Source organism: Eleginops maclovinus, chromosome 13 (genome assembly GCF_036324505.1).
Source record: "Eleginops maclovinus isolate JMC-PN-2008 ecotype Puerto Natales chromosome 13, JC_Emac_rtc_rv5, whole genome shotgun sequence".
Classification (NCBI taxonomy): domain Eukaryota; kingdom Metazoa; phylum Chordata; class Actinopteri; order Perciformes; family Eleginopidae; genus Eleginops; species Eleginops maclovinus.
Genome location: NC_086361.1, coordinates 9,732,133 through 9,835,467, shown reverse-complemented (window position 1 = coordinate 9,835,467; position 103,335 = coordinate 9,732,133). Strand labels below are relative to the sequence as shown.

The following is a 103,335-nucleotide window of genomic DNA, read 5'->3' as shown; positions in this document are numbered from 1 at the left end:
CCTTATTAGTGGTTGATTTTATGCCAGTTATGTGGTTTTAAGTTGCTGATGTTGGAGATTGCCACGTAAAATGAAAACATTGAGACCCAGTTGTTTTATAAGAACAGGCAAGCATGATGTCAATGTCACAGACAGCCAAAGCATTGGGCTTTCATTTCCCTTGAAAAATGCTGTGCAACTTACAGCTATGCAGTGATAAAACACAAGTCCAAATAAAAGTCTGAAGACAGCAGTTGGCCTATGAAGTTTTTTTTGGAGATCTGGCAATCGTGAAAATGTGAAAACAGCATCAGAAAGCCACAACAGATTCAATGACATTTAATACAAATCAGCAAAACCATAAATCCAAACCATAAATTAGAAAACTGGAATCACATAAGCAACCTGTAGTGCTTAACTTGTGTTAGTTAAATGAGAAGAAAAATATAATCTCCAAATATTCTACTAATTATTTCAGATAATTGACTAGCCTTGTTCACATATACATTTGTCACAATCTGTGTTTCCGGTTTTATTTTGAAAGGTTTTCACTGCATGAATATACCGTCTAGTTTTCGCTACGTTGCTTTCAGATCCTTGTCCATTGTCGAATTGACAGTTTTCTTCTGTGATGTTTGCCTTACCCTGCGCTGTTCTGCCGGATTGATGAACATCAAAAGTATTTTCTGTCATTTTCTGTGTGCTGCACTTGGGTCCAACGCTCTTCACGTGACACATTTAAATTACGTTGGCCTTAAAGAAAGATTACCACAATTAAATGCAGTATTGCAACACATTAGCACAAGATAGCTAAAAGGCTAGGTTAGTTTTACAATAATCATAGAAAACTTAATTCACAAACGTTAACTACAATTAAAGGTGTATTCTTTGATTTGGTTTTACTTAGAATAGTTGCCTCACTTAACTATTTGCACCTCACATGATTTCAATCTAAATGACCTTTTTGTCCTTTCAATCTCATATTTGAATCATTTATTTGTAGGCCAGTACTACACAATGAATGCTGGTCATCAAAACTGATTATTGTTTTGTGCCTTCACTTTTTAAGTCCAACAATGTCATCTGTTGCTCATAATGGTTTGTACTGATGCAAAACATTTCGTGCTAGATTAATAATACTAGAGTTAGAGGCACATTCTTAAAGCAGCTTATGATCAAATCTGATACGAAGCAGATGAGCAAAAGATATATGATCTATTTTTACTTTCACTTCCTTTGTCCATGTATCTTTAATGTTTTTATTCATTTCCATGTGAGTAAGTGGTCTCTTTAGGGGATCCAGGGCCCTGAGCATTCTTACTGCAGGTATTGTACTCTGTCATATCTGATTTGGTTGAGGTCCAGCGCTGTCCGTCCGTATGTAGCTCAGACCCTCAGGGAGTCCCATCGCCTCTGCAGCCCTCTCCTCTTCCTCAGCTAACAGGAAAGGATCCGCACTCAGCAGAGCAGCCAGGCCGTGGTCATGTGTGTGTGTGTGTGTGTGTGTGTGTGTGTGTGTGTGTGTGTGAACGTGCATATGTGGAGTTGACAAGTGAAACGCCTCTTTGACATCATAAATATCCACCGGAGACAAACTTCCCTTGGTTCAGAAGTGGTTCTCTGTTTCTTCTGTCCTCACACCAACAAAGGACACAGCTTAAGACCCATATAGGTGTTTGCCAGCGTGTGCGGACTCTCTTCACACTCTGCTCCAGACGCTCTATTGAACACATTCCAGTGAGGGTGTCGGGTCAGTGCAGGCGCTGAAGGACGCGCAGTGGATTGCTGGCTGCAGTAATTTGTTTAACCTCTGATTAGGCCCAGGAATGTCAACTATGAGGAGACACTAAGGGTCCCGACAGCATCATTTGACACTTTGGCAATCTGTCTTCGCCCCAAGCTATCAAGAGAGTCATCATTTGAGACAATAGTTCATTCACTTCCTGGACAGAGAGGGGGTTTAATGTTTGACACATCTGATTTGTTCCCAAAGTAGGATGAATAAAGTACCTCTTTGAAACCAAAACAGCACTTTTGCCAAATTATGATTTGACAAACATAATTTATAGGCTGATACTGCTGTATTCATGCATATCAATATATCGGACAGTGTAGCTTTGTCTCAGGAGATTTATACTTTAAGATTATTTTTTTTTGAAAGCAAGCTTGCAACCCTAATTTTAAACCAATCTATCATTAATCAATTTGGCACAAAAAGTGCAGCCTAAACACCTTATGAAAACATTTTCTCTTTTATTTAATCTAGCAACACAAAATTGTCCACATGTTACAAAAGATGTTTAAATAAATCTGCAAATCTGGAATTCGATGAGGTAAAGCAGAGTTATCAAAGGCACATTTCTCCAGGGCTATGATCCTAGTGTCTATGTTTTATGCTCAACTTCAAAACACCATTGTACTACTGGCAGATAAACAGAAAATAAAGAATAGCCTTCCTCAAGAAAGCTGCTTTGTGTACACACACATTAAATTATGCAATTGTTATGCTACTAAACATGTCAGTTGTTGTTGTACAAGTTCCAGATACACTCACTTCTCGCCACATGTACCTTTAGTGAATGCTCCACAGTAGATTCTGAAGCAAAAAATGAAATATGTTTTCAAAGTACTTGTTGGAATCATTAATTTCATGCTTCACATCCTATAACAGCTGCTTTTATTTTCCTCCAAAGCTGCTTTGATGGGAAACAGAAATTGGCTGAGGCTGTGTCATGTGTAGTCTGTGAAAAACTTCTTGGATGCGACTTGTGTTAAAGATCTGCTCTTTGTCTTAGGCTGAGAGGTTAGGAACAGTCTTTATAATCTTAACAACGTTCCATAATGTAAGAAATAAGATTGATTAATATGAACTTCCACCTCATTCTTTCTGTACATGTGGGACACCAGCTTAATATAAGCATTTACATCGTTGTAAATATAGAGGAGTAATGATGTAGTACTTCATCATTACACTAAGGAGTATTCTGTATATCTGTGTATTAAATGTTGTTCATGCAACGTCCATCCTCCCCCCCTCTTCATCTGCACACAGCTATAATTGTTATACATCCTAATAATGTGCATTTGTATTAATGAGCTTGTTTTTCATATTCAGCAGAAGAAAGGTGATCGTTCATGATCTGAAAGTTGGCAGGTATTAATAGTTTCTCAGCAAAATAAAAAAGGCAAATAGATCTCAGTCCAATAATAACCCAGCATATTAACTCTACAAATCAACACACTATGTCGAAACAGCTCGTGTGTAATTGCCAGCAAATACTGAAAGTGACATTGGTAACTATTAAAAAGCCATTATTAGAATTTCAATGTCACCTTAAACACTAAGTGTTTTATACACAATAAAGATAGAAATTCAGTATACACTGTACAGTACAAAAGACAATTCCATTTCCCTTTATATGCCGTCTAAAGTTGGGATAACAAATATACTAAAAACACAATATATAATACAAGGGTAATATTTATGGGCTGTGCTCTGTGAGCAACTTTTTTTTTTTTTAATAAAAAAGCAATATCTCTCATCCAGATAAGTTCTGCCCTGCAGAGTCAGTGCTGCTTTCCATTCAGAAGAGTTCAGTCCTCAGTATTATTACAGCCGCAGGTCCAAAAGCAGAATGCAAAAAATATTTAGTTTGACACCATGCATTGTGCTCAAAATCTGCACAAATCTCACGTGAGATATCCCACCTGGATCTATTTTTGTCCAGATTATGAATCTGCATGGAAACAGAGACCAGTTCGTGTGAAACATGCCTTACTTTCTCCTCGTGGCTGACTTTCAGTTCATGGAGGGGAAAGGTGAGCAGGCAACAGCAACACAGCAATGGTTGCTGCTTTGGGGATGGACCAGGTTGAATCAAAAAAGATTTATTTGATGGCTACCATAGCCAGCGAAATGAGATGAGACAAGAGGATAAAATAGGAAGCGTCCCTGTAATGTGCTACATAGTCGTTTGGAAGGTAAAAGTTCAAAAGACTAGGAGAAGTCCAGGGGGCGGATCATCATGGCCGTGGCTCGTAGCGAGTAGCTGGGGCCCTTGAAGTAGTGCCACTTGATACCGTTCAACTTCCCTATGTGTTGCCCTTGGGTGAAGTACATGCCGTTAAGGTTGGACGGGCCACAGGCATCAAACCACCACCCTGGATAGAGAGAAGTGGGAAAATAAAAAGGAATCAATGTATTTGAGCAACAGACGAGACGTATTGATTTGTGAAGGTGTTGATGAATTCACCTTTATCATAAGTTGTGTCCTTGGTAAAGGTTGGAAGTTTCCCATGGCCTCTCCCACTGGGCCATGGGACACCATTTCCCTGCTATCTGCTCAATGTGTTACTGTCACAGGGTTCACTGGCATGCCAGTACCTGTTGCTGAACGCTCTCTGTACCTCGTTCTATTTAAAGCAAAGAGTGTGCATGTGCACGAGCTCCAGCACAGCAGACATCAAAGTACTGAATGTCATGGAAAACTGTTATTCTACTCCCAGGGTGACACATTTCATACTTTCCTTGATCTCTGGCACTAAAAAGAGAGTAGACGTGCTTGGACTTAGAAAGCCTTTTATATGATTTAAGATGCACATTGGCTTCTTGTCTTGGAATTAATTAAATAAAACGTATTGCTGGTTCTAAATGTTGTAGCAGCTCTACAGGTGGGCAACTGTTTCTCTCTCGCTAAGGCCATAGAAGCAGTTAACACTTTGACAAGTATGGAGAGGCGGCCTTCTCTCATTATCGACTAAATCTGTGGAAAAATCCAGCCCATAAATATCCACCATGCAGCTTCTTTAAATTCTTTTTATATTACCTTGCTTAAAGCTTATTTAGCCTAATTTAAAATGATATTCCTTTTATCCTACCTTGTTGTGTTGTTTTTGAAATTCTTACCTGCCACCTTTTGAAATTGAGTTTAAATGAATGCACTTTACGAATAAAGTGTTGCTATGCTATATACTATTATATATTTCTGATGACAGATTAACTGAACGTATCCATTCCATTCTAGATATCTGTCATTCAACTCTTACATCTGACCCAGAGAGCAGATCCTCGCTGATACAGTCAGATATAGAACTTATGCGAGGCATGGCATGTGTCAGTCACACAGTGACACATCGTTGTGCCTCAGATTTAAATACCACTGCGGCCTACAGCCTGACTTTTCAAAAGACCTGTCAGTCATCGGGAGCAAAGTTCTGCCCTTGTTGCTAGCAGGGGGTCGCACATTATACATTTTACATTGATTGCTGCTACAGCATAAGACACGCACACAACATAGCGCGGAAACTGGCGGAGACCTGTTTACATTTCCACAGCTGTTTCCAGTATGCTGAAAGCAGTGTCAGTCAGTAATGAAATTGCACTAGCTTTTAGTTTCTCAAGCTGGGGAGCTGGGTCAGAAGAGGTACCACACTCAACATCAAAAATGGGTGAAGTTTAAATGTGTACATATTTGATTAAATATAAAATAAATGAGTAAATAATTATGCTGAATGAAAATTATATTGGTGATGGTGACATACACACGGATGGGTCCCATAACTGTGCAGTTTAGCCGCTATAATATTTATTTTAGCAAATAACTCTAATAACAACACTTTCAATTTCCCACAAGAGATGGTGTTGAGCAAGACAGAAGAAAAGAATATACCCTTCATCGTCCCACAGAGGGTACATTTACATTCTGCATTTGACCAATCCTAGTGTAAGGAGCAGCGGGCTGCCATATTTACGGCCCCGGGGAGCAGTGTAGGGAGCGGTGCCTTGCTCAGGTACACCTTGGTAGCACTTGGTCTTTCATGGATTTAAAGTCCCCAGCCAAGTCCCTATGGACTTCGCCACCAGCGCCAGAGCAAAGCAGAGCTATTGAATTGATATGACAATGTCCTGGATGTGTAGAAATGCAATACGTTTAAAACCTGTAAGTAGATAATATGTTGATTATGTGCATAATAATTTCAACCACCCTCTAGTTGCCCTAAAAACTTTTAAGAAGCCTTGAAGATCTAATCAGATCTAAACAGAATTAGTTTAAACCACATGAAAACAAATAAAATTTAAATTTAGAAAGAAAATATAGGAGACAGTAGCAGAGGTGAATCTGGTGACGTGTGGTTGATAGGTGGTATGGGGCTCGACAGCATTAGAAGTGCAACCTGCTGTTCTATTTTCTTTGAGGCACTGTTTTCACCCCATTTGGAATGGTATTGTGGAACACAGTGAATGTCTCCCACTTGCCATCCCTCACTTGTTGATGAAGTGCAGACCCCAGTACTTTCATTGCACATATAAACATTCAGTGCGCACAGCAGCACTGCGTTGGGATTAATGATCGGTACCTGCTCTGTTTCCAGACTAGAGATTTTAAAAGACTTGTAAAACAGTGGGGATGTCTTCTTTAAAAGAAACGTCTCTATTTCATTTTGTTCTCATGAGACAGGGACCCCCCTACCTACTATTGTCAGTGCTGAAGCCCTACTGTGTGTTCTGGTGTAAATATATATATTAAAGTACGTGTGTGTCCACAATATATCCTCCTCTGGACTCTTCACACGGCATGCTGCAGTTGTCCTCATAAATGTAGCAGAAGTATTTTTCCTCTTGTATATTCCAGACACTTACATCATTTGATGTCAGCCCTGCTCTTTTAAATGCAGGGAATAAATCAAGTGATATGCTGAATATACTGTAGCACAGGGCTGGGTTCGGAGCAGCCTCCACTCAGGCTGCATGCTGTCATGCCTCTGCATTATGGCTGGCCATAGGCAGGCTATGAATCAAGGGGGAGTAGGGGGTGTTGATTAGTGATCAGATGCCAGTTCCCTTTAACCCACTGCATTCAGAATGACCGAAGAGGTAAACCTGATCTTAAATCTGCACTTTAAAATGCTTGATTAGTACCAGGTCAAGACTCTCACAGCAATGGAGCTGCTATGAGGTGACAGCAAGGGTCACTGGGCTCCCCTTACACAGCAGGAGAAGCAGAGTCATTTTAAATCTCCCTGACACTTGGTGCCGCGCCCAGGGAACTTTACAGTGTGCTAGTTGCCAACCACAGTGCAACTGGATGGGGATATAGCATATAGGCTGATAGATGCAGATAGACGTATGAGTTGCCATGGCCTGAAATAATGACTGGGCAGTGAACATGGTGGGATCGATCGTAAAAGCAAAAGAGAATTGCTTTTTTAGAATGGCTACATCATGCAATGTTGTGTTTGCTTGCTGTTGCCATAAAGATACGAATGCTTAAATATTCATTTTATGACAGCATGATTTCAATTGTATAAAATGACATTGTACTCCCCGATTTAATAGCCGAGAACTGAGAGTGAGACAATAATTCTGATGGGGGAAGAAACACGAGAACTTCAGGCCTGCTAAACGTATTCAGAAGAGGAAAGGACGGCAAATGATTACATTATTATTTCAAGCTGCTTTAAGTAGTGGATCAGGTGACGGACTGTAAGCTCACATCAGAGTGGCAAAGAACATTTTGTACATTTGAAATGCATCATTGTGGTGTACTGTGATCTACATTATGAGATCTTTGGGTAAACACTTGTTTTAAATATTATTCTGCTTTACAATCATTATAAAGTTATAATCACACTGGTTGTATAGAATAGATATACACACCTTTTTAATGTCCCTGACCCAGCTCTAACCTAACTAACACACACACATGAAGATATACATGGACCCCCCCATATGGCACGGAGTTTGCCCTTTAAGGGTTTTAAAATTAAGCTTAGTGTTCTTTATTCATTTTATGAATTTCCTTTTAGAAATTGACAGTGTAAGGCAAAATTATAACTTAATTATACAAGGAAACTGTGTATATGACATTAAACAGTGTAACAAAAGGGTACACCCATAAATCATGGTAAACGAGACAGGATCTGCTACGGTTTTAACTTTTTTGCTTTCAGACGGTCATTTAGTGACCAGCCAGTTAACATTGTTGAGCATTTAGCAGCTAAAGAGTCAGATATGTCTTATTTAAAGAAAAATGAATGTATGATTATCCCCACTGTGATAAACGCTAGCTGCACTTACCACCAGTGAGCATGAGAGCACACTTGCACATGCAGTTGTCATTGTCCATGTCCTTGGTACTGAAGTCTGCTCCGTGGATCACCAGGCTGCTCTGTCTGCCTGCTGTCCCACTGTGGCTCTTCAAAAACAGCCTGAAAGGCGGGAGGAGGAGGGAGTCAGGACATGAAAACACATCAGGGGAGAGGAGTGTGGTGGAGTGAGGAGTGTAAGCAATAAAGACAGCAAGAAGACATAACATGCTGCAAGAAATGTCTCCTGAGAGCATTTATTTTTTATTTTGATTGAGTACATGTAGAACACCTGGAACAACATTAGCCGGGTTGGACAGAAGATCAAATAAAGAAGGAAATAAAGAAAGATTATTCAAAAATATTACAGACGGAAAGTGAGGGAGACAGAGAGGAAAGAGCATGTAGTGTAAGGAATGTCTGGGACTCACATTTCCATCCGCAAGGCCAAAGTATGTTTGTTCACACCTTAAATAGCCTACTGACTGACAACTGAGCAATACACAACATGTCTTTAAGTACATGGCTGCTCTCTTCACAACATTACATCCCATTTATGAAACCAAACATTTTACTGTTTTTTTGCTGCCAGGCCATATAGTATATTAATATACACTACCAGGCCCTATTCAAAGGATTTTCTATTGAAAAAGCATTATGGAAAGAAACTGACGTGCAATAACGGCGGAGTGCACACTGTGCCGAACCTATACTATCATGGTCATTGCGCGGACAGCTGAGCCTAAGATAAATCTCTTAAATATTTAATTGTAGCAAACTGATATGAGGTAAAGATAAGAGAAAAAACTAAAAAATGATCTCTAAATTAAACAAATTTGAATGTTGTGTCAATAAAATAAGGGTTTATGGAGTTGGTGTTATTTATACAGTATGTTCAGGTTACTCTACCCAGCTCCAATACTTTTCCAAAAACAGTCACTCCTGTGCACAAATGTCAACATGCATCTTTTTATTGGCACAAACTTTTCCCTGAATATCTATTTACAATTTCAAAGTCACACGCTATTAGCTGAAACTGTTTGTGATAGCTTTCACATGTGCTACAGAAACAGAAAGCTATTGTTGAGTGATGCTGTTATTATAAATATCTGCTAGTAATCATATGGCTACTATCCATCCAATGCAAGATTGAGAGAGATAGCCAGTATTATTACTCCATGCCAACTTTTCACTCTGAGGATTTTTCCAACAAACAGCACATCTGTGGGAATGATAAGCCGTCACTCCCATGTTGAATTCCTTTACACTCAAAACACTAATTGAAAACGTACTGATTTCTTCAGGGTATGTCCCACTGTGAACTCACTCGAGGTGTGAATGGGAAGTGCTGCACGCGGATCGGACAATTCCTTCATCCCTTTGCCAGCTTTACAATTACACGCCTTGCCCTAACCTGCTGCAACACACACTTGCCTTTCTTCTTTTAATGTGTATGTTTCTCTCACGCCCTCTCGGTTTCACTTTGTCCCAAAAGAAGATGATTGCAAAATTCAAAGAGGGCCGATGAGGTCTATATTATTCAGTACGGTTCACTCCCAGGGAAAGCAATTTCCTGAGCTCCTTTCTTGACAACAGGGGACCATGGGGCGTGAAGTGAACCTTGCACCCAGTTCGGGTTTTCCGATGAGAAAGGAAACAAATACAAAAATATGTTATGTGTTCAGGAGACGCTCTGTATGCACCACCAGCCTTTGGGAGGCTTGTAGCTCTGAGGCTTCAGTTTGAATAGCTCAAAGAAAGAGACTGGGAGACTCGCCGGGAAAGAAAGTCATTTAACGTGAAAGACTTCTGTATTTGGACAGCTGTGTAAATGGCTGATTTGTGCAGCAGAGTAAAAAGTGTGACTGCGGGTCACCGTAGGGAATTCACTAAGCCAGTAAACCAATACATTGTAATCCTGAAATGTAAGGGTGAGTCATGTTTCTAATCAGTGGCACCAAATGACCACTGGACATGGCAAGTTTGGATAATGACCTGTGAGTATATTATAAGCACTTGGGTGTGTGTATAAACAGGTAGGTTTTCTCTGTGTGTGTGTGTGTGTGTGTGTGTGTGTGTGTGTGTGTGTGTGTGTGTGTGTGTGTGTGTGTGTGTGTGTGTGTGTGTGTGTGTGTGTGTGTGTGTACAGTACGTCATCTGTGACATGCTGAAGTATTAACCGTTGTCTACAAGGAAACAGATGTCCCACACACTGAGTCACTTACGGGTAAGCTTGACTTCTATCAGCTAATTCCTGATTCTGAGGAATAAAACATGCAATGTCAAAGATGAGGTCTGCTACTGCTCTGATAAGGAACAGACTGTGCTCCACATTAACCCTTCATTTTTCAAAGCTCCTGCGATCTCTGTTTTGTGCTGACGGATCGCCAAGGAACATCATAAACAGGGATTTCCAGCATGACACTTTGACAGGCTGCTTTAAATAGTCTGCGGCTGTGTTTACAGGCTGCGCTGCGTATTTACAGGACCAACAATCCCCGAATCAGCTGACATCTGCAGTTTTTCCTGTCAAGATCCATTATGCACTCAAATGATAAGTGGGGAAATGAAAAGATGGGCCAAGCAATGAGCTTATGAGGAAGAGATGGCCTGTTTCTAAGAATGAGAGGGAAAAAGACGAGAGATGTTTGTAGTAAATCATGTTAATGAAAGGTATCAGGGACAGACATCTGCCCAGCCACATCAGGAACTTAACAGGCAATGCATGCAAATCAGGTTTTTCCTATTCAAGTTATTGAGTTATGCAATTTGTCAAGGCTCATTAATAACCAACATGTTGAGCTGTGAGCAGAATCATTTGGCTTTACTCAATGACACCCCTGGGGAGGGAACTCCGTGACCCGCCATGTAATTATTCTAATATCCACCCGGGCTGCGGCTTGTTTGTGATCTTCCGACACATTCAGAAAGTTCAAACCGCAACAGTGCTTGTCCTCATTAGGACTAGTTCCATTGTTTTCATTTTACCCTGGTGGTTTCTTGTTATGCATGTTGCTTTTCCACCCTTATTCTTTAAAGATGTTAAGACTTCCAAGCTGTTACTTGATACCTGCTGACGCTACCCTAGCCAAATTAAACTTTTACAATTTTATAAAGTCATAGAAGAAAGTTGGCGAGCTTAACAGTCGCACTCCTTCAGTGTTCAAATTAAATGAGGGAAAAGTGTTGCCTAGTAGTTGGATCTGTTAAATGCAAACTACTGTATGCTAACTAGCAATCATTTTCTGTGTTGAAGGTAGTTACCATAACGTTGCCAAATATTGGCAATTTAAAAAAAGCACTTTAAAGAGTTGTAAGTGCTGGTCACAAATTCACCAGCACTTACAAAGGAATACATGACTCGCTTGAGGTGAATTTACGTATCTGCACTTTCCCTGTTGTTTGAATCTCTGTATTTTGCATTTACTGTAAGTCACTTCTTATAAAAAACGTCAGCCAAATGAAATGTAATTTACTGTAAATTACTAATGCAAGATGCAACAGTTGAAGGCTATATATTATGCGTTCCGCTTACTATCAGTGCATCTTCTGCCAACATAAGCAATCAGATGCCAGCCACTGTAACTACTGCCATTGGAAACGGCAATCCAAAGACATCAGTTTCACAAATTATTTTATACATTTGAAAATAGTAATATAGCTGCAGTATCATTTTAGTCTATATTTCCTTAAAGAAGAGTTTGGGAAAACTGAAATGGCAGTTAGAGTTTGACAGAGCGAAGGCATGTATCTAAAAGGAGGGTTCAGATCATTAGAGGTAATGGGCTTGTGTCAGCAGAAAAAAAAATCAATTTAAACTGTTTTCAGCAGATCAGTGGGGCATTGTTGTGGGTTTTTTTTTTATAGCTAATTATCCAAATGTGTTTAGCCACACAAATAAAATTCCACACATCCTTATTGTATGAGGGAAGGCTGCAAATGTCTCCAACGGACCAACATCAGAACTTGGGTATTTAAAACTACTTGCATGACTAAATACCCCTGGGGGTTAGAGAGAAAACGGTTCTTTTTCTTATAAGTCATTTTAGGGGAAAACAAGCCTTTAAGCTTTGATGCAGATTCAATTTTCAAAATGAGTCTATGCTCTGGAGTATTACTTCTTCAAACTTTATGTGGGAAATTTATTTCAACAGGATCAGGTGAGTAATGAGATGACTGAGTTATGTTTATCTAAGAGCCCTTCCAAGTAAAACTACGTTACAATGACTGATATTTTATCCCCATCCATCTTAAAAAACATTATTGCTAGGCATTATTAAAACATTTACGGTGAGACAAAATTAAGGCTTCACTCTTTTGAGTTAACATTTTTTCCATTATCCAGGTTTTTTAAATAAATTTCCAAGCTTTCACATAAAATAGAAGCATAACATCACGATGAATATAACAAATAAACTTTTAGTTGGAATTTTACAAGATAAGAGTTGTGTTAGACATGCCAGTCTCCTCAAAAGCACTTTGAAAAAGCATAAATCAAACTTCAGTCTGGTAGAAATGCAGTTAATTTAAGACAGAAGTGCGTATGGAGGACTCCTTGGAGCTGGTCCTTCCCAAAGTGTGTCACTCTCTCCCCACACGTAGAACAAATGTGTTGCATTACAGCTGAGCGTGCTGGGATTGGTGTGCGGCCTCAGATCTGCTAACTTGTTGCCCATTTGCAGTCTTACTTTTATCTGACACTTCCCATTTTACAACACACTGTGTTACCCCGAGCAGAGGATATTGCTGTCACACAGTTACTTTATACAATTATTTCTCTCGAGATGTAAGGGGAAAAGCTCATAAAACAATGTCTGTAATGGAATGTACACTATGCTTCGCTGTACAAAGTTCAAGTGATACTTTGATGAAACAGCAGTAAGAAGGCGTTTAAATGGTGTGAATGTTCACTACAATCTCATCTGAAAGTGGTTTTAAAAAATATCAAACATCACAGATTAGCCCGCTTTGGTTTCATTCATCTCCATACATTAAGGCGAAACCCAGTGAGCTTAGGGTATAGCTCATGCTGTTACACACCTGGCTGTCATTAGCCTCCTGAACTGCAGTCTGATTGGCCCATTGCAGAGGTTAATCACCCTGACCAATGGGTCGCTTCCAACTGCAAGGCCAACGGGTTTGGCTGCTTGACTGCTTTCTCGCCACTGGGTGTCATTTAGCTCAATCGAGACGCATATACACCGTTAGCTGTATTGTAGTTATCTTCAGTGGTTTCTGCATTACATTTATTGGACAAGGGATGTGATTATCGTTTCCTTATACTTTTATCTAGTGCTGTGCCAGTCTTTGCAAACCCTAACCCCATGTTTACATATCCAGGCCAGCATTTACCCATTCATACAAAGGCAGAGGCTGCCATGCAATACATTCACATGCATCCACATACCTTTGGCCATGCCATCTAAAGCAATTGTTATCTTGCCAAAGGACACTTCTACATGTTGACTGCACGGCTGGTGATTGAACCAAAGACCTTCTGATTGGTGGCGGACAATCTACCTTGTCAGCCACAGCTGCCCGGCAATATACTACTAGAAAAAGAGTTTAGCCACAGAATGTGATCAGGTAAGCATACAATTCAATCTTTACTTGTAAATGTGGCATTACAACTTCAATTCAAGGAAAAGGCTTTTTCAGCATATATCGAGAAGAAGCTCAACATCCACCTGGATCCATCCTGTTCAAATGTTGTCTATGTTGTAGCTTTATATGTTTTATTCTGTGCACTGGACATGTCTGTCTCTCCTGGGAGAAGGATACCTCCTCAGTCTCTCTCCCCGAGGTTTGTTCAATTTTTCCCTGTTCACTAGGGCATGTTGGAGTGGTGTTTCCTTAGCCGCTACATGGATCTGAGGACAGGGGGGGGGGGTCATAGGCTGTACAGATTACAGAGCCCCATGAGGCCAATTCACAATTTGTGACATTGGGCTATATAAATACAATTTGATGTGAGGATTTGATGACAGCTTTCAACCCTGTTTCAGGACTTCATCTGCACCAGGAGTTTGTTTAGTTGTCATGGAGATGGATCTGTTGGGATGTGAGCTCAGCAGCTGATGATTTCATCCATATCACTTTAAGTCAAACTTCATCCACGTTAAAGACAAAGCTCAGTGTGAGCAATCAGTATCTTGGTTTCATCGTAATCTATCATACTTTCTTGGATGTTCTCAGACTATATTAGAAGAGTCCCACAATACATGTTAGGTTGTTTATAAAAAAAGAAACATTACAATTGTTAATACACCACATATTGTTGATTTATACCAAATCGTCCTGCTGATCCTTTTTTCTGTCAGTAACCTTGAAGCTTCATCTCCAACGTTGGGATGTAGTTCAAGACCAATCTTGAGATATCTTAGATTATTTCATTTTTTGTCCTGAAAAATACACAAGTTGCCATGTTTTGGAACCCTGATAACAGCCAAATCCTCAAATGAAAATTGTAACGTATCTATCTGCTTCCACAGGGAAATCGGGCCATTAACATAAGTATGAATCACTGGATTTAAAGTATTGGCTGTATGAACACGAAGCGTTATTAAATAAAGAGGAATCGGGTTCTTTTAAAACCAGCACACAAGTCAATTCTTCCAGCTGGGGGACATCCAATACATTTTTAACCTTGCTCTGTGTCTGTGCATATATTTATTAAACTGTTGGAAACAATGGTTCTCTCTTGTGCCCAGTTTACTTAAATCCTTATCTTACCGTGCACATTAGTCTCTTACGATGCATGAAATAAACTCCGATATGTCCCGACACATTAAATCTGAAAAAAACAACAACAACTGTTTGTAAAACCCCCTTGATTGTATACCTTTGTTTTATTTAAGGGCCAAACTTACTATGGAAACAATATGACCAATACTTTGGAGAACAATTGTACTAAATTCCACCGCTCTATGAAAGAGTCTTCAATTTGAAACTAAGTGTTCTATTAAGTTAGCCTCTAGTCCCGTTATCAATAAGCCGTGTAAAAAAAAAAGGAAGTTATCCACTGGAAGCCAGCTAACATTACAAAAGTTAACATTTACATTTGCTATCCTGGTTATTTTTCAATTTCTGTGCACTAAACACTTTTGAATCCATGTTTTTCAAATACATCTTAATGGAGACAATGCTGTTTTATACTGGCTGGCTCTTTTTAATTAGCCATAAAGAAAGAATAACAATGTACAACAATTCAAGCAGTTAGTCTTGTGTAACATTGTGCATTCTTCTTTATTTTCTGCCATAATTTTCTCCCTGAATCAGCACTATTTTACGTTTCTTCATTGCATCTGTATTTTCTCTTTTTTAGAAACTTTTTAGTTTTTTTTCTTTTTATATCGATATTTAGCACAAAGCCCTTTTGCGCAGGAAATAACCTTTGATAAATGAGAGTGATTAACTAAATGTGTTGATCTGATGTCTATCACTACAACAATAATGCAAGTCATCAAATTATTTTTGATTGTATTGTTTTCTTTTCTGCAACCCATGCTCTATCACAGGAACCTAATTAGGTTTGATGATAGGGGGATATTTTTCAGTTATTTACAAAGACAGTAACCTCTGCAATTATCATGGCCCAAGTCACAATGCAGAAAAAAAATCCAGAGCTCATTTCACAATATTATGAGGTTGTGGTTCAGTGGGAACTTTGAAGCTTGGTCAACCCAAATGTACCCGTCAAAGTGTTGTCCTCAGGATTAGTTTGTTCAACTTTAAAACAACATTGCTGATGTCAGCTTACGCTGTGCAGATGTAGGTTTCTTCTTTTATTTGGCTGCTATTGCATTGATGTAGGCTTCCTGATCTGTTTCTGTTCTAATGCTGTCCTTATATAAGCTGTGCAAAACAAGTGCACGGAATCTACGAGTTTAAATGTATTTTAAACAAGTTATTTTAAATCATCTCAGTTTTTATGTACTGATTTAATAGTTTTATTATGCTGGACATGCCAACATGAATTAGATGACTGTAAAATGATAAGTGGCAGGTCCAGACTTTTAGCGTGTTGCTGATAAATGACATTTATTCCACGAACATGACTTCATTTATAAAGGATTAGGGCCTTATATTTCACAAAGGAATAATTGCACACCTCCCTCCCTCTTTGCAAGTTGAGTAATTTCCGTTTCCCAGTATATAGATGAAACCAAGAAGCTGGCAGCAAGACAACCCCTTCCTGGTAATTCTTAATAAATGATAAATGGTGAGTTGTGTGCATTGTTGGACTAAGGCTATTCAATTATTCTACCTACTTGTGGCTTGCATTTTGCATGGCCTTGTTTATGTGCTTTTGTTTTTACAGCCTATGTGTGTGTGTTACAGAAAGCAAAACACACACATTTACAATACCAAATGAGGTCTTTATACATTATTTTTCTAATTTGCGCTGCCATATTTTCAGTCTGTTCCAGTAAACGACCATGGATGAAAGAATATAATCTAAAACCAACAATCATAGTCATATCTGTTACTATCTAACTAACTATCTCTCATTTTCAAGAAACTTTAGACTTAGATTGTTTTAACATTTAAAAGCAGGGAGGTGCCAAAGCAGAAAACAGGTTTGTTTTGGTACAGCCATCTGGTTTGTATTGGCTGTGTTTCAGAGGAGCATTGTGGGATTATCATACCACAACAATTTTTCAAGAGAAAATCTATTTATAGATATCTTGTGCTATTTGGATTTCTGAACAGTGTAAGCATGAAGGGCTTGTAAGCCAGGCTGGAAGGGACAGGGTTGCCCTTTAATTTCTTTCATGTTTGTAAAGCACTTTGAATTGCCTTGTGTTGAAAGGTGCTACATAAATAAACTTGCCTTGCCTTTATGTGCTGCATCGGGAAGAAATAATTGTTGTTTCTCTAATGCAAGAACAAGATCAGATATGGGTTTTTAAATATATGCCAGAAATACAGGAAAGGATGACCTTAAAGCAGATATTAATGTGTATGAGTGTGTATGAAAGGGAGTTACAAAAGAATAGATACTGAAGCTGAAGTCAATGCTCTGTATCTAAACTAGAGCCAGAAACGGAGACTAAAAAAGGTAGAGAGAGATGGAGTCCTAATATTGTAGTCATACAAAAAAACATCTTGATCTCTTCCGCTTGATTGAAATCCATTTTCTTTAGTCCTCAGAGGAAACCACAAAGCCCACTCCAGGTACGAGCTCGTCCAAACAGAAACCTTGTAAATTGAAACTCCTGTCATCGCAAGACAATTCAGAAAATTAGTCATGGCAACAAGCCTGACGCCCCCCCTCCCAGCTAAAGGGAAACACTTGGGTGCAAGGAATTGGAGGGTTGAGGTAAATGCTGTAGAATCTCTGCCCTTATTTCGTCATTCAAAGCTGGACGCGAGACATTTCGCAACTCAAGGGACCTCTTATCAGAGAGGAGCAGCCTTCCAGTGAAAGCTGCACAATTGGAGATGTCAGAACCTTCTCCTGTGAAGCCAGCAATGGATTGGAACTGTGGAATTTGCAACAGTTTTCCACATCTGAGAGGGCCAAGCATCTGCCATAGTTTGAGGACTGTTATCATTAACCCCCTCAAATGAAAACAGAAACCTTCGCCCCTGCAACACACTGGGACAAAGTGTCAATCAAAGGAAAGTTTGTAATGTGGAGAAGATGACAAGCTACAGATTTGGTTTGGAAGGAATTTGCGATGAGAAGAAAACCTCGCCACAGACTTGCATAACAAGATCAACATGATCGAAGTGTCTGGAGAGCTCAATTATACAACTCCTTTCCTCCTTCCTTCATCCTATTAGTTGCATATGCCGAGACACTGCTACACAATCTTCCAATATGCAGTAATCAAGGCTAAAGATGGTTCTAGATTAAAGATGAAGTGATCACTATGGTGTGTATATATTACACTGTGGTCGACAGGTAGGTTTGTGACAGATGTCATTGAAGATTCATCAAAATATGGTAGATAAATCAGTCTGAATCAAAGTAGTGGACAACACTGCCATCAATAGAACCATGCAGTTAGCATCGCAAAAATAAATGTTGCAGATTACTTAATGTATTCATATTTCAGCTTTTTCAGCGAAATCTGTATCACTGTAACATGTGGTCCAAATAGGTGTTGAAACACAACTATATTTATCATCCACCGTGAAAAGCTGTAAAAAAGACGGAAAGACGGAAAGATCTGGCTGTCTGTGTGCTCCTGGTCCCCTCTATGTCTCTCAGTAGCAGCCTTACCTGTAGTTTTGTTTCTCACTGCCGATTTGGAAGCGGTCATATAGTGAGAAGGCCTGGCTTCCGTCCGTCTCCCAACCCGTTAGTTCAACACGGAGGGCATAGTGCCTCTGGCGGGTCAACTGGTAAACATACTCATTCCCCAACCAGTGCTCTGCAGACAAGCTTCCAAAGCCCTGCAATGTAGGAAGAGAAACACAATAATAATAATCAGTGTGGAAGTAGCAGTGATAACACTTTTGGTAAATCATAAACTTCAGATTATTCATTGTTATGTCTCCTCTTTTCCTGGAATAATACAATCTCAACTCTAGGGGATTGTGGAATGGATGGGAAGATTTCTTCATTTATTCATCGATTTATTTTTGCCAATCAGAAAAAAGACCAGGACAAAATGCTAATAATGTGGTTGTTTATCGACCAGCAGAACTGTGTCTGTACTGCATAAATATTGTTTTTATTATCCAAGATTTCTTTTTTTGTTTCTCCAGAGTTCATTGACAAAGTCACACACATTATTCCTATTGTATATTAACATATTTGTTATGATTTTTTAAAAGCTTGCTTTTGGCTTTGTCCTCCATATGGATAACTTACCTATAAAACTGCCTAAATTGGAACCAGCTGAAGTAGACACACACCTTTTTCCATTTCTGTATTCCACTCAAGCCACACATGCTAAGCTCATTATGACTTAAATACTTTTTTCTCCCCAAAGTACATACTGCATTCATGGGACACTTCTTCAAACAACTGTACAAATTTGTATTTGATCAGAGTTGCTCGGTCACAGGCAAAGTGCTTCTGACAGCAGCGAGAGCAGTGGATTGCAGAGGGGAATATCACAAAGTAGGATGACATTACAGCTCTGACAGGACAGTCTGGACCGCTCCATTAGAGATTAGGAAAAGCGGGGGGGGGCAAAGTCAGGGAGAAGTCTGTTTGTACTGAGCATGTGTGGTGATGAGGAATGGGAAAGAGGGAAAGTAAATATGGGGCATTCCTCAAGCCTGAGGCATGTCCTGCCGAGTGGGTGGAAGAGAAAGTGACTGGGGTCCATTACCGCTTTCTCTCCTTTTTTCTCTTTCCATCTACAATTGATCTCACTCTTGATGGGATGTTCCCCTCTGATGTCTTTTAGCTCGGCCCAATGCCTCCTACTGTGACCATGGTTATTTTCTATAACTCTGGCAGGGGAAAAGGCTCGGAGAAGAACCTGCTGACAGTTCTTCTTTATATTGTTCTGGTTCTTCACTATGCTTGACACGCAAACCTGATCTATATCACTCAGCTCAGAAAAGATGAGGAGAAGGTGAGTCACATTGTTGGACTGAACGCTTTGGTTTGCTTTTCAGTTACACTCAGTCTGGAAAGGTAATTGTAATCATTGAGCAACTGTTGCTTACTTAAAGATAAACTAGAATTACAGACAGTCCACTCTACAACAATAGCTTTAGACCTTTTCTGTCCAACCTACCCTCACAGCGGCCCTATCAGATCATCTCTGGTATTATCAATGGAAAGTGAATGTATATATATTTTAACACATTTAATCATATTAACCAATAAAATATTTTTGAATACCATTGAACTGTCAATGTTTAGGTTATTTTGGTCAAGTTTGCATTGCACTACTTGAAGTGACAGGATTGCGTTACTTCGAGTTAACCATATAAAAAGTTTATTCCTAATTTTAGCCAACCTTTAACCTTTTTTTTAAGACATGATAGTCTGAATCTCCTCGGCACTACCCTTGACCAAGACCCCGGGTCTCAACACTAATTCCCATGCGCTGAATACAACAGCCTACTGCACTACAACACAAGGATAAGTTAAATGCATTGTTCAAAAGTCTGTCACAACCAAAAAAGTGTTTAAGAAACAGACAAGATCATGGTTCAATTTAATTTGAAATGTAATTTATCAAACTTCTCAATGTACAGTTTTTACTTTGTACAATTATTATCAGAACACGTGATAACTTGCCAAGTGTAATGTTAATGTGTTACAACTGACCGAGGTTGATGGACAGCCTACTTGAGCTTCCCACCTACTCTCTGGGGTGCCTGTAGAGCGATGGTTGGGACAAACTGCTGTACAAACACCATTTCACATGCTGATAAGATGAAAGAGTGAGTTAAAAATGTAATTTGCAAGGTCTCCTGTGACCCGAGTCCCCTGGTAATGAAATTGAAAAGCATTTGACGGTGTTAAAATCTCATTTTAACATTTGCACGACATCCCTGTTGCCAAAACTCTCTTCAGGGTCCCACAAAGAACATGTCAGTAGTTACTGAAAGATTTACAAATCCTCCAAGTATTTTAAATCTGCAAGCGCAGGCCTCTGGAGACCAACAATGACAAAAATTAATAACACAATAAAACACCATCGATCACCTCCAGGCGTTTTAAGGAGAGGAACAGTAATGCTAAGCTGTTAGATCAGCACTGTATATGTCGGCCAAGGTCCATGAGTTTGCCCTCTAGTACTGAAATGCACTCCATGCTCTCTACGACACCTGTTCAGAGCTGGAAGGCTTCCACGTCTTTCTCTATGGTGCTTACTTTTTAGGTCTCACATTTCCTTGTTTTTTTCCTCCTTTGTCCCTTTTACTTATTATCATCGCCCAGTGTGTTCTTATTTCTGCACCAACCTTTCACTATTGCTTAGTCCCGTGTAAGTGCTTTTATTTGATCCAACTTAAGAGTTATGTGGTTTATAATGTCCCACAAGCTCTTTGAAATCCTTTCCTATTGATTGATAAATTGAACATCAACACATAAACATAAAAGTGGAGACAGGTGGAAATATATTAAACCAGAAACATAAAGCAGATTAAAGGGGATAGACTCCTTTTGACAATAAACTGACAGCTATTGAAAGGTACACACAGGTCTGTTACTCAGCAAACACAAGCAATGCAACTGCCAGCAATAATAAATCCAATTTACCGTGTAAACACAGCTTAGGTTCGGAAATGTTAACACGGTTAATGCAAATATGCACAGATCTCTCCTTGATGACAAACACCTGGCACAGCGGTTTGAAGACTAAACAAATGTGTTGTTTGCAGATTTAGGTAATAATTTCCTGTTGAAAAGAGGAAGAATAACAGCATGTCACTGAAGCCTCGGCTGAGAAGCGGAGCAAATCTCAGATATCCCTTGCAGTACTGCCAGTACAAAAACGACGGGGAGCTACTGCTGAGGACGGATGACATCTGGATGAGAGGATCCTGCCTCTTAGTTTTCAGCATGTTCAATTGAGGCCAAAAAACACTCACACTATTTGTCATCATCCCCTGCAGAAGCATATTTTGGAAACAGTATGTTTAGCTGTTTGCACACTTTTTAAATTTATGCATGATGGATATGGATCTGTGCACCTCTTTATCTTGTCTGTGTGTTGCCTCACTGCCTTGTTTGAAGGACCACCATTATCATCTTGCTTTAATGATACGGATGAGTGCACGCATTTGTCTTGTCTTACCATTTTGTACTCCTTCCACGTTCTCTGGAAGTCCACACTGCCGTCTTCTCTGCGCTGGATGACCGTCCATCCACCACCAGCTGTTTCCATGTTGCAATACACCTACACAGTTGAAAAGATAGAGCAAAGGAGGGTGGGAAAAACAAGTGAATTAAGGTATTGGAACAAAAGCACACATAGGTCTTTGTATATTTTTTTCCAGATACAGAAGGGGATTTAACTAACAAGCTGATGGATTGAGATTAAAATGTGACTCTCAACGGCATTCACAAACAAAGGAAGGGTCATTTGGACAGTTATTTGGTTTCAGACACGCCTTTTCCCAGCTTTGACGATGAATCATCTTTGGGAATGTGTCGTATCTTTGTCCTCCTCAAACTTAATCAGCGTCTGCTTATCCCTCACCAACTCCCCAGAGATGTTCCTCATCAGGAGGCCATGTTTCTGCAGGATCAAACAGGAGGTCCTGGGTGTAATGTGGCCCTTAACCTTGGACCTCAACGTGTGTAAGCTGATAATGCAGCGCTGGCGCTCTATCTGCTGTGTTGCTCTTTGTTTTGAGGAGACCCAAGGGTGGAGTGGAGAAGGTCTCTCACCTCAGCGAGCCCACACAGCTGAACACACAAGAACACAGCCTGGGTATAATTAAGGAAGTACCCTTGATAGGATTTCCTCCCCCAAGACTAGCCCATCATTCATGGTATATAAGCACAACTTACTTATTACTTGGTCAGATTTAATGGGGGAGAAAGACAATGCTGAGTACCTGGGAGCTGCCAATGACTTGGCAGGTGTTGAAGTAACATGAACGAAAGGTAACATCCAGTGAGAGTCAGTGCTGACATGATCAAGCTAGACTAACTAACATCCAAGGAGACATAATAGTGAAAGGTAGTTTAGCTAAGCTAGTAACATCCATGCAGAGGCATGAAGCTTAAATGTGGGTTTTTACAATACACAATATTATAATTGATATTTATAAAGTATAATTAAAATGTGTGTGATCAGCCCAGCAGCACCTAGTTTGACTTTGAGACAGAAACCCCATCACACCAACCTCGTGTCGACCTCCTCACTTATTAAATCATTACTCCATTCAATCAAGAATAGGTAAGCATAGCTAGGAGGTTAAGAAAACACGCTTTCCCTCACACGTCACAAGTGTATTTTCAGCTATCGGTATTCCTAATCCTTATAAAACACTGATGAAAAATCAACCCAGAAGTGATGAATGATTGTTTTCACTTTAGAGTGGATCGTTGGCTGGCATTGAGGCTTCCCCACCTTTTTGGTGTCCTGAGGGTTGATCTGGATGGTGTAGACTCCGTTCTTATGGAAGCCAGCCTTGTAGAGGTCGGCACAGTCGCGAAACTTCTTCTCCTCTTCAGCGACCTTTGTGCTATTAGGCACAACTGTGGGAACGTTAGCAAAAATAGACACTGAGTTACACTACTGTTCTATGAATACAAATCATGCTCACACAAATAGACATTGAGCAACTGGCAAGTGTTTTTTGGATCTTTACTTGTGAAAATCTATAGTTTTTACTTAAAGGTCACATTTAATTTAACATGCTCATGTTTTCTCTGCAGTCAAATGTCAAAATGTTCTTTAAAAGGCAGTTTTTGTAGAACATGTCAGCTGTTTGTCCGAAACATGAGGAGCAACTTTAGACTTTGACTGACAGGATGACAAAGCTTAGATGTTGTTGCTAGAATATTTTATGATAAAAGAAGGGATCCAAAAAGCACTTTATACACAGGATACAGACACTGGAATAGCACTGAAAATAAACAAAGCTGCCAGTTAAAAACTGCTACCCTTCATACAACCAAAACAAGTATGGAAATCATAGTTCTATAACGTTTTAGGAAAGAACAAATTGCAAGTGAACCCTTAACAAGTCAATTTATCATATTTGAGATCTGAACATTTCAGAGGACAAAAAATAAGGAGTCTGAGGCAGAAGCTAAATGTCGAGGTCTCACTGCGAGTATCTCGTAACGGCTAGATCAAATCTGAGGGCAACTCACTTATTAGCGAGAAAAAAAATGGTTCACCAACTGGATGATCTCCCACTTTGAGACAAAGGGCCTCAGACTTTGACAGACCAGCTGCATCCATATCCATCTGTAGATACAAGCTATAAATTTCAAGTTTGTGTTATAACAAGTGGTTTATATTTAGCCCTTGTTATAATGATGGAAATCCTTCCTTCTGATTTTCCTTTTTTACCCCCCCTCTCTCTTTCGTCCTCCTCCGATTTGAGGGGCTTATCTCAATTTTCACACCATTGTTATTAAGGTTGAACATCCCTGTGGAAGCAGGGCGCTTAATTGGGAGTACAATCTAAGCATTTTCACAAAGTATTGAGTGTCAGTGACAAGAATCTCCTGCTGTGACAGGTTGACAGAGTGGGCCCTCGCGCTCCAGACTCTAATTCAACAAAGAGCAGCCCTGTCAGGCAGTAATTTACCCCAAGTCGGCAGACAGCAGGGCGTGTTTTAGGGGCCACCGAGATCATTGACAGAGGGGAACTTTTTGGTATTCGATCTGTAACAGTGTGCAATCATTTCACAATTGCTTTTGGGATCTCCCTCTGTGAGAAGAAGACAGTGAGCAGAGGGACTCAGTGCTCAAGTGTAGGAGCGGCTCCCTTGAACAGCTTGCTACCCAGCTTTACAAATATTATTTATGTCCCAATATTTATTTACAGAAAAATATTTTGTGGTTCAGTGGGGACTCGTATTCAGTAGGGGGTTCATGTGAAAAGACCAGCAGGGCTTGGGTGTTTGCATAAATCAGTACCCTTGCCAAATCAGTCCAAATACTCAAACTAAAAAGAGTGAGTAATGGAGCCTAATGGACTGCCATGGACATCACTGCTCCCATGTGACTACAATCAGTCTCTCAATGCTGCTGAGAGTTTAAGTGATTCCAAATTAAATCCAGCAAATTCTTCCTGTGTATTCATATATGAAGCTGCAAAACACTACTATATTATTCTAATACATTCCCAGAGTAAACTTCACAACAATGATGCGTAGAGCTTATTTAAAATAGGAAGAGGATTATGGTAAAAAAGGCTGGGTAGTGTGGCAAAATTCTTGAGTTTCAAGTTATATTTGATATTAATAGAAATATAACTCCCTTATTCTTCGCATGTCCTGCAACCAATCACTCAAGTAAAACTACTTTGCATAGCAAGAAACATTTAATAGGAATTATAAGATAATTAGATAGTTTGGAAATAGATTTGTACAATGTAATTGGCAAAGCAAATTGCATATTGCTCCATTTAACAGTTTTCACAGATATATGCTAACGCAACATATAATAAAACAGTCTAACTCCCTCAGTGAAAATATAGGTTTTGGAAAGGTCACTCAGGTGACTAGCTATAACTGCACACTTTAGCGGGTCTTTGCAACAATACGTGTCGACTCATTCTGCCAGTCAGTTAAGGATAGAAATAATCATGTGCAACATACAAAAATTAGGTCTGGATCGTAAAGTGATCTCTAATGAAGTGGTTTACCATACTGGCGTGTTGAGGCATTACAACACATAAATGCCATTTGAGCTTTGAGTGGAAACCCTAGATAATTCCAGTGTTTTCGACTTAGAGTAAGCTGCTGTAAAAATGATGAATGTTGTGCATTTAGTGGGATAATAGAACACTGTAAAACAAAATCATATTAAGCAGCCAGAAATGTGTACAGTGTTCCAAAGCTGAGGACAATTATCGTTAATCACATTGTGTGGCTCATTGCACCCTAATGAGGTTTGGGTAATGATCACAACCTAAACAAGCGCTCCACTGACGCATCTGGCCACATCAAAAAATCTCAAAAGCCCGCAATTTGCACTGCAATGGTTGAGAAAACACTGGAAAGCTTGATTTTAAGAAAGCCACAAATGGATAGCTGGGGCAAAAGTATATTTATGAAGATTTTGTGTTAAAACTCCCTCTTCTAAATATGTCATCTTCCCCCAAGCAAAGTCAAAGATGATTGCAGCCCAGGCTTTAAAAGGAAATGCTCAGACTTAGTTTTCAAAACAAAGACATACACAGGCAGACGCCACTCCATGGCATTAAATGCTAACCGTTTCCGCAAAACAAACAAAAGCACTCCCCTCAAAATGGAAAAAGAGAGAGCTCTCTTGCTACTGTGTTTTAAATATTGTCGAAAAGCAGGGGCAGTGGGTCACATGAACGGTGAGATCTACCTACTCCTTCACCTCCTTCGGACGGGATGTCCCCGGGGAGCTATTACAGTTTGACTTATTCAGGCAGGGGTGAAGAAAGGGGAGACCTCTGACCCGCCTGCCCGCCTCAGCCTTCAACGCCACCATGGAAGAGGAAAGGACCAACCACAGCGTGGCGGCGGCAACATTCCATTTCTATCGCTACTCATTAAGGTAACCACCAATCACAGACAGTGGGACGCGCTGTGGTGCCCTGCCCTACTGGCCCTACTGATAATAAAAGTAGCATAACAAGGTGGAAAAATAAAGGCTGCAATAAAGCATAATATATAGAAACTTGGCAGATTACAAAGTGAGTAAAATGAAAACGCTAGTAGTGTTGCATGAGGAAACATTTTAATCTTAACAGGAAGACGACGGCCAAAAAGGTTTCAAAAGACCTCTGATAAGTAAATGTCACATACACAAATCCAGACTAAACACATGGAGTGTGAGCGGAGGCCGCCCGTGACCTTTACTGCATGGAACATTAAAATAATGAAGGGGAGCAGCATGATAAATACAAAGACTGTGTTAATCATGTGCAGTACTTATCCAATCATGACTCCTACATCCCTTTCATACCCTTGTTGCTTCCTGTCTGACGGGAAACCTCAAGAAACACTGTGAGGTCTCGAAGCGTCTGTGCAGGAAGTCCACAAATGGAAATGAAGTTGTAACCAATCCCCCGACACAGACATTCATGTCAAATCTCCTGTGACCAATGGGGTTTAAGGCCAATGTTAGGATCGAGTTGGTTCGGCGTTTAAACTGCTTAAAAAGGGATAAATGAGTTCACTTCATTTGACCGAACAAGAGAGGTTGAATTCCTGCCGGGTCAAAAGTGGAGCCAAAAGGGAAATCCCTGGTCTGTTAACAGAAGGGAGAGACTCAGAGGAATAAAATAATCCTGTTGCTTCATAACCAGAGTCATGCTTGACATTTCAGTGAAGCCGTGTGCTCAGACTTTAGGAAATTAAGCGTGAAAAGTGATTGTTACAACGAAAAAAAAATAGAGCACCATGCTGATTCATGAGAGGCACCAATGCTCTTTGAGAGGAGCACATCAGGTTACAATAAGAACCGTGTTTCTTTCTTCATGCTGCTCTCAGTGATGCAGGGATTAATAGCCATCGCATCCCTGTGTCTCTCAGCATGGGGTAAGGTTTATAGAACTGGTGTCATCATAATTTCATGAGGATTGTAAAAATCAAAGATGTTGTAGCTGACCAGAGGAAGTTAGTGGAAAAAACAAAAGCTGCCTTATAGTTATAGCCTTGAACAGTCAATCCACAAATTGAGCTTTTCACATTGTGGTCTGGCAAGGGTCAATAGGCATTTTCTTGTGTTTCGGTCATTGCTAGCGGGGGTACTACATTTGGATCAGTCTAAAACCAATCAACAGATTACTGACAAGCCTTCTCCTCTGCTGAAAACATAAACATAAACCTTTCTACGCTCGGTTTGACCAATCCAGTGCACAGGGGATATCCTTGATTTGCCTAAGGGTTTCAAAGTAGAACCAGACCATTTTTACTCCCATTTATTATACTTCCAATACTCATGAGTACTTGTGGGTCTACGTGACGTAAATTCAGAAACTATGCGGAGTCTCAACATGAACATTCACATACCGCTCTTTTCTGCGTAGAGAATGTGTCCTCAAAGCTGACTCTAAAAGTAATGAAAAACAGAACTACTCCTTGCCTGTGGTGTCCGCAGATGTCTGTCTAAGCACTTGCGTGGGAGTATAACTGAGGCTTAAAAGTCTAATTACACTAAGGTAAAAAATAGGGGATCAAAAACGAATACGGAAATCTTGACTAAAATTCATGCTCAAAACCACAAATGTCATGGGGGCCCTAGTGGAAAAGGGAGTGATTACGTGAACATTCAGTGGGAGGATTTATCCTCTGAGGATCATGAATATCTCTATAAAGTAGTAATTGTAATCAAACATACAATATCCTCTGGGTTAGAAGAAGGCCACACAGTCGGTAGCTCCTCTTCTTATTTCCAGGTGGTCAAAGATTGCTTCTCTCTACTAGTTTAACTTTGAAACACAGCCTTGCTCCTTTTTGCGAGCATCTAAACCAATCCAGTATTTCACTGATTGTTCCCTCTTTGAGAAGCTGGGATCAGTGGCTTTGCTCAGCTACCTGGCTTTTTGGTTTTGGCACAATACAACTGTCTATGCTCTTGATGTGAACAAGATTCCAAACTTCTTTGCATGTGACCCTTTGATTCCAGTTGGCTTACCTCCATCTTTGGAGCAGAGGTTGAGCAGGTTATGGACGGTATCCATCATCTCCTGCTGCTGTCTCTGCAGGGCCGTGCCATTTCCTGCGGCCCGGTTTAGTTGGGCTTCTAGTTCCCCGATAACCCCGCTCTGCCTCCCCACCAGGACCTGGAGACTCCCCTTCTCCTGCTTCAGGGTATCCAGCTCTTCCCTGTGTCGCATCTCCATCTCTGACATCTTCTGCTCCAAGAGGCTGCGGAAAAGAAAATAGGATAAAAAGTTTGTTATGCAAGATAGATAAGTTGCCAATTATTATGGTCCTTCAGGGCATCCACATCGGCTGGTATGAGATTTGTTGATGCGGATTTAAATGGATTTAAGATTGTTTTGCAACTTTTGTTATGATATTACCAGTGACTCACTGATTATGCATCTTTTTCATCTTTCAGCTGAATCCCTCTTTTGCTCTTGTTGCTTCTGGCTGTTATTTTGTGATGAACACTGAGCAATTAATAGGTGGTGACATATCCTCTTGACTATGTGTGCCCCACAAAATTTAAACATATACATTTATGATGTTCCATCGGACTCATTTGAGGTAAATGAATAAGCTGTTCAGTATCTGAGAATTACCAGTGTATAATCTAATGCCTGAAAGATGATACAAACTGACATCAAAATTCATCAACTGATCATATGGTCTCCTCTATTATAGATTTGGTAAAGGAAAAGTACAGAAGACACGCACAAGATGAAATAATGTCATAATTGCTAAAGCTTAAGAAAATTTCCCCTCAGGAATCTATTCCAATACGGTTTAGGAATAACTAAAAAAACAGAATCACCAGAGATTACGCTATGTGTTCATTCTTTTCCAAAGTGATTGCATTGATTGCTATGGATACTGCAATGAGAGATGGGGACCAAACCCTTTTAAACATTATATCATTTGAGACAATCCCACAGCACCAATCAAGATTTGGAGACATGAAACCCAAAAGCAACATTTTAATTGCAGGATTTTGCAAGAAAGGCACAATGGGCCTAACATGGAAAGCATCTTGCATTTTTAACTGATGTACTGAAATAGAAAATGCAAGCTCCCCATTATGATATTGTATATACAACTGAATATTGTTTTGATAAATGTTCAGACTATATGGTGGTCAATGAAAGCTGGTAGCAAGTTTTTGATTTTGTTTACACAACCCAGCAGAGAACAGCAGTAGAGACCGGCTCTTTGTGTGTCGATGTATCATCTTTATTTCCTTCCTCCTGCAGAGTCGATGATTTTTAGTGTGTGTGTGTGTTATGTTTGCTTGAAGCATTGTCTGTTTACCTGTTCTTGTCATGCAGCTTGCTGATCTCATTGGTCTGGAGCATTAACTCTTTCTCCAACTTGTTAGTGGAAAGAGAATTTTCCAGCAGCTGGATCTCGAGCCTCGATGTCTGATTCAAAACCTACGATGATAAGAAATGCACAGATATATACAGTAGATTATATATTGCCTCTATACATGCTATGTGCAATAACACTAGCTAATATCTTGCTCATGTGCACCAAGCCCTAAAGAGGAACAAAAAATGCAGGGCTGTATTTAAGGCTTTTTAGACACTGGAAAAACACACTGCACATAAAAACCATCAACTCTGTTTTCATTTGTCAAGTGTTCCCCAAACACATGGTTATACTTAGGAGATTTTCATCTCTGCTATGATTATCTTTTTTAACTTTGCAAACAGTTATCGTTTTAGTGCTTTAGCAAAAATGACCCAACGCTAACTTCACAACTTTCCGTCACCTCTTACTCAAACTCCTCCATATAAACACTAAAAGGAAACTGAGCCAAATAAGTCACAGGAGGGTTAGGCATTTACATAGCATCAGTATTGTGTTTGGCCAGTGCTCTGTAACCTTTTTGGGGCAGTGAATCGTGGAATTGTTGAGCTAATGACGCATAGGATGGATCATCTCAGCGGCATAAAGACAGAATTGAATGGGGCACATCAACATGTTTGTGAGCCTTAATGTAAGTGTCTGTTTTGAAGGTGTTACCTGCGTCTCAACGTCAGTCAGCTTGCGTGTCTGTTCAGCCGTCTGAGATAGAAGGTTGGTTCCCATTTCCAACATGGCTGCAGTGTGGTTGTGGACGGCGCTCTGCTGCAGTTGAGCCATCTCGGCCTTCATGCTCTCTTTGATGTAGTTCTCAATCTGCACCAAAGAAAGGTTGCAGGAAACGGATTAGATATGGATGACAGGAAATATATAATAATACAGAAGAATGTAAAGTATACTTGAAGGTGCATCCTAGCAATGTATGTTTGGAAATATTTACAAAAACAATAACTTGGAGCCTGTAGGTTAAGGTCCATTTTAACTCAGAGGTAAATCTGGCAATCAATTGAACCAATGTTTAACTTTCTTGTCTATCACAGTAGGGTACAATGGTAAAAAGATGTTTAATAACTGACATCAGACAGGCACACAGAAGCGAGCCATTGTTCCCTACCAGGGCTGGACTGGGATAGAAAATCGGCGCTGGCATTTTGGCACAGACCGGCCCACAACCATAAAAAAGAAAAAACACAGTAGCGGCTCCTGACCAGAGGAAAATGCTTACTATCAGTGCACACAAAACTCCCAATATACTGAACGGGCCATCAGAACAAAATGAAAACTTATATTAAGTTGTGTTGGCCCAAAAGGCATTTTAGGAGTTAACTAAGTTAAGTAATTCCACAACGTCTTTCAACGTTTCCTTGAGTCTTGTTTGTAGATCATTTTGCATCATTTGACTTATCAGATATAGGAGAGCTTATCCGTCTAAGGATCAATTTGTTTTTTATAAATGAATCTGACATTAAATTGTAATTATCTAATTCAATAATCGCCCACAATTTTGCTCTTGGCTCATGAATGTATGTTAACAGCTATGTTTTAGGAACGCATCAGCCAAGACAAATCAGAGTCAAACAGCAAAACATCATATGTATGTGTTGGTGTCCTGAGCAACAGTTCCCATCCTGTATTGTAGCCGTGGGCCGAATTAAACTCATAACACACACGGAGGAAAGAGACTGTGGAGGAAAGTATTTAGTTGTGTGTTACAAGACAAAGAGCAGCTGGTGACTGCGCAAGTCTGAACTAACGTTAGCTTGCCTTTCTTTGCTTGCAATCATTCTGGGTGAATTGAAAAACTTTAGCAAGGTCGGTGAGATCTCCTGTTTTTGGGGATTTCCATTTTGGCTCCATCTTGACAATTGTATATTAGAGTGCTTCCAATTAAAAAGTGATCTTAACATTTTATCATGCAATGAATAGGTTGACTGTTTAGTTTTGGGTCTGTTTTGTTGGTCATGACAGAAATATTATCATATCTATATAAATTGGAACATTGTAGTATACTGTTGATTCTGCAAATTATTATTTCTCATTGATTTGCAGAAAAATAACAATTATTCTGCTTTGCAAAAGAAAATATGATATGACAAACATTTCAAATCTATCCGAGTCGAACAGCTAATGAACCAGTTGATCAAGGATGGATCTGTCAACTCTTCAAATGAAACTTCGATCTCTCCATTTGCACAGGTCCGTCAAGTTGAATTAGCTGTACTTCAATGTAATATTAAACATGGAATATCTCTTGGCAACAGTTTTACAGAGTTTTTTTTCCAGGAACAAACCCCTTCCCCTAATCATGAACTATATAGAGCTGATATAAGTGTCACTTTCGACATATCCTCCAATAGTCTGGCCTGAAGAAATGGAAATAAATACTGAGTCTGGAATCTACAAAGCACAAGTGATGATGGATAACTCTGCCTGATAATACACCAGATACAACGCCTGTGTTTGGAAATGTTTTTTTAGTCCACCTAGAAATGTAAAATGTTTAAACTTGGAAGGTCTACATTTAAAATCCTTCTAGGCAGACCATTACATTTCAACCTAAATCTCTCTTCTTTGTGCTTACAACTTCTTTTCTTTTCACTGCAGTTCACTCATCTGCTGAGGTGATTGTGTCAACCCTCTGAGAACCGGAAAAAGCTTTGCACATTGCAAGTCACCTTGAGACAAAATATATTGAGGGGACAGATGGTGAATGAAAACCTAAGCAGAGTTATCACTTTATGGTTTGTGTCCTAGGAAATGTGTGTGACTCAAGGGTGGATCTAGAGGGTCATAAATGGAAAGTACCAAGGAGAAACAAGATTACGCAAACACGCCCAATCATGTAAAATGACCACTCAGGAAGCCGTAAAATGGGTCTATGTGGGTGTTGGGCTATTTAGATGGTTTCTAGCCTTGGCTCCAGTTAAATGCTTTGCTTTTCTAGTCAGTGACTACCAATAATAACTATTTCCAACCATGCAAAATACACAAAGCAAGTACTCTCTTTCATTGTCAGAGCTAAAAGGCAAATTTGTGTCAGTTGGGAATGGGATTGGGATGGTGAAATAAAAATGAGTGCATAATGAGAATGCATGGGTTGTGGTGCTTTCATTTTTACTAAGAGATGGGGCTCAAAACCGCTGGCTTATTTTCTCCAGAATATATAAACACATTCTAAATATACAAGTGGAACGAATGTATTTCCATCATGGTGCTGTTTTTTAGGGAATTCTACATCTCAGGATTGACAAGAAACAGGTTCCAGACAAGTAAACATGGTTTAAAAGCTTTAGGGTTTGGTAAACCACCTCAAAATAAATTAACTTAAGTCACACTTAAGCGTACAGGCCATCTTAGTGGGATGTCTGCAGTAGGATTCAAACAACGTGGTAGAAATGGTATTTCATACATTAAGAAGTCACATGATCTTTATACATTGAGTCTCTAAAGTGAAAATGTGTAACTTCTGCTACAAAGCAGACACTAGGACTGCAAGTGAAATGATATAAAAGTGAATCATTTACTGATACAGCTCCACTAGAGTAAAACAGTCATAAAGTTATTCAGTTTATGAAGCAGTGTCTACTTCCATCTCCAATATGGACAAACTAAACCAAGTAAGGCTGTAGCTTCAAAACAAAGTTTATTGAGAGGTATGTTTGTTTTATTGGTTTTACATTTAGCTTTGTATTTGTAAATAAAAGAATGTTCCTCTTATTTTTCACAATTACACTTCAAATTCCATGTTGAAAACCATTTCACTTTTATCAATTTCCCTTGGTTCACACTTTGCAAAAGATAGGTAAGAGAAGAGAGACATTTAAATGAAACTTCAATATGATGAAATAAATAGTTCTGTAGGGGACATTCCAGAATGTAAAATAGTACCATGGTCTGCTTTTAGAAACAACTTAATGTAGCCTTGGTTTCACAAAATCACTGTTTGCTAAATGAGAGTCACATAAACACAAGTTTATGTTTCCCTAAGTGCTACTTTTCACTGACGGTTTAAGGTGCTGTGTTTGGCACTGTCTGGCTTCATGCGGACTGCCTGCGACTTTACTAATGATGCTCCCTGACATCACAAGGATGGAAAACCATTAGAACCTTAACTGCACCCTCACAATGCAGTGCATGTACTGACTGGTTCCCTTAAGACAGTTTATGAGGTACAATTGGCTAATCACTATGCAAGATGCTTTGGGCTGTCTATAACCTAAATGACAAGCTGTACGACATAAAGCATGTATGAGGATGAATATTTGAAGGGCAAAAGGAATGTTGGTCATATAGAGGGTCAAGTGTTCACAGACAAAAAGGCACATAATCCAAAGATACCAAACACACTTATTCTGTACATTGTCAAGGTGCAAATGCTAAATTGCCATCACAGCCAAGAACAGGATGATCCCTTAACACGATACTCCCTGCTATCATTGTTACAGATTACTGCAAATGTTTACCACTTTTCTGACATTTTCCATTTAGCCATTCTAAAAGGGGGTCTTGATCTTTTTCTAAACAGCGGCAGTGGTTGTGGCGCTGAGAGACACTGTGAGAATTATTAAACAGTGAGTCTGGACTGTATAAAACACTTACTGCTGTAGCTCTGTCACATCCCTGCTTATCTCTGGCTGTGTGTGCGGGTGGGGGATAGTGTTGGTGAAGCGTTAAGGCTTCTGGGATGCATCCTTCACGTCAGGCCTTGATCCATTTCAGTCCACTTTAATGGACTAGAGAATGGGGGGCTGTTACACACTGCCACCCACCGCTTGAATCAGCACCTCCTGGTGTAAAACAACGACTGCGTAACGAATGCCAGCATATACACTTACGCCTTCTTATCGTCCACCAGCAATGAGGGGGTGAATTGGACACCCTTTATTGAAAGGCCTATTATTCACCATAGTATAAGGTAATACCCAAAGTAACTGCCTTGTGTGACTCTAAGATTTTGTAAAATACATGTCCAACCTATGTTCGTATTTTGTCTTATTCACTCACTGGATGTTTTGGCATCCACCTTGAAATAGTTTTAAGACTATTTAAACTGTCCTAAACCCTGTCAAGATTATGTGAGTAACAACTCAGGTTGAACTCGTAGTTAACCTCTGTGACCTTCGCCTTGGTGGCCAACATCCAGGCCTTCACTCAATTGCTGCCACATTTCTTTCCTCTTATAGAGTGTGAATAGAACGAAATGGTAGTAGACAGATGGAAATATAACTAACAAACAGTTTGGATTTCCCTTTTGATCAATTGACCATTTGCTTGTCATATCCACCACGCAGGAATTTGCCAATCATAACTATTAGCTGTTGTGACTGCAGGCAGGATATGTTTGGAAAATTATTATTTAACATAATGAAATGGTGAAAATGAGATCATATCCCTAAAATAAATCATTTGTAGGGTCTTTATTTTAACTTTTCCAAAACCAAAAACTAGCGCGTGTCTTTCTATCTATTCCAACATGCCACCGTTGCTTGTAGCTAAATTACAAACTTTTTCAAACAAACACTTCCAAGGCCATGGTGTACATCAACTTAAGCATCTGATAAAAGTTGTCCTCCTTCGTAGCAACATTAGTTGTTAGAAATGAAAAACCATCACCTCTGAATGAAATCAAGAATTAATCAAAAAAACAAAAGTGACAACATTTTTAAGTGGAAATTCTGCCAGTCATAATGTAAACTGGTTATGATGTGAAAGACAGGAGAGCCAATATGCATAGCAAACCATAACTTAAGGGAGTGTAGCTTAGTGAATGGTGTATATCATCATATAGGGTAGAAACATGGGTCTGTAGTTAGGTGGGTGGTCCAGGCCTTGCCTCATATCTGTTGCTCTGTCCGTTCTCTGTTGATCGGCACTTTCTTTGGCCAAATGGACTTGACTGCCATCTGAAAAACAAGCCAGCACCCAGAGTTCTAAGACTCTTTTTTTCCTCTCCTTTTAGATTTATCTTTCTTCTTTTCTTCCCTTTGGAGTTCCTGCCAAGATGCTATTGTGCTGATTTGTTTTTGGTTGTGCATTTCTAAGGATATAATGAGCCTTGTATAAACAACCTGAAACAAACCAATTCCTTCAGAGAAATGGCTCTGTATAAATGACTGCGTAGATCACCGTGATTACTTGGAGGTGCCCAAAATCATTTGGCAGGTTTAAAAGGCAAACTATTTCAAAGGTTTTCTGGCAAAATGGCTTGTCAACAGGGCAGAATATAAAAGAAAGTGAGAATATTTGGCCCATTGTTAAGTTGTCAAGGTTGGTTGATTTGTTGGTTCTTACGGAAAAACAAATCAGAACCTGAGGGTAAATTCTTTAGGCCAAATCGATTTTCCATATTCAGTCAAATGCATATGACATAGCCTTGAAAATCATTATTCAGTGTTAAATGTTAAAATAAACCACAAATTGTTAAAACAGAGTGGAAAATGTAATGTCAGATTTTGATATGTTTAATTTTTCAAATGACTAATGACCTCTCTAAGCTGTCAATTTACTCAGTTACAACAATAGTAAACCACAAAGAAAAAACAAGGCTTGATTTCAATAAAGTATGAGTAACAATGGGGAGAATCTAGTCCTAAATCATGATTTCGAAACATAAAATGGCAGAAATGTGGCTTTAGTTGAGTCAAATTGGAGATTTAGGAGGATAAATTCAAAAAGCCAAAAATATAAAAGCCCACGGTTTCTGTTTTCATCTTCCTCTAGGACAAGAAAAGATAGCGTTTAAAACAAAATGTTTCCTGTAAGACAAAGAAAGTGATTTTGGTTTCCAAGTTTAGCTTTTGTTCTGGACTTGAAAAACAAATATACCAGCTTTAGCTCAAATCAAACAACATTAATGAAGCTTATAGCATAAGAGGTCTAAGAGATCTACAAGATATAACTGCAATAATTCGTTTGAGCGTCAAACAATTAATTAGTGAAATCATTTGCAAGTGTGTAATATGTAAACTTAAGTAATGTTTTATAATAAGATATATATATTTTAGCATAAAATAATAGACTAAATATTTAACCTTGAACTTAAGCGCTTTAGCACTCTTGAGAAAGTTTGAGCACATCCAACAGAAATGTTTGCTTTTTATTATTCATATCGGTACGGTGGTGTGAATACTTTGTACGATTCAAATTCATTGGTTGGAGTTGGTCCAGACAGATGTAATTTAGTTTAGTAAATTCCAGTAGCAGCACATAGTATATCTCAAGTCACTGATAGCATGTATGTGGAAGTTTATTTTCAATCTCTAAAGAAACGTAGATTTTTTTTTTAGCATGCAAGGACACATGGAAATATACTTTACAGAGTTTGATCCACAGAAAATAAACCCCTGTACAGCAAAGCTCCTACCTTTCCTAATAAAATCATGTAAGGACACAGCTGCTAGCAGCCTTCCCAATTTTTTTGTTTTATAAGCTGTACCAACACATATTTTTGGCCAAACTACAAAATGAAACATCAGCTCAAGCCAGTGTATGCGCATGCCAAATATATTCTGGAAGCAAAATGCTAGCCTTTATTGTTTTGATATAGACAAAAAAGTCACACTTCTGTCTGTCGATAAACTGTATTGTGTTAGCTATCTGTATGTTGTTGCTAGATAGCAGTACTGACAGTTCTAAACAACAGCTAACGCTAGTAAATAATAACTAATTACACCAATACACCAAATTACATTTTTTTATTTTAGAGCCGACTTACCAGTATTCCATTTTAATAATTGTAAAGAATAATCTATAATAATAAGGATGATAACATTCAATAACAATAATGCCACTTGTGAATATAAATATATAAAAAGGGGAATTCCTGTAATTTAGTATTATAACTAAATGTGAGCTACAGTAAGTCCAGATAAGTGGGGAATATTACCTTTGTCTATTTGTTACAGCTTTATATACAATCTTCTATCTTAAACTTTATCAAATACAAAACAATGGCAATCAACAGTAATACATCTCATTTCTATTTGTGTATTATCTTAATATTACTTTGTATCACTAACTGGATGTATGGTTTACACACAATTGTTTGTTGTCCCCCTTGCAGGAAGAAGTAACCCCTCAGAAAAGTACCAAAGGACCCAATTTATTCCCTCTCTGACAGTCTTAGTTCAAACACTGTGCTGAGTAATACATTTATTTTATGTTTGACTTATACATTCATGCAACCATGACAACATCTTGTGGTCTCTTTCCATGTTAAAAAAATAAATGCACTTAAGTACAACCTAAGCATGAATGTATATTTTCACAATTACAATCATGCCCTCTGATGTCAAAATGGGCCCAAAAATTAATCCAATTAATTATGCGTATCTTTCCATATGGGAGAGGAAGTACTTGCATTCACCCAAGACATGGGAATGCGTATCGAAACCTAAACAACCAAACAAACTCGGACCTGCTCACTCATCCAGAGGTCTTAAACAGCGAGTAGCATCAGAGGGGACGTTGTTATTCTGACGCAAGTTGTCCAACATGGAATCTTTCCTCAGGGACACATACAAGCGGGAACGTCCACGACGATGGCTTTTTTGTGTCAATGCTATGGTCCATGTCAGTCTGCCCCTTTAACTGAAGCACACAAGGATACCAAAAATCCACCATCCCACGGAGGAGGCGTTTACATCTAAATATTTGAGATAGCATTCCAGTGTACCCTCTAAACATCACTGCAGGGCATTCATCTGCCAAAAAGCTGTATAATTAAGATGCAGAAAGACATGTTTTGTTTTAAGCTCAGTCATGACAGAAACATTACTGTTGTATGTTGAACAGCCTAGCTGGGCAAAACGTCAGGGAGGGAAATGGCTCCAGTCTTCCAGTTTGTGTGCCAGTAACACTATCTATCAAGCTTGGTCTCTTCTAATCAAAATGTATGGCTGTTTAATGACAGGGTTTGTTTTCTTCAACGTCATATACATGTTTATCTTTCATACTAACATCCCATTAGGCGAGGACTCCAGAGTATATAAACCATTGCTGTCGTCGCCAAGGGTTACAATCACCACAGTGAACATCAACCACAGCCTTGCATTTTTTCTCACTTTCTCTTTCTGATGCTCTTTCTATCTATCCATCTCCTTGTGTTTTGTCCCCCCCACCCCTAAATTCTTTACTCTGCTCTGCATTGCTTTTATCAGTAATGACAGATTGACGCTATCGCATCGGGTCCAGATCATGTTACTCACAACGAGTCATTTTCCACTATCAAACTGTTGCTTTTGCTAGTGGCTAACACCCAAAGGGCTATGAATCACATAAATGGCTACTTCATCAGTTTAAAATACCTATAAACGCAGAATGGACTGTGTGTGTATTCATGTGGGTTGAACTTTCCCTTGAATGATTCTAAAGCGACACTAAATCTAAACAAGAGTTGAGCAGTAAGAAGAGGCGTGGTAGCTCAACTAACACTGCTTCAATTTCAGGTGATTCAACATAGCCGTTGTTAAAAAGGAAAAAAAGAGGCATCATGCTGCAACCTTAGAAGCATTTCATTTCTGCTTCAGCAGATGGAAAACTGATAATGTGCATGTTTGTGTGACTTGTCTATAGCTTGCTATGATACTGGTCTTTTGAGACAAGCCACAGGATATAATATATCATTTGTGCATTATGCATCTGAAGTTAGTTGAAAAAAGCATAGCAATCGGACTACAGTTTGGCAAACATATGTTTTTGGGATGATTTACAATAGATTTTAGATATAATAGATTTCGGTTAGGAAATGCTAAATAAGACATAATGAAAGATTAGGAGGATTTAAAGAAGTATGGAGTACACAAAGTGCACTGCATGTATAATCCCTGGCTTCGTGAGCCTAGGTTTCTGTTTATTTTTGCATTTCTTAGTCTAAAGTGCACAAGATGTGTGTATAAACAGTCAAAAAGGATATGATGGTGATCAAAAGCAAGTGCAACTAAATAAGGATCATTATGGTCAGACAACAAAGCAAAACATCCTAGCACATCACACAGGAATTTGCACACATTTCAACAACATCAAACATACTTTGCGTTTGGAATATGTATGGCAAACACAAACAGCCTTACGATCTAATCCTCTGGTCCAACAAACTTCAGAGGGTGGGATATGGCAGGAAAATTGGTTAAATAAAGTCCTTTTCACTAACTGTCCAGGCTTACCACAAGTTAACTTCAGAATTTGATCATATCCTATGCTCAGTCACATGGATTGTAAATGTTTAGATTTCCATTTTTTTCTGAACAATTATAAGAGAGATACTACAGTATATGGGCCTTGGGGTGAATATTTAAACTGCTGATTCCAAGGTAAAAAATGAACTTTGAAACCCCAAATGTGAAGCCAACTAGGAACAACTACACATCCTAGGTAATGAAAACTACGTCAGCTGGTCAGGATCAGCTTAAAATGAGAGGTTTGTACACAATTCAGGAGCTCTTCAAATCCCTGTTTACTATTAGTAATTAAGGAATTACTCTATTCATGAAACTGCATGACTGCAGACAGAAACTGTGTTTTGTGCATTGTTAGGAAGGAGTTTCTCTGGTTTGACATATGTCTTGGGTTAGTCTAGACACCAGACATGACTAAAAAATGTATACATCTACGTTCATAACTGAAGTGCTGTTTGACAGTCGCTAAGAAAATGTGACAGGTTTTTTTGTCGGAGCTTCACCTTATGACTGTACGAGTCCAGAGAAGGAACGGTTCATTTGATCCTTTACAGGCCATCAGTTAAGCTGAAGGTCATTTCATCCAAAAAGACTCATGAAAGTCAAACAATGTCATAAAACAGACACATGATAAAGCAATGGAATTTAGAGTGACACAAATGTGTCTGTACACCCATGCAGAGATAACCAAACACACGCAATTCTGGGGGGTTAGCCTCTCCGTCTCACAACCACTGCAAACATGTCAATTTAAATAAACATCAGGGACCATTTGTGAGGCATTTGTATTTTCTTTTTAAATGCAGACTCAAAAAGCACATACATCTGTTCGATCAATGATAGATTTATGAGAAACTTCCTGTTAGAACACCGTAGACCAGCAGAGTTTAGGGCTAGGAAGTTGCTGTTGTACGGGAAGGGATAATAATACAATATTTAGTGAAGAATTCATCCTAAACATTAAAATTCAATTGTGAACAAGTAGCCAGGTCGCAACTGCAATTATGTAAAGATTAATCATTATACAAATTGAACAGCAATCTTTAAACCTTCAAATGTGTTAGATTACTGATCTTTAATAAATGGTAATTTCCGAATGTCTTGCTGAATTCTTTTTATAATAGTGCCTGCATTATGATGGATGTATTGTTCCTATTTTTAATATAGAATATACTTGAAACAGTGTGAGCAGGTGTTTTCCATCAGCTAGTAGCTTGCTTTGACATTACTGACTGCAGTGGCACAAAAAAGGCACACAACAAGCTGAAAGTACGAAGGAAAGGAAGCGTGGTGAAAGCTCTAAAATGTGAATGATTTTATGTGGACTTTTGACTTGTTCTGTACCATGTTTTGAGGGTGTTATATTTCGAAAGTGGGGATATATAACTCACTTCACTGTGTCACGTCTGTAGTCTCTGTGCCAACTCCAGTCCTGGTATTGAATGTGAGAAGCCTGGCTGGGCTCCCAGACGAGTCAAACACAGCTTTGGACTGGGATTAGATTTTTTTTAAAAATATATAATACATGATATTCACCCACTAACTTCTCTCTCTACCACACCACAGGACAAACAATGTCAGAATAAATACCGTAAGTGAGATAATTCCTAGATTTGACACAGAGGCTTTAAGAACAAGTGGCTCCTATCCCACCACCACAAGAACAAAACAAAAGGAATGGAGCCCATCATTAGACATTTAGAGATTGTTCTAGCCCATACTGTGAGGGAGTAAAAGAGTTCATTTTTCACCCTGTATCTTGCTCTCTGTCCTTATCTACTTCTTTATCTGTATTTACCTTTACTTGCTTCCTGTCATCAACTCTGACTGATTCTACAGCCCTCTCTTTACAGATTAAAGAATCTCTTTTAACTGTGCAATTGTGATTCTTTTGGTTTTACTGCAATTGGAAAACATAGCAAAACTAAATTTGTAGGGCTGCGCTTAAAATAAAAGGTCAAACGGCTCTGTCCTCTCGAACCTCTGGAAAGCTCCCCAGTGTTGACTGAAAGATATCCTCTCAAAAAGCAACATCTGTCGGGGTGAGTCAAAGAGACGCTGCGGGGAGAGTCGGTCTCAGAGGCAACATGGGGAGATGCTTCAGGATTTTTTTTCCACACTGGAGACACTTTATTAAATTAACATGTAGAGAATGAGGGGATCAAACAGAACTACACACATCAACATTTAAAATGTGATGAACATAAAATGAGGCATGAAGCGACAGCAGCACAATTTGCAATAAATTCAGATTTTTCATTCTCCTGCTCTGTGCCAGAACCAGCAATCCAAGAAATTCATGTTTTCTCTGGGTTTTTTCGTGAAAGAACAAGCAGCTCTATAAAAAAACAGAGACTGGAACGTTATAGTTAATTCACACTGTGTAGATATCCTGGGGTATGTATTGAGAGAGGCTCGAATTGTCGATGCGGTTTAGCTGCTAAATGCTGTTTCAGTTTCCTCAACCATTATCAAACCTTGATGTACTGCACACAACTTAAATGGACCTGTAGTCTCGGGAAAAGGAAATACCCGCAGATACGGGTGGGAAGTATTATCATCTGCTCTGTTTATCAAGAGTTATTATAAAATAAAAATACAACAAAGATAACAGCCGGTTCAAAGACTGAAATAGGTTCTAACACAGTTGTGATTTGCAGCAGCTTGTGATAACACTACGTTACTTGCCCACTAACTGTGCACTAAAATTGACTATTACATCTAATGTTTCGCTCCAGCTAAGCTTTTACTATTTAATACTCGGCTCATAATCACTCAACCTTAGCAGTGGCAGAGATACAGCCATGAACCTCGTGCTTTTGGCAACTCTTCTGACCATAAATAAAGATTTAGCTCTCGTTCGAGTTGTTTTGTAAGAAAATATATGAATGCTACAGTACAATAAAATATAAAAAAGAGGTAAACGAGAGTGGCTATTGACTCTCATTCAACATGGAACAAGAAAGTGGAGGTAAAGGTTTTATGTTTAAAGATTTTCTTTTTATTTAAGTGGCGTAAAATAATATAATCATTCAGGTTAAAGAAAATCACCCCCATTACTGAGTGACACATTGCAGAGCACTCACATTTACAAAGCCTCCAGGAACCAAATGAAAAAAAAAATGACTGAAATGAATGTACTCGAGGGCACATGGAAACACAAACCTATCAGAGGAAGCTCTCAATTTATTTCACAGATGCATCAGCGGGTGCCAAGCTACAAGCTTTCAAGCAACACGGTTTTCAGAAGGGACATCATAAATCCTTCAAGCATTTAGCCAAATGTATAACCTTATAATTAAAACAAAATAAATTCCCTATAAAGTGCCCACCAGAGAGCGATTCACTGAGATGAGTGATGGAAAAGGAACCACATGCTCGCATTATAGCTGCGAAAGATAAACTAGACAGATTCAAGCACAGGAAAATATACGACTTCATGTATTGAGCTTTTTTTTTTTAAAACACAAGTGTACAATACCTGCCTGCCCAATATCAAAACTTCCAGTATGTTTGGGGCTGCAGTGATTTCGGGAAAAAAGATTTCTTAGAACAAACGTGGCTGGACATATTTTGGGTGACAAACCTACTTAATGCTCTTTTTCCTGAAAATCTGAAACATTACCAATGTCGGGCTCCGTTTTCATGTCCATGTGGAAACACTGTGGCAAAGCTGTAATGTTTTTCCCTATTCCCATGACATGCTAAGCAGAGAGCTCTGTTTCCTTTCCGTTTTCAGCCATAGTGAAAGTGCGGCCGAGACAACTTTTCTGGAAGCTGTTATTGTAGTGTCCTTCAGCAATTTACATGGTTTCCTTTTTACAAGTTTTTGGGGTCAGGAAGGAAGAGCTTTTTATTCCTCGGAGCATTCCCTAGCCTTTCTGCATCATCCGATTGTTAGTTTTGGCCCACATTATCAGTGAAAATAAACTCTCATAGAGGCAGTCACCCCTAAAATAGATAGCTTTCTCTTTGGATCCCCAGGCATGCTGTGTGGCCCTCTGATAGCACTAAGTAGAGAATCATATTCACCCTTTCTCGTATGAACTCCCAGTATGTAAGGCAAACAAGCTGCTGCCCACATGTCGATATATCCTTTTAAACCACTGTTTATGCGGCAGAGTACATGTTCGTCGAGGCAGAATGATGGGAATTTCACAGGGATAAGACAGTGTGAATAGTTATTTCCCCTCCCTTTGTACAACAGCTTAGTTTGGCACAGGCCGGCCTTTCTCAAGAAACATTGCTCTCAACCACTCTCTACCGTGTCCGCCAGGAGGGGAACCGAGAGGATCCATTACTTTCTCTCACAAAAGCAGAAACAAAATTTGTCTTGCTAAACTTTTATCTGTGCCAAAGTTTCATTGTCCTTGAAATATTAAAGAATAAATGATATTCTCTGAACGTGCTATGAAATGCATGATTCATACACAGTGAGCCTTATATTTATCCTTAAAACCCATCCATTCTCATGTTCCAACAAGTGTGATCCTCAATGCACAAGAAGCCAAGATAGCTTAACTACATTGACATGTTACACCAATCTGTTCATCTGTTCATTTTCTTCCTGAGAGTAAACGTTCTTTTCAAAACTCAACACTTTAAGAAAGTAAAACATGTCTTGACCAGACCTAGAGCAGGCTTTGTATGCTTAATAGCGCAAGTTTGAATGTGTCATTTCATAAAAGTTCAGACAATTCAAAAAATTAATTCAACAGCAGTTGCTAAATGAGTTTGAGGTAAATGTTTTTTAGCATTTCACTATACTTCCACATTGTCATTTCATGTTGTTTATCTTATTAGTGTTTTTTTTAAACTTGAGTTGATTGTAGATGTTTCACTTTGAGTCATACATTTCTGAATGTGTCAAATGCAATTTACGAAGGTCTTTGAAAAGTCACTTTTTTTAATTAATTCTCTGACAATCGACAACATCTGGGATAGCCAAAATCCCATTGTTAATTGATAAAATATATACCGTTAGTTCCATCACTGCCTTTTTCCCCCATGCTCTGTTAAAAACGTTATGCACAAATAAAGGCTACTTGTTATTGTTTTATGTTAGAAGTAGATGTGAGATCAGAGCCAAGCTTGTCTGAGGCTCCTTGCCTTGCAGGAAGGCCAGGGAAGTAATGCTTGGACAAACACAAGCCACCTTTGACTGGTCAGGAATGTTATCAGGGTACACTACCCTTGGTTGACTTAAAATGCTTCCCCAACAGCTGTTTGCTGCATCATTCTCTCCCGTCTATTCCCCACACTGGACTGAGCACCGAAGTACGCAAGTCCTATCTAGATCGGTCTCCTCCATCCGTCTCTTTCATCAGGGCTGGCTGGAGCAACATCAGGGCGAGCTTTCACTTAGACAAGCAGTAAAAACGCAGGCGTGATTGAGATAGATAGACTGGCCAGGACACTTAATCTTCTGTCCAATGAAAAATGTTAACTGCATCCTGATGTTCCCCCCCATGCAGTGCAATTAGGCTGAATTACCACTGTGTGTTTAAGTGTCCCCTCTGAAATGTCTACGCCAATTCCTTTCTTCTGTTAATCTTTTACTTGTTTTATGTTTTATAAAGTGTGATATTTTTCCAAAAGGACATCTTTTCAGAGAATTAAGTTTTACAAAAATCAGACATTACTTAGTTGAGCTGTGTCTATTCTAGACTCTTCCAAAAAAATAAAATCATTTGAACTGCTTTTACATTTGAAATTAAGTAAATGTGCAGTCAAGCAAAACTCCAGAGTGCAAGGAAATAGGTATGATAGTATTAATGGTGATGTTGGACGTTTTTAAACACACCCTTCTTGAAATTGAAGGAGAAAGTTACACGAGAGGTCTCATTATTCAAACCTTCAGTCTACCAACGCTGCCGTTGTGTTTTCATAGTATCACTTGTACTATCACAGACAGATTAGGTCCACTGAGCAAAGATAAAGCCGGTGTTATTTCACCCCTGGCCTTTCTTGACACATGGATCGCTTTTGGGAGCAATGCAGAAACACACAAGTTTACAGACTTCAAATAGCACGCTGTTGTAGAAACTCATCAATAAAAAAAGGTGCAGGCCTTTCTGTTTTTTGATTAGATAAAGCATGTGGTGTTCAGCCCTCAAAATCGAAAAACGCACCTTCTTTTTTTCTATTTTGCAATATGACGGTAAATATATACATGTTCACCATGTTTTAAACCTTGACATACACCATTGACATTGAATTCCTCCTCTAAACTGAGATAAAGCCAGTAATATACAGTACCGATGATAAGCGGATATTTCACAGATTCTGAACTGTAAACTCGAAATACCTCTCATACAGTGTTTCATTTGAATTGTATCTGCTCAGTGCTTAGGTAACATAATCTGCCTCTGCAGGAGGGTGGAGCCGCCTCCAATACAACACCTTCATAATTACAAACTCAATCAACATCTTGCTTTAACATACTGCAACCAACGCCTGGGTAATTTATGAGGAACGACTATTTCCTCCAACCTGCGGAGTGAAAAGTTTACTTTCTGAGAGTAAATGAAAAGCAAGCACACGGTAGTGTAGCTCAGACACATTTGGGGAGGACACGCTGATTGCTAATGAAAAGAGTCGTGGTATTGATGAAGTTCAGGGTGATTCATGTTTCCAGTCCCACTGTAATCAATCAAATGCATCAGGTGTTATCTGCAAATGCAAAAGATTTGCAGACAAAAAATAAACCATTAGCTTTAAGCAATTAATCACAGAGCAAGCCTCCTAATCTTATTTTGAGAACAATATTTTGGAAAGTTGAGAAGCCGGTTATGCCGAATTTGGAAGTTTGTTTATTTGATTCAACTATTCATTTCAGGAAGATAGTCTCGCTCTCTTTGGAGACACAAAGTCTCAAAGCTTAGAAAAGCAAAGTGCCTGCCAAGCCATATCAGTGATGGCTTCCCAATTTGCAACCCATTAACATTACAGTAGAACCATATTTGAACATAGCAAACACCTTGATGGCTCTACAAATAAATTGTAATTTGGTTGTTAAAGACCAATCAAAATGTGAGTTATTATGTCACATCAGCTCTATACCAATGAAGATTATGTTGGTTTTATTCTACAGAAAAAAAAAAACAGGTTCACAATTTTTTTGTTTTATTTAAGTCTGGATTTCTGAGTTATACTTGCAGGTCCTTGGCCTCAATAAATAAAGGGAGCATTCTCCTTCTCTGTCTGTTCCTCCTCTGAGTGTCTCTAGGGGCTCTCTCTCTGACTTCCTGCCATTAAAGAGACAGCACACTGGAGAACAGGGGGTGACTGACATATAACTGCCTCTGCTCTATAACCGACTCTCCGTGCAACTCAATGTGGAATTTACTTAAAGGGTAGTTTACTCAGGGAAAAATAAAGAGTGAGTTGTAAAAAATAGATGTGTTCACTCATCGGCTACATAGTGGCAAACAGCAGTCACAGCAGTACAAAATGTCTGGAGAAGAAAGAATATCAGACAGCTGTGAGTCATTCAGAACAAAAAGTTCAAATCAGCCAATGTACACAGTTACATAACAGCATAGCAGGGATGATATAAATCCTGTTGCTGTCTTATTGATGATTAAATACACATTCTGTTTTAAAGCTGATATAAGCCTTGTTTTAAAATGTGTAAATTATCAGCAACAAAGGAAATACCGCCAACCTGTAGGTGGACCAAAGTTATTTGAGATTTTATAATAATTTACAATATGTTGCAATCCAGTCTATCCCCATTCCTTGTGCACTTTTTCACTGACGTCACTGTGACATTTCACTTTGAATTTGGTAACACAGCATCATCCAAACAAAAATCTGTTCCCTTTAAAGCACATAGACTCTACTTCTGACGAACACATTGACAAATAATGTGGGGACTACAAGAAAAGAGCAAACACAGCCTGAATTTAGTTTGAGAGCCTCATCCAGAAACCAAAACAAGTTATCTTGAGAAGCCACACACTAGACACTCTGCGGAGACCACACACCCACGGAAACACAAATATCACAACAAATAAACTACAGCGTGACCACTTCAAAAGAAACTAAAGCTGGTCCCTTGCAGGGTTGTTGTATACGCGATTCAATAAATAACATTTTCAGCAGGGACCTAACTAAACCAGAACAATTTGACTGCATTCCAATTTTGAACTGCTGTTAACAAAACGTGATGCAATATCAGACAGACAATAAGCAGATCTTTTTTCTTAAGTAGGACTGTTGAGTCTGTTGGTCAACTTTAATTGCTCCTTAAAAAAATGCCTCCTTACCTTCTGGAGCCACTGGGTGTAATTTGCCATTATGTTCTCGAGCTGCTGGATCTTCTGGCTGGGAAACTCTGGCTCAGTTGGCGGAGCGTCTCGTTGGAGAGAGTTTTGCTGTGGGCTACCGGCTTTCGCCTCCCTGCATGCGCCTCCTCTGGCTCCGTCTCCCTCAGGTAGGATGAACGTATACGTGCACTGGCCATGCTGGATCTTATGAAGTTTCCTGTTGCTGTAATTACTGTTACTACTTCCTCCACTACTGCTGCTACTGCTACTACTGCTGCTACTGCTGCTGCCACCTGTGCTGCTGCTTTCCAGCCCTCTCCGCTGCTCCCCTCCTCCGCAGCTCACAATCACCAGAAATGCACCCAGCGAGATTAAGTGCCGGCCAAAGTTGTACCACAGCATCATATCAGCCTGGGGTAAAGGTTGCAGGTGAATTCAGTTACTTTATCTTCTTTGTTTAGCTGGATGTTCCTTTAAAAACTGGATCAGAAGGTAGTGAGGAACATTGTTAGCCTGTGTCATCCATCCTTAAATTGGACCTCCAGCATTGAAAGCTACTGCTTCTCTCACCGTGGAAATGTATATTAAGTTTTCATCCTGCTCGGGAAAGTTCCACGCATGTCTTGCAGTGTGACAGCTCTGTTATAAATCTTGAAGAGTCTCCAGGAAATCAAAGCCAGACTGTGTGCTTGCATTGATCAATCTGTGCATTTAAAATAGGTGCCGGGCGAGCTGAGATGGTGTCGTCAGACCTCCCCTGGACTCTCTGCCTTCCCTTCCTCCTCTGCTCTCTGACTTAACGACTGGGGAGAGTGAGAGAGACGCTCACTCTGAAGAACAGCGCCAAACATACTGCGCCTGCCCCTCGCAGAGCCTGCAGAGGAATGCAAGTATGTGTGCACGCACGAGTGTGTGTGAGCTTGGCAGCAAAGGGACCCCAACACAGAGGATGTGCTTAGACTAGGAGGATCGGTTTACAGGCTCTGCTGGCTCTAGGCTCATGTGGTTGACCTGCGTTTTCGCCTGTGTGTTGTCACAAAGAACTTGTCTAAACGTGTGCATTTAATTTATCTGCTCCTGAGATTTAACTCTACTCCCTTCTATACTGTACAGTGACAGGTGCTATATCAAAAGTAGATGCAGGGAGGTTTATTACTGCTTTTTATAGGCTGATTCTCAACTTTCTTTTGTCTCCTCCCGATAACAGAAAACTAAGATCATGACAAATGAGGTTGAAGCCCAATATTTCCCAATAACCTTAAAGGTTTAAGGGATGTTAATAATTAACTGTTTGACCCTTAAGCAACAAGAGGGATTTTTTTACAGATTTATGCAATCACTTAGAAAATTAAAACAAGTATAACATAATTACCGAGCAATAGTCTCGGTGACCTGTCTTGAGCAAGAACTACAGCTTTGTGGCATTAGAAGCACTTCAATCACACAACCACTGCACTGATCGTGTTGGTTAGTGAATTATATTGATTGTCGTAATTCCGCTGTATTCAAATGGTCTCTGAAAATGATGCATGACAGTAATGATGCATTTAGCGCACATTCTTTTTTTGAGAAGGTAAATAAAGATGCAATTTATAAAATACACAACATTTCTATAACACCCAAACAACAAAGGAAATACACAAGTCGGTCAATGTCTTCCCCAGTGATTAACACATTTGTTTATTCAAATGCAACTATAGGACTTCTTAGCATTACAACCACCACAGGTGTCGCCAAATCAACTAAAACTCAAGGAGTACTAATAGTAGTAACAATAGTAACTGTGCTGCTCGAATGACATCACATCACTTTCCTAGGCTTTTAACTTCAGTGTTTTCTGGATTAATCAACGGTAATGACATTTTTTAATCTCTGTTTGAATGAGATTCTACAGAGACTGCTATATGTTTGCTCTGCTTTAATTTGTCTTTCACTTAACCACTATATCTTCATAACATGCACTGTCTCTATCTTCAATCATCTAATGTACAGTATGTCTCTATCACACACACTCTGTTGTCATGTTTTCAAGAAAACAGAAGAGAAATCCAAGAATGAGCAGTGGAAGTAGGAATGTGTCTCCATCATTAGGCCAGAAGAAGGAGCAGAGTGAGGAAACACAGCGCTGAAAGGCATCAGGTCAAAGGTCAAGTCCTTGTTATGGACAGTCCATTTAAATCTCTGATTCTGGGAGACACAGCTCTCTGAATTCTGGCCAGACTTCAACATTCCTTTTCTGGTCCAAAAAATCCAAATGTGTGTGACAGTGGATATGCTCGAGTGTGCATGTGCTCCTTTTATGAGTGGCAATGTGTACAAGTGTTTACCGTCTCCATGTGCCTGCTCATGCTTATATGCTATACTAAAAATGTCTGCTCGATCCTGCATGTGTGTGTTTGATAGAGTGTGTGTATTCAGTGATAGCAGGGGGCTGAAAAAAGTTGGGCCCTCTGTGTGGGAGCCGAGGGGCGGTGTGAACAAATGCATGAAGGAGACCCAAGATAACAAAACCCTCGAATAACCCAGACTGGCCAAGACACAAAGCATGTGCAAATATCTCTTGGAGCGCTTGTCTTTGGTTGACGTACTTTGGTGGTGCCCTTACATGGGGGGCAGTTACTGTGTCCAAGGGAAACTGAGTGGGAGGTTACTGCCACCCCAGTGCAACCTTCAAGTGTGCAAAAAATTCAAACTACTCATCACTTTTGAAAAATCTGCAAAAAAAAGGTGTGAAAGAATTAAGTGATATTTTCTGTCTACTCTTCAACCGCATGCACTGTATGTAACCAAATGTAATACTTTTTTCTCCAAAGTCGCCTGAAATGATTAAAATGTAACTAATATTTGCTAGCTATTTAGAACTGATAGAAATCTACTAGCTAGTTTCATTTCAGCCAGAAAAAAACATGTGTCTGCTAGAAATAATAAATTGTTTTGTCTAGATTTGTTTGAGACTAATTGTTCCAAAGATAACATGAATATCAAGAGATAATCTCCCACGAGTTATCATAGTCAATTATGTGCTGTGAAAACACAGACAGTTTCACAGGCGTGTCAACAGAACCTAAAGGGGATGTTTTCTGCATTGGCATACAGAAACCAAATTGGATCCATGCTATTCATTAAAAATATGTCCAAAACTACTTTGCAACATCCAAGTAAATATGATCATATTTTGCTGTATTACAGATAGCATTGGCTTAGCTCACATAGACAAACTTATGCGGAAACACAAGCTGTTTGTATTTATGAGTCGGTAACTGAGTGGGGTAATCTCAGATCTGATTTTTTTCTGGAATGTAAACTTATTGAGAAAAAAATCCTGTTTTCAAATCTACAAAAGTATAATCAATTGCTTACCCTTGCTGTCCCATGCTATTTGTCTTGTACTTCCTGTGCTATGACCACAACACACATCCAGTTTTGTTGAAATGCAATAATCATTTTGATGGTGACAGCCAAATACAGAGCGGTTCATGTCAGTTGTGAGAAGCCTTGAGGCAGCTGGCTTTCATGGGAATCTTGCTTATGTTTTACTTGTGAAAAGTTTGGGAGGACATGTTGTATAACTTAACATCAATCAGAAAGACACTGCCTTCCGCATGTGATCTAAAATTGAATGCACGATGCGAGAACATAGGAGATCAGAGTTTTGAGATCTTATTCCAGTCACTCCTCGTGTGCTGGCGGTTGCATAGAAGTTAAATACACTTAAGAAAGTCATTTCCATTAGGTAGTGGGGAAAAAAACATAATTCTTTAGGTCCAATAAGGACTTCCATGTCACAAAAACATACAAAACCACTGACTTTGAAGGATAGGATGCAAGGCACTGCCAAGTCTTTTGGTACCGGCAGAAAAGTAAGTGAGCTCTTGTAAAATAAATAATAAATGGGCAAATACAATATAAACCTGCTTAGTTAAGCTTCCTCAAATGCTACTTACCTTGGAAAAGCACAACATTCAAAAGTCAGAGTCCAGACCAAGATGAAGGCATCCACAAGCAACAATGAGCAGCAGTCGAAGCAGCTCCATGTTATCAACCGAAAGTATTTGCCTTAAAAAGAGAAGAAAACAGGCTAAACATACGTGTTCAGAACAGCTAGCATAAAGGCCAAGTATGATTTCGGTCCTGTTACACTACCTAGCTTTTAATATGGCATACCCTTTACAAACAACAAACTCATATTACCAAACAGCAGTAATTTTTACACTTTCACAAGCACATACACATTAGCCCCAAATTAAAAAATAACCTGGTTAACAATATTGTGACATAAAATGTAACAAAGTAATACACATTTGTCCTTTTCACCTAAAAACAAAGTAGAAAAATACATTGATAACATTTTTTATCCGAATACCCTTTACACAATGATTTGAGTATAACTCAGATGCATATTTCAGTTTTTTAAAAACATGCACATTTGTTATTATTGTTGGTTATTAAAGGGAAATTATGGTATATTTCAACCTGCTGTATATCCCAGAAATGTGACATAAATACTAATACACATGCACACATACTGTATTTTCTCCCCAAACTTCCTAAACAAAATCTATGGATCTGAGTAAAGTTATGTTTATATAAAAGCTACTTTTTTGGCCATGAAAAATACTTGAAAGTTATGAAATCCGAAACATTTTATTTTTAAATTTTTGACAAATGCAATATGTGCCATCACTATTAAATGTGTTTCTTTACTCTTCTGTTCCTGGCCAGGACACAAAGCACACTCTGGGTTATAAATGCAGTTGTCTCTCGATGTAAAAGGCAAAAAGCGTTCCTTTTGACTCCAAAGACAAACCTCAGCAACTCATTCAGGCATGCTTGAATAGCTTCAGCACTCGCAGTGCTTGCCCGTTTCTTTTAAGTCTGAATATTTGAATTTGATTAAACGGTTGCACAACCCAGCCAAAACACTGATGGCACCTTTTCTTTCGCCCCTAAGCCTTGCCGTTTGTCATGGTGATGGTGATTAAAGATGTGTACGCACACACACATGCATACGGAAACACATGAACACACACAGACACACACATTGAAACTCAGTGTCATGGTAATGCTGAATGAATTTGCAAGTGTTAATACGGGTCTCTATAGTGTATTATTGTCATAACCAGAGTTCTTCCTGAAAGATCCACAGTCCGGTCTGCTGGGGCCTCGAGGGACCATTAATCTCACGCACAAAAGCCTTGTTAGCAATTTGTTGAGTGATGGCTTCACTTTTCACACTCAATGGCTTTAAAGGTAAGAGTTAAGGATTTATACATTTGTGTGTGCTTTGAGTAAATGTTGTTTTGTGAAGGACTCTACCTGAGTTGATATGTGGACGGGCATGTGAAGGCAGTGAAGAGTTACACTGGTGGCTGACTCTCTGACGCCACTTCAACAACTTTGCAATAATCCTATAGAGTAATAAGATCAGGTTTTAAGCCTGCTTACGGAAATCCTTTTTGGAAAATAATACTGGGGCTCAACCTCCAACGGTTTTCCTTGTAGAGACAAACATAAAAGGATTAGGAGGAAAACATTGTTATTCAGCTGATTATATAGTTAAACAGAGGCCCAATAAGAACAGCTATTCTTTGCTACGCCTTTGGAGATTGGTGTTCAAAAATAAATCCTTAATTCTTTACAGACCCATCTCCAAGGAACAAAAATTCAACATTTTGAAAATGATTTGGTTAAAGGTAAGTTGGTCTGTCTAACACTTTGACATGTCAACAGCCATTGGCTGTATAAAAGTAAAATTTGGTACAGGCATCCATGTTTCCCTCAGGATAAAAACTATTGTAATGCTTAGATGCTCAACGATGCTGAACATAGTAAACATTACACTTGCAATGCATGTTAACATGCTCTTCATGAGCATGTTAGCACAATGGTAAGGTACAATAAGCATCAAGCTCAAAGCAGTTTTTAGCTTAACTTTTAAAAGTCAAAAAAATACTGACAATGGAAGTTTATCTAATTTTTTATTTTCAGTATGAAACAAATAAAACATAAACAAACAGTGCTAAGAGATTTTAAAGTTGGTTTCACTCCACCCATAGTGGCCCGCACTAAATTCTGCTGCAGCAAAAGATGATTTGATGGATTTCCTGAATAAGCTGTTGTGACATTTTCCTGCTTGGAGCAATGATGTCATCAGGGTGAGACCACTGAGAGTGACACTGAGAGCCATTAGCACAAGGTGGCTGTCATTCTTCGTTATCCCCCCGGGCTTCCCAGTCCACACTCACCACAGGCATGGCCTCTATCTTCTGTCAAGGAAGCCATGCACAATCCTCGTCCCGCCTTAATTTCTCCCATCCTCGCCTCACAAGGCAAAGTTCAGGCCAAGGTGAACGGAAAATGAAGGAGGTTTCTGTCTGTCAGTATGATGTTAAATCTTTTATTCCACTTCTTACTTCAAGGGGCCTTATTTCACTCTCGCTTCTCCTCCATCAGTGTGAGCAACAGAAAGGAAACAAGAAGTTAGAAAAAAAGAGGCATCCGTGGTCAAGGTAACCACTCTCCTGTTGGTCCTGCAGTTGGGGTTATGGCACCATGGTAGCGATACAAAATAAATGACAAACATAAGCAAACAATAGAAACAGACAAAGGGAAAAAGAAAGAAAAGAAGAAAGATGAGAGGTTTGGATCCATTTTCGAGTTTAGCCCTCCAACAACTTTTGCGGTTTGTTTTTCCTGTGCTTTACTAATTTATCATTGTATCAAATTCTATCTCAAAGTTCAAATTGATTTGTATATTCCTTATGACGTGCTGTATATTACTGGTACTGGTCCCATCTGATGTGTACTTTTCCAATTTCTCAATCACACTTTTCACTTTGTCTCTGTTGTGTATGGTGAAATCCTTCTCTGCACATCACTGAGATCAAATTTGTCACAATCAAGTCAATTAAACCCTGCTTTCAATTCACTTTCAAAATCAAACCCATGTGAAAACAAGTACACAAACAAAATGTAACCTTTGCCGCTGCAAATGTTTTTGAATGGTTCAGAAGAGGGTTTGGCTTCAGTCAAGATATCTGCAATGCTAATTTGTGTATGCAACTGTCTGTTCTGCCACTAATCTAGAGAGCTAAATAAACTGTGTAGTTGGCAGAACACGACAACGGAATACATTTGAAATTAAACAGTCACAGAAAGACATGATCTACTTTTCCTTCCAGAAACATTTAATGGATCAGTAGCCATGTTGCCTTCTTAAACTCACAATTGTTTTGTTGTTGGTGCCCAATTGGTCACACAGACACAGACACACAGACACACAGACACACAGACACACAGACACACAGACACACACACACACACACACACACACACACACACACACACACACACACACACACACACACACACACACACACACACACACACACACACACACACACACACACACACACACACACACACACACACACACACACACACGAATAAAGGCATTACAATATATTCTGCTCTTTCGACAATAACAGCCATTTATACCACTTGGTCCAACCAAAAGCAGACAGTCAGTGAAATGTAGTGATCATAATGTCTAATTGCATAAGGATGTTCGTCTGGGTGAATTCGCTGGTCTAAACAAGTCGTCTTTTCCCAGAATCTCTAAAACGTTGGGGGCTTTTATCGTCTCCAGCAAGCATGCTAATCAAATTCATCCTGCATGGTGTCTGATGTATTTACTCATGTGTTATTGTATGGAGTGTCCACTCTTTGTGTGTTTTAATCATTTCGCTGTTTTTTCCAAGCCAAATCAGTAACTTTAGGACCCTCACCCATCACATTCCTCAGCCTTTAGCTAATATTGTGTATGTACACTCTCCATCCTCTACAGCTACATCAGATAAAGTCAAGTTTAACATTGTAGACAACAGCAGGCTGATACCTTATACAAGCAGATGACTGCTGATATCATCACGTTCCCTTCATAATATGTGTAGGATTACACAATCTGATGTTGGTTATAAACAGAAACATGCTTTTCTGTCAGTCACAGCAACCCAGTTGGACTGCGGCTATCGCATGACATTCTCGCCTTAGTGTTTGAAAGCGCTCCATAACATTATCAAACAATGGAACCTGATCTGCTGTGGGGAAGGCAGTAATGCAGTTTTAATTAGCGATAACTAATTTAGCCTGGCTACTTGGAACCCTGTTTGACATCCATCATGATGACGCTGACAGACGCCCTTTTTGCTGGCCTCAGACAGGCTACATTGTTCAGTGTCATACATCAGAGGGGACACAGTAAGCTGAGCTATATCTTCTTACTTACTCTGCTAATTTCACCCCTGGCAAGTGCTGTTTGCTCTCTTCCACTTAATGCATGGCCAGCTTGCTGCCATTTGTCTTGTTGTATTTTCTTCTGTGGTAATGGGGCGGGTTGGTCCTCCTGACGTGGGAAAAGTGCATGACATCAGCGCAGTGATATTTTCTTGACTTAACCTGCCTGTGGAATCAACAATACATATTGAGTTAGTGTGCAAGTGTGTTTGGTATGAGATCATACATGCTAGAGCAATAAATAAGTCACTGCTTGCCTTTGGTCTTTTCAATTGCATGTTGCCCATCAAGTTAAATGACTCATACATAAAAAGTATAAAAGTGTTGAAAACGGATGGCAACACAATTTGCCACACAAACACTTCCTGTGTTTTATAGCCCTCTATGTCTTTGTCTCTCTTTTTTCTTTTAGGATGATGCATGGCATTCTTACCAGCAAGATGATGATGAATGGGGAAGGGGCTGCTTAAACCTCTAGCTTTACTTCAGCACCCACTCCCCTCAACTGACTCATAGCGTACTGCAAGAAGGATGGAGGGAAAGCAGTTAGATAAGAGGTCTGTTGAACAAGTGTTGGTCTTTGTACTTCACTGTCCCTCCCACCTACACCTTCTTACAGCTCTGTTTGCGATTATTATGAGGGATGACACAGCCAACACCAGAGAGAGCAGGGTTTGGTCGATTCTGTCATAATAGTAATCCTTTAATGGACAGAGGGTTAGTTTGCTGAGAGCCAAAGAATGTCCGTGAAGTCTTTGCAGTGTCAGGTAGTGCATAAAGTAAAGCCCCCCGAGAAAAGATGGATCGTTACAAAACGTTCTTGATGCAACAGCTATCCTCAAAGCTGGGTTACAAATGATAAAGCGATAGACGTGTAATGCAGCTTACTTGCGGCAGACACAGTGGAGAATACCGGTTTGATTTGTAAGATTCTAGAAAAAAATTTCCTGGCCTAAAGTCGATCAATTATTTGTTTAAATAATGTTAATGAAAGATTTTATTGAAAACGTCGTTTGCAAGCTTACAACAGTTCATAAAAAGTAGTGAAGACACATGTAGAATGAAAAATGCTTGCATCATTATTGCATCTTTGTTTTTGGCTATGTTTTACTAAACTGTAATAGCAGAGCAATAAGGCACAAACATGTTGACTATTGTGAGTAAGAAATAACACATTTAGTCCAAGATATTGGCAACAGTCATGTCTCATGTGCTAAAGACTTAAATATTTGCTTTAGAGAAAAAAATCAACTTCACACAGCCATCAAGCCCCAGGAGACCAGTCTCTCTTTCATGGTCTCAGAAACAAACAGAAGCATCTGCATCTGCTAACCTTCTCGCCTCATCTGTTTTTGGTCATACGATACTCAGATAGATTATCCCTCATAAAGTGGGGAGTGCCTCAGGGCACCAATCATATTTTCACATTGTATTTGGTTGTTATGCTGATGACACTAAAAAAAACCTTTTCTCTGAAGCCCAACAGCCATTCTGATATGACCCATCTGGTATAGCACAGCCCTTCCTTAAATTGTGTGGGAGTTTTTCTTATACGAATGTATGTGCAACTTGAGAAACAAATTTGCTGGCTTGATACATTTAAGAGTAGAGGGAAGTTTACTTTTTCTGTCATTACATCTTGGCTCTAACCACTTTCCCAGATCCACAAAATGGTCTGTTTTCAATTTTGCCTCCTCTAAGTCTACTGGATCTGAATCACCTGATGACAGCGTAAAAGTGACTCGCAGTAATTCTCATTGTCTGCCGCTATGACTTAGTCAGTCGCTTGTTCCTTGTTGAAGGGAGACCACTAAATGCCAAATTGCAACTTCTGCATCTATCATCTAGTTGATTCACCAATCCAGTTTTTGCTGCCAACAAATATTGACATTTTATCATTTCTTTGTGTCATTTAAGTTATACATCACCATCAATGTTGTCTCTGCAAAGAATATAAAAAGAAAGTTGTTTTGAAAAAAAACGTTTTAATCAAAAGTAAATCCTCTTTGTCATCACCTGGCAAGGTATGCAGGGTGTGCTGTCACCACCTGAGGGTCATTAACTTGTTTTAGGTTACACTACTTTTGATGAATGCATTGCAAAAACACGTTTCCATATTTTCATATCTCACCAAGTTTCTATTTGTATTGCTTCACATAATGATGAAATGGCAACATGCAAAATGAGACTGGAGCAAAAATAAACTGGGTTAAAAAACAATGTTTCCAGTGGAATTGCTGGTTTTGACCCTTTCCTCATTTTCACATCAAGTTTCCCATTCCTGCAGTTATTTCATCAAAACTTCTCCATGTAACACAAAGGTTCCTTAAAGCGTTTCGGTTTTTGTCTCCACACTGTATTGTGACTTTGACAAAAGTTCACAGAGGCTAATCTGATGGAGGAATTAGATAGCGATCAACATCGTCTGTCATTTCTCAATTGAAGCTGGGGCTGTCATCATGACAACGGAATTAAACCTTTAATAAACTCTGTTGCAGTTTGAGAAGCGCATGAGTCACAACTAGATAACAACATGCTGAACTGCCTCAAAAAGGATATCTTCTGTAGCTCTTGATTGAAAGTCAGCATCAAAACATTCAACTTAAATGATAAAGCGACATTACATGCTTTTACCATATAGGGTGCCATCTTCTTTAGCACAAATATCAGCTGGTGACCGCACGCTTTAAGCAGCGATAGCCGGCAGTGATTTTCTTCTGACTTGTGCCAAACCTGCTACTGTGCCAAAATGGGATTTATAATGCTTTGAAATAATATGTTTGAGCTTGTAAGATTATATTTTTATGGCAACCATATGGAATAAAGCACCCAACAAAAATGACCACATCCCTATGCACTCTCATAAAGTTAAATGTCACATATCCAAGCAATTCATTTCTGTCTCTGGCTACACAGTTGATATTATGCAGAACTGAAGACTTAGCAAGTGCGTGGGATTGTGTGCAGTATCAAAGTGATATGAATAAATAAATAACATATTCCAAATGTTGATAGCGCCGCAAGATCCTCCGATAACTCAAGACATTTATATCCTTAAATTATAGAGATTAAGGAAGTATAATAAATCCGTTTTAGGAATCAGAGAAGCTTTTTCTACAAATTCTCTGAATATGGAAACGGCCTGTGCGGCATCATTGCGTCAGTGTCTGGCCACGCTTGCCTCAACCATTAGAAACACAATGAGGTCAGGGGAGTGAGTGACAGAGTATAGCGTGGACCTTAAACACCTCCCAGAAAGCAGGGCTATTAGCTGCCTATTAAAGCTCAAATAGCAAAAGAGCGTGTCTAACATGTCGCCCTGCAAACTGGCAGTTATTCACCTGGTGATTTGGGCGGGTATGTTTCAGTGCTCTGTCAAAAACATTGACCGTGCAACAAACCAGACCTTCACATCCCCCCCACACTTTTTACGCGGTGAGACAATTGAGTTTTTTCTTGGAGGTGAACTCCTCAGTTGGTGATCAGAAACAAATGTCTCATTAAACTGTCACAATTGATGAATTGATTCCTTTAAATCAGAGTAATTTGTGCTCACACAAGTGATCATTTGACCTTATCAATTTTATGTCAGGAATTTAGTCCAAAGGTGGATAATTGTTATAAACTTGGCCATGTTATTTATATGTTTACCAGAGGTATGTCACGTCAAATGAAGCCAGAAGCGCACCAATGGTTTACATCATGTCACTTTGTTGGATGGGTCAGCAGGCCAACACTAAACACAATCAATGAAGGCCCTCCAGGACACACCAGGGAGGGTGCTTATTTGAGTTTGTGTCTGTGAACCTGTCACGCACTAAAGCAGCTATTACCAAGTCAAAATAAATGGAAACTAATTAAGCAAATGGGGAGCAAAAGAACCACCACATGGTACTTGACCTCTGTGACATCGAGCTTTGACCAACTTGCCGCTCTCTCTGGTGTGTTTGTTGCTCCTAGTGGTCTAACAGTTGAGAGAACTGGGGCCTGGAGTGGCAGAGCGCTTCCAGCTTTTCTCAGATGGGCAGACAGCTGTGGAACATTCCCGGCTGTGTCCCAGTGAGAGAGTGAAATACTAAGTCACTAGTTTTGCATATCTGAAATGACTTCTATAGCTTTGGATTGAGCTAAACATTCAAAGCTAAAAAATAAAAAGCTGACCAGGCCTTTGCAACAGAATTTCTGTTATGCCTTTCATAAGGTTTTTTAAATCATCTTACCAGACTATAATATTAACCATAACACTGAGCTCTTATTTGCAACAAAAAACAATGGTTAAAACTGCCCTTAGGAACAAATAAGATGAGAGAGATTTGAGATATTTTATTATGAGTGGTGTGGATTAAGACATGGAGCTTTAAACTGATGATAAATGTATGCATGCTGATGAATCTTAGTTTTTAACACAGTAGATTAATCTGAAAAACAAGGTGTCCTATGCCTTTGATAAATTGGTGATGAATAGTGTCTGTCATATCTTATTGTCCCAGTTCTTAGATCAGATAGATTTTTATCTTGGATACGTTTTCCTAACTCTGCTGGGCGATGGCTGATGATTGTAGGCCAACAGGTTGATAAAAACCCTGTTTCTGATGAAAGATAAAGAATGAGCTCATGGCAGATTTAGCATTGGGCCATCAAAAAGTGGTGTTAAAGATGTTTTATTGGTGGACTTGCACCCCAGGGACCTCCTGGGGTGGATGGGAAAAATGTTTTTCTATTTAAATAAATTCCAGAGTAAATTGATTTTATTGAAACAACTGACAAAAAGGCTTTTAGGGAGTTAAAAAGTTACTTGACTCACATTAATGTTGAAAGATGTTGTCCAACTGAAATGTTGCCTGCAAGGTTAAGGATTTGCGAGTTTCCATCTAGAAACAAAACTATCATAAAATGCTCAAAGTGTTGTTTGTTTATCTATTTCAAGCCCATTCTGATTGGCAGCAGAACGTTTTATTTAATGTCAAAGTTAATTTCCTCTGCGCTTGCATGTCAAAAATGCATCAGTCCATGGCCTCGGAATATTTACTTTTAAACCAAAGAACCTGAGGAAACGCTTTATTTTTCCCTCAACTAATTTTGACTAATGGTACACAAAACATTCCTATCACAAAGGAATTGGAGGGGAAATCACAAACTATGATGGAACAATTTTTGTGAAACAGAGACATATTCTTATAAGAATCAAGTTATTTGGCCGTACAACTTTTGTCATAAGTCTTCTTAATGATGCCAGAATCCACAATTTTTGTGGTCTATCTACATATGCACACAATCGGACCCTCCTAACAGATAATTAACAACAAATGTGTAAGGGCAGAACCTTTTATATCATCCGGAGCCTGTCCTTCACACAATGCCACGCAGGACTCTGGACACCAGCCAGCCTTTCAACACTACACCCACCCCCTGCTACATGCTGGCCCATTTCCTCTTTCTTCCTCCATAATGCTTCCCCCTGCCATGGTGAGACAGAAATATAGAGCTGAACACCTTCATAGGCTTTTCCCTGGTGGCCAGAAAACCTCTTCATGCTTGGAAATTAGCTCAGAGGGATCACATCTCTATAGGTTTAAAAAGAAAAACCTCTGTCAGTGTCACTTCGGTCTTGTACCTTTGATGTCCATGCAGAAGACAAGAATCTGTGTGAATCCTCGCATGCAGCATCAGTGGAATGACCTAACTCCTTGGCAGAAGCAGAACTAGAAGGGCCCCTATATCTTTGATAGCAAACTTTTGATTTCATTTGTGATAGTGTTCTTTTGGGGTTAACAGAAAGAAATGACCAAGAAAAATGTCAACAGATTGTTAAAAGTGAAATGGATGACTCATTGACTTGTCAGTGTGCACCTTTTGGGGCTTTTCAACAGCCCATATAAAGAATAGGCAGAGGTATAGTTATAATGGAAGTCTTGACCTCTGAAGACTTATGTCGTCATCACTGTGATTCAAAAACAGTTTTAAAAAAAAGACACAAGCCGGACAAATCCTAGCTTCTATGTTTTTGGCTCTTCCAGATCAGAATGTAGGTTTTCAGTGAAAAATGTAATTCCGTTTGTGGGAAATTGGAGTGATTCAGTGAGTATTGTGAAAGTTACGAAAACAATTTAAATGACTGAAGGCTAAACATTCATTTCGCAGGAATAGGTGAAAAGCTAAGGATCTTGTGTAAAGCTTTGTTAGATGCTTGGAAGTTGTATTTGTGATTTCCAGTGTAAGCCATGGAAATTCTTTGCTGAAGTTTTTTTGTGTGCAAATGCAGCGCTGATTCTTGGTATTCGTAGGTTGTTATATTAGGTAATTGTAGCCATAACCAACAATGACTGCTCACCTTTTCCTGTGACTGCTACTTGGGTCCAACCCTGAATCCTTTTCAATCAAATTTTACGGTTCCTGCTGTGTCATTTTTGGGAGAAAATAAATCAGTCATGTTTTAGTGGTTTTGGCCATTACACTATGAAATGGTTTTCCTTTAATGGAAAATCATCTGTTCATGGCATTCATACTGGTACATACTGAAAGAAAATTTTGAGTACATAAAGTTTTCCCCTAAGTCCTCCAATTGGACATTAAATGAACATTATACTGTTGTTGAGGTAAAATCAATCCAACATAACGTGAGACTACAACCACATCTTAAACATTTACATATTGAATAACGATAAATTAAGCTCTTTTTAATTCAGGTTCTCACCCATGACATCTTCTCTGTGAGTTTGTGACGAGTTGCTAGTGGTCAGGGTCTATGGATGGAAATGTTGTCAATAGGTCAGTTGGTCTGCCATTTAGAGGATCAGTGAAATCAAAACGTAAATGACAGTCAAGCTAATTATCAATCCCTAATACTAAAACCAAGCTAGATTCAATGACTTCTGAAAAACTCCAATAAAGTTTTGGCCCTGCGATACTGTGACAGTTGATATTGGATACCTAAAGACAAGATAGTTAATAAAGCATGACTTTCCACAAATGACCCGATGTAAGAATTCCAAACATGTTGAGTCCAACTGACACTATCTCAACATCAAGTTACCTGATTGTTCAACTCCATTCTATAAGTTATTTACCTTCAAGCCCTAGTAGTGTAACATCACCACCTTGTGTGAAGACGGCAAAGGGCAAACAGAAAAAGAGCCTGCATTGAGGACATTGCCTTGAAAAGCAACCAGCATCAAATTACAAATTTGACGCTGGTTGAAAGGTCCGAGGGTTACAGATCTATTAATAACACCAAAGAAGAAGAACAGAACATGCATATTGGGCAGGTATGTGTTTACTGTATGCTGTAAGCGACAGAGAACATACATACAAATGTATGTATTTGCTGTTGTTTTGTTTTGTGTTTTTGAATATGGTAGTGGCTTGAAATTAGTTTTCATAGTAAAGATAAACAGACACAAGTGGGGAGTTTGTTAAACTTGCCAGTTGCTTTATAACTGCCCAAATCAAATTGGTAAGTTAGATTTAGATTAGATTTGGTGTATGGGTCTATGAAAGAGAAAACATAACCTAGAAATGTTTATAAATTAAGTATGCTTATCCGACAGTTATGTCATGCATCAATATTAATATCACAATTGGACCAAAGCCCGTAGAACAATAACAAAAGTCCTCAACATTTCCAGAAGTAATTGGCATCAAGCCGATTCAGCCAAAGCCTGACAAGGTTGCTGGCAAAGACAGAGCCTGATAAAAGCTTATATTGACTCTGTTTAAGAACAAGGGATCTTTAAATTCTTTGAATGAGTCTGGTGCACTTACCGAATGGCTTGGGTTCAAGTAGAAAATAGTTATAAACCGACTGATGAATAACAGAAAGTACACAGAGCTACAGTATGTGGGCAGCTTAGCCTAGGTATCTACTGTAGATTTTCAACGGTCAAGGGAGACGATGAAATTGTTTGAATATCATTGTGTATGTATTTAATTTTGTTGAAAATAAAGGCCCTGCATTCCACAACTATTTAGACTGATTTCCATAATCATTCTCACCCTTGAGTTTGAGTGGGAAACTGTGTAGTAACTAAGTTCCCTGAAAGTACAGGCTGGTGGGGCATGTGGTGACTAGCACCCTCTTGTGATATCAACATAGTCTTGCTGTCACCTTGGGAGTTTGATACACAGCCAGGTGCAATCCAGCTGCTGACTGGAAACTGACAGCTGTGATTCAACTTGGCACTGTCGCTGAGCCGATTGGTCTTTGCTCTGGAGATAGTGTGCACCTTTTCAACAACTACCAAACCTTCACACCCTAATTATATACTACATATGCTTTATGAACCCTTGTTAGGGCCCGAGGTTATCCTAATATGACAGGGTGGATGGTAAATAAGGGACACACACAAACTTATATTGTTTTTTTATTACGAAATGATCAATGCACTAAAGTTGAGTAACAACATGTATAAGACAACTGCCATCACTTCGAAACCCATTTTTGCTCTTGTACTATTGGCTACCAGTCTCTCCACTGAATGGAGGAAAATCCAACTGATATCAACCCTTACTCGCCTTCATCATAACTGAAATTAGTATCAAGTTATAATCCCTTTCACTACGTGTTTTTTCGTACATCTTGTGATAAGTGTTTAGGGAAAAGCTTAGTGCCTTCTAAATAGCTGGAGGGGGTGTGTCCTATTTCACTGTTAACCCCCCCCCCCCACTATTCTTGATGCCTGGTGTCACTGAGGTGACTGGAGATTATACCCACACGCTGCCAAGTGTATGGAAGAACCGCTAAATTAGATGTGCTTCATATCTGCTGAAGGGTGTCAGAACAGAGCACCATGACTGTCTTTTCATTCTCTTACACCCTCTATTTTTACCAACCACTGACAGCTGTACAGTGCGGCCAATCTGGACAGCACATGGAACCTATTCCGACAAGTTGCTAGCAGCTGGATGCCAGACCCCTATCCAGTCTGATCCCAACACTGCAGATTAATATTGATTTAGTCCTGCTGTTATGCTTCATATAAAACTAAGACCAGTGGACCTTCTCTGTAACATCCTCATCAGTTTCAATTGCACCTGTGAGACTTTAACTCAATTCTCAACGGTTAAAAGGAAAATAAAGTAAATAAAAAACCCACTACTAGCCATCATGTTTCATTAAGAGAGGCTTCCTTTTCATTTCCCCAATTTATCGTAATGCAGCAAGGGAGGACGTTGTGTTAACAGACCGCCCTTTTGGGTGTTGCTTTGGGGGATCCAAAATGTGAGATGTCTGAGTTTATCTGTAATTATACAATCCCTTTCACAGCTGCTTGGTATTATGTTCAATTTCTTGCACAAGCCTTGATACGAGCCCACTGCACAATGCCACACTCCACCTAAGCAATGATGTATTTGATTTGGCATCAAGATGCACACAACTGTCTACTTGACATCACTAATGTGACACGAAAATCTGAGCGCAAGCCAGTAAACTCATTCAATGTCGGTGTGATCGATGAAAAGAGGTTTAGCAAAAGATTTTCGCACTAATTGCCGAGCGTTCTCTTGACTCTGCCAACATGGTGTGTGTCTGCGCATGAAACCATGAGTAAATGTGATTAAGCTGAAAACCATCACGTTCCCTTGAGTAGCCATTAATAAATCTGACCTCAATTTTAGCGGTTTAGTCCTGAGCGCTGTTACATTTCATCTCATTGTTGTGCTTTATTCCCTCTTTTGTCGGCCACACATACCTGAGCTATGTCTGGCTGCATGCTGCCAAGAAGTTTCCAAGCGTATTACTGCCACGTCTCTCTCGAGTGTCCCGTACATGGCTGGAGAGATGGCATCTGCGTTGAAAGGATATTTCTGCCTTGGTTGTTGAATGGGCTCTTTGTGTGACTGGCTCTAACCTGCAGAGTGTCACAAAAAGTGCTACTCATGTCCTTATCTGAAAACGGACAGAAATGAGTTCCAGACCTGTGCCGGCGGAGAAAAGGAAAACGTGTGCTATCTTAGATCTTATTGGTGATTTGTCATCCCTTTGAAGGCCACTTTTAAATTCTGACATCATGTTTTAAAATATTGTCATTGTGACTCACACTGTTAGCGCTCAAGAAAGTTGCAAATTACACTTTCATTAAGGTTGGTTTGGTTTAAAACCCGATGGCTTTCAATGATAGAGCAAAGTAATGTTTTGTGTAATACAAAGCTGATGCAGCACGTCACCTAAAAGGCCCTCTTGCGAACACATACTGTTCAACATTATAATTCACCATTCCCATTTTGCCTTACAAATTGTTGCTGTAATCAAGCCATAAATTGTATCCTTTCTTTCAGCATTGGCAGCCAAAATTAAGTAACAGCCATTTTATCCCTATCTCTGAACTTGCATTTAAGCCTCTGAACAATAAGCACGTAGGCCTTGCAGCTCATTAAACTGTTTGAACCAGCCTTTGGGATGGTACTGTGCAGATGATGAGCAATGCTTGGTTTCCTAAACTTGATGTCAATCTTGGTTTCATTAGACCAGCAAATATTTTTGTCAAGAGTCCTTTAGGTGCTTTATTGTGCATCTTTCCATGAGGAAAAACTTCCTACTGGCCACTCATACAACGCTGATTGTTAGATTGCTGTGAGTTGTGTGGTTGTCGTCCCGGATTTTTTCCACAGGATCTCTGGAGCCCAGCCACAGCAACCATCAGGTTCTTGATCACATCTCTCCAAGGCCCTTCTCTTCTGTTTCTTTCTGCGGGGCAGCCAGCTTTAGGAGGACTCCTGGTTGTTTCATTCTTCAATTTAAGAATTATGGAGGCCACTGTGGTCCTGGCAACCTTCAATACAGCAAAATGTTTTCATAGACTTCCCCAGGTCTGTGCCTCGACACAATCCTGTCTCTGAGCTCTGCAGGCAGTTCCTTTGACCTCATGGCTGGGGTTCTTACTCTGATATGCATTGTCAGCTTTGAGACTTTACATAAACAGGTATGTGTGCCTTTCGATATCAAGTCCAATTAAATTAATTTACCACAGGTGTACTCCAATCAAGGTGTTTCAAAGATAATCAAGAAAAAGGAGTGGCACCTCAACTTTGGAGTGTCCAAGTACAGGGTTGGAATACTTGTGAGTAATAATCTAAAATCATGTTCTGTCAACATTTTGTGAATTTTTGTAAAAACTATGGTTTAAGACATGCACTGTGTATCGCCCTTGATCCTGGGTATAAGCTCTTAACCCTAACCGTAACCCTATCCACCTTCTTGTCAATTTTTGAATAATCCCAGTGTTTTTTAAAATAATTTAAAATAAATAGTTATGTAATTATAATTGGTAGATATACAAGAAGTTCAGTACTGCAGGAAGTCCCAAAACAGATGGTGATATTACACTTTCAGCCCTGTGACAAGAATGTAAGGCAGATTGCTAGATCAAGGATGTCGGTTACAGTAGCACTGCCACCACTTGACATTGTAATTGCCCCATTAACATAGCAGCACCTGTTGGAAAATCCGACTGTGTGTCAGCCGGAGTCAAGATAAAACAGGATTGACAGTAATATTTCATTATCTGGGAACATTTTCTCCGAACAGCATAACATAATGGGTCCAAGAAATTAGCTGTCTTCGATTTAAGCTTCTCTGAACCAGTGTTTGAAATATTAGAGAGTCATTTCAACAGCTCATAATGACAGCTGATAATAATTTGTGATGCGCAGTATATGTGTTAGACAGTCTGTGTAAGTCATGATTTTTTCTGAAAAAATGTCTAAGGATGTTTGCCCACTGTTCACAGACTGATCAGGGTCTCAGGCAGTTCAAACAAGCAACCATTTTAAAACTGATGAGTGTCCACTTCAGAAATACTGGCATATTCCAGGTTTTTAACACTTGTTTAACACTTTGTTGAAAAAACTGGGAAATTCAAGCTCATTCAGTCATTGGCTTCATTTCTGTCATCACAGATGGAAACATAGAAGCTATAAAACACGCTGTCCAAAAAACACCACTGAACCAAACCAACCTCAAATCTGGAGATCGGATCTAAATATTATATACAAAGCTGAAAAATCCATTATAGGGAAATGGAAGAAACAGTTTGTTGAAGGATAATGATACTAACAATTCAGACTTTATCAGACTTGCTTTCTTAATGTTATTCTAAAAAATATATGTAATAATAAAAAAAAATTGGATTAATGGAATGGAATACATTTACATTTTCGGGCATGTGCTGATTTGTTTTGTTGCTGAGAGTGGGATATGAATGATTGACGCCAGGAAATGAAATTGGTCTTGACTGCTCTCTTCGTTTTGGTTAGTTTCAAAGCTTTTTATGGTAATGCTTACTTATGCTTATGTTATGTTGTTAAACACCTCGTCATAATGATTCACAATTTTGTTCATTCACCGTATGAAAGTGGATTTGCATTCAGTTAGCAGGCGCAATTTCATCACACCTTCTTTCTCTGTACAAAAAAGCAATCATTATTTAATGGGATTTTTTCAGTCGTGAAAGCAGCCCGGTGATTTTTAAGGCTATAGCAGTTCAGCTATAGTGGGTCGGATCCATCTGTGGTTCAGCCATAGACTTGAAATAAACTCCCTCCCAGGATGAGTGATTGGAGATTTAGACATACACAGAAGACAATGTCATTGTTGTGGAGCCAGACGATCACACCTTATCTCCACTAGTGTGTGAGTGTTTTGGGTGTGCATTAGTCGATGTAGGCCTCAGAACTTGAGTGAACGTCAGAGGTTACTCAAGCCTGCCATGTCCAGCACAACCAATTCGTCAGTTGCCAGGCACGCGACTAGAAGGAAGTCAGCGGGGTGTCTTTACATGTGTGTCTGTGTGTGTGTGTTGGATAGGATGGCTTTAGGAAACGGACCAGACAACTGATAGCAGTGCACATGGCCACACTGCAGACAATGACTGCTTTAAGTCTTAGCCTTGGTTTATACTGGAGATATTTTAGCAGAGGCCTGGACAGAGGCAGATGCAGAGGAAATTTCCATTTGCTGGTGAAAATCCATATTCCTTTCAGTCAATTTCAGTGTGGGAAGACGAACAGTGTGATATTTGGGAACTAGGCTTATGAACTTTCTTGTTGTGAGTTACATCATTATAGTGATACCTCTCTCTGCTAATGAAGCTAAAGCCACAAAACAGTTAGCTTAGCCTACAGATACGCTCATTAAAACTATTGACAATATCCAGAGAATCATGGCCTCTTATTTTTTGGTGCCTACTTTCATACAGCTACCACACACCAGGGGATTGTCCTATCAGTAGCTTTCTCACTTGGTGGTAATATGTTTGTGGTTAAGGCGAGAGTTGGTGCCTGGGTAGGCTGTGCAGGAAGAACAACATGTTAATAACCCTTTAAGATAACAGATTACACAGACAATTTCATTATCTGGACATTTCTCAAATGCATAACTAATGGGTCAGAAATTACTGTCTTATTAAGCTTTGACCAGTTTTGAAATTAGAAGCATTTCACAGCTCATAATGCAGCTGAAATTTTGTGATCCATATTGGTCACCTGTAAGTCATGATTCTGTTCTGAAAAAATGTCTAAAGGAGCTTTCCACTGTCACAGATGATCAGGGTTCAGCATTAAACAAGCTAACATTTAAACGTCTGAGTGCACTTCGAAACGGATATCCAAGGTTTTAACACTTGTTTACACTTGTTGAAAAAATGAATTCAGCTCATTCAGTCATTGCTGCATCAGTCTCACGATAACATGAATATAAAAAGCTGTCCAAAAACCACTGAACACACTCAATCTGAATCGATCTAATTTATCATACAAAGCTAAACCATATAGAAATGAAGAAACAGATTGTTGAAGGATAATATAAACAATCCAGACTTAATCACTTGCGTTTTTAATGTTATTCTAAAAATATATGTAAAATAAAAAAAAATTGGATAATGAATGAATAATTTACATTTTCGCAGGCTATTGTTTGTTGCTAGATGGGATACCTGATGATTGACGCCAGATGAAATGGTCTGAACTGCTTCTTCGTGTGTTAGTTTCAAAGCTTTTCGTAAGCTACTTATGCTTATGTTATGTTGTTAAACACTCGTCATAAGATCTCACAATTTGTCATTAAGCACGATGAAAGTGGATTTGCATGTCAGTTGCGGCCAATCATCACGACTTCAATCTCTGTACAAAAAAGCAATCTTATTATGGGTTTTTTCAGTCTGGAAAGCACGTATTTAAGGCTATAGCATCCAGCTTGAAGTGGGTTCGATCTCTGTGGTTCAGCCATACTTGAATACTGCCCTCAGGGATGATTGGATTGAGATTGATACATCGAAAGACGTCCATGTTGTGAGCCAGACGATCACACCTTATCTCCCTAGTGTGTGAATGTTTTGAGGTTGATTAGCGATTAGCCCAAACTTGAGCGATACTCAGAGGTCCACTTCATTCCGTCCAACCAATTCGTCAGTGTCCTAGGCACGTCGACTAGAAGGACAGTCCAAGCGGGTGTCCCTTTACAGGTGTCCATGTGTCAGTAGGTTGGATAGATTGGCTTTAGGAAAGACCAACAACTGATAGCATGCACATGGCCAACACGCAGACGATGCTTAGTTTTTAGCCTTGGTTTATACTGGAAAGTTTATTTTGCAAGGCATGGACAAGCAGATGCAGGAAATTTCCATTTCCTGTGAAATCCATATCCTCAGCAAATTTCAGTGGGACAGAGAACATGTATATTTGGAACTAGGCTTGAACTTTCTGTTGGATTACTGCAGTATTGTGAACTCCTCTGCAGAGCAAGCCAAAACGTTAGCTTTAGCCTAAGATACGCTCATTAAACTATTGCATATCCGAGACAGCTCTTATTTTTGGTGCCACTTTCCTCACCCTTGGATGATTATTCTTTCTGGTTCTATGCAAGTGGCAAATCAATGGTTACTTCAAGTGCATGGGCAAAATGTGTGGTTTGGAGGTGCTAGTTTCGCACAGAGCCAGGCCAGCTGATCGCTCCTGCTTCTTGTCTGTGCCAGGTTAATTGAATCATTTATCCAGCCCAATAATGTACAAGTACGATTGAGTCATGAATCAAATTTATCTAATTCGAGGCAAAAATAATTCATTAAAAGGTTTCTCAAAACATTAAGCTATTCCTTTAAAGTTATCTACCTTTAGCTGACTTACATTTACATGTTACTTTCTGTAAGGCTTTCCCCAAATCCTAAAAACTTATACACAGCTTCAGTTATGATTCTTAATGATGCGATAATTGTCTTTTATGCCGTTTAAAAGATAAGGCAGTTACTGTTCAGGCTGAATGCTCCTTTCCCCCTGAGTCTCTGTCTGTTCTGCAATGACTAAAGGAGGCTTTATGCAAATTGAAGGGAATCTAATCTGAAGCTAACAACGTCTGAGTGCATTGTGGAAGGGATCAAAGGAGAGTGTGTATTCCAGCTATGGTCCAACAAACCCTCGGGACAAATGGGTCATGAAGGCCTCTGATAGCCACTGCCCCTAGGGTGGGACAACAAGGAGGAGGTTGGAAAGTATTTATTAGGCTTTTATCATGTACACAAAGAGGCAAACAGAGTGCTGCTGATATAAGGGGAAAATCCTCAGAGAGGTCTCAGTGAAAGTCAGCGAGAGGAAAAGCTGGGATCTCAAAGGAATGTTTGATTTCTTTTAGTTATTGCAGGAATTGGGTTACTGCGGCTGGCCCACCAACGCTACATGAGCCCGTAAAAGTTGTCAAGCCAATAAATCATCCATCTGCATGCCTTTATCTTTTTTTTTTCTCCACTCTCGCTCTGTCTCTATCATCTGTTAGGGAATTCCTCATCTATCATTAGAAAAGGGATTATAGAAGTGAATTGTAAATTGTTACACTGGGAATAGAATCAGTTTAAATGCAACATTTAGAGACAAGGCTGTGATTTACTGGTTCTTCTGAGCTAAGGGAAAAATGGGATATGCGAGAAATGGGCTTACACAGGGGGAGATTTCAAATCAGTCATCAGACTAGGTGTTGGTGAAGTGAGTGTTAAATCATAAATACATGTGTGGTTCAATCCAAATAATAAAAAGACAATATTTGTATAAAAAATGCTTCCCACTAGTGAAATACCAGTTAGAAATATATTTCAGCTCCATAGTTTCTCTCTGTTTACTGGACTTATATTTTACACTTATATTTAACTTAATACTCCACTCTCTGCACTCAACTGTATATATTGTGTTTTACTCTGTAATGCTGGCTATTCCTATTTCTATTTTGAGATGTTTGTATATGTTTATAATTGTTTATTTCTACTCTTTTCATTTCTAATTATGTGCAATGCCTTGTTTTGTTTTATGCTGCTGCAATGCAAAAAGTTCCCAGTTTGGGATTATTTTATCTTAAAACTCACAGATAGAAAAACATTTAATTTACTATAGATTATTATAACTAAAGAATCTGTCTAGAAATATGTTCTTATTTATAATAATATCCTTCACATCTTGAGAACTTGTTGAAAATGTAGGCCAAGTGTTTCTTAAAGACTAATGCAAAGGTTATGAAGCATGACTGCCACCTGTTGTTCAGAGGAAGTACCAATTACAAAAGTGAAGTCCTTCACTTATCAAACTAGAGCTCAAGTTGCTTTTTCATCAAACACACCTGCCTTCCTCTATCAATCTTTTCAAACAAAAACAAAAAAAACTAACAACATAATTGAAGTTTCACCTTGCTTAGTTCAGCAAATTGTGTTAAAATCACAGAGTAATTTGACACACACAAACACAGCTGTGAACCATGTCACAGCTTAGGGAGTTGAGTCCCAGACTCACTGTCTAGAGGAGGGCTCATCACTCAGCAGCCTCGGGGGTCTATGCTCATGGGTGTGTGTTGTAAATGTCTCACTATTAGGGGCATTAACTTTTTCGTACAAGTGTGTGCATGTGTATATTCATAGGAGGTGGATGCTTTTGTGTGTGTCTGTCTCTATGTGTGGGCCTTCATTGGAACAAGTCCCTGCATTGTTGAAAGCTTTACACATATCCTTTCTATTCTTGTCCCACCATGCATGCATATAAGCACGCCTTGCACCTATTTGAAATTAAGCTTGTTTTTGCATGTAAAGTGTATAACAATAGTCAGCATTTACACCTGTGAGACAATTTCTAGCTGCAGTTTACCTCCTTATGTGTTTTTATTTGAGAAATTGGTTTAATTAAGAATTGTTGAAGATGTTGCTTCCCTACAGCCGTTAAGCATTAGGCTGTTTTTTTTTGGCTTTGTTCTTTGGCCCATTGGATTTGAAGTGGAAGAGTTGCTGATTCTCTGCTCTAAATGTAGGGTGTTTACATCCACATCTGATGAATAGCGCCATTAGCATTTATTTGGAGTTGTGAACCTGGTGATTCAGTCTCCTTTTATAGCTTAGGTCTCCACCAACTGTTCATAATATATTGGCTGGGTTTGTCTTTTTGTCCTTTGGTGCTAAGCAGCTAGTGTAGGCTGTTTCTAGAGCTTAAACTGCCCGTTACAGCTTGAAACGGTGCAATGAGACCAATAAGATTGAAGCAAAACTGTGACGTTATGGGACCGAAAGCGAAACAATTAGCTGACAGTCACTATAGAGCCAAAGAGAGTTAGGTGGTACTTAATGTGTAAATATGGCCCATCCACAAACAGATCATTATTTCATCCACTTTTAATCTAAAACACTGATTACATGATGTGTCATTGAACTGCACTGTAAATGCAACCAGTACGAACAAAATGTTAACACAAAATCTAATATCATCCAATTGTGAAATAAAACCATTTTAAACCTTTCTTTGAACAAATACACTTTTGGGATTTGGAGAAAACTGGTCAGATTATTTTGTATTATTTTTTACAAGGTTAAGAAGCACAATGTTACATGGTCTTAAAATCACTCTGTTTTCAACTGATAATCCAAGGTCAACGCTAACACACTTTTAAATCCAGTGTCTGTGTGTATCTAAAGTGAGTCTGCCAGACTGAGGTCAGAGTGGAGACAAAGGATTAGGTTGTCACTGTTCATCCCAGTTATGATTTATTTTCTAGGACACACAAGACACACACACACACACACACTAGGACACACACACACACACACACACACACACACACACACACACACACACACACACACACACACACACACACACACACACACACACACACACACACACACACACACACACACACACACACACACACACACACACACACACACACACACACACACACACACACACACACACACACACACAATTTCCCCTTCACGGCCAAGCAGAATCGAAGGAAACTGCTTTTCACTTCACCCCGAGGGATTTCTCGGGTTTGTTTATGTCTCGTAGTCATGTGGGCCTGCACCACAGAGAGTGGTGGTGATATTTAGGCTGCCTGTGTCCTGTCTAACCTTGCACAAGAGGGGAGCTAAGGTCTTAAAAGGTCCCGTAATATCCCTTGGTGGGTTGTTGGACACTGACCAGACTATATGGGAACAAACAGGCATATGAGAGGACAGAGGGTATGTTGTATCAGTATCAGTTTCTAAGTAATTTAGTCCAATGTACATGTTCACCACAAGATGGGGCTAGAGATTTAAACATAAAACAAGGCATACATGCTTAGCCATACCCACTTCACAAATATTAACATTTACAAGAAGTATAAATATGTAAGCTCTATGTTATCAACACATATAAAGTGAACTGTTTAATCATTGTGCTCAACAGTGTCTTTCAGATGGTTTTGAATTTGCATGCTTTGTAGGAGGGAAAATATCCATCACAATTAAAATGCAGAAAACTGAAAAAAAGCATCTGCATATACAAAGCTTTTTAGTGTGTTTGATTTTCCTAATGGGGATAGGCGAGTAGCTGCATTTTGTAAAACCTATTTCTGTGGCTCAACGGGTGAAAGAACACATCTATAACTAACTTTTCACTAATTGTGGTTGTAAATTAAAAGGGCTATTTTACAGTTGTGTAGGAGAAGAAAGACAACGGTCTAATGTTACACCCTTGTGTTTATGACTTTATTGAGGCCTCTCCCTCATCTGTTATGGGCTTTAAAAAGATCAAATCTGAAATAGGATATTGGAAAAGGTAAGTGAACTTGCTCCACCATACACACACCCTTAGTGCCTAATATTTCAGTGTGGGGCCTAAAGCATTCATAGCAGGATTAGTATGGTGACAGCAGTGAATTTGATATATGTTTTTTGCATTGTTGATGGAGACTGGAGAAATGCCAGAGCAACTATTACAAGCAGCACCAATTTTACATACTGATATACGTGTGTATGTGTATTTTTATTAGTCTACAGGACAGAAATAGACAGTGAAACCGGACAAGATTAAACTTCAGTCTACCAGGACTTTCCATAACATAATTTGAGAAGTTTGAGTTACTCTGCTACATGATACAAGATAGTATGCTGACCTATGGAGGTAAAAAGCAGAAACTACATATGCAATAAAGTTGAGAAAGAATTCTCCGGTCCTACAGTAAAGCGCTACTTAAATGAAGCTCAGCGCAAGTTCCTTCAGGAAGACTGGGTATACGCTCATTCACAGCTGCATATATCAGCTCATCATGGGAATTCTTTCAACCAATTGCATTTCACCTCAAACTCCAGCAGCCTATCATCGTACTGCAGTTAAAATCGTTCTCCTCTGTCCTGCAGTCAGCTGTGATTTCAGGTGTTTTTGCTGCGGCCCGCCTCCACCCCATCCACCTCCATTCATCATAACCAGCGCCCAGGAGTGCTAATCCAAAGACCTCCTCACTCCTCCACTTCATTCCATCTCCTCATCAAATCCAGATCTTCAACATCCCACCAGTGGCTAATCCCCAGTGGGATTCCTATATGTTCGCGACTGCATTTTCCCCTAAAGATGTACGATATCAGGATCGGGGTCTAATCGCCAAAGACTATTAAAACTTCTATCATATGGCACATGATAAATGAAGTTTTTCCTGATTGAAATCACTGTACACATTATTGGTCACCTACTGGTTATAATACAACATGTGTGTTTTTATTACAAAAGATATTGATGGTTTTGTTTCAAACCATCAATATCTTACTGATTTTACAGAAGTCTTTTTCTGTACATTTCTACAGAATATCATGGCAGTCAAAAACTGTGATACAACTTCATTTTTCTCCTTCAACATTAAAATGTTTACAGGAACAGGAAGGGGAGAGACTGAAGAGACCAGTGTATAAAAATGAGTTGTGCACATTCCCAGCATTCAGACCTCCTCTCCAACCACTTCTCCTCCCTTCTACTCTACCCCCTATTTTATGTTTTGGACGTGGGATTCTGTGATGCTCTGCCAGTGGCACATGGGCTGTCGAGCGGTGCTCAAATATTTGAGCTTAGATGCAGCCAAGTTGACTTAGCTCGGAGCACGGCGTTCCCGGGGCTTTGATAGGATGCCTGTGCCGAGCATTGGCTTTTGGGCAGTCTGCACTGAGCGCCTCTTGTGCCTCGCTCCATGTCATGTCTGGTGGGTTGCAAAACAGACAGGCTGGATAGAGATGCAGACAGCCACATGAGAGAGGACTGAGGTTTCCCCACCTACAGGCAGACACTGGCACATTACTTCTGTTGAGTTAACAGTTTTCTGGTTGACAGGATTGGGTGGTAGCAGGGAAAGTTGTTTCTTTTAAGGTAACCGGAGGAATATTTTGACCTCCATTTTCAAAACTGGCAATGCTAATTTGTCAGCAAAATTATCAGAATCAGAAACGATGTGCGAGGAAGGTCGGTATGGGGCCGCAACGCTGAATAAAATGAAATAGTGAACAAGGTATAGTAGTTTACAGATCCACTCAGTGTGGTTCCCTAAACAGCAGATACTGTACTTGAGGAGATCAAAAAAACGGTCACCATTCCCAGGTATTGAGATCAGCGTTGCATGTAACCACTTTCCTATGTGCAACACGCTATACCTAGTGGAAGTTTTCATAAGGCAAACGTGCTGATTTTGTCACGGCCCCTAAATTGGATCTTTTGTTAGCCTCAATATGGCATGTTATGATAAGGAGGTGACAGGACCCCCTTCCTATGTTAACATTTGGATGAGTAATTTCCATTTTTAGATGAGAGACAAATCAGGATTTAATGAATGAATATTTGAAGATGCTAATTTTCTGCCGCTTGGCTTTCACAAAGCAGCAGAGTGAAAAGTGATTAACAGGCAAACACATAAGACAAGAGTGACGTCAGAAAGTCTACAATAAAAAGGAGGAAGTATCTCAATCTTGTATACACCATAGCAAAATGTACTTAGCAGTAACAAGACAGAGGAACTAAGTAGGCACAGCTGAGATAATGAAATTCGATGAATACCTATGAAAGGGTTTGATTTTCTAAGGAAAAACAAATCCATTTTGCTCTGAGCATAGGTTAAATGGGAGATGTTTGCAGTCCAAGGAAATTCCCATGGTAGACTAGAAGCCTGTTGTTTCCATGAGAAAGAGGAAACCAGGCCCACGCAGATACAGCGCAGCGCAGCAGCCCACGGGCCTGTGAGCTGGAGGTCGTCCAACTGAGACGAGTTCTGACAATCAGAGAGCTGCTGAACGATCTGCAGACATATGACTACCCATGGAGCAATGGGAATTCTACCCGTCTTCTCTTTCAGTTTTGGTTTCAGTTATCTTAGATAAAGGCTGTCACTTTGCGCTCACTCATTTTCCTGCCAGTACAGAGAATGCTCCTTTTCACCTTCACCTTTTTCCTTGCATCACTTATTTTTCCAGTAACGCTTGTTTAACCTGTCATGTCCAATTTAAAAGATAGGGGGTAAAGTTTGGCCACAGGGTCAAATGAAGTTTCATGCAGAAACCTTGATCCTATTTCTAGCCTTTTTCATTAGATAACCATAAGGTCTACATTTCCTCAAAAACCTTTATACTTTTATATTTTCCTTATTATAATATTTAGCAAAAACATAAAAGAGGAGGAGCTCTGACTTTATTTCATAAGCGTCAAAAGAGCTTGACTTCATCTTGAATCATCATATAAAGTAGTGGAGACATTTAATCAGAAATACTTTAGTGATATACGGAGAGAAAGAGGATCGTTTGAATAAAAACAAATAAAAAAACTCCACAAAAATAAAAATGATGAAAATAGAAATATTACCCCCCCCAAAAAACGCAAAATATGTGGAATAATACATACTTTTTATAAGTTACAAAAGAGTAGATAATATTAATGCTGAAAATTGGAAATATGGTCAAGTAAGCAGGTTAGGCATGTAACACATATGCATCCGTATATGTGAATCACACACACACAGCTACACTGTTAACGGTGACCTTTTGTCACCTCAAACCTACTATGATGACTCATTTTAAATGTAAATATTCCTAAATACACAGTTTACTTGGTAGTATGCTGATTTTGTCAGTAGTTAGTATTCTTATTCTTGTGTAACTAGTGGACATTCATAAGACAAAACTTTTTGCTGAAGGGTGCACTTGAGACTGACCTATTCGATCTGTGAGGGCAATTTCCTTCAAGACATTAAAGGGGACGGACTGCCTCTAAGCACCTGACATATCAATGCCAGCCACTGACGGACTCAGCAAGGGATTCATTTCTCCCTCTAAAGTTTGACTGACATTAACAAAGTTTCATTAATTGTCCTCCATTGCAATTTGAGTTTCATTAAACCCTCACAACTCACCACTCGATGACTAACCTTCCTACAACAGAGTCCACATGCACACACACAGTGCTTTGTCCAGTTCCATGTCAGTTAATGTGTAATTAGAGGGATCTTAATTTGCATTTTTAATTAAGAAGCACATAATAGGGATGCAAGGGCCCAGATATTGGTGAAGGTATTTAATGGTTTGGAGGCAATCAGAGAGATGACTGTTAATTACAGATACACAGTCTGATTGCTTTCTGCTATCTAATGAATTTTTCTTCCAGGATAAATGACTTTGATCTAATGGAGGTGTGGCCATAAACCCACTGGACCGCCAGCTGTAATATCAGTCATCACATTTATTCTTCACTGTTTGATAAATCATTTGTGGGCATTTAACAGAAGCAGTTTCTTGCATTCTTATAACGTTACGCTGCTTAGTGTGCAGGGGTAAAGGTTCACTCAAACTCTTGATTAATTCTGTGTATATTTTAAAAAGCCCCAAGGGTTTTTCATAATAGCGATGAAATGTTCAGCAGCCTGGATTGCAAAACTGAGTAAACAAATGCATGAATTTCAAAACAATACATTCAGTTTCTTTTTAATATTTTTTTATCATTTGGACCTGCTCCCTTAAAATTAAAGGGTCACTATTATGATTATTTGGATGACCCCTTTCCTGTAGTGTGGTATAAAGGTTTTTATGCATGTAAATGGTCTGCAAAGGCTAAAATCACAAAGGTTTTTCTCCGACACCCCCCACCCCCTGCCTGAAACTTCTTGATTAAACTCCTTTGTTAACTTCCGTAGCATAGTGACATCACTATGTAACTAGCACTTGAACATTAAAGCAGGCAAAAGGCACAAAATACAAATATAAACTCTGAAAATGAGCATAAAAAGGGCCCTTTTTAAAAAAATTGTTTTTAAGTCTGCCCAACTATTTATTTCCAAAGTTCAATGTTTCATTTTATTTGAAACATTATCAACACTGTTTAGTTTGTTTGTTTTATGTGTTAAAATTACTTTTGTTGTTCTCCTACCTGTGGTGTTGCGGTAATCAATGAAAGTGCACACAGGTGTGCATAATTATGTTCTATTAACAGGGAGGGGTTGGGCAATGTTACAATGTAGGGATTACATTTTATAATAATTGGTATGTTCATTGTTATGGATGGCCCATAGATATATTGAGATGTCAGCAGTAACTTTTTTCCTCAACATACATATGGTAGGTTCCAGTTGGAGTGCGAAATGGAGAAAGGATTTGCTGGGTTGCCTGGTTGCTTCGCGGGTGCAGTTTTAATTTGCTTTGTGTTATTTTGCTTCCATTTAATTAAAATGTATTGAAATCCATTTATGGCATTTTTCAACATCCCTTTTTAAAGTTTTCCCGTCCAAAAAACACCTCCTTTGCCCTTTAAATGGGTTTGCAACACTCACCAGCCTCAATCACAGGCAAACCAAACATCAACATTCTGTTTAATGATGATGTGTTTGTAGGATTGTTTGTTTCCAACACAAATCTCAATTATTATTGTGTCATTGAAACTGTCTAAAACGATCTGACAAGAAAGTTCTTTTTTTTGGAGATACAACACCACAGTAATAGCTGGCTCATTTGCTTTTGTATTTTATCTCAAAAGGTCTGTACTCAGGGTCTAAAATGTACTAACATCAAACTTCAAGTCGCCCCATTCAGCTTTAGAAACCGCAGCTGTCATCCTGAAACTTCTCATCACCACAGTTGGCTTCTCATTTCCCGAAAGCTATTGTGGGTAAAGATGACACTGAAAGTTGAATAAAGGCTTCAATTTTTTAAGGACATCTGCTGGATTCGGGAAAGGTTCTTTTCACTAAAAGCTCATCCTTTTTCCAGCACACAGTGATTTGTTCCATGGCAATACAGGAGATGTCGACATAAGGCAAGACGACCTTTACAAGGACACGCAGTAAACAAGTATTTTGCACAGATAATGATGAGGCCGTGCTGATCTGACACACAGGATGTCGTGTGATGTCATATGGCTCTCTCACAGTGAGCTTCAAAGTAGCATTACCATCCAAAGACAAGTTTGAGTGAATCCAAAATAGCACATTCAGCTGATTCAGTATCCCTCTTTGACCCTTTTCATCAGAGTTTCTGGTTTACAAACAAGTATGAGCAGCACTCACACGCATGTCCCTCTGCTCTTGTTAAAAATGCATGAGTTCTGGCATCCCATTTGGATAGTGGAAAGAGAGTGGCAAGGGGGGAGGAAGTTGGGATGGGGTAAAGTGACATTGTAGAAAATGACAGTCTCAGGCGCCTTCTTAAGTTGCTCTGAGGAAGATGAAATGAAATTAGGATCATGGAGAAAATAAAGCCTCAGTGGCTTATTTAAAAGAGCTGAAAGGAAAAAGAGATGCAATTATCATTAACGAGAGCGTCAGGTGGAGAACGCCCATCATCAGCCATGGTGAATGTGCGTTGTTAGGGAGTTGTAAAGAAAAAGCAGCCAATCAGGATGGAAAGTTGAATTCTAGGACAGAGAAGGATCAAGGAATTATTAATTAAAGCTGGTTGAGATTTCATGCAGAGCAACGGATCAGATCATATTCATGGAAAAATAAACCCCAAAAGGAAATCTGTCTTTAGTGTTCAGTGATGTGATTAAAGATGAAACTGACTTTGCAGCCCTTTAGTTGTGTGCCAATACAAAAAAAACATGGTGTCATTTCACCCCTAGCACCCTGTGCTGAGGAAATAAGCTTCTCAAGTTCCCTTATCAGAGGTAGAAAGTGCTTAAAAAGGGATCACTGTACGTCTTCTCATCACACAGCAAATTGATCCGTTTGTTTCGATGCTGGGAGAAAAGTTAGGGGAGCTTCACAATAGCCATTATTTGGGGGAAAATGCACCAACTTTTTTTTTCATTTAATGTTTCTTGTTTAGTTTCTACAAGTGTCTTTGTGTCTTTCAGAGACAGTCGTAAAACATTTTAGGAAGTCCAATGTAATGGTCATGAGTTTCCGATGGCTACTCTGATGTCACAGAAGAAATACATTCCCCATGTCTTTTCTGTCCATATTTTGCGGGGACTAAACTCCTATACTGTAGAAATGGACGGGGAACAAACCATCAGAGAATCAGATTTACATTGGATGTAAGCTGCTACAATTGGGACTGTTTAATCTTGTTTTAATAAAATATACTATACGGAAGTTTTTGCCAATTACTTTACCGATGTTTAAAAAAATGACATACTTCAGGTGCCACAAACAGGGTAAAGAAACACACTCAGAGATATATGAACAAATCATTGTTTTTGGCCTTTCTTTTTAAACCGCTGAAGTGGATTTTCTAAATCCCTCAAGGCCAATAGATTCATATAACTACTGCTATAGTCATGTCATGACATAAGTTGCTTATTTAGACTTGCTTGTTTGGCAAAACTCTCTTTAAAAGCTGCCTCTGATGGGAAAGTTATGCCTGATACTGTCATCATAATCAGTTTGCTTTTATGGCTTTGAATGGAAACAGTAATGGATTATGATTTCATAGTGCATGCAGCCATCTGGGTTCTCCTGAGATTTGATACTTCACATTAACTCTCTCTGTAGCTGCACATACTGACAGTCTGTCTGAAGACCTGAGCAGCGGCAGGTCTGTGTTTAGAAACTCTTACTGCGAAAGTTTTGTCCAGATTCGATGTCTCCTGACATGTGGCTGACTGGCTGGCTGGCTGGCTCAGCGATGGACCCTGGAGCTTGAGAAAGACATGACTCGGCCTACGCCTCAGTTGGCACAGCAAACGAGCACGTTTCTCTATTGGGTTGCCAAGGTAACCCCAGGGCTGGATGAAAAAAACATCCCATTTACTTTCTACACTGAGAGAAAAACTGACAGTGAGAGAGAACACAGACCGGTCTAAGTATCCTATGATTTTGGTACAGTAAGTGTGTTTATCACAGTGGTATGTGGCGCTGTTCAGTTCCAAACCTGTGATTTTTATTGACCCCTCCTTCCAGTTGTATAAAACATGTTCTCGTAACTGACAAAGTTTATACTTTTGACGGCACACCTGTGGGGAAACTTGTGAATGCGCTCTTTTTTAACATGAGAAGCCACACACGCTGAAAAAAGGCTACATGACGTACCACAGAACTAACTGCAAGACCGCGGGATCCAGGGGAAATACATCACTGAAATAACATCCCTTCTTTGGCTGAAAATCAGGAGACTTTCTATATACAGTATTAAACAAATGAAGACAGACTCACTTCAAAATGTTTTGTAGACATATTTTTCTTCTGTTCGATCTTAATCCATTTTGTTTTAAGGGTTACATTTTAAATGTCAGCATGGTTTACTGGTCACAAAGGGACAGTCAACTCCAGTGGTGCGTGTAGTATTTAGATCCTTTACTGAAGTAATACCAAACTTCTAAATATTTATTGCAACTACATCATCTAAACCTTACTTCAGTGAAAGTACCATGTGAAACCTGAAAATTAAAAGTGGAGGTTACACAAATGTAGTTCCCAAAAATATTGACGAATGCCTGTCAAAAGGACCAAGAGCTCAGTGACAGCTTCACAAGGCCTCATAATTGTTTAAAATAAATTATAAAGAAAAGAAAAGCAGTACTGAGAAGCTTGAGGAAGACCCATTTTGTCATTTTCAAATAAAACATGAGTAAAAAATGGAAAGCCATTTTCAAAATAGCTAGCAATGATTAAAATACATCTATTAATCCACTGCTATTGATTTAAAACAAAGCATCACAATCTAAAAGATGTCAAATCTACATGTGTTAATTAAATGTTACTAAAATTGTGGTGAATTGAAAAGTACATCGTTTTTATGAAAATGTTACTGCGCAACAGTATACAAAAAATGGAATCAGACAATCTACCAAAATACTGATAATCTAATCCCACCGCCACTAGAAAGACAAGCACTAAATCCAATATTTATATATTGACATGGGGAATAACCCTAGATGGATTAAAAGGCTGCTGACAATGTGAGTTAACGTTTTCTATGCATTCCAAATGAGAAAGTGTCTCACAAGCTTATTTCTGCCTCATATATCACCACACATATCCTGAAATTCATATTACTGCGAACATGTCACAGGAGGTGCAGAATCAATGGAAATAGGATTCCTCCTGGAAGGTTACAGTATTTAGAAAGAGAAATCAGATAATCGTTATTTCCAGGGAGAATGAAATGTGAATGAAGGGGTTGTCCCCAGAAAATGACAAAATAGTCATTATGCCTTCAGAGCTCATAACAAAAGACAGTGGCCTATATTCCACACATATTGTTTATTCTATCAATGTGTTGTAATACTGGTTATTAAAGCATTCTTAAACATTTTCCTCCTATTCATTTGCAAATGTATCCAAAATACCAGGTTTCGGTTTTGATGTCAGCTACGAGTAAAACAACCACATTACTCACTTCAAAATAACATATGGCATTGTGTCAAAAAAGAACATCAATATTTTCTGACAAATTTAGTGATGCAGTTCAAGATAAAAATAATCCCTATGTACTTTTGGGGATCATTTATCATTCACTCGATAGCAGGAGTGGAGTGGAGGATTCATGTTACATACAATATATTTTTACAAAATGGAAATTATGTAATAGTCGATGTGTTAGTCATACACACTTGGTTTGCCCTATCAGCATTGAGATATACAGTATAACAGTATTGGAACATGGGAGCACAAACACTCACACATTCCCAACATTGAATATTCAGTGGCACGTATTTGTTCTAAGACCGGCCTGGTGGGACAGAAGTGTCAGATGGTGGGATAACTTTCCTGTAGATTTGTCTCACAAAAAAAGTGAGTCTCAATGTTGCCACAGAAGCCTTCACTGACCAAGTATGCTCAGAGAAACTCAGGTCCTTTCTTTAACCTTGTTGTGTTGGTCATGCTGGTGCTCTTATCCTACGTATTGAAAACAAGTAGTGAATTGTCGACCTCATTTCTTATATTTGGTAAAAAAAACTGTTTGCATCCCAACAGAATTCAATAAAGCAAATGCTCTGACAAAAACATGTACAAATTTGGGGTCCAAGTTCGACCTGCCTACATACCTGCATGAACTCTGCCCTTTTGCTGATTGCCAGCAATGGAGTCTTACACAGCCTGCAAGTTGGACAGCTATGAGTTCTAACAATAGCTATGTGTGTTTCTTTCTGGTAATAATGAAATGTTTATTATCATAATTAAAATGTTGAGGTGTCTTGGGCGGAAGGGATGTGCTTGATTTGTATTTTCTTTGTTAGATTTAGCATCTTTTAGCGGTAGTGCTGCTAGCTACTTTCATGGAAAAAGAGTTGGCAACTTTGGGATTGGTTTTAAGGTTAGATATTTCAATAAATTGAGCTTACTCTCTGTCTACTTTAACAATGCCAACTTGATTTCAGACAGTGAAAAACAGCTTTTTATTTCAAATCGGCGAACATTCACCAGCTAGCTAGCTAACTTTTGCCTCACGTCTCCTGGCTCTGCTTGTGTGAACTATAATGTCAAGATAAGATAACAGCTCAAGAAAATCATAAGCTCATCACCGTGGCGTAAGCTTCATGACCTCTCTGACGACTGTAACCCCTAACCCACAATTACTACTCCAAATCAGCAGTGTGAGAGAAAAGAGTTGCAATAACTTTCTATTCATGTCAGACAAAAGATTGATAAGAAGTTTTAAATGGTTCAAATTCTAAAATGGTCCTCCTTCTGTCTGGGGGCCTTAACCAACTTAGGCTTCATTCCTATTTATCACCCCCTCAGTGAAATGATTTAAGATCATGCACCAACTCCCTGAGCCCCATTCAGTCATTACATTCTTAACCACAAACCTGAGGCTAAATCATACTGTCATACTCTGATGTGCTTAGGTTACAGTGACTGTTTGCAGTGTGCTCAGCCTTCAGGGTCAGAGGAGACTGAACCATTTCACACCCTGGCAGCAGTGGAGGGAGGGTACATCAACATGTGGTTACCCACCTGTAATAACACGCTGTCTACCTTTTATATACACTACTGCACACCTGTGAGCCACAGTTTTGCCTAGTCAGCTTTTTATTTGCTTGCATAGCCTTACTTTTTGTAGCTGGGTGCTTGCCTGCATGTATTTTACTCTGTGGCCAACAGACGGCACATTCATTTAATAGAAACTGCGCTGCAGCATTGCATTAGGTATTGCTTTGCATGAAGATTATTTCCCATCTTGGTACAGACTTTGTGTTGTTTTGCATTCGGACTTTGGACATGTCTAACATCTTGAAAGTGCTCAATTCATATTAGAGATACAGACACGCTGATCTCAATTTTCTAAACTCCATTGGGAGTGCCAAATAATCTGAATAAAGACAAAAGCCACAGCGTTTCCATAAAACTACAATATATCTCACTGCATGGAGTGCTGTGAAAGATTGGTGTTACAAAAAGATAAATCCCAATGGATGACTTACGTGTATTTGTTCTTTGCAATGACTCAGCCTACAATTGTATGGTACGAACGGCGATGATTAAACCTACACTATTATTTATTACTTACTTATTAAACTTTTTTATTCTAGGCTGAAAAGCGATTCTGGATTGCAGCTAAAGAACAGTAACAAAGCATTGTAGCATAGGTGTAATTTTCACTGGCGATGCTAGTGGAGACATTTCCCCCACCACTTTTCACCATTAAAATATATTCAATACAATGTTAATACAAAAGGAATAAACATGGTTTGTTCAAGTTAAAACTTTTTAAAATCCCCTATCCATCTGATAATTTCATGAAAACATGATTGCGTTCAATATTAACAAAGGGACTTGTTTCGCCCCCTGCTGGCTATTAGAGAAAATGCTGGTTTAAGTCACTTACACATTGGCTTCACTTCAGACCTGGAGGTTGCCCCCTGGCTACAATAGAGAGCTTGACAGGCATGGCAACAGTAACTAAGGGGGATGGGGCTATCAACATGTCAGCACCTCCTGCATTCCATCTCTAATTGATCAGAGGCTGGTGGGGATGTTGAAAACATTCGAGAAATGAAGGAAAAGGGGACTTCCCAATCATGTGAAACAGATGCTTCTCATTCTCTCTATCTCCTTTCCCCCATCTCTTCTTAAAACTTCCTATGGACTCTTCTGGTTTCAACATGGAAGGCAAGTCAAATCATTTTGACAAGCAACATGAGGTAGTAAACCACCTGGCATGGCTCAGGAAACTATATGTCAACTTGAATGAACATTATATTCTCAAAAAGAGACAAATAAAGCAGCTTGATAATCCATCTAGATTTTTTTCTCCTACTTTTTGGAGCCGGGGAAAGAATCTGGCTCTATTCAGTTGGCCTCAATAATGAGCTGGAAGAAAATCAATACACCCTCTCTTATTCAGTGTGTGTGTTGGGGATATAATTAGCTTATAAAACATACAAACTTCTGTAGTGGTTTATGTGGATCTGAACACACAATCTGTGTCTTAGAAACAATAAAATACCCATATTAAAAAACCAGTTTGAAGCTGAAACAGATAAATATTTCCGCAGTACGATCATTATTTTGCCAAGTAGTTTATCTCTCTTTTCTTTGCCCACCAAAAGGGCCTTGGTGGTTGTACGTAGTTATAATTGTACATCTGGTAGCTGTTAAAACGGCGTACTTGGCACCACCGAGGTTTTTGCTGCTCGAGGAGAGCAACAACACGTTCCTATAGCAGCTCGGGCCTGGCTCAGTTCTCTCACTTCATCCCCTTTAGGAACAAAAAAAGGCATTTGACCCAAATAAGCCCGACCTTTGGTCTCTATGGGAGGGAGGCGAGATGCAGAAGTCATGGGCTTACCTTCATATCTTGCTGCACATGACATGGAGAATGAGCATAAAAGGGACGAGGCAGAAGGCAGGGAAGTGTGGTGTCAGCATGATATAGAGAAACAAGGGGATTGAACACCCCAGAGACGATTGATAAAAATAGCAAAGCAGATTCAAGGCCAGCCTCCAATGCAGATCTCTACCACACCTAGTGATGATAAGGTCACATGTCCCTTTTTCCCATTCTTGGTTGAATTGCTATTTCCAATCTCAATTTCCTATCACCTTCTCTCCAGGTAAAAAACTAAGATCCCTCTGTCTTTTGTTGCATGTTCTCCCCCTGTCTCTATCCATTTTTTAAAACCCTCTCCGATAAGAAGGCAGTGCTATTACCTCAAACAAAATGACTTTGTGGAAGATGAAATAGATAGAGAACTCCTATGTAGTGCAAATGGCATCATCCCCAACAGAGCCATTACTATTTGGGTTATTTCATTCCATTTTTTATCCCAGATGAGTCCCATGGCTTTCAGCTAAAGCCACTGTTTGCTGAAATGAGGTTGTGTGTGATTCCAGCTTCTAACAAGTGTGCTGTCCTCGCAAGGCACAACACCATCACAATCTCACACACCAGTTTAAAGCAACAAACCAGTACCAGACAACACCTTTTAACTTTTTTTGTATCCAGATGTTGCTTGATGCAAGTGGTTGTAAAAAAGACTTGCAGCAGACAGAGCTCTGAGCAATGTTTTCATAAGCCAATTGTTTTCACCATGCCATAATTATGAATATCTATAATCAATATAAATGTCTAAGAACTATAATCACAGTAATTAACCTCCTCTGTGGGTTGCCTATAATTGTCAGTAAATAGATAGGGTAAGCTTCAGTGATTGAAAATAACTATACTTACTTAAGCATTGTATTTATGTACAATTTTCTGGAACTGTTTTATTATGTGTTACTTTATACTTCTATTCCACAGCACTTCAGATGTGAGGATGATAATAAAGTTTATTATATTATATAATAACAAAAATGTGCATCGCAGATCTTGTTCTCAATTTATTTTATCCCTCATTAATCATCGCCGGACCTGTAAGATGTCAGACAACTGGACTCAAATACAAACTATAATGTATACAAAGTTCTTAAAACTAGCTTTATCTTGACTACAACTGTAAAATGCTATAGCTAGACACACATGCATGAGCATAAATGATGTACTATATAATATTTAAACCCCGGGAGGCAATTTTCCTCTGCATAAAACTGAGTAAAGAAGTGCTTTAACTTTAATGCTTTAATTAGATTTACTGTAGCCACATCTTCTGTTCTTTATTTAAGTAGGATTATAAATGCAGGACTTATCACTGTGGCATTTTTTTTTATTAAGTAAAGAACCTTCGTGCATGTTCCTCCACAAGCATAACTGATGTTTACTGTACAAAGTTATAGTAGCTGGTTGTTCAGGAGAAGAAAAAATGCTGTGATCCACTAATCACGATTCAGCCGGGTTGGAATGTAATTATAAAAGCATTATGAGGTGCTGAGGGCAGCAAGAACAAGACATGCAAGGGAGAACAGGCCAGACTCTCCTCGCCACCAGGTTACTTTACATTTCTGCAACCCAAGCAGCTCAACCCCCCCACCACCACCACATCCCCTCCAGCTCCTGACTGTGGTAATGACCAGAAGCAGGCACAGTCTCCTTGGCACAGCCCATCTGTTGTTTTTGTTTTTCAGACCGGGGTTGTAGTGGGGAGTGGGTTGATGTGTGGGCTGGTGTCGGCCTTGGTGAGGAATGAGAAAATGATGGGAGGCTTTAGCCACAAATTGTTCCCGGTCTGTTATTACAGTAGGTTGAACGTTAGCAACGGTTACATGGCCAAACAGACTGACACAATGGTCATCTCTAAATTAAGCCTTGGCTTACTGACGCAGTTGGTCGGCCATTTTGGACTCAATGAGGAGGATGAATAAGAGGAGGTAGCATGACTCTACCCGCCAACGACGGCACAAGGGATTCTGCTGAAAATTAAAATGTATATCAAGAATTCCAGAATCAGAAATATACTATAAAATACTTTAACTGGGCGGTAGGGTGGCTCAGAGGGCAGTCCTGGCCCATTATCTCCAACATAGTCCTTTTTGTGGGGTGTCTCCAGTGTTCCTTTTGATTTCCTTACATGCCAATTAAGAAGCCTGTCCTCTATCTATCTGATGGCCATAAGCTTCTGGAGGTAAGGGGCGACATTGCTGGGTTAGTGAGGTATTAGCAGATAATGGGGCCATGTCTTTATTTCAGTGCGCAATTGTTTACGGTCCATATGACAATTTAAGAGATTCGATTTTTTCAAAAGTAGCAAGTTTACGAGGCAATTTTTAGCTAAATCCCTGTCAAACAATAGCTGATTGGTTATGAGATTGCAATTCCGATACTTGGACTACAAACAGAAATAAGAATCTGCACCAACATTTGGTTTATTCAAATGCAAAATCTGTTTATAGATACTTCTTATACAAAAAGTCAAGCATGATGTTCTGCCACTGCCCTTGAGCCAGTGAATTTTGTACTAAACACGCACAACACTACTGAACACTTTTCCTTACTAATTCAATTAAATGATTTCTGATAATTAACAGGTATGGCAAACACTGCCACACTTCAGTGTTCAGGTTACAACATATGCCACATGGAGAGGGTCAGTGAGCAATGAGTGACTTGATGAAATCTCATAATGTATCTTTCCTGTCAGGGTTTCATATTCAGGTCCTTCAGCCATTGATACTAGTGTAAATATATAACTCTCTCCTCTCAATGATCCCCAGACAAGCTGGCTTTTGTTTGCAATGTAAGCAGCCCACCAGTTGCCTGCTTGCCCTCTCTGTCTCATGCACACGGTCACTGCTAAAGCCCGCCATTGTTCCAGGGCAAGATAATAGTATCAGTCCTTGACAGGGGAAGTTGCAGTCGGATTGGCACCAGCTGTTTAAGCAGCCATACTCTGTGGACCTGATTAGATTACAAAATTACACCCCATCTCATCTGACACTAGTTATTGGACCATAATATGTGGCGAAGCTAGCACGGTGCTTTACAACTCAGATCTAAAAACAAATTGCATGAATCCCCTCTGCAGTTAAGCATGTGCAGAGTGCAGCTCAATCTGCTGCCAGTGTTCAGAAAATTAGTGGATAATGTGTTGACTTTAAAAGACAATTCAGACTCTTATTCAGTTTAATTAGTATCCAAATCAGGTGATCTTGACTTGTGTTCGCAGATGTGTGTTGCAGGGAGAGAGAAGTGGCTCTTTTCACCTACAATAGTGAGGAACATAGGATAGTGGCAACATGGCAGCATTGGATCCAATAGATTTAAGAGGCTGCACTATTTAGGTTAGCTTAACAACTAAATGTTTTAAACTAAAAACCTTAACAATTAATGATGACAATGTGTTTGGGGCTTATTAGCAATTGCTAGTATGCTTACACTGTAAACAAAGCCTGGCAAAACTGCTAGTACTGCTGTAGATTTCAGATTTAGTTTTTTACATATCAAAATACAATCAAATATAGTTAAATCCTCACACTCTAAGGTAGTTTATTATTTGTGTGGGTGCTTGTTCAAACCTTTCAGCAACTTTTGAAGGATAATACATGTTATTTTAGATTCTTTTGATATTTAATCAATGTTATCTACTTTGATATACTGTAGTTTATTCATCCTTGCCAAACATTGAACTTGGTGATTACACAGTTATTGCAGGGACCAATTTATTGCCACATACTCATCCTGCTGTAAACACTTATCAGCACACCAGGTGTAATAATTTACGAAAGAAAATAGTCAATTATTTCCCTACTCCTGTTAGTGTTAGGTTTGCTGAAATCTAAAGTGCCCAGCTGTTTTTAAAATGAGTCCCCACTTTTAATTTGTCACCAATTTTCAAAGCTTTTTGTCTTCAGCTGGAACTGACAGGTTGAGTACAAGTGTAGGGAAATCGGACAGTATTGCAAAAAGGATCAACACATTGTCGGCTGTTTTCTTTTCCGGCATTTTTTTTATATTATGAAAAATATAATAAACAATACACTTGTTTGCTGAATAAGCTGTGATGTTTTTAACCGTTTTACCAAGTATAACAGAAACACCTCTTGAGCTGACAGCACTTGAAACTCATAATCCGTGCCTGCAACAAATGATGAAATATGGATGAAACCAAGACCTGGGCCCAAAATCATGACAACAGTAATTTCATGCAATCTGTCTGGTATGACTAAATCACACAAAGGGTAAGTTTTAAAACCAACCAACGCACTGCCATCTGCCATAAACAGCACACATCATGAGAACGGCCCTCTCTTCAGCTGTGAAATGATATATACCATCACTGTAATTATTGCCCACACATCTGTTGTCACTGCCTACAAAATCCCCATGCAAAATCCCCAACGCACAACAGTAGGTAGGTTAGTGATAGATTTACTGAGTGGTGTAGTGGAGAGCAAAGAGTGGGATTTATGTCAGGTCTGCTGCCTTTGAGGCAGAGACACCTTCAGAGCCGTCATAGATTGTTCCTATTAAGATTAATAATGCTTGTATTTACAAGGCCCACATCTCCCCTCAGAGCCCGGAGGCTGCCGCCTTGGTGCCAAACCACCAGCTGACCACAGCAGAGAGGCTGACGGAAAGAGCCGTGAATGAGTGTGTGTGAGAAATGGGAGTGAGAAAACACATGATGATTTGCACAGCAGTTCTTTGTAATGCTTTTTAACTTTCTTGAAGGCAAAGAAAATATGTTTACACTTATATTGTAATTCTATCTTATGTGTCAGGGAGAAAAAAGTGCTCTGCATTCCAATGTTACTTTAAACAAAATAATGATTGCGTATGGAGCCAGAGTTTTCTCACTCAAGTCTGCATCCAGTGATTAGTACCACATCACAAACCTAAGTGTGCTTACTATATTAAAATGTTAACCCATTTACCATCTTACACTAAGTTTGTATCACAATCCCAGGACTAATACAAAGGAATTATTTGTTCTTTCAAGTAACCATTTTAGATTTTGAGATTTTTGCTGAAAATTAGGTAAGAGGTTCAATATCGACCATCATATCTGACCAGTAAATATAGGAATAGAGCCCCACAGCAGCCCGTTGGCTTAGCAACAGAACGACTAGCTCTTTCAGAATTTAGAAAAGAGGATTTTGTGCTGGACTGTTACTTCTTACAGCTAAGACATAGTTTTAAGCCTAACTGCTGTTAGTTGTTAGTCACCTGATGTGATTAAAATGTCATACCTATTATTTGAAATGGTAATTTAAAAAAAGTTCTAAATGAGTATGGGCTTTATATGATTAAAACACATTAAGGCATTAGATAGAGTCACTTCCTTTCTCCTAGAGTGAAGAGAGGAATCTACCGCAAATTCAGACTCACTCCAAATATCCATTTAATGTAGCGCTATAATATTTAAACAATTTCCTTTTAAAGGTGATGAGAACCAAAAATCTATGGTGTCTGCTCTAACTAAATAACATTCAGATATCGCTTTTTGTCTTGCCAAGTCTTAGATTGAATTGTCATTTTCTGCCCCACTCCCCGCTAAAGTATACTCACAATCAATTGGATCTTAAAGGTTGAGATTAACCTGAACTGAGACCAGTTTTTGCACCCTGTCAGCTAAGAGATAACCTTTCTTCTGTGTTTTGCAAAAGTGCGATCATTGTTGCTCTCAAGCACCTGCTGCTGGTGGGATCTAGAGTATAGCGGAGGCCACGGCGTCAAGCGGCTCTGAGGAGCACAGCCCTTTCTACCAGGTGGACATGGATATGTGTTGGCATGAGCTTCATATACTTGCACTCTTCCATAATCCTTGCTTGGCTGAGAATCTGGCAAAGCTTCCGAGGACTTTACCCTTGTTTAGATATACATGGTGGGTTGAATATCACGTAGTTAGCGCCGTTTATCCTTAACCCAGAGACTCTGCTGTCCCATGGGGGTCAGATCCAGCATGTATGCTGAAGCGTGGACGGGCTTCAGGCAAAAAAATCTGATCTTAGGTGTAATGACGCCATGACAACTTTCTGTTCGTCACATTGCAGCACAGACCCTGCAGTTCCAATGGGGTACCTCAATTGAATAAACATGTCAACAACACTGGATATTATAGCATCTTCTCTTTAATGTGATCAATGTAATTCCTGAGGAAATAGAGGAGGATTCGACTGCCCCTTAATCCTTTCCAAAATGCTTCATCTTGTACTGTGGCCCTGATGGATGCATCAACATCTAGTGCGGGTGAGACGCTCATCTCTTGTAAAGAGTGTTGACCCTCCAGGAGGCTGTTAAATATGTAAATCACACCAGTCCATTCAGAGGTAATAGGCAGTGCCAAGGTTGCCCTATTGACAGCATGGTTTCCTATCTTCATATCCTGCCAGCACCTAAAGGTCTCTGCTAATAATTTCCGCTCTCTAATATACCTCAACACCTGCTCAGCTCTCCTCCACAGAGCCTTCATTGGCGGCGGCGCAACCGCATGATCAAAGAGCTGCTGGTCGCCACACGCTCATCAGCTTACTAAATCTACTTGAGCCCCAAGCTGCAGGCTTTTCTGGGTCGTTGTAAGTGACAACATCAAAAATATTTTGTGGTCCCACTTCATTTATAATATTTACAATTCCTCAACAATAAAAGTGCTTGTGTGTGTCTGCTCCTTTGTCATTGTCTGTTTGTAGAAGAGCGGCACATGGTTTGCAACAAAATAAATAATAGCAGTAGTTTGTTTTATGTCAGACCAGCCACTGCAGATTATAGTGACGTAGACTGCTTTCCCTACGGCCTCATGAACCTGGCTTTGTACTCTGTCATACTCACAGCCCAGCAGATGAGAGGACAAAATGTCTCTAATAGGCGGACAGTAAGCAAGCTGAAACATCGTTTCCAATAAATATTGTCTGTGAGAGTGAGGGGTGAAAAAGTGGCATAAACAACTCTTGCCAGGAACTCGTCAGTGTGTGCCTGGCTGCGCTGATCCACTGAATCAATGAGGAACTGTCCCCCAGGAGCGGCAGATGCTAGGAACGAAAAGGAGGGGACAGTGATGGAGGCAGAGCTCCCATCTGGGTGACGTCTGCGAAACCATGGAGTACACCTCGCATTTGTCCAAAAGGATCTGCATGTCGGTGACATTCTTCGTGTATGTCTTGAAACAGTAGTTGCAAATGAATGTTTCCGTACCTTCTTTGATAGCCGGGGTGAAATGCTTCGAAACACCAGACTGCATGCGTGGCATCATCCTGTGTGGGCAACGGAGAGAAAAGTTAAAAATGATCTATGTTGGGAAAGTGATTTTTGTTTGTGTGTCTTAAATGTCAGAGTAATCACAGTGATGCTTTTATGGTTATACTTATTTTTTTTTATGTGCTAATTAGGGAGCAACTAAGGATTATTTTTTGATTCAGATCATATGTTGTTTATTTCTCGATTAGTTAAAAATTCATTTAGTTAGTATAATGTCAAAACAAAGCGACTAATTGCCTATCACTACCCTCTAAAGAACCCTGTGATGTAACCAATTACTAAAACGCAAACTAATATCTATGAATATTCAGTCTACTATCAAGAAAAGCAGGCAAGAAAGAAAGCAGCAAATCCCCATTAAAAGGTTTGGATTAGAGGCTGTTCGGCATTTCTGTTTGAAATCGTTGCAATCATCTAATCAACTGCTAATTTGATAACTGAATTTCAATGCTTTTAGCAAAAGGCTGCATTAGAAATGATAAAAACTATAAAACAGCTAACCTGAGGCCACCTATCTCATCAGAGGTAGCAACTGGATAAATCTGCTAGTAATAAAGGCTGACAAACATCATTGATGACAGGTCACAAAGTCAAGACTCAATGCTAAAGCTAATAAAAACGAATTAGGCTCCCCTCTAATAAAAATGTCACTATAAAATGTGTGTATATATTATTGTATCACCCTCTACCAAACAGTTACCCCTGAAATAAATCAATCATCTTTTGACCCCTTATCCCAGGTTATCTGCAGATCTATAGGTGGCGGACAGTTCAAATAGTGATTATTCCACCACTATGTTTAATTTTAATGCTTTGCAACATTTCCAGGATATAGAACTTTGTTGGAATTCTCCAGCTAAAAGAAAATGTGGGAAAAGGAGTAATAAATATGATATTGTGGAGGGAAATTGTTATTGTTCGGTCCGGCTAAACATTTCCCCACACTTCATTTTTATATTGGGACCCTTTTTGCGTCATAAACATCAGATTTGGAACCATGCACTACCTCAGGACAATCTGTGAGTTACAGGCCAATTAAATTAACACATTTCTTCGCCGTGCAGAATTTGAATTGGTCCAATATGTATTATAAATTGCATGTTATATTTAGTTATCGAGCAACTAGCCGTTAGCTTATCAACCTACCTATATGAATGGACACAATTCCACTTTCACAACAGTCATCACATGTGGCTCTGTCAGCTGCTGTTACGGTAAATACTTGTTTTTGTTCACACATAGCCTCCTACAAACATTTTGAAGGTGTTTCAAATCAAGAAAAAAAGTAGTAATAGTCAGGGCAATAAACTCTGGCGGGCTGTTGTTTTGAGTGTAATTACTTCCTGATTCCGTTAAGTAAGGGAGTTGACCTGGATCAATAAACGTAGTTTCTACTCTGGAAGTTGCAGGAAAGCAAAGAGAAGTCGGTGGGAGAAAATGTTTGAACACATTCTGTTAAATGGCAGGTGACTCTACAGCTGGAGCAAAAACCACGGGGAGTGAAAGGTATGTTTCAATACAACGCACTCAATGAGGATAATAACTAAGGTTTGCAGCTACTCTGAATGAGGCTACTCATAGCTTTTGTTAGGAGTAGGCTAACATTAGTACTTACCTTGTTATTTTCTCAGCGGGGTCAAGTGTTGTGTTTCATTTTTTTTTCCTTAGCAGTAAACTCTTGTCACAGTCTCTATTCTCCAATGTACTGCTATTTTTTGCCCTCTCATATCCTCCCCTCTTTTTCTGTGGTGATAACCCTGAATTTAATTGAATCCTTGGTAAATAACATGATTAAGTTCATATAACATTAACCCCTTTTAAAAATTATTATTACGTTAAGCTTTAAATACCCACTACTAAATGATTGACTGCTTGGCTTTGCCATTGATTGCCCGCACTGTGTAGTAACCACACCATTTTCACATATTGAACAAAGGAAAAGCACAGGTGTAATTCATTACTTTAAATGCAGCTGTTTTTTCAGGGTTGGTTTTTTGCATGTTAGCTTGTGTGGCTTGGTTGGATTTTCCTGCTTTGACATATTTACAGCTGTTTTAATTTGTTATACCTTCGAACATTGCTCCTTTTAGTTATGATACACTTTAACATATTGGTCTACCGATCTGGGAATGTGGTGATATTCAGAACAAAGTGTCAAGGGGCAAGAAACCTAAGCTGTCAGTTGATTAGACAAGAAACACTCCAAACTATCCGAACCTTTTATTTTGGAGCTAAAACTAAAATTGAGCCAAGATTTATTGCTTATTTTGCACACAAAATCCTTGAGCCCACATCATATGCTGTGTATATATAAAAGCACATCCAGTACAGCTAGCTAGCTAGCTAGCTGGTTGTTGAATCAGGAGGTCAGCTTGTAAATTGTAATGTATTTACAATGGACAGTTTAGCTAACAATTTGACTAAGGCTGTAACTAAAAATAGCTTTGATTGTTGATTAATCTACCAACTATTGTCTTGATAAGGCTAATCGTTTTCGTCGTTTAAAGGTCTGAAACGAATGAAACCTATCCATCACCTTTTCCTCAGCCTGAAGTGACATTTTACAATGTGTTTTTTTGTGTGTGTCTGATTAACAGTCTGATTAAGTTTAAAAGTAACACTTTCTCACAGTTATTGAATACATTATCATACTATTTGCAAATTGTCTGTAGATGATGACCTAACTCATTGTTTCAGCTCATAAATATTGCATTTTTATCATTTTTCTACAAACAAAACCAAAGGTGTGTGTGTATACCGTTAACAAGTAAGTATTGTTGTTGTTTGCCCTAGAATAGATGATGGTAATTTCTTGTCCCTTTTTTAAAAAAAAAAAAAATATTATAAATTCCACAAACTAATCCCTTACCGCTGATGTAGGTCTGTACTGGTTTCGGTGTTAATAGTCAACTGATTTGTTCAAACACTAAATGACAGTGATTATCTCTAACTCAGGGTCACATTACAGTGCCATGTGTCTGTCATTAGAGACATTTCTGGAGTTTATACGGTGTCCAGATTTTTTGTAGAATGGTGACTGCAGCCAAAGTAAACTAACTCTATCTAATTTTGGGGGCAATCTGAGCTGGTAATGTCAGGTTGTATCATGGCACACTTCAGAGGGAGAATATTCACTTTGACAAACTGCAGGGAGATGGAGACAGAAACAGGACCCAGTGCTATTATTTTCTTGTCTCTTAGGGTTGGATTAAGTCACCCAGCCCTTTTGGAGAATCAGCATTTGAGCCAAAAAATTAAATGTCAGACCACAGGGACACCAGAAAAGAGGAAGCAGGATGATGTAATGACATGGCAGTAATGAACGATGATGTTGGCTTTCTGGTTAGTTGGCGGGTTTGGCTGCGTTTAAGCCTTCTCCAGTCGCATGGGAAATGTTTCGCCATTTATTCAGACAATAAACTCTTTTCATACTTAAATGACTTGATAGGAAATTCCACCGGGGACAGAAGGAACAACACAATCAAGATGTCTTGCAGTAATAGAGTTTGATTTAAGGCACAGAAAAGCGCATTTAAAGTATGATAAATGTTTTTTTTTCCATCGTTTCGTTCCACATTTAGCTGTCCCCCAAGCAAAAGCTTCCTCTCTAATCCTATTTAATGTGGAACTGTAACAGGATGGCATACCAAAAGCAGTTTCATGCTAGCATCTTGATGTAACTGTCACTATTGCACACACGTCCTTTTTGTGTGAGAACAGAGTGATACAAATTGCAAAAAAAAAGGTTAATCATGATACATAGGCCACGTTATCTGTCGGTTGTTGTGGAGAATTTGGCTAAGAGAATAAAGTTATCGTCTAAGATCCAAGAAAACCTTTTATGTGTTCTCTGTTAAATGACTTCTCTTTATAGCGCTCTCTCAGAGTTGGGCTTAACCCCTCATCGCCAGCTTTGCACTCACTTTATAATATAAAATCCTTTCAACTACCACATTGGAATGCACTCCTTTAACATGAAAGAGCAGCAAATACTCTTTACTTAGGAAGGCATTAGGCCACTCAATAGGGAATAATTAAATGGTATCATATCATTCTTTACTTTAATCACTGATCTCTGCTTCTTGGAACTTAAAGCACAAATTACATCATGGGACTCATGGGATGAGAGCTTGGGTACTTTTATATGGACTTTAATAGCTTTAGTGAGAAAATTTAATTTGTTGTTGTGAGGGTTAAGCTTTCATTTGTTCTTTCTGTCTGTGGTTGACATTTATGAATATAAGAAGTGTTCCTATATTGACTTGAAGCAGTCTTCAAACAGTTAGAGTTTTTTAATAGATGTTGGGTTCATTTGTTTGTTCTCCGCTCTGCTGATTTTTCTTTTCTTGTACTTTTTCTCAAGTAAAGCTCTCCTGTTGCTGTCAGCTATTCTCAGCATGTTTGTTATATCAATAATACTTATTACTGTCAGATATGAATTAAATTTCTCTCTCCCTGACAAGGCTATACGTATAACCGAGTATACTTAATTGCTGAGTTGTAAAAACATCTCCAGGTGTAATTTAATGAAATCCATTTCAAAACTAACTTCAGATATAATCTCGTAAACACCTCCACATTCCAGTTCAATTAAAAAGTCAAACATTGCTGTCATGGTTCTCCAGCTGCTGTGCAAAGGCACGACAGATGCATCGCACAGCCTCCGCCAGTAAGCAGTTAGGATCCATCTACGTCAATTATAATCCACCATAACAGTTGGCCAAGTGTGATTCATTGTGGTTTAATTCAGGATTAAATTTATTAGCAATCATCACTACAATCTTGGATACATATCACGGTGGTGTTTCCTTTAATTTTAAATAATTGATCTGCCCATGTGTGCTCTACCTTTACCACCCAGCAGAGGCCACTGTGGCCAAGCGCCTTCACAGGACCTTTGACATCAGTGCCCGTCTATCTCTCTTCTCTCTCACCTCTGCTTGTTGCCAATTGGCCAAAACACCAATCACTGAAAAGGACAGAAAGGACTTAAAAGCAGCAACAAATGGTCAATGTTTTTAGTTGTCTGGCAAACGCTGGTTAAAATGCACAGCCATATTTGAGGCTGTACATTGTAGTGCTGTTGAGGAAGTATCCTCTGCGCATATTTTTGACATGTCATCATGATCTTTGAGACATTTCCCTGCTCCTACATGAGATCGTTTTGCATCTGCGACTGTAGCGACGACTGAAAATCACAATTACACAGACAGCTGCAAAAATGAGTCATATCAAATTAGGCGATCAGCATCATTGGTCCTGCCTAAAATGGACAGTCACAAGTGAATTTTAATGGCCAGGAAAATTGCTTTTACAACAGTTGTAAATAACTGTGGGAAAGTCTCAAACTTGTGCAAAACAAAAAAAGGAAATGACTCTTTAAGCATAAAGGAGCATAGGTCACAAGTAGATCCTCATGGCGGATAGACACTTAATGTGATAGATACCTAACAAAAGAGCTCTTTATCAGACTCTAGGGTAGGCAACACCTGATCCAGACCCTGAGTTGAACCTATATATGAAGTAATTTTCAGGCTCGTTGGGTTTGTCAATATGCGCTTGATGATAATGGATCATAAAGCATTCACTTCTAACTCTGATCACACGCTTCACCATTTATTAAAAGTGATTGGATTTTCTAGAATAGAAGAAGTGCAGTAACAACTGTTTGTGTTTCTACATTTTCTATGATAAAAGGATAGATTCAAATCTGTCTTAAGATATTATATGAATGCCCCTTTTGACATTACAAAACGTTTATGGTCGTTATAATTATTTTGTCCTGTTCATGTAGTGGCTTTTAAGGGGTTCTTCATGATGGGCTGTTAACGTTAGTGTTGTGGGACAATTACAATTAAAATCTAGATTATTTGAAGGAAAATTAAAGGCTTCCTATTGTTAGTTTGAAAGGTCAAGTCGACATCTGTTTTGTTCTGGGAAGCTCAAAGAGGGAATTATGTTTTAAACAAACCGTAATTTGGGAAGCGGTAGAGCAGATTTTTTTATTCATACTATTTGGGTCAGTTAAGTTCAACAACAAAGTTCAATCAATTCTAATTATACTCCTTGTGTACTATTTGGACCGGGTCAGAGTGTCCTTTTGTCCCGAGTCATGTTCAAACAACTTTACCACAGGCACATAAAAGTCTTAAAAAAAACATTGACCTTTTCTAAAGCGTTAAGACTGCTGGCCATAGTAATTTTCATGAGGTATTGCTAGTTAATTTCCTTGTGTACAATAACCCAAGTTACAGGGTTATTCCTGCAACACAACAGTACCAGTGTTATTTGATAAAGCCGAGCTTTATATCATCTTCTGTTGCTGCTGGTTGAATGATACTGTGTACACAGGCTATAGGCATGCCTTTGCTCGCACTCACCACAATAATCTTCTTCTTCCTCTCTCTGTCCTTGCAGTGTGTTTGCCTTCACTGTGTGATGACTCTGAGGTGAGCAAAAACAATAATGACCACCTGCCTGTAAACAGTCATTTGCTTAGGTACAGTAGCTCGCGCTCACTGAGTATCTATAGGCACACTATGGATATATTGAGCCACAGAGGCTGAGTGTGTCTTATCTCCCCTCTGAACACAACTAATGTCCCGTAAGGAAGCAGGTGTGTGAGGGGAGGCGGATCGCGAGTGACAAAGATAGGCTAGGTAAAGCTTAATGGCTCAGATGCTGGCTGGGAAATCAATCTCCCTCCCAGCCTTTCTCCTTCGCTTGTTTCCAATCCCTATTTTTGTTTCCTGCATGAAAACGACAAGCTTGGTCACCTCAATGAGTCACAGCCTTCGCTCCATTCAACCAAAAAACACCCTGGCAAATATCACAACATTTTCTCTTTGAAACTATCTCACATCCAAATGGATTTTTACGCCTGTTTGTTTTGTGTTTTTTATTTTTTATCTGAGGCGGGGAGAAAACACTACAGACTTCGGTGCTCTATCTCATAATAACCTGCAGATCCACTGAAATGGAGCAACATTAATGATTAAAGCGAGTTCACAGGCAAGCACTCTTTGGAGATAAACACAGACACCTTTGTTTACTCCAGTAGGCAGAGGCTAAACATGCGCTGAGATCAGGACTGTTGAAGAAAGGAGCGTTTGCTCAAGTGTATGAAGTTTACAAGACCATTTCTAAATGCATTTTCTTTGTTGGACAAGGGCTGGGAGAAGCAGCTGGCTTTGTTACACACACCAAATCAAATTTGAGACAATTTGTCTTATTGAGAGGAATTAAATCAGGAGCTTTAACAGACAAGAAATACTAAATAATTTATAGAGAAAAAAACATTCTTCTTCTTCTTGCAGAATCGTTTTTACATCCGCAGATGTCTTGGTATGTACTGTAGGAGTTAACAAACACAAAAAACTTCCAGAGTTCTTAATAATGTGTGTAAAATAGAATACAATGTTGTAAACAAGGAGTACCAAATGAAAGTAAAGTGTCTTTATCTGAGAGAATTTGTTCAAGGCTCTATTATGATGATGAAATTGGTATGAAATCAAGAAAAGGCTCAGCACAAAAAGGAACAGTATTTGCCCTGTCAATGTTATTTGTCAAAGATCCGATACTCCTGTGTTCTTTACACTGCTGCTCCTGGTGAAAATATCCCTCTCTTTCCCAAATGTCATGACCCAGGCTCAACTCTCTAATCATGAAGCATGGGGCCGGCTGTGGAGCCTGACTATTATGTGCTGTCACTGTGACCCATGGGCTGACACAAACATATGCTGAAAAAAACTAAGATAACATCCCAAAAAAGCATCCAAAAAGATAGACAAACTCTATGTTGATATAACCAAAAGCAGCAAAGTTTTCACAGTCATACGTTCTCTTTGTTTGCAAGAATCAAGGAAGAAAAACAACAGAGTAAAATCAATGACCGCAACAGACACATTCTTGAAGTGTCAGGGGTTAAGAAGAGACCTTTGGGTTGAGTGCACATGCTTCCAATTAGCCCTCAAATAGCCAAGAGGAAACAGTTGATTTAGGAATATTACTGAAGAATGACTTTAATTAGCCGAGAGACTAAGGGGCCCTGCATGCGGGTACCACTGTCGGCACCAAACAAGGCCAGACAGCATTAATCAGCAGCAGCAAGCTCATTGGAAACAAGACTTCTAGAGCGGACATTTGTTTATCATCCCTCCTGATAAATCCTATCTTTTGAC

General features: G+C 39.2%; 1 protein-coding gene and 1 long non-coding RNA gene across 3 annotated transcripts; both read right to left on the bottom strand.

The window, feature by feature from the left end:
• Positions 1 to 303: 303 nt before the first annotated feature.
• On the bottom strand, positions 304 to 48,944 carry angpt1 (angiopoietin 1). Of its 2 annotated transcripts, none has more exons than XM_063899688.1 (9): positions 48,111 to 48,944; positions 30,326 to 30,481; positions 29,609 to 29,730; positions 28,290 to 28,522; positions 23,067 to 23,194; positions 21,783 to 21,884; positions 18,296 to 18,468; positions 8,057 to 8,187; positions 304 to 732 (listed from the first exon to the last, which is right to left on the bottom strand). In XM_063899688.1, exons 1-9 carry the CDS (start codon positions 48,513 to 48,515, stop codon positions 653 to 655), a joined length of 1,530 nt encoding a protein of 509 aa, XP_063755758.1. In that variant the 5' UTR covers positions 48,516 to 48,944; the 3' UTR covers positions 304 to 652. The 2 variants fall into 2 exon arrangements, with proteins under 2 accessions (XP_063755758.1, XP_063755757.1); XM_063899687.1 differs by having other exon boundaries at positions 304 to 4,140; positions 48,111 to 48,943.
• A 7,420-nt stretch (positions 48,945 to 56,364) lies between these two features.
• LOC134875529 (uncharacterized) lies at positions 56,365 to 97,071 on the bottom strand. The gene is made up of 3 exons (XR_010167210.1): positions 96,771 to 97,071; positions 95,093 to 95,151; positions 56,365 to 56,514 (listed from the first exon to the last, which is right to left on the bottom strand). It is a non-coding gene; the product is annotated as an uncharacterized LOC134875529 (long non-coding RNA).
• Positions 97,072 to 103,335: the final 6,264 nt, after the last annotated feature.

What these genes read in the sequence shown, in the direction of transcription:
- angpt1 (XM_063899687.1), bottom strand. Translation starts at nt 48,515, where the DNA reads ATGATGCTGTGGTACAACTTTGGCCGGCACTTAATCTCGCTGGGTGCA. An exon ending in CCTCTGCTCCAAAGATGGAG is followed by an intron (nt 23,195 to 28,289) that starts GTAAGCCAACTG and finishes ACGTTCCCACAG; the next exon opens with TTGTGCCTAATAGCACAAAG. An exon ending in CGTGGAAGGAGTACAAAATG is followed by an intron (nt 18,469 to 21,782) that starts GTAAGACAAGAC and finishes CCTACATTGCAG; the next exon opens with GGCTTTGGAAGCTTGTCTGC.